This window comes from Anabas testudineus, chromosome 5, assembly GCF_900324465.2.
Source record: "Anabas testudineus chromosome 5, fAnaTes1.2, whole genome shotgun sequence".
NCBI classification, from domain to species: domain Eukaryota; kingdom Metazoa; phylum Chordata; class Actinopteri; order Anabantiformes; family Anabantidae; genus Anabas; species Anabas testudineus.
Window position 1 is genome coordinate 10,703,911 of NC_046614.1, and position 144,179 is coordinate 10,848,089.

General features: G+C 42.5%; 6 protein-coding genes across 16 annotated transcripts in view; 5 read left to right on the forward strand and 1 right to left on the reverse strand.

Annotated features, from left to right (window-relative positions):
* Positions 1–13,455: 13,455 nt before the first annotated feature.
* Positions 13,456–16,670, reverse strand: fam72a (family with sequence similarity 72 member A). Of its 3 annotated transcripts, XM_026350114.1 has the most exons (5): positions 16,419–16,670; positions 16,096–16,291; positions 15,764–15,841; positions 15,007–15,131; positions 13,456–14,916 (listed from the first exon to the last, which is right to left on the reverse strand). In XM_026350114.1, the coding sequence occupies exons 2-5, from the start codon at positions 16,245–16,247 to the stop codon at positions 14,822–14,824; spliced, it is 450 nt and encodes a 149-aa protein (XP_026205899.1). In that variant the 5' UTR covers positions 16,248–16,291; positions 16,419–16,670; the 3' UTR covers positions 13,456–14,821. The 3 variants fall into 3 exon arrangements, with proteins under 3 accessions (XP_026205899.1, XP_026205898.1, XP_026205900.1); XM_026350113.1 differs by having other exon boundaries at positions 16,096–16,670; XM_026350115.1 differs by having other exon boundaries at positions 15,000–15,131; positions 16,096–16,670.
* A 1,038-nt stretch (positions 16,671–17,708) lies between these two features.
* On the forward strand, positions 17,709–65,081 carry srgap2 (SLIT-ROBO Rho GTPase activating protein 2). Of its 4 annotated transcripts, none has more exons than XM_026347453.1 (23): positions 17,709–18,248; positions 46,408–46,600; positions 51,184–51,346; positions 53,474–53,536; positions 54,654–54,869; positions 55,248–55,376; positions 55,769–55,990; positions 56,101–56,202; positions 56,323–56,520; positions 56,616–56,700; positions 57,251–57,278; positions 57,577–57,607; positions 58,345–58,405; positions 58,887–58,964; positions 59,072–59,206; positions 59,293–59,398; positions 60,210–60,434; positions 61,197–61,291; positions 62,234–62,432; positions 63,188–63,325; positions 63,493–63,706; positions 63,808–63,918; positions 64,006–65,081. In XM_026347453.1, the coding sequence occupies exons 1-23, from the start codon at positions 18,182–18,184 to the stop codon at positions 64,567–64,569; spliced, it is 3,423 nt and encodes a 1,140-aa protein (XP_026203238.1). In that variant the 5' UTR covers positions 17,709–18,181; the 3' UTR covers positions 64,570–65,081. The 4 variants fall into 4 exon arrangements, with proteins under 4 accessions (XP_026203238.1, XP_026203239.1, XP_026203241.1 ...); XM_026347454.1 differs by having other exon boundaries at positions 62,252–62,432; XM_026347455.1 differs by lacking the exon at positions 17,709–18,248 and adding an exon at positions 45,282–45,445.
* Positions 65,082–68,144: 3,063 nt separating this feature from the next.
* Positions 68,145–77,408, forward strand: ikbke (inhibitor of nuclear factor kappa B kinase subunit epsilon). Its single transcript, XM_026348805.1, has 21 exons — positions 68,145–68,514; positions 69,280–69,379; positions 69,639–69,776; positions 70,300–70,429; positions 70,508–70,689; positions 72,048–72,208; positions 72,287–72,397; positions 72,526–72,705; positions 72,979–73,175; positions 73,760–73,818; positions 73,930–74,021; positions 74,156–74,257; positions 74,395–74,452; positions 74,662–74,774; positions 74,855–74,931; positions 75,028–75,067; positions 75,188–75,289; positions 75,843–75,939; positions 76,166–76,257; positions 76,346–76,417; positions 76,533–77,408. The coding sequence occupies exons 2-21, from the start codon at positions 69,281–69,283 to the stop codon at positions 76,594–76,596; spliced, it is 2,166 nt and encodes a 721-aa protein (XP_026204590.1). The 5' UTR covers positions 68,145–68,514; position 69,280; the 3' UTR covers positions 76,597–77,408.
* A 975-nt stretch (positions 77,409–78,383) lies between these two features.
* On the forward strand, positions 78,384–102,023 carry rassf5 (Ras association domain family member 5). 5 transcript variants are annotated; one of them, XM_026348202.2, is made up of 6 exons: positions 78,384–79,309; positions 90,318–90,445; positions 98,461–98,574; positions 98,872–99,184; positions 99,269–99,384; positions 99,547–102,023. In XM_026348202.2, the coding sequence occupies exons 1-6, from the start codon at positions 78,472–78,474 to the stop codon at positions 99,688–99,690; spliced, it is 1,653 nt and encodes a 550-aa protein (XP_026203987.1). In that variant the 5' UTR covers positions 78,384–78,471; the 3' UTR covers positions 99,691–102,023. The 5 variants fall into 5 exon arrangements, with proteins under 5 accessions (XP_026203987.1, XP_026203988.1, XP_026203989.1 ...); XM_026348203.2 differs by lacking the exon at positions 78,384–79,309 and adding an exon at positions 83,876–84,247; XM_026348204.2 differs by lacking the exons at positions 78,384–79,309; positions 90,318–90,445 and adding an exon at positions 92,761–93,888.
* Positions 102,024–104,224: 2,201 nt separating this feature from the next.
* On the forward strand, positions 104,225–113,735 carry dyrk3 (dual specificity tyrosine phosphorylation regulated kinase 3). Its single transcript, XM_026348394.2, has 6 exons — positions 104,225–105,087; positions 107,043–107,152; positions 109,785–109,990; positions 110,118–110,427; positions 110,564–110,980; positions 111,077–113,735. Exons 1-6 carry the CDS (start codon positions 105,045–105,047, stop codon positions 111,806–111,808), a joined length of 1,818 nt encoding a protein of 605 aa, XP_026204179.1. The 5' UTR covers positions 104,225–105,044; the 3' UTR covers positions 111,809–113,735.
* A 12,892-nt stretch (positions 113,736–126,627) lies between these two features.
* Positions 126,628–144,179, forward strand: part of mapkapk2a (MAPK activated protein kinase 2a) — a 27,125-nt gene continuing 9,573 nt past the window's right edge. For both annotated transcript variants that reach the window (XM_026348232.1, XM_026348233.1), the window contains exon 1: positions 126,628–127,396. In XM_026348232.1, coding sequence (XP_026204017.1) covers positions 127,157–127,396 — 240 coding nt within the window. In that variant the 5' untranslated portion in view covers positions 126,628–127,156. The remainder of the gene's footprint in view (positions 127,397–144,179) is intronic.

The window sequence follows — 144,179 nt, forward strand, 5'->3', positions numbered from 1 at the left end:
TAAAAAAGAAACGTATTATTCATCCATGAGTTACCCACATTTCTCATGTATTTTGTTAGCACTGCAGTGCACACACAGAGACATGTTGATATCAGAGAACACATTTGCATGTATCAAATACATGACTCACAACTCACAACTGTTACCAATACGAAAGACACTAGAAATAGCCCACAAGGCCTGGTATTCTAATAGTTACTTTAAGCTAAGTGCTTAATGTTATTGTAGACCCTCAACGGGTGACTGAACAACCAATAAACAGAAAACAATTTCATGTCCTGCAAGCTATGTGCAAACCAGAGCTTTCCAGTCCAACAAGTAGGCTACAGCCTGTGACCTAGCATTTTTGGAATGGACTTCAATACATATAACATTAATGGAACACAGAAAACAGTGACATTAGGTAGCAAACGTGACACAAACAAAGACAAGAGGGCTGCATTTCACTTACGTTATTCCACTGACTTGAAGCAGCCAGTGTCCCATGTTGAGTCCGTGCACAGTAACAATGACCATGTATAACATATAAAATTATCATGATAATAATTATGATAATCATAAAAATCATCATGAGCGGCAATACCATACTTTACCACCGCCGGTTGGTGCAGTTTCACTCATTTAAAACTTAATCCAACAATAAGCACATGCTTGCATGCATGTAGTCTTGTTTGCGTCCCCCAATATGGCTCAAAATAGATCTCCTATTCACTTTTTCAAGTTGGTGCTGAGCAGGTCCTTAAAGCAAACAACCCCTTTAACACATCACCTTTTTCCCATTCTCATTTGAAAAAGATCAATTAGCCAGTATAATTTGTGAGGAAATGCTGGTTCGCTCTGGCTCCTGAAAGAAAACCACACTGCATTTTAAAGGGATGCAAAGAGCTCCAAGCTTTTTTTTGTTTTGTTTTGTTTTGTTTTGTTTTTTTTTTAGCAGAGCCACAGCCTTCTGTCGGGCCTTGACCCAGAACAGCCACAGGGTTTGGGCTAAAATAGCTGCTTGGTTTCGTTCGGGAGTGCTATGGCCATGGTTAAAAGAAACGTTTGATGACCATCTACACTAGAGCTCAAAGTTTGGGGTCATTTTCCTTGTTTTACAAAGAAAAACACATCTTCATGCAATTCACAAACAATTTTAACCATTTCACAAACAATTCAAATGAATCAGCTGATTTTTTTAAGAATTATCTACATTCTAGATAAAAGACACAGACACAGAAAGATGCTAGAACAGTGCTAAATACCTTTAGTCAAGCATGGTGGAGGCAGCGTGATGGTCTGGGTGTTTTGGAGGTGGTAAAACAGGAGATTTGTACAGAGTGGATGGATCTTGAAGAAGGATAGTTGTCAAAATTGACATCTAGACTGTTATCGCCGCAAAAGGTGATCATTAACATCTAAATCATTATTTCTAACTCTGACAGGGTCAGCATGCTCTGTTCTTTTGCTATTCCGATTAATTCCATGTGTGATCCCAAACTTTTGAGCAGTAGAGTAAGCAAGCATTAAGAGTGATAGTGTTACAGAGCTCGTGTGATCAGCTAGATGTCATGTGATCCGCTTTAGTGATGCTATGGATCAGCTAAGCGTTTGGTTGTGGATATCTTTGGAACAACTCTGGAGTAGAACATTTAACACAGTATGTTATTTAACCTGCCAGTCAATCTAGTGTACACCTCCTGGTGCTGTGTGTACACACTAGTCCAGTACAAATAAGGGGAAAAAAAACAGCTAGACCAACTCAAACATTTATGTCATATTGCGTTACTGTCGCAGTTGCAATGCAACACAACAGACTCTGAAAGGCAAATTAAAACAGCCACAGGCCAGTCATCACCCCTTCTAAAATGACGCTTCGGTTTTGCCCGTCATTGAATTTCCAACATTAGTTTAATGTCTCTCTAGGTTTTTACAAACAGGGAAAAGTGCTGAAATGAGACCCAACACATTAATGGCAAGTTTAGTAATGTGAACACACTCCCAGTGGCAGCGGCTGTCTCAGCCATGTGTTTAAAAAATCATCAAAGTCAAACTCAATGTCTTAAACTTCTACAGAAATATAGCACATACTGCATACTTCATTATTAACAGATCAGATCTTGCTGTGGTGAGTTGAAGTGAGGTAAATGGAATAAAACTGAGTTGGTTTGCTAATGGACTTCGTACTGTGGCACATCGGTTTATGACAGTCAGTCACTGCTTGCTGCTGTCACAGGTTTTAAGCTTTTAACCAGGCTGCACGCACCAGGAAATAAAAACCCCCTCCAGAAACATCAGAAACCAATGTGTGCAGCCCTCTTCGGTAGACCAGTAATACATGCACGCTCACACCTTACACACATGAGAGTGCACACACGCTCATACACACAGCAGAAGCAGTAGAACAAGGCATTACCATAAATTCATTAGAGTGGTCGGGCAGTGTTTATAAACACGTAGAGATGTTGTTTACAGTGTCTGACTGGATGGATTACACATCTACACAGACTAGTGAAGGAAACACTCTCAATATACACAATGTTTACACTGGAGGAGAGAGAGACAGAGAGAGGGGAAGAATGGGTTTGAGTACATCGCCGCTCAAGGTCCCTGAATGGCATGTTTTACAGAGCGAAATAAACATCCAATAAAATAAACACCACTCGGCCGTGCTCTGCTGCACTCTGCTGCCATGTTCTGTACTGGGACAGCACAGAGAGACTTCTGTGTGCGTGTGTGTATGTGTGTGTGTCAACACTACGCGTAGGCTTATGTGTGGACACGGGTGCGAAGGGGACAGGAGAGGATCGGCGCATGTCAAGAGGATGAATTTTAATGAAGATGCACGTCTGTGGAAGGAGAAGTCTTCAGAGTGACGCCCGGAAATGATAGCAAGGAGTTCTGTCACCTCCGCATTAGTGGTATCGATAAAATGGTCCATTGACATATTTACTTATTTATCTATTTGGTTTAAAGAATGAATAATATTTTTTGGATTGGTTCCTATCTGCTACATGAGGACTTTAATAAAAAGGTTCCTTGATAATCTTAACCTTAATATTGACATATTCCTTAAATGCATTTGGATGGAAATGTTTTTAAAACTGGAACCACTATGACAGCATTGAAAACTGTACATTATTTAATAGTTGTTACTTTTAAGAAAAAAATACTAAAATACAACAATTTCCTTTATTTGAACTATTTGTGCCACTGGCTTTGACACAGAGTGTAATAAACCATGTGAGGGCAAAAGGAGGTAGAAAAGATCTGCGGTAAAAGTGATATGGGTGGTGCAAAGAAGACATAGATTTGCAGAGGATGAATTTATTGCTTTGTGGAGAAGTGTATATAGAGGAGATGTGAGGGGGAGACTGGAGGGGGGGTGGTGGGAGGAAAGAGGGAAATCAGACAGGTTGGACTATGAGAGCACACACAGACGCACTCTGTTTAATGTCTTGCTGACATTTCTGCGCTCCATCTCCTCCCCACCGACCTTCTCCCACCGGAGACGAATGGGCAGAAAGGAAAAGCCACGGGAGAGAGAGAGAGCGGGAGGAGAGAGAGCACAGGGGAGAGTCTGGGAGGAGACTCGACGCTCTGCCTGTACAACAGTCAAGGTCATAAGCCCCAGACAATGTCAAAGGTCAGGGTTCAAGGGAAGGCCAGCCAATAAGAAGATGGGCTGGTCTGAATGGGATCAGGTTTCACTGACATGGAGCGTCTCTGATGGTCCTCCTGTGCCCTGGTGAAACTTACTTCATCTCTTTTTGCTTCTGGGTCTTTTGCACCGTCCATCTTTTTGTCTTTTGAAATTGCAGTTTTCCATTCTCACCTCTGATTTCTGTCCATGCGGCTCTTTAATGTTTTTCGACTCTGTGCCCCTGTTAAGAAGCCGTAGATGTATCACAGTATGAGAAGAAATATTTTGTGCTGGGCAGTTTTGAGGCTGACTAATAGCTCACTCCCTGAGTCCTTGAGTAAATTCCTTCTGGATACCGTCACTCCATTAACCCGTGCAGTCGGGGCTACGCGCGTTTGTGTCTGTGTATGTGCATCACTGAGGCTTTCATTCACTGTCACCGCTCCGTGTGCGGTGCTCATTTCAGTGGTCTAAACCAAACCATCTGTATTGAACGGCTGGAATGTTCCTCCACACACAAGCTCGGCTGCCCCCACACCTCCCATCCATTGACCCAGCCCTGCGTGGTGGTGTCCATATCAACACATGAAAGATGTTGGCTACCAGCTTTCTTGCTGACCCTCATACTAATGCTCTAGCTCACTCAGCTACTTAGACAGGAAGGTGGTGTTAAGCTGGGCCCAGTATTAACCACAGTGAGACAGACTAGAGCATTTTCTTTCCACCCACTCCACTAGATAGTCCCAGAGCAGTTTGACTGGGCCACTTGGCTGGAACCATGCAGCTCAGTGACAACAGACAGCAGTGTGTTGATTTCTGGCCAGGCCTGAGAACACTTCACTAACCTGATCAGCACCAAGACAAATAGAGAGGTGATTGCTTCCCTGTGGCCCATCTGGCTTCTCTTAAGGAGACGGGAAAGGAGAAACAGGGGTGGGCGTACATGAATGTGTGTGTGTGCTTTTAAAGGCTGCCACTTTACATAGGGTATTTCAAACACACCCCTGACTTGCCGACCAATTATAGCCAAACGGTGCTGTCGGCCCGACTGCTTTCGCCCGTCAATAAACATTTTGGTTGGGGCTGTTAAGGCCTCTCTGGTCCACAGCCCGGCCCAAACAAATGGCTCTCTTAGTTCTGACGTTTCAAAGCGGAAGCGGGAGAATTCCAGCGTGGGGGCAGAAAGATCTCTATAATTTAACAGCGGAAATCAAGGGGTGAGTTTAGTCCTAAAGAAGGTGAAGGGAGAAACAAGTGACTCCCAGTAGGTGTGCAACCCCCTTGTGTCCTCATATTAATTTTAAGTTCTGGGCCTCGGTCCCAATGCAGAGTGATAGCCAGTGGCAGCAACCTCAGACTGAAAATTGAATCAGTCAGGACCACCTCACTTCTGCTGGGTCAGACTGAAACTAAACTGAGCAACCAAACTGCTTCAACCTCAGGGCCAACAATGGGTCAAAGTTGGAGGACGTTCTTCCATCTGACTGGCTGCTGCCCACACCCCCACCTGCTGGCCAACAAGAGCACAACAGCCAAATATCCTGGACAGTTCCAGTGGACGTGGATTAGCTAAAACACGTTTGTTCTAATGTAAGTTGCTCTTTGTACCCTCTGACACATGTGTCTGCTCCTCGCCTTTTTCTGCCTCTGCTCTTTGTCTCCTTCTCTCTGTTTCTTTCACTTTAAGCTAATAGTAAACAGAGATGCTGCGGGCTGGGAGCTGTCCAAACAGCAGGACAATAATGATTGTTTGTTGTCACCACGGATACACACTTTCATTTCTGCCAACACACACTGGAGCATCTGGATTCTGTTAACTGTATCCAAGCAACTCACAAACTTACGTGTGTGTGTGTACATGTTTTTTCTATGGTTGTGTGGACAAATTTTAGTTCATGATTACATCTACACTGTGAGGACTTCACCATTTCCAAGAGTTGGGGGTTAATACTTAGTTTTAGGGTTAAGGTTAGAATTAGGTTTAGATAAGAAGAAAGGTTAAGGGTAAGGGGCTGGAGAATGTGTTATGTCAACGAGTACCCTCACAACTAGAGAGAGAGCAACATGTATTAAGTGTGGAAGTCGACTGTTGGCTGAGACACTCACTCACACATACACACTCAGGTTTATATGTGACAGTGAATGTTCCCCGATAGGAGAGAGAAAACTTTAAGTTGTTTTTAACTGTAAATTACAGCACATCACTCAAAGAGTTAGGATTGTCTGAGCCTCAGCTCAGTTTGGGCCTGTGTGTGTGTGTGTGTGTGTGTGTGTGTGTGTGTGTGTGTGTGTGTGTGTGTGTGTGTACGTGTGAAAAGGGAGCAGGTTTGTGTATGTACACGCGTGTGCATAAGCAGAGGAATGCCCTTTCCAGTTAGGGAGCAGGGGCCCAGGCTGGGGGCTTTAGAGAGGGGCCCGGTGTGTGTGTGTGTGTGTGTGTGTGTGCGTGTGTGCGTGTGAGTCAGTGGGAGCTTAGCAAGGGGCCCTGTGTTTTGTTCTGTTCCACATCAATGGGACGTCAAGCCGGGTTTGGGCCTGACAGCACCCGGATTAAAGGTTTTCTACCAGACTCTCTCCACCCCTCCCCCGAAACACATTGCACTAACACACAAACACACACACTCACAAACACAAAAATACACACACAATGGGCTGGAAGAACACAGTCTTAACTCCTAGAGTACTAAATTGTAATTTACAGGTGTCTACAGGCAGTGGAACAGGCCCTCCCAATAAGGAGTAAAGAGGTACAGTCCTACAGTATATACACACTCACACATCAATGCAATACGAACGCAGCTCCATACAAACATGTGGCAATACGTCCTAGAACTAGAGTCATGATGAGTTGCTTTTTTTGTCTTTGGAAGCTGCATTTCATGATGTTACTGAATTGTGTAATATTACACTGTCAGCTTATCTCGCATTAATTCATGATGTTTGGATGAATAACAGACAAAATAAATGTAAATAACAGAAACAATAACAGTGTGCATGCGTGTGCAACATAACAAAACTGACACAGTTAAATCTTGCAAGACATCACTACATTATAAAAACCACATCAACATTTTGTTTAAACTGTTCTTAATAATATCCCTGTTGATTTTCAGCGTGCTTCAAAAACTGCTCATTCATACATAATGTGCTTTAGGATGCAAAAAGAATACTTGTGAAGCTCAATAACTCCCTTTAATAAAACAAAGACTGGGGAACTAAATCAGATAAACAACACTGGATGAAGAAACAATTAACTACATGTGCGTAAGTATGTTTAACAGTTTTTTTCTTTTAGTAGCAAGACAGGTCTTTGGCATTTCTGCACTCCTCAAACTTACAGTGTACACCTCACAAATACGCACACGCACAATTTTCAGTCTCTTCAGTGTCTACCGAGGTCATAGGATGAACAATATGCTTGATACTTCAGCGATGGCTATTCAGAGCTGTGATCATGAAGCATACGACATTCCACATAAACATAGTTAGTAATATCCATTCTATGAAATCTTGGTTTTTATTTGAAAAAAAAAAAAAAGAGTAACACACTGACCCTGACCTGAAAGACAGGTTCATAGTTTCACAATTTGTCTGATTTAGCAGAGGATATTAAAAGTCTAAGGTTCTTTCTACCTGTCTAATTTTCATTGCATTTAGGAGACTAAAAACTAATTTAATCAAATTTACTTTTCATGGTGGCTAGCAAAATTAAGGTTAACCCGAAGGTTAAAACACAGTACACTTTCAAATTTTACTTTCTCTCTTGTGATGTTATATGTTATGTATTTGAGTCGTGGGCCTGCAGAGGTTCATCTCTTGACTGAGATCCTTTACATCACCGCTGTGAACATGGAACAATATCAAATCTGAGGCACTTTCTGATTTGATACGCCGCCGCTGGCTGTGTTTGCTTCAGACAAGGACGGCATTTGGAGCAACGTTCCAGTCTCTTCTAGATGCCGTGAGACGGTGGGAAGACGGGAATAGACAATCCTGTCAGTACTCTCAGGCTAAGAAGCTGCAGCTTCTGCTTCCTTTTTTTTCCCAGGTGGCTTTGCAAATCCAGCAGTTCACGCCTCTACCGGACATTCAGCTGACAATAAACACGTTTGATGCTGAATGCTGTTGGGTTGTAAAGTTCCCACTAAACCCCCCTATGGTCTGGGCGTTGGGGAACACATCCATGCCGACCGCCTCGGATCCCCCATGACTTAATTAGTGCTCTCTGATTCTCAGCATTAGTTTACTGTAAAGGAACAACTTTTATCCTTAACTGTAATCAGCTTGCCCAGAAGAATAGAACACAATAAGAAGCCTGTTTGAAGTTTTCTTTGTGTTATCTCGAGCGCTTCAACAAAAGCCCAGTGCAGCTTGCCTCAGAGTACAACACTAGGCCAGCAGGCAGCCCAGTTGTTCAAAACCTGCACTGTTGTGTGTGCAACCTGCAATTCTGTTTTCCCCAACCAAGCACGGAAAAGCTATAGTTTTTATTATCTCTTTATTATAAAGCTATATCTCAAGCATATGGGGTCATTTGTTCCTAACAGATTTGTTGTTTTTTGTAGTTAAGTGATTGTATTATACATACAATTGATTTAGTTAAATTTAAGAATTAAGAAGTAGTCTGGCCCGGCAGTCTCATGAAAGTTTCCTCTCCTGATTAAAGGGATTATTCCTAAAGTGAATAAATTCAACCATTTATTACCGTTTGCCCTCCTCACCCACTAAAAAAAGATTTTTTGTGATGAATACTTGAGGTGTCATTAATATGCATAATCAGGCAAATCTGGACATTAGCCTAGCCTTTTAGGTCTATTATCAGGAGATGACCATGACAGACTGCAGAGCTTTTATGAACCTCCTTATATTTCTTATAAAATATTCTGCTTGCTCTGATGATCAAGGTGACCGCTAATTTGATGACAATCCTCTTCATCTGTCCTGGCAAGTATAATAAGGAGATCCACATGGAGGATTTAAATGCAAAATTATTTATTCCACAAGAAAAGAAAAGTGGTTCAATCTTTTAAAATAGGTGGCGTTTCTATAAAATAGCCTGGAATGTTGATTTGGGTCTGAGTGAAATCTTTTCCAAATGTAAAATAACCTGTTCTCAGTGTGCAGCTGTTGAGTTTTCATTTCACTAGTAATAGAGATCTGTGTGCTTAAGGGCTTTCTGACATTCCATAGATGATATGTAATTAATGTGAAATAGTAAATATATTTTTTATATAAATGTTTTGATTTTCTGAGTAGAAGTTGTCTTCCAGTATGTTTCTTTAATACTGGGGTGCTCCATCCAGCCCTCACGCTACCCAGTGGTGGCAGCATCCATAAGTGGTACAAGTGCCCCATCTAGTGTCAAGAACAGTGGGAGTGTGGTTGTGCGAATCAGTGGTGAACGCTTTCTTTAGTCAGTATTCGAAATATAATTAATGCCATTAAAGTTTAGTGTTGCTTTATTAAAGTAATACCTTTAAGATGTATATTGGTTCGAGAAAGTGAATTCTCTGTTTCCAGTGGTATAAAGACACGAATCTAATGCAAAACAACCGCACCGTGCTGCAGATGCTGGCATAAATTCCTTTCTTATTATCTAGCTTCTCTTTTCATACACCACAGTTACAAAGTAATATAGACAAAAATAAATTAAGCGTCAATAATGAGTTCGATATTGACTAGCTACAGCATTAAAATGTGGTTTAACATAAAAACTGACTAAATGTTAGACTAACACTGAAAAGAGTTTCTGCTTAGTAAGCGCTTACTTTTGTTACTTTTGATACAGGGCTTTTACTTGTGACGTGTACTTTTTGTAAAGCGTACTAAATAACACATCTAACTACTTTTCCCCCACTACCAGACATTTATTTAAATGTAGTGAATCAATAACATTAAATAATATTTAAGTCTGACTTTATTACTTGGCTCTTGGACATGCTCATGCTTGCCCTGTGTTTGCTTAGCTGACAGCTTTGATGGTTTACCGAGAGGCAGGCAACTGTGTAAAGCTGATTAATGCTGTAGGTGAGGGAAAGAGGAATCACTTTCCTGAATGTCTTGTTCTACTTCGCCTTTCAAATAAGTTGCTTAACATGGACTCTCAGTCTTGCAATGGACTGTTTCTTCCTAGACAGGTAGGCAGGTATGTAGACCTTACACGACGCACAGTCCTCCACATGGAAACCTTTGTCTACCATGGCCATTGTTGCTTTAAGAGACACAAACTGCCAGACAGCTCCAGGAGTTTGGTGGTTAGCAACACAGTCCAGTGCAGGCCAGCAGTACTTCTTAAAAACCCTAGGTAGGTGAGCCTTTACATTTTCCTCAGACAGCCTAGGTCTGCGGCTCACTGCTGATGTTTCTCCATCAGACCCAGTGAGAGATAATCATCAAAAATAATTGATGAGCTGCAGAGTAAGAATACAATTTTATGTTAAAATTACGGGTGCAGCAATCCTGAAACCATGTTACAAATATTCACACAGATTACAGAAAACAGGAGTCGAAGTTCTGAACTGAACCGTGGATTTGTACAATCATTACACCTCTAGTTAAAATAATAAGATGAGCATGAGTGACAAACCTGTTGCTAGCGTTAATTGATGAGATGCTGAGACCATTTGTGTTTTTGTTCTGCTACTTTCTAATAATTAAATACAGAGTGTGTGTAAGTATTTTACATGTCATCTTGTATCTTGCATAATATTTTGTGTTAGTCAGATATTAAGGTGCCTGCCTAATGTTAATCAACGCCATCATTTACTGGATGAACACTTTTACATACTTATTGTATAACAAGCCTAACAAAGTGCAGTTGTAAAGTAATTTGAAGAGATTATAGATTATTCACAATATTACACACAATCTAGTTGTAGAATATATGTATACTATGTTTCAATTGACATGAATTGGTTTAGGTTTACTTGTGACATATTACTGTATTCTGCACTGTGACAGTATTAGTTGTTACGGTTGAGTCTTCTGTGTGTCATTGCATTTGTCATCCAACAGAGAGCACCAGTGTTCTCTCTGAGGTTTGTCACCAAAGCATCAGGAGGCAGGCTGCACAAACACCGTAGGTCTGATAATGTTATAACCAAAAAGCTTGTTTTACTTATTTTACCTTCTCTTAGAACGGTGTGTGCATGCACACATTATGCTTGATTGACTAATTTCTCACTCAACCTGAGGGAATTTCCTTCACCTGTAGCGGCAGGGCAACATACACTTTCTCATTAGTACCTGTAGTAATGTACTTCCAGCACGGCTCCATCCACCTTCAGTCTGAGGAGAGGCCTGATCAGTGTCTATTCTTTCAAGCATATATTTTAAGTTGCAAAAGATTCTTAATTATGTTTATTTAAATACACAGTCAAGTATTTTCCTGATTAAGCAATACACTCTGTTTTTGCATGTATTCCCTGAGGCACAAAATATTTGACTGCTAAAGACTTTTTTTTTTTTTCAATAGAAGATGTTTTGACTTGTCACAGCATGAAAAACACAAGTATTAAAATTCAATGCTGGTTCACTACCACGGATACAAAGACATTTTAGCAGTACACAGTTGTCATTAATTGTTTAGTTAGACCTCCATGAGTCACGTGAACGATGTCGGTTTGCAAACCAAGATAATGAGTTTGTGAATGTAGTGTCATTTAAAAAAAGTAATACACATGAGGCCCTGAAACCAGTGGCTACCTAGAGGCCACCTTATTCTCACACGATGTCAACTCAGTTTTACTTTTTAGTTTTGTGTTCCACACACCTGTCCAGCATTTACACTCGATTCACTCAAACACCATTCCTTTAAGCAAACAATACTAACTGCAAAAAGTTCAACATGGACTATCATGTTGATTTATATGGTAATAAACCAGTGGTGGCAACCTTTTCATCTATGGAGTGTCAGAAGTTGTATGATTACGAATTTGTCAACCAGAGAGTGATGTTCTCATCTTAGGCTTTCCCTAGAATAAGCTTGAGGATTATTAAATAATGAAACTTACTTATTCATCATCATGTCACGTACCTACTTAGCGAATGGATCATGATTCTGTGTTGTCTGTCACCCACCCACACACACACAAACACACACATACATTTGGAAGTTGCCCAGAACAACCTGTATTCTCCAGCTCACCACAATGGACACGTTTGACAGTTAGTTGTAGTGTTCCCCATAGTAACCCGTATTTAAGGAAAGTGGCACTCGAACTGAAAAGAACACCCAAACCACAGTTTTTTTCTGACCCTGGAATCTGATTCACTGCAAGAAAGTCTGTGGGGAAGTTATTGAATTGCGCAGAAAACAAGAGGCAGATTGTGAAATGCTGCAAGATAAAGCTCAAACATGGAGCTGTTGTGCAGGCATGATTTGTTATTTGGGCAGATGCTAGAAAAGCATGTGAAAACACTGCAAGCCACAGCTATTTGTTTGCAATTTTATTTTTGCCATACCTAAAATTGCCCATACACATGCCCCAACAACAGTAGAGAGTTCTGGAGAAGGACATGAGAAGGTCAGTCGATGATATTTGATGTGGAAAACCTAATATACCATGTAATAACAGCAATGTGACGTCCATCTTGATCATGCAACGTCAGTTTTGTGCAAAGTAACTAGCAAATATGTAGTGTAGGAGCTAATGTGAATCTAAACAAGCAAGAACAAAAATAAAAATACAGGATACACATCTTGAAAAAAAAAAAAAGTTTATTAATTTAACAAGCATACAAAACAACAAGTCAGTTTTCTCAAACTACCAATACAGTTTCAGTGCAATTTCAAAATATACATCTTCAGCAGGGCATGTTAATCAAAGTTATTCACGTCAGAAACAGCCATTTAAATAATTCTTTCAATTATCATTTGACAATTGTCCTAGCCAGAGGAAGCTCACGAGTGATACCTTTTTTGAGGTAAAACTGTATACATCCAATCTTTTAATTGTACAAAACAAAGCACTCTATCACAAATGAAATATTAAATACATGAACAAAAACGTAAGTACTACAGCACAATACAAATCAATGCATTTGTAAACAAAGTCTGTAAACATAAAAGAAGTATGTGGTTATAGATATTTGGTTTGTGAATTTAATAAACACCAAGCTGTTGCACTGTATCCAATAATCGTACCACATAATACAGAGTATTTGGTGTGCAAGTGTAGCAAACTGTCAGTTATCATTTAAAAGGTAAAGGATGTGAAATTCTGGACCATGTTGTCCTCCTCTGTGTATGTTTTCTCATAGCTAGGCGATAGCACGGATAAACATAGAGGACAAATATGGATTTTAAAAAAAGATCACCTTCCTTAATGCCTTACCTTTTCTTCTTCAACAATATGCCTACTATACAGGCAAAACGCGCTCATGGAAACTGTTACTTCAAGACAGGATTAGCAGGTCACAGCAATGAAACAAGCGCTCAAAGATGGCACTGCCAGGATGGACTGATTTGAGTTTAGCCCCTTTTAACTGGAGGATGATGAAGCTTATGTGTGGCACAACAGGCTGAGGACAAGCTCGTTTATGATGAGTGGCTAACATACTGCATCAACCAAGTCCACAGCTTAACGAAGGTGTTAGCAATCACAGCATCGATAAGGCAGGCCAATGCAATACTGAGGAGTGAGGACTGTATATCCATTTGCACTGACTGTAGATCAACTTCATGAGATATTACTTAAAAATGTGAAACACTGTCAACCAGCACAATACGACATAACCATCTTTTTTTAGAGGGGTAGTCAGTTTGTTAAGTTCAATATTGATATGTTCAATGAGTCTTTGGACTTAACGTTATCTCCTTTTCGTGTGCTACAATTATGCCGCTACATAGAATAAACAGTGGTGTGACAAGAACAGCATAGAGACGGAAACCAAACTAGAACTCATGTTCCTCAGTTTTGCTTAATTATCCACCACAAAAAAGTTGTAAAGTGTCACAAAAGTTCATCGTTGTTCAATTTCTTTCTAAATTTCCTATAGCACTGGTTCAGCTTTACTTGATTTGCTCTCTGCAATATATAAACTTCAATTCAGCTGCTGCAGAACTCTGTGGAAGCACAGCCTATGCATAAGTTAGTATGTTAGTATCAGATACTGCTACAGTAAGATTTATCTGGGTGTTAAACACATACTGCTGCTGTCAGGCGTGTAACAAACACTGAATTAATATATCATAATGATATAACGTCCGATTGCAAGGCAACTTAAATAATATATAATATAACCTAAATAATGCACCCTTAGAAAGCGAGGAACTTTATATTTATACACCTTGTATATGTAAAGATCCTCGGCTCATAAGGACATTTTTGTTGTGCTATTTGTTGTGCTGTTTTTCCATTAAGTGGGTCTCAAAAATCACTCAAACTTTCAGTCAGAAGCCAGCCACACACACAATATAAGCCAAAAAGACAGAACCCATGTTAATGGGAACTTGTAGCCGATTACAGCATATGCAATGTACAGATTCCTGCATAACTGCCATAAAAAGAAGGTCAACAAATTGTAGTAGTCTTATCAGAAAACTTAAGGACTTAATGTAAACTGCATGAAAAGAAGCACAGCATTCACTGGTAAGCACCACAGACTTATCATACCACACTCCCAACTTCTCACGAGCCTGATCCAAACCATGAAATTATTGGAGACTCTAGTAAAAAGTAGAACAAGAATAAGGAGTCTAGCTGTCTGTTATTTGGAATCGATTCCAGCCACATCTTATAACGGCCCATACAAATATACAAAAAAGAGAAAAGAACACGTGTTAATGTGTGTGACTGTGCTTTTAACAGTGAAAGTGATGAACAAAGGCATGGTCACAGGTTAAAGGGTAATTCACCACTGAATTACGTAGGGCCAAGAATCTCTCCTGTGCTGTTCTCTGTGGGTTCCAAATTTGGAGCATTTTGGGTTTGAGACCCCACGATAACAAGTGATGATGTCAAAGCAGGTGTCCTCAATCAGCTGTCAAAGGCAATGCACCTGCTGTGACATCAATGTTTGCACAATGTTTTAATATTTCCACCAATGCAGAGCAGCACAGCAGCACTTTTCCACCTTGTGTGAATCAGTGTTCAGTTACCCTTTAAGGCTCTTTTCTCTCTCGTCACAGCATGATTTGTACACTCTTTCAGCTCCACCTCTCAAAAGCTGGCGTTCTCGAATTGTCCATTTCCCTTACTACCTAATGCACTCCTCCTCTGACGGGGTTTCTGATTCTTCGTTCTCACTGTCATCCAACTCGGGAAGATCTCCCCACAGGAGGAGATTCAGACCTACAGACACAATGGAGGGTCACAAAAGCCTGATGCACACACAACAGTATGAAAGAATTCCAGTTTTATCAAAGAGCACTTACTACCTACCTGTCGCATCCAGTCTGTTAAGAGTAGATACAGCATCACTGTTGAACATCCAGAAATGGCCGTTGTTACAGGAAAGCAGGCAGGGTTTACAAGGGGCCACAACATGATACCCCACAACATTGCCACTAGGAGAGGGAGGGAGCGAGAATAAAGAAGAAATGTGTGTCAGCACTTTCCTGGGAGCACATCTGAAAAGTGCTAAATCCACTAGTGGCTGTCTATTATCTAACAGATGTTTGCTTTGGCCCTGTGTACATCAACAAAAGCCCAGAAATACAAAAGAGCTCCATAAAGCCTCACTGTATCACTAAATTCTGCTGAAGAACAACATCAGATACAAATCACATTTGTATTTTAACTAGGTTTATATAGAGCTGACGTTATTGGTTACAAAGTTAATCATTTTGATAACTGATAAACAATTCATTTAAAAAATAAATACCAAATATTCTCTGGTTCTACCTTCTTTAATGTAATAATTTGCTGCTTTTCTCAGTTGTAGATTTAACGTCAATACATTCAGAATCTGCAGTGATGCAGACAATACATGCAAAGACACAGATATATAAAGACTGCACCTCGGGGTCCTGGTAATTGCAGTGGGCAAATATTTTCTGTTTAAGTCAATAGAGCAGCTAATCAAGAGGATAACCATCCATAAATAGTGTGGTGTCTGTACTTTGTGCTAACATCTCACAACAGCATATGGTCTTCCTAAAGCAAATCCTGCATGCTATAGAGCTTTAACGTCACTTACCACTTCAGACATGCAATGTCTCTCAGTTTGCATTTGCAGCTTTCAGTGGAGTAGCAGCTGGCCACAAAGTCAACAGTTCTTGGGGGAGGGTACATGTAATGAGAAACAAACATAACCATGAAAGGCTAAAACCCACACTACTGTTACATTTTGACATTGGTCACCTGCTAATCCCTGTCAGCGTGGATGCCGATAACATCTTTATATTGTCTCAAAATGTGCAGTTAGTTATCACTCAACGCTAGTTTCATTTTTTAAGGAACACCTTCCCCTAGCAACAAGAGCAGATATAAACAAAGGCTAGCCGAATTGCTAACTAAATTAGCACTTACCTATTGGGAGGTATATCAGTGGAAAAAAGCTCAACCTCAGTGTCTGCAAGAAGCACTGCTTTCATGCCTCTTGTGCAGAGCAGACTGTCACAAAAGATGCAGTTGACCTGTGTCACACACTTGTTTTTGAAATTAGCGTTGGATGTAGACATTGTTGTGCTGCTAAGATGGACGAACTCTCTCGCACTTTCTGCCCCTGCGCGGCAAATGCAGCAAAAATAAAATAAAATACAAGGCGGACGCTGATGTTGCCCAGTGACCAAGCAGGTCCAGAAAATAATTGTGATAAAAAATAATGATCGGTTGAAGAGCGTTGACTCTACCTCTGTCGTCCTTCTACAAACGTTAGCCGTTTCCTACCGAGAAAACAAAAAGGCAGCTAACGTTGGCTTGTGCGACAAACACACAAAAATGTCTACCTTTCGAGAAACGATTTCTATTTAAAAGGAAACGGGTAGTTGTAATATTGGTAAATACACAATATCGACAATAAATGAATCTGTTTCACACTACTGGCTCAGCATCCCCTCAGCTATAGTTAACAGCTAACTAAATGGCTGTCAGTTTTGTTTACAACTTCCTGGTCTTTAACAGCATTTCCTCAAACTAGCTTTAAAAGACCCCAGACTTGACTTTGATTGGATAGACCCCTTAGCAACGGACGCTATTGGCTGGCTTCATTTCAAAATCTAAATTTCATTGGTCAACGCTGTCACTTGATATGCCCACGTTCAAACATCCTGAAAAGCAATTGGCCTTTGTTGCACGTCACTCAAATTCCGTCCGCCAATTAGTGGCGTGGGAAGTCCAGCTCTCGTCCTAGAAAGTGAGGCGGGGCTGTGGTTTTTCTGGTGAGCGTAAAAAGGGTCGATTCTTTGACATTAAAGATCACAGAATGGGAAAAGTTAGGGTTTAAATAAACAACACACATGACGTTATTTTGGTACAAGTCACTGTCGTCGAAATACAAGCCAAGATTAATGCATTTCCATTGTGCCGAACAGTACAGTCAGTGTTATGGAATTCTTAGCTAGCAAACCAAAGCTAAGTTTACACTTTCTCACCACTTGACTAGCTACGTTTCATCACAATTAGCTGCTTTTATTACCCTAAATATTGTGATCAAAATGCAGCGTGAGGGCTCATGTAAGAAGTACTACATGTGCAGGTTTAGTGAGCACTTAATAAAGTATATGGGAGAGCTAGTCAACATGCTTTAGCTATCTTTGCACGCCCTGGAAAACGTTCGTATGCTATTTCAAATGGGCCTTTTTATCCTCAAAACCAGAGTGGATTAACATGTAGCTCCTATGTGAAACATCTTAAACGCGCTTTCCTGGGAGAGCAGTTTTAAAGTTTGCCTTCTGATGACATCTTCTACCGTGCATCTTAGTGAACTGTAAGTTAACTTGCAGCAAGCAAAGGCTGTGGCACTTGTTAACCGGACTTGAGAGATCGTTTGCACTAAATGTGGTTTATGTACCCACATGAATTCATGTGTGCATGCTGCCTGTCCTGCGCACTGGGGCTGACCAGCAGCCAGCTCCTCCATCCCCACTCGGTTCTCCCTCTCTCTCTCTCTCTCTCTCTTCAGCAGGGGGAATAGTACAGCAGCAGTTTAGTTTGGATAGACGGACTGGCTGCGTGACTGATACCCACTCGAGGCCCATATATATATATATATATATATATATATATAAAACTTTTTGCTGTGCTGTCTGGCAAGCTATCGCTGTTTTTTAAGAGGGGAATGAATCTCCTTTCATTGGAAGTTGTTTGCACCATAACCGGTTTTGAGGAGGCAGCGAGGCGCGGCGGCGGCGGCGGATGGGAGCATACAGCAGCAGCAGCAGCAGCAGCAGCAGCGCCAAACTCACAATGCGCCCGGAGTGAACAGAGGAGAGGAGACAATACAGATCCGCGGGCACACTGAGGAGCTTCAATCTCTTATCCCTCTCTCTTTTTTCCCAATCGTTTTCCCAGAGTGGCATTTCCCCCCCCCCTCACCCACGTCTGATTCGCTGATTGATTGAAACAAAACTGACTTCGCGACGAGGGCGAGAGGTTTGATCTCCAAAACTCAGCCATGACGTCTCCGGCGAAATTCCGAAAGGACAAGGAGATAGTGGCGGAATATGAAGCGCAAGTTAAAGGTAAAACTTTTGAAAAAGCCCCTCGCATGTTGAGTGATATGACCAGCTAAGGCGATCCGTCCCTAAATGTGCACTTTTTGAACTGTATGGTGTGTTTTCTCCTGACTTGGCTGATTGCATGGTTTTCTGTAGCCTGCTCTCACCTCTCCTATCAGGCGTAAGAGGTTTGAATCTTACCAGGCATTTATGAGGACTGATTGTCATTGTGAGGGTGGCAGCCGATCAATAAAATATCAATAAAGACACTCATAAATAGGACATGATGATCAGCGCGTCTTCAAGCGTGCGATCGCTCGCCTTTAACGCGGCGCACAGATGGCCAACAAAGACAGAACAAAAACGTCCAGTAATCGGCGTGGTTCCCAAGATATGTCTTCGGGATGGTCTCTGAAGATAAGATTAGGTGAATGTGCCGTGTGTGTGTGTGTGTGTGTGTGTTGTGTGGACGACCCAGAGGACTAGTGGGGTTTCGACATGGAACAAGACAGGGCGTTTTCTCTCCCTCTCTGTCTCCTGCGTGTCTGCGCTGCTGGTGTGCTCTGCTGGTCGTTCATCCTGCAAGAGTGTGTGTGTGTGAGAGAGAGAGTGTGTGTGTGTGAGAGAGGGAGACCTAAACGCAGATTGCAATTAAATTATCAATTTGTGCTATGGCTTGTTCATTGATCACAGTTCATTGGCGTCGCTTGTGCCGGAGATAAAGGACACGAGAGATCAGCAGGGGTACAGCAGATTGTAGTGGTTAGGAGGGAGCCCTCACATGTTAACTGTTTACTGGCCGATTGGTGTGTGTGTGTGTGTGTGTGTGTGTGTGTGGATATTTCTGTCTTCAGACAGGTCCAGTGTATTTATCTAGGGACTAGTCAGTATGACAGTCTGTGCTTACCAGATCTATAGGTGTGGAGGAAGAGGAGTGTGGGAGACAGAGGACAGGATATTAACCCTCCTGAACAGCATGTTTCCACTGCAGTGCCAGATCACTAGACAAATGGGCCACCACATTCTTTATCATTTCATCTGCTGCTTCTCATTCCCATTTAAGAAAGAGATGTCCCAGCCTTGTCTCCACATTGCGGTTCTTCTGTCCACATGTAGAGTCAATGACCTTTGCTACAGCTGGAAAGACAGTGACACACAAAGTGATTGTTGAGTTATCAAAAGTAGCAGTGTTGTCACCATGAAATTTATGGTATTAACAAAGAGATGGTTGATAAATTCAGTGTAGAGCCACCAAAAGCTGCTTTAGTGCCCTGTAGGACAGATTCAACAAGTGTCTGCAACGCTCCTGGAGGGATGAACACTGTTCTTCCAAACAGCACACATAGGTGTTATAATAAATGATTATGATATGATCGTTTTTTTTAATTAATTTAAACTTCATAGCGTTCAAAGGTTTCAGCAACCCCTGTGTCCTGTGTGAAAGCGTCTTCTCCCATCCCCGTTGTTCACTTGTCTGTGATTCTACACAGTCATCTGGACAGGGGTTTGATTTGCTGGTGGTTTCTAGCTGCCTAACCTACCCGTTTATCACTTCTCCTTTAGGTATCGCCACAGTGACGTTTAGTGCTGTCTCAGTGTCCCAGTAGAACGCAGTTTATGCTTGGCCGACTGTGTAAAGGTTTTCTGTCCATGCTGCATTGTGAGCTTTGTGTGCTGTTTGCCAGATTGTGGACTTAATGTTTGTCCACTGCCCCTCTGCATTGATTCCTCCTGTCAGTTACTCCATTGCTCCACGGTGAACACCTGTGTTGTGCTACCTCTCCTTTCCTCGCTCTGTCCACGCGTTTTTCCCTATACTATCTTTTCTGTCTGGAACAAACAGATGAAAGGGTAAACATGTGCATCCACATAACTGTCTGAGGTGTGTGTGTCTGTTTTTCCATCTGTGTGGAGTCGTCTCCAGATGCTGTTTCTGCTGTGACATTCCCAGCAGTCTGTCTTCTCTAGGAGACACAGACAGTCTGTCATTACCCTGTGAACTGCTGTTAGAGATTCTATAATGGAGGGTATAAAGCAGCAATACATGAAGCACCTTCACGACACATTGCCGTCTCCGTTGTATTTGCTAACACATGTCTGTCTTGTTTTGCAAATCTGTAATTGAGCTGCTCCGCAGTTGCAGTTCAGCTAGCTGAGGAATCACCTGCACATATGTGCTCTAACCAGGCAGCAGGAGTAGTTTAAAGAGCAAATACTCGAGCCATGCACTCCACCATCGTAGGGGAGATAAACATAAATCCCCCCATGGCTTATATACATCAGGAGACGATGCCTCATGCACACGCTAACATGCACGCATGCTCGCTTGATAAAGTAGCTAAGGCACTTGATGAATCTTTAGCATTTAAGGTCTTCTGTTGGCAAATTAACTACTATAATTATGTGTGCACAGACTGAACACAGTCATACTCATACAGCATACGACATGACATTCATGATGGACACAGGCACGAGGCAATTTGGCATTTTACAACGGGACTCTGCAATGTTTACGGGGTTCCTCAAAGTAGATATGGGGATGTCATTTGATGTCATTGGACATTGTCACCTCACCTGTTGACAGGAGTAGTGTTTTTATTAATCTACACCAGTGCCTGAACATTGTCATCTTTTTCCAAGCCTGCACTTTCTCACACAGGCAGATTGCTGATACTCTAATATGGGGTTCTGGCTGATGCAAGAAATGTTCTGCTGCTCAGGAAGAGAGTCAGTGTGTGTGTGTGTGTGTGTGTGTGTGTGTGTGTGTGTGTGTGTGTGTGTGTGTGTGTGTGTGTGTGTGTGTGTGTGTGTGTGTGTGTGTGTGTGTGTGTGTGGAGGCACACTCAGGCAGATTGGCTGACACAGACCGAATGAAAGGTGATAGTGAGAAATTGAGCGAAAGAGAATGAGCCAAAAGAGAGAAACATGGAAATAGAAAGTGAGACACATTTAAAAAGAGATGGGGAATGTTGTAGCACACATGCAAACGGTTGCCAAAATGGAGTTGAGGAATGAGCTTATCACCTACCATTTCTAGTTCACAGATCACTTATTTGGAATTGAATCCAGAAAGCTACTTAGCCTTTAGAAAGTCTTCCAATTACTCTGAGCTTTGTCACTATCACAGGCTCCGTAACATTTATCCACTCAGCACACATCTACCAGCTAAAACTGCCTCTTGTTTACCCGTCAGCTAGTTTGCTGTATTATTTAAGGGCAAAGCTGTAATTCATGCACTGGAAAACATTTTAGTGGAAAATTAGGGAGTGTGTCTTAAAAAAAAAAAAAAAAGTAAGAATTTGACAGATGTTTCATTTTTCAAGTACGTCTTTGGCTCCGTTCTTCAGCATCTGTCAGGGTTTTACACATCTGGGAATGTTAATAAGCAGTTGCTTTTGCAAAGAGCTGCCTGTTGCCACTGATTCAATGTATTGATTATGGTATTTTGTGGTCTGTGTGGTCATTCAATCTGATGCTGAGGTGAGGTATTCATCGATTGTGATACTTAATCCTGACAGACAAGCACACAAAAAGAATTAGGCAGCATCTCCAAACAGCTGCAGACTGTTATAATTTTCCAGGCTGTCTAATAAACTCATTCATCTCTGCTGAAATGACATTGATCCGTCTTCCTGAAGAGGGATGAGCGCCTGTGGCCATAAACTTAAACTGTGTGTCTGCACACGTAGGCAGACACACAGCTGTGTGTTTACAAGGAAGACAGAGAAACATATGATTTAGGATAAATGGCTGCTTTCACTCGCACACAATAGGAAAGGTGGTGACACAGCATGAGGTTTGTCTGCAAGCTGCATTGTGGCTCCGTGTTTGTGTGCATGTGTGTGTATGTGTATGTCTTTGCTTGGCCTATATTTTTGTTTGTGAGCGTGTTGTTGTCGAATGATGCATTTTTGATGAAGAGGAGCAGGGACACTGTGGAGGGAGTCTTCACATATAAATGGCAGAGGGTTTCTTTTTCTGTTAACAGCTCTGATGGAGTAAGAGACAGATGAAATAGAGAAATGGCGAAACAGTAGGAAGATGGATACAGCGTGATCGTTATTGCAACAGTGACCCATCTGCTGCCATTTGTGGCTGGAAAGATGTGGGTAGACATCTAATCACTTAGGGGTACTTTTACGACTGTGTGTGTGTGTGTGATACTTTTTAACAGCCCCTTGTCAATTAGGGCTGGACTGTATTGACTGAGTTCAGAGGCGCAATTACCAACCACAAGTCAATCACACAGTGTTTACTTACACTATACACTGTACTTGTACACTGCACAAGTGTAGGGAGGTCTGTCAGAGTGTGTTGGTGAAAATGGAGGGCAGGGGTCCCGGATCTGTGTGTTTGTATTGTTCACTGAAATAAAATTGCTGACAGAGCTTAAAATAATCAGTCAGGAAGGATGTTTGTGTGCAACTGAGGCTCAGGATTTAGGCTCTAACACACAAATTGTACAGTGAGTGTGTGATGCTTCCTGTTCGGGCGCATGGCTTTGTGTCTGGGCAAAGGACCGCCTTTCACATAAAACGCACACACACATTGTGAATGAGGTTAGTGTGTGTAAGGATTTATTTAGTTGTTTAGTGAACATCCCAGTGTAGAAAAGAACAGAGTATTTTAAGAACAAAAATGCTGTGTTGTGTTTTAAGTCACTTTAGAACAATATCTTACTTATTGAGTGTCCCACTGTCCATTAAATGCGGCCTCTGCGTGAAGTTATAGCGTAGCAGTTGCTGTGTGCTGTGTCAGCGCCAGAAACGATGCGGCTGAAAACACTCATTGATTTTCTGTTCCCCTCTACCTACATGGTTCCTCATTCTTCAGTATTCGATATGACACTTTACTACATGGCTGCTCCTGCTGCACCTGAGCGAAAACACAATTTATTATCTATAAGCGCGCCGTTGGTCTGCTCCGGTGCACACACATGCACAGCAAAGCTGGTTGCAAGTCAGCGAGTGTGCTATTGCGATCTGGATTGAGATGTCTCATCCATCTCTGCTTACCACCCTACGACAGATGAGAGATAAAAAGAGGAATGTCTGCTATGATGGCCACAGTTTTTAACCACTGAAATGCAGATGAGCCAGTAGATTTATACAAACACCACCTTGTAATGAGACAGAGAGATGAAGGAATAGAATGAGTTGGCTGGAGAGTAAGTGGAAATAGGAAAATATGGAAATAAATGAAGAAATAAACACATAGAAAAGAAATAAAACCAGTGAAGCCAGTGAAGTGGGTAAGGTCAGAGTTCAGCTGCTAGATGACTGCTGTTCATTTGTGCCAGATGTTCCAGATGCTCTGATTGGGCAACAGATGTTCTTCCGGCTTTGGTTGGCTAATCCTGACACTCTGGCTGCCACTCCTTCACTAGGTTTTCAGGATTGAGGCATGTTGGGATTGGTTGAATCCTCCCCACCCTTTTTACAGGTGCTCCTGCTTTGATGTTGAAGAAGCAGGCATGTGAATAGAGGGAAAGATTGTAAGTGTGTGTAAATGCACCTACACGACCCCGATTTGTATGTGCAGTTTAAGAGGTAGCCTCTAGTACCGATATTTCACAACATGATAAAGCTGATGTCTTATCTATTCATGCAAAACACACACATACGCACAACTCCAGCCTGGCAGACTTTGTGTTGTATTGTCTGCTGTTTTTTTTGCATAATGTCAACTGTAACATTCCACTGAGACAATTGATTTCTGTGAAATGAAGTCGAGCAGAGCTGCGGTGAAGCAGAAGTTCCTACTTGTCCATGTTTGTGTGTGTGTGTGGTGTGTGTGTGTGGAAAAGAAGCAGGTGATTCTTTGGAATTTATGATTATAGGATTAGGCGTTGATCAAAATTGCTGCAGGGTTAGGGTTAATTTTCTCATTGTTTCAGCTGTATGTGGTTTGCATTGTGTGTGTGTGTGTGTGTGTGAGTGACCTGACCCCGTAGTTAATATAGAGGCCTTCCCTCATTCAGATTTCACTCTTTATCTAACATGCACACACACTCAGCAACAGCAGAGCAACTGGTGGGAGTGTGTAAAAATGTAAAAAGCAGACCCCCCTCCCACACTCACACTCACACACTCTGTCAATCCTCTTCTCATTCGCCATGTTTTTCAATCTTTTTCTTTCTCTCAGCCTCTATCCAATGAACAATCAGACCATTGTGAAAAGAACTGCTGGTTTCAACTCAAACTCTCTGTTTTTCTCTCTCCTTCTTTCTCCCCCTCTCAATTTCTGTCTCTCTGTTTTCCCTGTCTCCTTCTTCTCTCTCAGGATGGCTGTCAGTCATGATGAAATGTGACACACTCATTTTCAACACGCCTCTTTTGGCAGTTTGAACCAGTGACCACCATTTAATTTCTTCAGCGGACATATGTGACACATATACTGTGCTTGCTTGCACGAGTCTCTTTGTCGGACACTGACTCACAACCAGCTGAGAGGATGTGTGTGTGTGTGTGTGTGTGTGTGTGTATGAGTTTGTGTGTGTTGGTGAGGACATCTTTAACAACAGAGGGATCTATATAAAGCCAAACAGAGTAGAGACAAAGCCCACTCATATCCTCTGTAAAACAATCAATAGAAGAACAGATCAGCTGTAAATAAATAGGAGAGAGACAGAAAGAAGCCATAGAGAGAAAATACAACAGTAGAAAGACTGAATAATGCTCTCATGGGATGCCAGAGGAAACAGGTTGTGTTTGAACAGTCCTCATACGTGGCCAGAGAGCATGAGGAAGAAAAGCAAAGAGCCTGACCAAGGAGGGAAAGGGGAGGTAGGGGAGCTAAAGAGGAAAGGAGAACGAGGAAAAAGAGGAGGGATCTGGGAAATATGAGTAGAGAGTATTTTTGAGAGGTATAAAGGAGGGAAGAAACCCTGCTGCTACTAGGCTGTGTGATCCATATGCTCAATTCAATAAAAGTGTGTGTGTGTGTATGTACAGTATGCACTTGTGTTAGTCTCTTTCTACCTCTCTCCTTCCCCCTCCATCAGCAGCTTCTCTCTGCACGTAGGCAGAGTTGGTTGCTAGGGTTACTGAATTGCCCCCATTTTTCTGGGTTTGTGAGGAGCAGAGGGAAAATGAGAAAGAATAACACAGATTTGTCTACCCGTAGGGTCTGGCTAATCAGGTTTCCACTATACACAATCACACACTTCGATTCCATTATGAACCTCCACACCAGGGCTCTATTCTGCGTTTTTTTTCCCCCCTTTTGCTCTTCTAGCTTTTTTGCTCTGCATCCCCGTTCTCCTTATTTGTTCACCTCCGCCTCCTTGATTCCTTCTTTTTCATCACTTTCTGTCCCTGTGGTGTCACAGCTTATTCCTCATCTCGCTCAGGCTGTGGGGTGTGTGTGTCTGGGTGAGCGAGACGAAGGGAAGTGCAGTTTGATTAAAGGGAATCTGAATTGTTGCTGTTGTTTCTTAATAATTTGGCCTGTCTGTCTATGAAGATAGATTTTTATGAAAGCTTGATGCTGCCTTTTAAACTCACATTAGCATCAGACAGTGTAATCGAGTAGCAACTGAGTCCTACAAAGGATGAAGCGGGCTGTGCTGGTATCAAGGAGAGTATTTCAGCGTTGTGACAAGTGTGTGTGTGTGCTGGAACTGAGCAATCACAGCGTGCTGGTACTCACCATTTGGGTTCACACCCTGCTAATGCTGTTTTAATGAAGCCATTCATCACCTCTTCTCAGCTGAATCTGCATCACTTACACGCTCACACACAGCCTCTCGCTTTTCTTCTATATGAATGTGTGTTAGGACATGGTGTCGTTCCCTCCGGTTACTGTGTGGATGCACCAGTTCTATTTTAGTTGTTCCCAGCATCAAAGCTTCCCCAGTGCAGATTTCCCCCCGTTTTTCCCATTGTTTGTTGCTGCTCATATGTAGCTTTAAAGAGGCTCGTTTACGTCCTACCTTTTCTTTTACTGATTGTGGGAATGCTGTAGTATTCTTTCCCACTTCCATCGTGCACACATTCCTTTTCTACAGCGCAAGAATAAAACCAGCTCACACTCCTAAATGGATGCTCGAGCATCTTCTGCTCTCTGATCCTGAAAATGGTATCGTCTGTTCTTTCTTTGCCCCCGGCCCCCTCCAGACGTCCTGACCTCCCACTCATACCAGATGCACTACTTCTAGACAAATCACTTGTACAGCGTGGTGTGGATGGTGTTTGAGTGTGTGCACTGCAAACATGTTGACCTCTGCTGGAGGTTACATTGAGGTCACTGTTGGTTGCTGATGTAGCAGCAGGGAAGTCGAACTGACCATCCAACTTCCTCTTGTCATCTTTCTTTTCACTCATCCATGTGGGAACATTCTTGATAGAAAGCCCCACTGTTTAGAAAGAAGTAAATAGGGTTGCAGTGGTGCAGACATGTATGGTCTAAAAGCAAGGAAGGGTAAATGTCAGACATACTACACCATTCATTAAACCTGCAAAGGGGGTTTATATGATAAACATCACTCATCAATCTGAGTGACAATAATTTGATCTGTTTCTGACATTTAGGCAGCATCTAAACAACAACACAAAGGCAGACAAAGAGTGTGCATGTGGTGTAGCGAACTGAAACAAGACTATATAAATAACTCTAATATTTAACAAACCACATTTGCAGATATAAGTATCTGCGAGCAGCGACCACAAGATGCCCACTGGTGACAGCATTCCTGTGAATAACATTTCGGCCGATTGCTTACCTACCTGATGCATGTTTACAGTATATGTGTGTGTATACGCTGGGCTGACATGTCAGTTCTGGTACCATTTCTGTATTAAAGAATCCACCCTGAAAATGTGGTTTACCTGCAGCAGTTATTGTGCTGGAGATGTTTAGAGGCAGCAGCACATACCTGAAGCTTGATATTTATCTCACTGGTTTGCAGGCGCCTGTTAACAGACTCTTTCCCTTGTTCTGCCTCTGACTGAACGTGGCCAGGGGCCAATGGTGTGTGTGTGAGGTACATACTGATATGCTCTTCACTCATGCATGTTTAAGCATGTCCTGAGGCTGTCTCTAAATGTGCCATGTACAAACACAACAGATATTTGGATCTTTGTTACTGTACAATGCTTTTTAATCCACCCATCCACTAAGCTTGTGCAGCAAGTGTGGTGTGATATGCTGTGTGCCACTTGATACAAAAGATAATCACACGTTGACTGGTTAATGCATATAATAAACGCATAAAAGCCTCATAATATGCCATGTCTTTGCAGTACTTCAGATGTTAACACTGTGCTAGAGACGTGTTGAATAAGCAACCACAGAAATGTACATACTGTACTCAGCTCTATAAAGAGTTGTTCTACTTGGGGAGAAACAGACTTGTTGGTGCAAATGCATTTTTATTACATGTGCCAGGACTAAAGCAAATATACTAGAGTATATAAATGGGTTTATAGGAAGGAGTCCAGCACTTCTGGCGGGAAGGGAAGTCTATTCATGTCATATTAGAGTTTATATCAGAGTGGTCAAGAGGTCAAACCGTGGTTAAATGAATATTAATTGAAAAACGGACAAATGTTTGTTTTATTTCTTCACTGTTTGACACAGACAGTAAGCCAAGTGCAGGCCGCATATCTGCAGACTGCAATGTTTAAAATTTCAAGAGGCCAGCATGCAAGCCGCAGTGATGCAACTGCGGACTCTTAGCCAAGTGAGCCAATTCAAGAGTCAGTATTGAGAGATGGTGTTAGTACAGCAAAACATGAGCCGGTGAATGTTTTTGTGGTGTGAATGTGCAGGATACTATGTCATCTTGAATGCTGAAATGGTCATAGTCAAAATATTTTAATTGAGCAAGACTTTATGGCTGCATTTATAGAGTTCCTAATGAATCATGATCCAGCAGCATTCCATCAACACTGACAGCAAAAGGCTGCAATATTATATGTGCAGAGACGTTTTCAACAAGCTAATTGATGAATAACTGTAGTAAAAACCATCTTAATGCTTTTATAAATGCACTGTGTGCAGGTTATTTAGTGTAGGAATGAACTATTTTGTGAAGCAGCGACACATTCATGCATTGTCATCATCATCAGAATTCTGTCAGTAAAGGCTGATGCCCTTTTTTTTTCTTTTTTTTTTTTAGGGCTGTGATTGAAAATGAAATCTTTCTCTCCCTGTGTGTTTGAGCCGTGGTCCAGAGTATAGAACATTTGCTGGTCTGCGCTGTGGGATACCCCTCTCAGATTACTTTGCGTCTCCCTTCATTATTCCCTTGCAGACCTCTCCTCTCCTCCCCCTCCCCTTCCTCTTTACATTCCGACTCCGAGTCCATGTGCTTTAAACAGAGTGAAAATGGGAACATCCCTCCCCTTATACATGCACACACACATGCTCATTCCTGTTGTGCACTGGCCCATATAGGACAGTGGTTAGTTTGGAGCTGATGAGGGTTTCCCATATAGATTATACACAGCATGCTACTGTGTGTCTAATCACTTTGCAAGAAGAAAGACTTGTGCCTGGACCTGTGCTGAGCTCATGGTTGAATAACACAGTGCTTGTTGGAGCCCTGAGATGAGGAGAAGAGAGGGTAAAGAGGGGGATGCCCTTTTAACACAAAGAGCTTTCCCATCAATCACCTCATCACATTTGTGGCATAGCCATTTGACACAAGCTTATTGTAGTGCCCCCTCCATTACTCTTCTTTCCTTCTGCTTTTCCCCAAAGGTTGCTGTCGCTGACACATACACACATGCACACAGGCATTCTCTGTGTTAAGGATTCAGTAGGAGGCAGCAGGCTAAGTGGCTGAGTGTGAGTGGAGCTCTTGTCATGCGCTGGTGGTATTCCCTCTGAGGAATGTGGAGGAGAGAGTTTCCCAGTCTGGATGGTGGAATCCCACTGTCGGCTCATGAATGTAAGCCTTAAGGAGTCATTGTGGTCCCATTTGATTTGTACATTTGATCAGCACACGGAAGATTTCTGCACTGGCTTCCCGTAGCTGCTCATTTTAGGTTCAAAGCCCTGACTCTTGCCTCCACTCAACTGCTCCAGCTTACCTGAACTCCCTCATCCTGGTCAACAATCCCTGTTACTCACTATGCTCTGCAAGCGAACAATGTCTTTTGGCCCCCTCAACTCACCTCAAAAGATCCCAGGCAAAACTGTTCAGCTCAGTGGAACGACCTACCCACTACTGCGCGATCCGCTGCCTCAGTCTTGCTGAAAACAGAACTCTTCCGAACCTTTCTTTGCACTTAAAAACTTTATCTAAAAAAAAAAACAAACAGAACAAACAAAACAAAAAAAAAAACGGCTCGTCCTAGAGCACTTTGCTCTGTAGTTCTTCTTCTTTGCTTAGATATTTTGGTTGTTAGTCATTGAGGGTTAAGTGAAGTCTTCTTTTCGTTTTGATCACATTGGCGACACACACACACACAGTCTTCTACATCAAATCTAAAATGTGTATTTGTTTATTTTTTAATCATTGGCATGTGATTGGAATTGGAATATTTTTCTTTAAATATTTTGGTTTTGATGTCCTTTATTGATCCATGGATGGGTATGGGAACAACTGTCCTACCCCCGCCCCTGCAATGAGATGTATTTTATGTTAATTGTTAAATATTAATCAAAACAGTATTAAAATTGCGTTTACATCATTCCTCTTTGCTGGATGTTAAACTAGACTATGAAAAAAAGTAATAATAAAAACAAAAAAACAAAAACAAAAAGCTAAATCACAGTAACACAAAAGAAAAGCACATTTGCAGTAATGTTTTTGCATGGCTGTCCTATTGTATCTCTGCACAACACAAACTTTATGCCCATTGTTTTCAGTGTCTTTGTTGGTGATTATGGCCAGGAAGGCTTACAGTATGTATGAGTCAGGTCCCTGGCTGTGTCCCTCTCCATTGTGTCACTGTTGTTGGGGCTTGACAATGATGGCCACTGTCCTTTTGAGTGAAATACATCACTGACATAGCTTTCATTCTACATGGTCCATATGCACACAGCACAGCTGGCCTCAGCATGGATTCTACAGCATCAAGTGAATTGATGCTGTAGTGCATTCATGAATAATTTTCTTGTCGTTGATCCAACACAGAGAATGTGTCTGATTTCCAGCAAAGAGGCAAAGGGAGGGAGAGTCTGTGATTTTCCTTGTTTCGTGAAGAAGTGGGCGCCTAGAAAGAAAAGGAGGGAGCTCTTCTGTTCACCGAGCGAAAGAGCAGTGTACGCCTGATGCAGGAGCAGCAGAGTCAGAGCAGCAGGACTCTGCCAGATCAAACGGGCTTCCTCTGTGGATAAGAAGCCGAGGAAGTCGGGGAGAGAGAAAAAACACAAGCAGGGGAGGGACAGAGGACAGAAAGGAGATAAGTCTTTGTAGTGTTTAGAGCTAGAGTGAACTACTGAGCAATAAATGGAACTAACAACCTTCTCATTTCACTTTGTGTCTGACTTGTGATGATCTGTCAGTGTGAGTCCGCTGAGACGAGCCTAGAACAGGTGTGGTCCACGTCTTCCTCTGGTCTGCCATGACCCCCGGACTCTCTCTGGGGACCTGCTCATAACTCTCAAGCCTACTATCAGTTGGGCCGGGGTTGTGTATATACTGTGCTTTCTCGAGAGAAAGTGGAATCACCTGGTTCTCTGCATTCATTTGACAAAAATTAGGATTGTCAGTCTTGTAATTCAGACAAACACAATGTGCTGAAGCTACTTATACACACATTTTTACAATCTTGTGTGTCTTTCTTGAACACGCATATCACAGTGCTGATTCAAAAGGTAAGTTAGCTTTGGATTTGAAATGGATCAGCTTCCTTTGGCAGCTCTAACCTCAAACAAACCCTTCCAGGAGCTGCAGATTAGATCTGTGCAACATTCAGGAGGAATTTGGACCATTAGTCTTTACAGAACTGCTTCAGCTCAGGCATATTCTTAGGGATTTCTGAGAGCACCTTTCTCTCTGAACACCATACATTTGCAGATGGTAACATAACATTAACCAGCTCCAGTCCTTCTTTTAAGCTGTTAAATGTTACTCGGGCTCCGGCTTTTTTTTTTTTTTTTTTTAACCACATTCTGTGCTGTGATTAATTTTTTCTAAGGCATGGTTTTCATCAGATGCCTCTTGTAAATAGCGAACTCAAAGTTGTGACAGTGTTTATAAGTCCAACTATTTCTAACCCACACCTCTGATCTCCAGTAAGTTTTTCTTAATGTCATTAACCTGGGAGTTCACATACATTTCCCAACCTACACTGTGAGTGTTTAAATTAAGTGCTCAGTGCTTTTCCTCTTAAGTGTCGCCGTTAGTGCTGGAGCCAGTCCCAGTTTTTACTAGGCCAGAGGCAGCCTACACACTAGACAGGTCGCCAGTCCATCACAGGGCCAACCTACAGAGACACACAACCATTCACACTCACACTTATGGACAATTCAGATTCACCAATTAACCCAAACTGAGCATATTTCAAGACAAAGCGTTCGCTAACTTGTTTTTGTTACTGTATTTGCCTGATAGCACGACATATGTGTGCGTTTCTGATACAGTGTGTGCTTCCTTTTCTCTCCCTCCAACTTCTGAGGCAGCATCAATAATTCAGCAACACATTGTACAACACAACATTATTCGCAGCATTGCTGCTTCTCTTCCCTCCTTTCTCCAGATTCCTCACTATTCTATCTGTCTCCTGGTAGACTGTTTTCATGCCCTCATTTTGTTTCTTCTACCCCCTCCCCCAGTTCGTGCAGTAGTGCCCACTTTGTGTCTCTGTCAGATTTCCACTACTAGATCTGAGAATCTGTCAAACTTCTCATTTTCTGGCATTTAATAGGAACTATTTTACTTTTTTTCTTCCTCCTGTTTTCCAGCTTCTCTTGCTTTAGATATTTTTTCCTCCTGTCAGGGATTTCATTCCTGATACGTCTGTGTCGACCCTCCCTTCTTTTTTCCTCTCTCCCTTTCTTTTTATATCTTGTTGAGGTTGTTTTGATGGGCCGGAGGGGAGTCCGTGGAGGGGAGCTAGGAGGAAAGGGTGTGGCTGCCCACACTGCAGCACTCTATTGTGTTGCACTGATTCTGACACGTCCTCTTTCTGATACACACATAACATCACACACAAAATAGGACACACATGTTGTGTAGAGTCGTCAACCCCGTGTTCCACTCTCTACTCCTTGGAGAGGTGTATTGTCTTTGTATCTGGGCAGTCCATTCCTGAGTACAGCTAGTACAGATTTGTTTTCCATCATGTGTCTGAGGCTCATAAGACTCCAGGCTGTCGTGATGTCAAAGAGCAGAGATCATGTTTTCCACTTGCCTATAGATGGACATGGAGATAGGCTGGGGTCTTATTGTCTAGTACTGACCTAAACACAGGTGATGGACCCCCTGTGGGTTCACAATGTATGTATGAATTGGCCATGGAGAGATCTGGGCAGTAGGACCGCCGCAGGTCAGGACACTAGAATTTTTAAACCAAAAGTCTGATATGTCTAAAAGTTTGTCTCAGTTTCGACCGTCTTTTACTGAGAGGTCAAAGTATAGCCACTCTCTATGCAGCGTCCTGCTCATTCCAACACATAGTGAAGACTGAGGATTGAAGACAGGCTTCCTGAGTTCAAAACATCTTAATCAACTGACTCACTGGTTGTGACTTAAATAAATACAAGTAGCTGCATGGGTGTGGTTGCAGGTACGAGTGAAAAAGTGAAATATAAACAAGGAAGTCCTGTTTGAATAATATGTGCATAAGTTTGAGGGCTGCCAAAAACACTCCTCAGCAGGTTTTACACCTTTGAGGCAAGATTTTACAAATCCCGAAATCAGTCACAGCAGTAACTGTTTTCTTCTCTTATAATAGTCCTGCAGTTTGTTACTAAATGATAATGCTCAAATCGGAGCCAGACTCATCAGCATTTGAGCTCTTGCATTTTCCTGATGAAGGCTGCTGTTGTGACACCCCCATTGTGCCAACACGGTGCTGTTCAGTTGAAAACAGAAGCCGTTTCTATTGTAGGTTAGCCTAGCTGTCAGTTGGCTCAGTCTGTGGCATATTAGTGCTCTCCTGGTGTGCAGCCAGACATATACTGTAGATAGCCTTTCCTTTACTGAAAGATGCTTGTTATGACCCACTGGATGATCATATTTGAGCTATTGGCACAATCATGTGATTGGTATGTTATGCCTGCTAAGTAGCCAGTTAAGTGTGAGAAAGCCCAACAATAGCATGTATGTGTGTTTCAGCAGAACAGCAGCTGTGTTCATTGTGTATCAGGCCGACCTCAGGTGGGCATTCTTCATTCTGCAGTGTTTTCCATAGCAAATTCTCAAAGCATCCTATCAGTCGGACTTCAGTTCAGCAAAATCTGGGAGAGGTGGATTATATTGGTTGATGCCTCCTTCTGACTTAAGTGAAGTTTGTGCTTGGAAGATTTGCTTAGGGCTTACTTAAATGTTACTTGAGTGTTATTTGAGTCTGCACTGCAGAATCACGCAGCCTGCAACACTTTGCTATATACGGACGGGGAGTTTTATTTGGGGAGTGAGCTCAACCTGACCCTGATTTGCCCTGCTGCAGGGAGATGTAGTGCCATACATCCCAACCACTCAGTGAGTGTTTGTCAAATCACACACCTGCCTCACAGGAGTCTCCAGTGCTCACGACGCAACAATCTCCATCAGTTGCCTCCTTACAAATTCATTAAGTGGAACTAAAATCACGCGAAAGCAGCTGTAACTGTTTTATCTGAAAGCAAAAACATGAGCACTCCAGACTCCCTTGTCTGGTTTTGCATATTTTACTGGCTCCAGGCCGTCACAAAATACTGAAGTGTGAAATGTGCCCTGTTTTTTATATGACTGGTTCAAGTTCCAGGCCTTGAGCACTTTTTCCTCTCAGTGATGTCAGGCTTCTCAGTGGACAGCTAATCTGTGTAATAACCTAATGAAGTCTAAAACTGTGTGTCAGTGCTGCAGCTCATCCTGTTAGAGGAATTACACATTTAATGTAAAACCCCGAGTCACAAATTGCGTCAACATCATTGTGCTTCTTCAAATGCTCAAAACAAAACCAGCCAAGTTTGAAACGAATATTACTGATGTTACTTTATTTACCAAGATATGCCTTCTATGCATAACTTAGACAAACCTAAAACAGGGTGAGCGATGAGTCCATACGTGTAGCTTGTCGACGCAGATTAGTGTAGTCTGTTTCACTCTCATGTTAAGCCTCTTCTGTAAGCTCATCTTCCCAATTTTCTACTGCTATGTCTAGAAGCTCAAAATATTCATTAAGCTGCTAAGCTCTAATGAAAGAGACTGAATAGAAAGTGGGTTTAACCTCATAGTGCGGTGAAACTGAAGAATGACCCGAGTCCTAATTCAGACCTCTTTTACACCAAGCACCCATACGTATCTCATGTAGACTCGACTACATGAAACCCGATGATGTCTGTGGTGATTCTGAGAGGCCACGTTAGATCTGAACTGCTCTCACGACGTGCAGATACTCACTGCCGCTAGTGTTTTTGAAAGTGAAAGAGACTGAAACAGGAGTCTATGGTATTAAGTTACCCACAAACGGAACCAGTAGAACAAGTACATTTATTTTCCGTCTGTCATAAGTTTGTTTTGTAAGCCTTTATGTGCAATTGGATGATGCAGGCCATTGTGTGTCTTCACATGGCAACAATAAAATAATCCAGGTAATGAGTTGAACCTTCTCTTTATTGTTGTAGTCATTTCATTGAATACACCAGTTTGGAGATAAATACTTTTAAGTGACAGTTGTCCAGATTTATATGTCCACAGTTTATGAAGGGAAATTAGGGTCAGTTTTTGTTTACCAGTAGTAAAATGCAGTTTAAATCGGCCAGTTAATCATCCCTCCATATTTCTTCTCCATGACTAGGGGATAGCACTTTTGCTTTGATGCTTTGGCACTACATTAAAGAAGAAAAAGAATTGAAGAAAACAGAAAATAGCAAGAAAAGCTTTGTTTGTCTTTTCTTTCTCCCCCTTGTTGGCGTACCTCAGGAGAGAAAAGTTGTTTTGTTGTCATTAAAGGGGACCTAAATGTAAAACCAGCTAAAGAATGAACAATGCTGCAGAGAGACGGGATGAGAGGAGCAAAGTGAGTCTTTTTCTCATCCAGGTCTCTGGAGTTTTTGTGCAACTGTTCAACTAAATTCAGTTGTGGTGGTTTGTTGTGCTGAGGTGTTGAGTTGTCCTCCTCACTGGGAGCCTCTCGATGCTGCTAAGCCCAGTTTCTCCCTCTTATTTCCTCCAGTGTCTCTGCAGCGCTCAGACAAATGCCTGGGTGGATATGTGAGCGAGTGGAAGTAAGGAGGAGTTCAACTAGCTTGCTGAGTGTGATCTTCACTGTGGGATAAAATCTACAAGTAAACAGTATAGTAATCCTGAAATCAGTCATGGTACAGTATATATTGTACCGCAATGCTACATTCTCCACAGGGTGGGAGGCAGGTAGGGTGGGGTTCTGATTGTAGCTGTTCCTCACATACGCAGGTTTTGGTTTCTGTATGAGCTGTGACAGACTACCGCCTCATTGAAATGGTGGCCATATTTCACCGGTCACCCTGTTGACAAGCCCAGGCCCAGTTCTATGAGCTGTGTCTCTGCAGGAGTCATTATGCTGCAAGGCTGGTTCTCCTTAGTGTGCAAATGCACACATACATGCACATGTACAGACATTAGCAGGCGAGAATGAGTTAAATCTCTGGAGCAGCGGGTTGGAGGAAAGGGTGAAACAGAGGCAGAAAAGGGGAGGGGGGATGTGATTGCAGTTGCTGCATAGGTTGATCCTGAGTCAGCGTTTTCAGCTTTTAGTGATGACACGATGGGAGCCAAACACGATTCCTCTCTGACTCACACACTGTTCTCTAATTATTGCGCACAGATTTTACCTACAATATAACCCTTTCTTTAATAGCTTGTGTTTCTTCAGGTATGTACAGTATAAAGTGGCATGAAAAAGTATGTGAACCTTTTGGAATATCTTGGTTTTCCTGCATTAATTTGTCATAAAATGGGATCTGCTCTTCATCTAACTCTATTAAGTGAGAGTATTAACAAATATCATGTGCCTTAAACGATAACACAAAGAAAATTGCACCTTATAGTGCATGTGGAAAAAAAATTGTGAACCCTTAGAATAATAACCCCAAAAAAACCAATTAGGGTCAGGTGTTAGCATAAGTTAAGAAAAATAGTTTGGAGGTGTGGACCAGAGCAACTTGGACTGACTTTTGCGTTTGCGCCGCAGAAAAAGAATATGCTTATGTGACCATATTTTTTGTTTAATCACTACGAGGAATTTATGGTTGTTAATGCAGAAAACCATGACATTTCAAAAGGTTCACATACTTTTTCTTTCCAATGTATGTGGTGTTTGCATTTAGGGCTGCAACCAATTAATATTTTTCCTATTGACTGATGGTCATGTTTTTGTCTTTCAGTAAATTAATTAATCATTTGGTCATTTAAATCAGAATATAATAACAGCTGTCACTGTTTCCACGTATAGTGAGTGACAGGAAACGGGGAACAGCAGGTATGCAGGTAATCACTGCAACACTGCAGCCAGCTAATATGTGATAATTTGCTTCAATCATTAATAAGCTAGTTGTCAAGATTGTTAATAATTTCTTTGTTGCTTCTCTAATCTGTCCGTTGCTTTGTTGTTTTAGCACTAAAAGACTTATTATGGAGGTACCTTTAATCTTCAACAAGAAGACTGTGTCAGCAGATGCTGAAGTGGGCTAGAGCTGCTGCGTTCTCTCCTCTTGCTGCATCATTATACATGTATCTTGTGCACATGCCTCATAAAGTCTCCCCTCGGCCCTCTCCACCTCCATCTGGGTAGAAGGTTGTAGCTGACAGCGGTGACAGATGTGACCTCGAGGTGGATGCGTTGATCGAATCTCATGTTATCGGCTTTCGACGTTATCGCCGCTCTTTTCTTCTAGTCGTGATGTCTTCCACTCAGATAAGGATCGGCAGCCACCAGCACATGCAGCCTTTACCCTTGCAGTGTATAGATGCCTGCCAATGCCTCTCAACTCTCCCTACACCCCCTATCTCCATCTTTGTCGTTTTCCTGCAGCCATTTTCAGCATGGCGCTGATGTCTCTTGGAATGCAGTGATAAGAATTTGCTGTGTTAGGACATACGTGTGTGTGTGTGTGTGTGTGTGTGTGTGTACACAGTTTGCTCTGTGACAGAGGCTCTCATTCACACCTGCTGTACTAAATGGTGGCTATTACACGTTTTGTTAGGCCTCACAGGGCTGGTGCTTCCCTCAGGGGGTTTTTCGTGCATAAATCAATTCCCTTGAAGTCTCTATGAATCATTGCTGCTGACCAATCTAATTCTAACACAAGTGTCAGAAAGATGAAGAAAAATGAGAAGGCATGACGTTTTGATCTTGAAGTAGGAAGTCTTTACACAGCGTCACTCATTCACTGGAATTATGACAAGTGTCAACCAGCTAATAAAGATGGGAAGTAAAGGTTACCCACCCAGTGATGTAAAGGTCTGCACATGGTAGTCCACGCCCATTCATCGCTCGTTGGATCTTGGATGATTATTTTAATGCTTGATGCTTAAAGAGAGTGCTGTCCGAGGCTGTCGAGGTTGATTTAACATACTTCACACACCAACAGACAGACCACTCGCGCAGGCAGACACACTCAGCGGGCTCCTTCCCATGCTTGTGTTGTGGATTAGTCAAATCCCCTGACTGGCTGCTAAGCTGATTAAGGCGGGTGTTATGCACTGGCCATTTGGAAACACAGGAAAGAGTATACACACGCGCACGCACACACACACACACACACACACACACACACACACACACACACACACACACACACAGTGGGACAGCTCAGCTTAATATTGTCTCTCCTGCTGGCCCAGGATGGTATAATATGTGTGTGCGTTTTTGTCTCATACCAGTCCATACCTCCTTAGACAGATGGCATAGATGGGTATACAGTCATGATTTGCATCCCTACGGCAAATTGAGTGTGTGCGTGTGTGTGAGAGAGATCGAAAGATGAAGAGAGAGGGAGAGATGAGAGAGACGTGAAGAGAGAAAGATGAGAGAAAGAGACATAAAGAGAGAAAGATGAGAGAGAGAGAGAGATACATGAAGGCTGTTGGAACAGACTGAGGCCCAGATGGCTGTGTCCAGCAGAGACAGGAAATAGAGGTGACACCAGGTGGATGGTACTCTTGAGGGTGAACTCTGTGACAGAGTTCACACATGCACAATTTAGCCTAGAGGCTAAAAATTCAGGAAGGTCTGCCTAAGATTAAGTAAGATCATGAAATGCAAGGTTTAGTGCTACTGTAGTGTATAGATTATTTTGATAGACTGAAAATTAACAACAATTTTTATATAATCTATATATATTAACTGCTTAAGTCATTTTTGAAGCAATTGTACAAAATATTGTATTACAATTGCAGATTTTTCTTTTTTTTTTTATATCAAAATAAATTTACTGTTTAACAGCAATTGGAAAAACAATCAATGAAGCATAGAGAGATGAATCAATACTGAAAGTCATTTCTAGCTGCATCTGCAATCTTATTTGAAGTCCCCCCATCTATACCCCAGTCTCTACATCTGTGTGAAATGCTTCCCCTCCCCCAGCATACACTCTTCCAGCTTCTTTTCCAGACTGGGTTAGTAGAGCAGACAGAGGTTGTAAATGGGGAAGGAGCTAGTTAACTTTTGATAAGCAGACTAATTCATTATGTATAAACACCCCAGCCCCCAATCTACAACCCTTCCAAATCCTGTGTGCCACCATATGAGAGCAATCGGAGCATGTGAATTTTGCAAAGCGAGCCTGATATCAGGAGGGGCCAGGGAGGGAAGGGGGGGGGGTAGATGTCCTTTATCAATAGTCAGAGCTGAAACTGGCAGCTGTATTGTTGGAGGTATTTTCCACCACTTGGTTGACGTGGGAGATTGAACCCCTCCAGTAGCTTTGCGACCCCTGACCCCTGATCTTTGCTCTGAGCTCACGCAATGCAGGGAACCCTGACGAGAGCCCACATGGCTCAGACTCTGGGCCGCAGATGCATTCCTCCCTCTTTCCTGTTGCTGTGCTCCTCCAGCTGGAGGTAAAGCATCTCGCTGGCTAGTAAAGGGTTAATGACTTCCTGATCTGACCAGAGAGGTGTGGAGCAGTGCAGAGGAATGTACCCTTGCTGAGTACTACCCCCTATGATTACTCCATCCCTCCCTCCCTCCCTGTCACCTCTTTTTCTTTCTCCTCTCCCCCAGCCGCGTTCTCTGGCTGCTCCCCCACCATGACGGGTGCACATGAAAAAGCGATGGTGGTTCCCACCAACATGTGGCTAAAATGTACGGGGGAGGTGAGATAGATTCATAGGCTCAGTTATAGTTTATCACTAAGAGAAAAACGCTCATGTTAATCTTTCATTACCATTAGCCCTCCCTGGTCAAAAAAGGTGGAACACTTTAGTATTTCTTGGCCCGCTTTTTGCTTTGATTACAGCACACACCAGCCGTGGCATCGTTTTCATTGAAGCTTATGCAGCGACCCCACATTTTTTCTGTTTTTTCAGTTGTATTAATTTCTCACCAAGATCTTGTAATGATGGCGGCATTAGATCGCTGCTTAAAGTCTTCCCCAGCACATCCCAAAGATTTTCAGTGGGATTAAGGTCTGGACTAAAATGTCTCATGCTCCCTGAACCATTATTTTACAATTTGAACCTAATTAATCATGGCGTTGTCATCTTGGAATATGCCTGTACCATCAGGGAGGAAAAAAATCCATTAATGGAAAAAAATGGTCATTCAGTACATTGTACATCCAGGTAGTCAGCTGACCTCATTGTGTTTTCAGCTGAAACATATTAATCACTGCAGTAATTATTCAATGGAAGGCTCTCACCACTTAGCTTAGTGAAATCCAGGTGGTGACTTTTGGCCAGGCAGTAATGTAATGTGCCATGCAGCTCTTTGCACAGACTTTTTTAGTATTGCTTGTATAGTTGCAATGTCTCTTGCTTCACGTCTAGTCTCCTTATTTATTAAAATCACACATTGTCTTTATATTAAAAACTGCAACAAGAGCAATATTATTTTTTTATGTCTTTAAAAGCAGCCTGCGCCTTATTCGTCAAACTCTCTTCATTCATTGATAATACAATTTTTACAAATAATAATAATTTCCTGAAACTCTTGTGGCTTTTTGTGTTTCTTTCATAATCCACTGTTGCTATATCTGGGTCATCAGTAGTTGAATTGGCACTTGTGGAGTGTTTGTTTTTGTATGTGACTGTTTGGTTTTGTGCTTGGCTGAACGCATCCTTCAGAAGTGAACTTATAAGGTGCCAGAGAAACACCACCAACTTTTATTCTTACCCTAAAATCACCTTTATTTATGCATTTCTGCTGTTTGCCTGCCTCTCCCCTGCCCTCTGCCACGCGGAGCAGGTCTGCCATGGTTTGGCTTCAGCAGAGTTTTCCAAGTCTAAAACACACCAAGCTTGTTAACTGGCCTCTTTTAAGGCGACACTGCTCTTTCTAAAGGTTTCAAGTCCTGGATGAGAAAGCAAACGCCTGTATAAGTTGTAGTGTGTGTGAATGTCCGTGTCTGTGTGTTTGTTTTCAGAGGAAAGGCCCACACCAGCGGAAAAGACATTGGCTTGAATCTTTCCATTCCTGCAATAGTTTTCCCTCCAACACTTACTGTACTGTAATTCTATCTTTTCCTCTACTCCCCTTCTCACTCGTGTGTGTGTGTGTGTGTGTGTGTGTGTGTGTGTGTGTGTGTGTGTGTGTGTGTGTGTGTGTGTGTGTGTGTGTGTGTGTGTGTGTGTGTGTGTGTGTGTGTGTGTGTGTGTGCGTGCGTGTGCGCGTGCATGCATATGTATAGTGAAGCATTATTAGGCGGGCATGTCTGGAACTAATAGATTCCACCCTGCTGAAGAGTCGTATTAGGAAATACTACCTGCAACCTGAGGCTTCAGACTACCGAAATCAGCTCTCTCTCCCGTTCTCTTTCGCTCTCTCACCCCCACACACACACACACACACACACACACAAACTCCTCACCTCCTTCAACCTAGCAACCCCCTGGTCCCAGTCTTTTTCTCTTCTCTTCTTCTGCCCTCTTTCAGGTTTGGATGGTGATATTGATCAACTCTACAGCTGGCTGTTTTTTCTTCAGGCCTTTTCATTTGGAGAAAAAGACACACACACACACACCTCAGTCCAGCCCCCGTCTGTCCCCGCTCTCACACACACACACACACACACACACACTCAGGTTTCCTGTAGTTGTTTTAGTATGACCCTCCCTCCCGTGTGCTCCTTACTGGCAACAAACTGGTTCGACTGACTTCCTGTCTCCCCGTCCTCTCTTCCTGTGTGTACTGGGATGAATGGATTTATTATTCACAGTGACGCAGTGCCCCCCACTTACTCACCCTTTACACTGCTTTCTTTTCTTTCTCCTTTTCTCTGTTTTTTTCATTCTTCCGAGGACAATAGTATGAGCTCACTGTGGTACAACTCAAAGCCATTTCCAACCCCCTTCTGCTCCCCCTCCTCTTCTCCACTGCTCTGTACTGCAGTATCAGTGCCTGGAGCAACAAAGACCAGGCCTTACTGCATAAACATAATGTGCACGTGTACTTACATGCACGCACAAAAGCACAAACAGAACAAGAAGAATGGGGAATATTGTACCTTGCTGATAGCTGGATCTCCTAGTAGGGTGTCTTGAATTCAGATTCAGTCAGAACTGGTTAGCTATTGCTATTTGTTATCATAACATAACTTCTAATTGCTGAGATCTGGGAATCCTGCATTATCAGGACAATATGAAGCAGGACAGTGGTCAGACATTGAGACAGGTTTACAGTTCAGACTTGTCATCTAGGCCACTCCAAGGAAGTTTGACAACATTGTAGCAGGATGCAAACAGAATTTTAGACTCTATGATGAGATGTTTCTTACTAAACTACACCTTGGAAATCATAGTTAACTTCTGACCTTACATTAATATGCACACAAAACTTGTCCTAGTGACTTTTTGTCAAAGAATAGTTTATCTTTTGTATTAATGATGGAAGTATTTAGCTGTGAGTCGTTTAGCATTTATCATGGAGAAAATGAGTATGACTTTACTTTGAGCAGAGTTTCATGGTTAATAGGAAGAGTGGCCAAAACTATAAAAATAAAACTTAGGTTACAATAAATGATAGTTAAAATTAACTGAGGTATTGTCTGAGTATATTAAAGTGATTTTATTGTTCTTCTGGTGTATTTTTCTGTATCCTCTGTCATTCTCTCTCCAGTCAGTTCAGGCTTTGTCTCAAACACTCGTCACATCCACTTGTAAACAGTTGCCATGTGTGTAGATGTGTGTTTAGGTGTGTGTCTCAAAATGCCCAGTCCAGTAATAGAGGAGGACAGATCTGGGGTGGGGCTTCCAGGAGCAGGTTGGATAGCTGCCGTCAGAACAGCTCAGTGTGACAGCTTGAACTTGTGGTGTATTGCTGTGTGTTCTGTAAGTGTGTGTGTGCTGTACCCATAGCCCAGGGTGATTCCAGGTATAATGAGTGCTTGCAGCAGTATGTGTGTGGCTCCTGTATCTAGGCCAGCTCAGAAAAGCATCCAGGGCAACCGTCATTTTTCTCAGGTCCCAACAAAACAGCCTAAGGCTGGTGGCATGCCGGCTGCTAAAACTAACTTTAGCCACAAAAGGTAATGCAAGAAAAACATGACTTTTGTGTTGCACAGTGTGCTTGCCAAAATGAAACTCAACTATTATGTGACAGGCTGGTTTGTTTTTGGCAGTGTTTCTATTTATTTTTCTAGTTTTATTGTCTTCTGAGTATCCTTCCACACATTTGTATGCAACAACATGTCCAACTCTGGTTTTATTTGAGGTACAGTCCAGACCAGCTGCCTTCAGCCACAGCCCACTGCAAAATTAACAGTAGCCGCCGGCCATGGTGGCCATGTCATCTCCATCCTTCCTCTTTGTCTGTTTTTGTCTTTCTCTGGGTTGGAATAAGCAAACTAATCAATAATGAACGATGGGGAGGGAAAGATTTGACTGTCTATGTTAGAGACACCAACAAAGCCTATAACAAGAAAAGACTCCTCGCATTAATGCCACTTATGCTAGTTTGAGAGTTCCTATGGAGAGACACACATTCAGACACTGACTTAATTATTCACACAATGCCAGTCCCTCACCTACACTAAAGAGACCCAAAACAAGCCAACATGTCAGTTGCAATATCATCAGCAAACTCAAGATCTGGAAAAATATTACAGTGATTTGAAATCCTGATCATGGTGTAGTGGTACTGGCAAGCAATGTGAAAAGTGAATGGACAAGACACGTGCAGACAGAGCCAGACAGCCCTTAGCAGACAGGGACAGACAAGGGAGGCAGTGGAGGAGGTGGGAGGGAAAAAAAGGAGAGGGTAGCATCAGTAAAGTAGAATCCCAGAGCCAGATTGCAAGATCTGCTCTGATCTGCCTGGAAAATGTGACTGGGCTGTCTGGAGGGGGTGGAGACATCACATTCCAGTTCACCTCTCTTTTCTCAGTTGTGACCATTGCAGCGGGACAAGACTGAAAGGAAGACCTGCAACTTTGCTATCTGATGGCTTCTCTCCTCTTTCTTTTTGCATAAAAACAAGAGATTTAGTTTTACAGCATGCATCAAGTGTGGGAGCTCAGGGGTCAGAGCTAAGAACTGTCCAATGGAAGAAGGTCATGTGGTCTGATGAGTCCAAATTTACTCTGTTCCAGAGTGATGGGCACAGCAGGGTAAGAAGAGAGGCGGGTGAAGTGATGCACCCATCATACTTAGTACCTACTGTACAAGCCTGTGGGGGCAGTGCCATGACCTGGGGTTGCTGCAGTTGTTAAGGTCTAGGTTTAGCAACATTATGTTTACTTCCCTGACGGTACGGGCATATTCCAAGATGACAATGCCAGGATTCATTAGGCTCAAATAGTGAAGGAATGGTTCAGGGGGCATGACGCATCATTTTCACACATGGATTGGCCACCACAGAGTCCAGACCTTAACCTCACTGAGAATCCTTGGGATGTGCTGGAGAAGACTTTGTGATGCGCTCCAACTCTCCCATCATCAATACAAGATCTAGAGATTAGTGTTGTGACATTGCAGAAATCAAAAGTATGATAAAAACACAAAATGATGCTACAACGAATGTGTGCCGTAATCAAAGCTAAAGGCGGAACTTTTTTCTTTTTTGGACGGGCAGTGTATTTTCTAAATGGTGCATGATGTGAGAATCACTAATGTGACTAATGTAATGAGCCTAAGAGGGGTTTCAGGGCTTAGGGTATGTCCGAGCTATTAAATTAATTTTACCCACATTAAACCTGCTTTCGAAACATTGAGGTCACATGGGAATGGTGTCACTTATCCTTATCCACTTATCTCTCACCCCTCAACCCCTCCATGCTGATAACCTTATGTTTACCATTATCCTTATGGATGGGAGCGCTTGTTTTCAGTTGAGGTGTTTGTGCATGTGTTGTGTGTTGTTGTCTCGGGTCATCTAATTACAAGGCTGACATCTTGAGGGTTTTCGCAGCCTGCAGAGGCGGGAAACTGACTCACTCCCCTTACTGACAGTGCTGCGTGATGAGGAAATTACACACAAACACACACATGCACAGACCACAAGACAATAACCTATGTCAAAGCAAATATTTACACCAGGTCATTAGCAGAGACACAGACTGTGTGTATGCATTTATTTGTTGCGTATGAGAGTGTTTGTACCATAGAGTCGTAATGCTACAAAACTCCTTGGCTACAGCCTTTTAATCAGCAGAGAATGACTGTGAGCAGGCACAGGCGCTACCACAATGTTTAGGTCTGTGTTTACAAGAGAGTGAGGGAGAAGTTGGAGATGGGGGAGGAGCGGGGTGGTCATAGACGCATTTAGATATCCCACTTCTCTTTGTGGTAATAAGAAACTGCACTCTCAGCTGTTCAACACAAAGGCAGCATCAACAGTTATTGTCGGCCAGAGAGACGACTGACTGTGTGCCTGCATGTTAGGGTGTGTAGGTGTGTGTGTGTGTGTGTGATGGGAGTTTAGACTGCGCCGAAGCCAGGATGGAGGCCAAAACTGTCCGATTTCTCTACAGCCTGCGTTGCAAAGGTATGAGTGCTAGGCTAGACCCGCCACGGTGGAGCTGCGCTGCTGACAATTAGAGAAGTCTGTGTGTGTGTGTGTGTGTGTCCTGTTTCTTAACTCTCTAAAAGGATGCATGCATAGCTTTGCATTAGCAGGCAGCTATGAGAGCATAGCATTAATCTGTCAGCTGTCAAAGCTGATCCAGCTTATCACTATTTTGTGTGTGTGTGTGTGTGTGTGTGTGTCCTTGGCTAAATGCGTGCACATGTAGCTCTGGAGACTTCGTGTGTTCCGGTCTATAACTGCAATCGACAGGACTCTCCAGAGGACTTTTTTGTAGCCCGTGATTGAATATCGTTTCTGAGTGTGTCTGCACTGAGTGCACTCTATTAATTTGAGGCCAGACTGGAGAGCAGCATGGAGGAGGGAAAGTAGAAGGCGGCAGAAGGAAAATGAAAAGCGATAAGCTGGGATAAATGATTGCCTCTGGAGATCTCTGTGTGTGGAAGAGGATAGCTGATCGCACACACAAATGCAAACATGCATATAAATATGATGATGTACACATATCCACAGCAGCGTATGCCTTGCAGACTGGTGGGAGGGGGGGGGGGGGGGTTCTAGCCAAGACTCCAGGCTGATGTGTAAGGGATCTGCCAGGTGTTTTTCATTGGATCTGGATCCATCCACATCAGCTGTAAAGGAGAAAAAGATTTACCATCTCATACATATTTGTGACACATATTTTAATGATAGTGCTGCACTCTCACCAATGTAAGCAGCTTCCTCTCCACTTGTATGAATAATTGCACATAGTTAACATTTTATATGGGGCAGAGGCCTTTGATTTTACAAGTGTGGGGCAAGAAACATTATGTGTGAGATGGCTGCACATGTGGACTATGATTACCATAAAAAAGTGAACAAATGGGTCAATCTCTCATAGTGTCTTTCTCTCTCCAACCCTTTGCTCTTCACCCTGGCAGAAATCCGTGCCCAGCTGGTGGAGCAGCTCAAGTGTCTGGACCAGCAGTGTGAGCTGAGGGTGCAGCTGCTTCAGGACCTGCAGGACTTTTTCAGGAAGAAGTCTGAGATTGAGATGGACTACAGCCGCAACTTGGAGAAGCTTGCTGAGAGGTTCCTCACCAAGACACGCAGTACCAAGGACCATCTACTCAAGTATGACTCACTCGCGCACACACACACTGTAATGCAGGCTTCAGGCTGTTATAACGTTGCATACAGTTTTAAGTTACAAAGACAAATGTTGATAGCAAATAGTCTTTTGTTCTAAACTTTCTGAGTGAGATGAACAGATCACCCAGTTTCCTTATTTAGCCTTTGAAACAGTGTTGCAGAGGCCGATGACTTCCTTCCTGAGAAAAGAGAAGTAGAGGCAGGCAGTAAAATGAAACAGTTGGATAGTTAAGAGGGAGGGTGACGGGGGGACATGTTAGTGTTTGCCAGTCTGTAAAATACTGACTTATTCGCTTTATTGCTTCCCAGTTTGATCTAACGACCAAACTAACTGGGTTAGTCCTCGTTGTATAGTTCATTAAGACACTCTTTTCTGTTAAGTGTGAAGTTCTGTGTATTGGTGTGTGTTTGTGTGTGTATTTGTTCAACTAACCTTTGCCAGAAACGGCCAGGTGGTGATTTTGTGCTCTGGCTATTTTGCAGTGTCTTGCTGTGTGTAACCTTGCCCAAATGGGAGATTCTCTCTGCTGCTCTCTCGCTTGTCTGTCTAACTCTCCCTGTCTTTCACTCTGTCACAGACAGATCAGTTCCTCTGATACCGAATGGAGCGAATCATCTTAAGCAGTGTGATGTGTTCTTGTGTATTTTATCTGGGTGTTTGTGGTGGAACTGCTCGCTAATATCAACACACTCACACCACAGATGAACAGAGGCAGACGGTGCCTAATGTTCGACTCTTTGCATCCCTGCTCGAAGGGGTTTCTGTAATCTTGCATCAGTCCTGTTTTTCTTTAAACAACCCACACAGACATGAGTGGCCCCACCAAGTGTGTCGTGATTTATGGGACAGCTGTGTGTCGGCAGTAATTACATACTTTTCTAAATGATGGTGTTGGATTGAACAGAGTTGAAGCGTTAGATTCATACCATTTCTAAATCCATCTCTCTCTCTCTCTGTGTCTCACTGAAACACATTTCATATCGATCACTCAGGTAAAATACCACCATTCGTGCCTCTTAATTCACATCAGAATTTGATAATTGTGCAGCAGCAGCATCTCTTATTAGTTTGTTATGCTGCCTGTTCATGAGGTTACTTGTGAAAGAGAATTAAACAATATGTTACATAGAGGATATTCCTTCCTTTGTTTGAAACTTATCATTTAATTTTATGGTATTATAGATGATTTAGTAGCTCGTTACTGCAGAGGAAACACTGACAGTTTGACAGATGGGACTCTTTCCTCTTCAGTTTGTCTTTATATCTGTTTCTCAGCGATCTTCTGTGAACCATGACCGTCTATGTAGCCACCTTTTCCATTTTTTTTCCTTGCACTCTTTGACTTGTCTTCTGTTTTTTTTTATGTATCGTATTTGCAGTTTCCTAATTTTTCTGCTGGGGTCATACTCACATCCATTCTCTCTCTCTCTCACACACAGGCACAGACTTAAAAGAATCAATAGATTCTCTAAACGAAACCCAATTCTAGGCAACAGGACATACCCCAAACACACACACACACACCCTCCAGCTCAGATCAATACAGAGGCAGTTGCTTGTGTGTTTTCCTGTGTTGCACACTAGGGGAGGGAGCACCAGGTCTCTTTAATCCATCAATCCATTTGTCATAAGGCAATAAAAATACAATTCACCGACTGACAAGTGTTCACTCTTTACTGTTCATTCTCATTCTGCTCTTCTCCTGCTCCCCCTTCGCTTTTCTTGTCTTCTAACATCTGTTTAACAGTTTCCCTGCATCTGCTGCTGCTCAGTCCGGGTGACACGCTGGAATTTCAGCTATTTTCCGCTAATGTGTGTGTATAATTTTGTGTGTTTGAATGTAGGTGTGTGTGCGTGAGGCTGTGGCTGTTTCTCTGTACAGCCGGGCGTTGATGGTGCTCCAAGCAGCGTGGGGTGTGAGGGCTCTGTGTGTTGAACCCGTGGAGACCCCTGGTATTCCTGCTATTTGGCAGACTGCCTGTAGCAGTGGTAGGGGGGTTACACGCTTTAACGGTATTGTGTACGTCTGTGTGCGTGTGCCCTGGGGCTAACAGGCTGATTGGTCACATGGAGAAGCCCTCACAAGTTGTACACTGATTCAAAGCCTATACTTATGCTAAATATTAGTCCAGTCTGTCAGTAAGCTGCAGCCCAGTCCCATGGCTACAGCTACACATTATTCCAATGTGGTTTTTGGGATCATATGACCACATGTGGCCTGAAAATTGCTGTTGTGGCTGTATTAATTTAGATCTGTCCAGTGCCTTCTCCTGCTTTCGTTTTCTACAGTTTTTATGGAGCTTCATCATACACAAATAAAATCAAAAATCTTCTCCATATTGAGAGCAGTTTTAAACTAAGATTTTAGTTTGACTTGACACTTTGATTAATGAAGTGGAAAAAGCTTTAAGTTACCGTGCTAATGAGTGGGAAACTCTTAATATAGTTCAACTTCAGTGTAATTAGATTCAACATAGAATCACTAGGTAAAAGAGTCCATGCATGCGGAAAGTCTAATACATCATTTAAAAAAAAAAAAAAAAAAAAAACTAGAAGAGACTTGAAGACTTGGACAGTTACTTTATAGTAGCTTGTGCCCAGAAAGATGGAGAATTTTCAGCATTTGACCAAAAGCAAGTAGCACAAATCCACATGAGCTGCTGCTCGTGGCTTTCTGCTTATTAACTGCTGTTCCTCTCAATAGATTTTGTTTCTTCTCTTCTTTTAAAAAATTAGTCCCAAATAAAAAAGAAGCATGGGATTGATAAAATGTGACGCTGTAATTAGACTTGTTAAAATCTAATCCATGCCCAATGCCTAGTGTATAATGCTGACACACTGACAATAGCACAGCTGTAGGCATCGCTTCTAATACAGTAAATCATTTTTAAAAAGCACATTTAAAGGGGATCACATTGTTAGGATAACTAAAATATGACACAATGCAGTAGTAAAATAATAGTTATCTGTGCTCTAATTGTTCGTACGCATATTTTATACACTGTGCAGCCAGACCTACGCAAGTGTACCTGCAATATGTTACCACAGCAGGTTGGGTTGGTCTCAGTGTTTATTTTAATGAGTCTTGGACCTATTTTGTTGCTCCGTTAGTGTCAGACAGAACTGCCAGCTGTGACGCTCTGTGTAATGCTGTGTTCTTTGATGCCAAATGTAAATGGCCATTTGGCATTTTCCCTCCAACGTGTTTCACTGGCAGCACTTGACACGAAGTCTCTCCATGTTCCTGTGCACCATGCGACCTTCAGAGGACTGATGACATTTCGGTGTTTACTTTGTGATAGCCAAGGGTCAGAGAGAGTTAGGTGATATTTCACCCAGTGCTGCAGTGCCATTGCCATGGTGATCTTTAGAGGAGGGTGACATGTCACATGGAGACTGACAAGTTGAGCAAATAGAGGAACTTTAGCCTTGTTTTAATGGAAGAAAATGTTGTGCAACCAGTGAAGACAGACATGACGGAAAGGGAACAGACAGCAGAGAGAAGTTGGATTTGAAAGTGTTACACGCGTGTGCCCACATGATCACTGCATATCATGCATAGAGAGTTTCAGTATTTTGACTTGATACATGTGATACCGTGTGGGTGGGTTGGTGTTCCTTGAACTGTTATGATTAATTTTTACTACACACAGTTAGTCAATCTGTTCATCTTAACAGTAACGGCGTATCACATCATTGCCTATGACTCATCTCCGATCCTATTTTCCCACACACCTCCCCATGGACAACACCCCCACTCTGTAGCCCTCGGTCAAAGACTTTCTCTATCTCTCTGACCTTCTGTATGCTTGGGTCACTGCTCTACTTTTTCTGCGTGGAGAAGCCTTGCAGCTCTTTGCTCTCTCTCTATCCAGTTAAAGCTGCTCTTAACGGCACAAAGACCTTCTTTTATCCACTTACACTCACTCATAATCCATTTTACCCCACTAGATCATCCACGGATCATCCATACTGTACGTACACACACAGAGAGACACACATACTATGTGCTCACACTCTGAATGGGTTTGTGGCATTGTGTAAGCAGGGCATTGACAGCTTTGCATTTGTGTAATGGCTTTATGGGTACTTGACACAAGACAAAGAAACAACATTGAGCTGTTAAGCTGTTAGTGAAATCATTACATCTTTAAATCTCTTTCTTTCTCTTTCCCTCTCCTCTCACTCCTTTTTCTCTCTCTTTTCTTTCTGTGACAGCTGTGCTTGAGGGGGAGTCTTACTTCTTCCTGCTGGGTTTTGTACCCTGGCTGAATCCCTGTTTGGGCTGACTCACTGACCCTGTGTGTGAGGGTGGCTGGTTTGACCATAAATCTAAATCACTCTCTGTCTCCATGTCTGTCTGATCTTTGTAAAAACTGTGTTTTTAAATGTGTGTGTGTGTGTGTGTGCGCGCATTATTTTTACCTCAACATTTCTCATGAAGGAAGTCTTTAAGTATAAGTGTGTTCCGATATGGCACAAACAGGAAGACTAGTCATTTATCTAAAATTATACTTAGAAGTCCTTGAATATATTGTGTGTGTGTGTGTGTGTGTGTGTTTAGGAAGGAGCAGAGCATTTTATCACCTGTGAACTGCTGGAACCTGTTGCTGCTTCAGGTGAAGAGGGAGAGTCGAGATCACGCCACTCTGTCTGACCTCTACCTCAACAACATAATTCCCCGCTTCGCGCAGATCAGTGAAGACTCGGGACGCCTCTTCAAGAAGGTAACACACACTCAAACAAACAGACATTTTATAGCTGTACCCTTGTTGAGATTTGATTTCATTTAGAGTTGAGGTTAACATCATTTGTAGGCACCAGTGTATTGATGGCTTATTTCAAAGCATTTATTTTAATGTGCAGAGAGGTGTGGAAGGTGCCACATGTTGGTAGATACTCCACAACAAAAGTCAAACCACCAGCTACAGCCTGATTTAGTAAACCCCCCATCATACCCTGTCCATCTCACCATCTGTTTTCTGTCTTGGTTGATTTACTGACTGACAGCTAGTCAGCTGAACCTCAGGCCAGGAGACTTTATGCGGTCTGTGTTTCATACAGTAGCCTTATTCTTGTCTCCTCAGATCTCTCCTTTGCTTGTCTGAGAGAAAAAAAGAGACTAGAAAGAAGAAGTCTGTAGGAAGACCAGAAACAGAAGAGCACCAAGGGAATTAGAATAGAAACAGAAACAGAGGGCATCATGAGAGAACAAGAAAAGACTGGATGAAGTTATATGTTTGGAGAGCAGAGTATACTGTGACCTTCTAGAGCAAATACTAAAGCTGAGCCTCCCCCTGGGAGATGGTCGTTCATCTCCAGGCTGGACAAATTAGACCAAATACATGTGTTCTGACAGGCACTGTGCATGGATACTAGCAGGAATTTAGTGTGTGTGTGTGTGTGTGTGTGTGTGCGTGACAAAGTGAAGCAGTCTGTGGGTGGAATGTCATGGTAGAGTTTGCTGATTTCAAACTCGATAGGTTGTCTTTGAACTACATTTACAGTCTGATTGTAGGTGATGAGAACTCACACAAACCTCCACCCTCATTTTACTGCCCATCTGATACACCAGGACAAAAAACACACACTTTCTCTCTTTTTCGCCGCCTCTCCCTTTTGGTTGACTCGTGCTTGTTGATTTTCATTTTCATTTTTTGTCAAACACAGGTTCCATCAAGTCGGGTCGGTGATAAACAGACAGCAATCTCATTCTCTGATGACACATAATCACATAGATAACAACACAACAAACCAGACTGTAGAAATCAACTCATTCATCTGACCCAGTGTGAAAAGTGATGCAGAAAGTGAGATCTTCTTATTTACACAGAGAAAGCTCCGATGAGGACACAGCCTCAACCTGAACCTTAGGGGTCAGGGCCAGTGAAGCACAAATCACGCCTGTTGCTGTCTTGCTGAATCGCACTAGACTACCACAGGCAAGATGAGATGTACAAAGGTCAAGACCCATGTTTGATAGGACGGCTCAGTCATGGCTGATTGCTTTGTGATTGGGCGTAGTCTGGCTGCTTGTCACCTAATACGAGCCTCCTACAGCACTTAAAAGAGAGAGGGTGGGAGGATTAGTTGCCCTCTTCCCTCTGGGGGATGTGCCCCTGTATGTCCCGACTGTTTCCCTAAGTTGAATTCATCTCAATAATTTCACTTTCCTTTTTCTTTGAACATTATTTTTATGTCTGACAACTCATGCCTCTTATGTGCCCTTTTCCAGGAGAAGACAGATGCTCAACATGCGCTGGCGAAATCTGTTCTTGCTTTCATTCTGCATTCCTCCCCCATTTTTTTTCAGCTGACTTTGTCTGCTTTTTTTTTTCTCTCTTCCTTTTTTTGTCTCTCAAACTCGTCCTTCGCTTTCTTTTACTTGTCTGCTTTCAGTTTAAGCTGAATTATTTATTTAGACACCCAAAATCACAAATTTGTACAATGTGAAGCTGTGCGCTCACACACTGTAGCTAGTTTATCATTTGTAAATCCCTTGTTTGAATGGTGTCCTGTTAATACTCTGCATATTTATACTGAAGTATGAGAGAAGCTGCATCCGAATGCATCCGTGTGCATTGCATGTAGATTTGTGAATGTGTGTGGAGCCTACAGATGTGTGGATTGCTGTGAAGTCATTACTCACTAGTGGCTAACACCTGCTCATTTATCTGCACTAGCAGCTCATCCACTCCTGTTCAGCCAGATAATCTAGTTTTGATTGATGATAGGGGAGGTCGGTGTCCACATGGCTGAGTGGGTGTGGATGTCATTAGTTGACCAATAGATGGACAGGCAGTAGAAGCAGCACTAGACTGGACATTAATCTGTGTTTGTCTGTGTCTCTTCAGAGCAAAGAGGTTGGCGTACAGCTGCAGGAGGACCTGATGAAAGTTCTTAATGAGCTTTACACGGTAAGAGAAATCGCTTAAATGATCTACACAATATGTGAATCCAGAAAGCCTGTTAGACAGCTCAGTAGGGAGAGCCCTGCGGAACACTCAAAATGTCAACACCAACAACAATTAACTATTGCTCAGCTTGCCCCTATGATCTTATTGAGATTCATTTAAACAACTTTAATTTTCAGTCAATGTCTGATCACGTGGTTTACCACAAAGTTCCCAGCTCTGTGTTTGTCTAATTAGCAATTTACCATATTAACATGCTACATAAATGATGGTGATCATAGTACCTATTAAAGTAATGATTAGATACCAAGTATAGCCTCACAAAGCTGTGAGCATAGCTGTAGTAATATGTTTTTAAAGCAATTTAAAGAAAAATAAAAACAGAGATACAGATTGTATACACGTACCTACGTTAGGTACTAATCTTGTGCAAGTTGTTATTAATTCGACAGTCTAATATGATTGCTGATATTTTAGACATAATCGCTAGCTGTCTGTTGTTTTCGTCTTCTCACGCTGTCAGGGACATCACAGCGTCTGGTTGCATATGTCCACGATACTGCCAGAAGGACTGGGGCAGTGACGGTGTGCTTCACTGTCTGTGTGTGTTTGGGCAAAGTTTCCTACTACAGCGTGTTTCTGAGCAGCAAGCAGCCGTTTAGCTTCAGCTCAGCCAGCACCACAAAAGCAGTCTCATGCTGTAATTATAGTACATAGTAAGAGATAGAAATAGATCTGGTTTGAGTGACGTGCACATGCTGACATGCGTCCTCATAGACGGAGCAGTCTGACTGGAGTATAATGATGGCTCTGGTGGTGGTCACCAGAATAAGGCTGACTCCGCACACACACTCTCGTTTCATGTGTTTAACTCTTCATTGTAAAGTCATACCACCATGTCCAAGCAGTGTAGTGTTGCATAGTGGAGGAAGCTGTATGTGTGTGGTTCTCTGCAGTGTTATGGAGAGCCAGTGTAAGAGGTTCACGATGAAAAACCTGTCTGTGTATTGGGCCTCAGTGTTCTATTCGCTTCATGATGTTGACTGGCACAATCCCTGTTATGATTCACTAGTAAGACACAGATTATCATTTGCCTACAAATCCCAACCCTTGTTCCCAGGTGATGAAGACATACCACATGTACAACACTGACAGCATCAATGCCGAGTCCAAGCTGAAGGAGGCGGAGAAGCAGGAGGAGAAGCAGATGGGACGCTCTGGTCGCCAGGATGACCGACAGACACCGCGCTCCCCCGATGCCCTGGCCAGCATCAAGACCGAAGAGAAACCCGTCCGACGCTCCAGTGTCAAAAAAATCGAGAAGATGAAGGAGAAGGTGAGTGGGTCCTGGCGTCTGGAGGTGGAGGGGAAATGGTGGGCAGCGAGAAGCGAGAGAGGAAAGCTGTTTCAGAGTGCCCCACCTGTTGTCAGGCTGACTTATGTCTCTCTCATGAATGATTTATGAGTACGCGACTGGCTTATTGCTAACCTTGTCTTTTATAGCTGGGGCCCGTCACAGCAACATGATTCTCTACTTCTTCTTATCTCCAATCGATACTGAAGCGTTTCACTCTAACACCTATTATCCTTTCCTTCTCTCTACCTGTCATTACCTTTCTTCTTTCCTTCTCGTCTGATTTGTTTTTTAAAATATTTCTCTCTCTCTCTCTCTCTCTCTCTCTCTCTCTCTCTCTCTCTCTCTCTCTCTCTTCAGAGACAAGCAAAGTACACAGAGAACAAGCTGAAAGCCATCAAGGCCAGGAACGAGTACCTGCTAGCTCTTGAGGCTACCAATGGCTGTGTCTTCAAATATTACATCCACGACCTCTCTGATATTATTGACGTGAGTATAAACACACAGTTGTACTTGTGCGAGCAGCTACCATTTGTAGACATAAAATATATATGATTTACTCAGTGCTGCCAGCCACTAGACTGGTCACCCTGCCTTCCTGTGAATCTCTTAATACTATACCTGTTTGAGTGGTGTTGTGACTCCCTGTAGACAGGCAGTGGTGAAAACATCTAGATAGCATGGAAACACTTCACTCCCTGCTCAGTAATAACACTTCACTGCCTGCTGGACCGATGGATCAGACGTTGCAGGTGCTTGTGCTCTCGCTCTGACTGATGGCGCTGACAGACTTATTGAACAAACTGTGCTCTGAGGAATGGTTAACGGTGTTCAGTGTGTTGCTAATTTTATCTGTTTGTGTGTTTGTGTGTGTGTGACAGTGCTGTGACCTGGGCTACCATGCCAGCTTGCAGCGAGCCCTGAGGACGTACCTGTCTGCAGAACAGAACGTAGAGGCATCCAGACACACCGGACTGGAGACACTGGAGGGAGCCGCTGAAAGTCTGGAGCCCAATGGAGACAAACAAAAACTGATGGAGACTTACAACAATGTTTTCTGTCCCCCAGCTCGCTTTGACTTTCAGTCCCACATGGGAGACACGGTACTGTTTTATCCTTGTCTTAGTTAAAGCATTTTTAAACATGTAATGTTAAATGTCTTTGTTAATAATCTGTGTGTGTGTGTGTGTGTGTGTGTGACACACATTGACAGATGGGAGTGGTGTGTGCACAGCCGCCACTGGAAAGTGAGCTTCTCCAGAGATGTCAGCAGCTGAAGTCTCGCCTCTCCACGCTCAAGATTGAGAATGAAGAGGTCAGACATACATACTTTGTACATACTAATCCTTTGTCGTTCGGCTGCAGTTGTGTTGTGTGCTGTTCACAGCATTTGATTAATAGATTTACTGATTGGTTAAAATCCTCTACTGTACAGGTGAAGAAAACCATGGAGGCCACTCTTTCCACCATCCAAGACATGGTGACAGTGGAGGACTACGATGTCTCTGAGTGCTTCCACCACAGCAACAGCATGGAGTCCGTGAAGTCCACCTTCAGTGAATCCTACCTTAGCAAGCCCAGCCTGGCCAAGCGACGGGCCAATCAGCAGGAGACTGAGCAGTTTTACTTCACGGTCAGTGATGTTTAGCTGCCATTAAAGTAAACAGTACATGAATATCATCTGCACATGGAGTGACTCATGTGTGTCCTTATATGCTAAATGTGTAGAAACAGAAGGAGTTTCTGGAAGGCCGAAGCCTGATCACCAAGTTGGAGGCCAAGCATGACCTCATCCAGAAGACCCTTGGAGAGAGTGAGTGTCCTTCATACCTTGTGGACATTGTCCTTGTCTCCTGTTTGTGTGAGTGTACTTGGAGTTGTGCAGCAGTAGAGAGATGGATTTGGGAAAGTTGGTGCTCAGAGGCAGATCAGGGAGGAGATCAGAGAGATGAGTAGTGTTTTCGGACACATCGGAGCTCATGCAGGGAAACAGAATGAGTTTAATAAATCAAGTAATCACAAGCTGTGTGTGTGTATGAAGGGCTAGGTCACAGTGACAGTGACCATATGCCGATGCAGCTGTGTATTCAAGTATGTGCTTTGGGGGTTGGGGGGTGGGGGTTGTTCCTCGGGGCTGAATCTGTCTGTGTTTCCACTACCTTACAGGAAAACCTCTCCTAAACTGCGTGTGTGTGTGTGTGTGTGTATAGAAGTGGGACGTTTGTTCCCGTGTCTCTTTTCCACCCAGTCATTTCCCTGTGTCCTGCTTCTACTACGACTGCAGATCTCTCACTCTATCTCTTTTCTGTCACAACCTCCCTCCCTCTCTCCCCTCCCCCTCTTCCTGTTTCTCCGTCCTTTAGGTCAGAAGACTGACTGTTGCCTTGCCAGGTAGGTGTGGTGAAGGAAGGAAATATGCTCTCACACACGCACACACACACACACACACACACACACACACACACACACAGACCTGCCTATACCATAGAGCTGTTTAAACTTGATTTCTTGGCAGACAGGGGTATTATTTCCCCTGTCACTGTTTATAGATATTCTCAACATATGTGCATATGTGTCTGTGTATACAAATACAGTTTTACCAGAGTTGTGAGTATAAATAGACTTTCTCTGCAAACATAATGACAGAGTGTTGTTTCTCTCTCTCTCCCCGCTCTCTTCCTCTCTGTAGTGGAGGGAGAAACTTGACAGAGCGGAAGCAGGTAATTATCTGTCATAACTGCGTGTATATGCTTGTTTCTGTGTGGCTGTTGGCTTCTCAGTTGGAGCTGCTGTAGCTCAATTTTTACCTTATGCCTCAAGTTTTCTCCCAGTATCCTCTGCTCTCACAGGATGCACGGACACTTTAGATGTTGACAGCATTCAATTAATGCAACCAAACACACAATAAAGATAAATCTATGGACGTGGCATCAGTGCATCCTGTTTGGTGGACTGCCATGCAAGCTGAATTAAGTCATTAGTGACCACAAGAAACTTCTCCACTGGGGAATCTCGTGTTTGTGGCTCCCCCTTGTGGCTCACTTGTGTTTAAGCCATTAGCGCTCACTTCACAGAGGAATCATTTAATTGTTCATTTCAAATTATAGTCAATTGCTAAAATATGAACGCACAATAGCATTTACATAACAAAGGCTGCATATATTGTCTAGCATGTGTTCCCCAGCCTCACGTTACAGACATTTCTGGAAACGCAAAACAAACAAAGGGAAAAGGGAAAAGCACTGTCTCCTAGCAACAGCTGGGTACCGTGCCCACCCTCTCTCCCCCACGTCTGATACCCGCTTCTCCTAAATGTGTGCACTGATGCGTGTGTGTATGTGCAGATGTGTGTGTGTGTGTGTGTGTATGGACATCCTCCTGGAACAAAATATGTTGTGTTTCATTTCCAAACGTCTGTCGTCCTCCTCTAACTGGAGTAACTCTCCCCATCTTCCAGGATTCAAGCGAGGCCATTCCTCTGATAGTCGAGAGCTGCATCCGCTTCATCAGTCGCCATGGTGAGTAAAATTCTCCAGTTAAGTGATAGGTTTAACACCAGTCTTTCCTGTGCACTGATTGGTTGCTTTGCTATGTCAGGTGTGATTGGTTCTTCTTCAGTTCAACTCAGAATTTTACCAGAATTTCTTAGCTTGAATGCACAAAAATGCAAACATCTCCTGAAATAAAAAATAATAATATTTTGATTTAAGCACTTCAGTTAATTTGTGTCTGTTTAATTTAAGACTTATTTCATATCCCCATGTTGAAAAACACTATGAAGCATATGTAGAAAACTTAAAGCTCCAGTATTGTCAACAGTTTTCTTTCCAGGTCAAATCCAACTTACACTTAAAATGATAGGTAGATGAAAATGAAACTGTGAATTTTAGCAGAACTTCTTCACTTGAAACTCTAAAAATTCAAACAAACCAAAATTATAACATGCTGAAAATAAAAAAGGATCTTAATTTAAACACCTTTGCGAATTTCTGTCTGCAGGTCTGCAGCACGAAGGCATCTTCAGAGTGTCTGGCTCTCAGGTGGAAGTTAACGACATCAAGAATGCCTTTGAGAGAGGTACAGCTTTCGGCAGGAAACAAGCATTTTAAACAGAATGTGTTTGTTCAGCTCTTTCATTATCTTTTCTCACCCTCGTCTGTTTTTCTCTTCTCATCTGGTCACAGGTGAGGACCCGCTGGCAGGGGACCAGAATGACCATGACATGGACTCTATTGCTGGTGTCCTGAAGCTCTACTTCAGAGGACTGGACCATGCCCTCTTCCCTAAGGAAGTCTTCCATGACCTCATATCCTGTGTCTGTAAGTGTTGCATTGTTTTGTGTTTTTGTGTGTGGTCAGTTGTGAGAATAATCTCCGTAATGTCATGACTGTGTTATTTTTTCCAGCGATGGAAAGCCTCCAGGAGCGAGCAGCCCACATTAAAAAAGTTCTGCAATCTCTGCCTAGTAAAACCCTCATTATCATGAGATATCTGTTCGCCTTCCTCAACCAGTGAGTAGCAGGACACACACACACGTGCACAAACACAGCATGACCTACAGCCTACAGCACCTCTATCAGTATCCAATATCCTCTCTTCTGATCCACTAACATCACCCCATAAACATTTATTAGTTTTGTAAACAGCAGAATGAGGTCAGAAAACTTTCCTGTGGCCTTCTGAACTCATTCTGGCAAACCAGATCTAAACATCCCACAACCTTTTTGGTACGTTAGGTTTTACCCCTAGTGACAGTCCAAAGTGCAAAGATTATTTCTACCCCTCCATTACTTGAGAAATAGTTCAATTTCCCACTTTAAACCAAGTTTATTTGTATATCCCACTATCGCAAACAGTGTCTCAAGGGGCGTCCTGGGCTTACAGCAGCCCAACGCGCACAGTGAGAACCTTGGTGAGAGGAATTCAAATAGATATAAATAAGTTTAATATTGTATTGTTTAAAAGCCTCAAAGACCTGAAATTTAAGACTCCTGAGTAAGCCGAGTGATTCTGACCCAGACAGACTTGTGGAGACAGAAGGTGAGCGTCTTCTTATGGCAAAGTGATTTACAGTCACCCCAGTGCTCCTGCCTCTACTCACACACGGCAAACCAACATCAGTTCTGTCCATTACCACATCATTCAAATTAGGTGATTTATCTTTGGCGGCGTTCACTGTTGGACTTAGTGCTGTCCGACCCACACAGAAGGATGTGATACAAGCGATAAATGTCCTTTTTATGGTTGTTTATATATCTTGTGCATTTAGAGAGAAGGATGGGAAAACACCCTCTAAACCCCACTGCTTTCCCTTGTGCACAGTCTGTCTAACTACAGCGACGAGAACATGATGGACCCCTATAACCTGGCCATCTGTTTTGGTCCCACCCTGATGTCTGTCCCTGAAGGCCACGACCAGGTCTCTTGCCAGGCCCACGTCAACGAACTCATTAAAACAATCATCATCCACCATGACACCATCTTTCCCGGACAGCAGGACCTGCAAGGCCCCATCTACACCATCCCTGGAGCAGGAGAGGACTTTTGGTGAGAGCTGGGGACGAGAGTGTGTATGAGACGAGGATGATGAGTCACGTTAGGTATAAACTGCAACAGGGGGTCATGGCATGTCAGGAGAAGGAAGGGGTGGGTGATTTAGGGGCTGCCGTGGAGTAATGGGGGTCTTACCCCAGTCTTGCCCCAGAGCTTGTCTGCTTTAGGGCAAGACCATGAGGATCAGCTTACCCTCCATCATGCAGGAGATTAAAATACCACCTGATCACATCAGCCCAAGAGAGCACAGCACACACACATTCACACTACAATGCTCACAAGGACCAACTTTCAATGTTACTGTAATGACCTCGACACCAGTTTTAGTGCTTACTGCTCGACAATACAGAAGTTTAGACTGTTTCTGAAGTATGAACAGAAAATAAATAATTTTCCCACCAGACATGTTGCGCTTCAGGTGTCTAAAGAATGATTTAAAAACCAGGACACCTTCCTTTTGGTGCCTCGTTTAGAGTTTTCTGAGAAGGATGGTGCCTTGGAGCAACATGGCTTCACGACCACAGTAATGAAGCCGCGGCCGCAGCTGCACTCAGTTAGCTCTGAGTATTTTATTGTTAAAACTGAACACAGACACATTTCTAACAAAAATCTTCTTTCAAAGAGTGGTTATGGTCTGTAATGTGGTGTATACTGTGTGAAATGATGGATATAGGCTCTAGCTGTGAAAACGCATATTGTTAGTCTGAGATGTTTGTAGTTGTCTTCTAACCTCGTTCCCTCTCTGTCCACCTTTAGTGGACTACACAGCGACAGTCCACACTGTGAGCCCCCCCTTGTGGAAGAGCCTGCGCCCAACACAGTCTCTGTGAGCCAGAACAACAGCGAAGATGGTGAATAGTGCTCATCCACACACACACACACACACACACACACACACACGAGTAAAGGCTAATTAGTTAGTGAGTTTCTCAGTTAGTTAAGCTTTATTTAGCCATGACATTTAGTTGCGATTAAGATGTTTCACAGGATGTTTAATATCTATATAGCTTGAATAGTAAGGCACAGTTATTCTGATGCCTCGTACATGTTTATGATGATGTGATTTGTGTAGGGTACTTTAATGTGAACATTAGTAACTGGTAATTACCTTTTATTTTAAAGATTTATAATTTAACTCTCTAATAATTGTCCAAACAGCAACATATGAACAAAGTATCAGGTTTGAACAGTGTGTATATTTGTGCTACTTGGAGTCACAAACCAAATAATCACATTTTTATCACACGTGACCGGCGATAGCTCCAAAACAAACAATTAAGATTAGCCCCAGAGTCAGCTGTTTTTGGAACTACAAATAAAGCAACGATGCTTTGAGAACTAATAGCATAAGTACTTTTTAATCTAAACATAAACTTTCCTAAGACAAGTAGTTTTTCAGTAGTAATTCTAAGCTTTGGGGGAGATCGAACAGCTTCCATGTAGCTCGATAGCTGTTTAGGTCACCAATGTCACCATGTTGATGAAATGTACTTCCTGAGTTTCCTATTGTCACCATTTCATGTGATCTGGCGCTGGCTTTCCTCACCAGTTACTGCGGCTTTAACCTTTTAAAACCGCTCACATCCTGCCTTCATTAACCTGTTCATTATGCTGCTTTGTTATTGCTCAGCATTTTTTAACCTTTTCCACAGTCACCAGATGAATACAGCTGCTATAACCTGCTGTGCACTAATCCAGCTTCCCTTCCACTTTTCTTTTCTCCCATGTTTTGTTGCTGCTCCCTCTGCCGCTCTGTCACTTCCTGTCTCTGTCCATCATTCTTTGAATCTCAGGATCCTTGGCTGTTTCAGAGTCAGACCCAATTGAAGCTGTTGCTCGGTTCGACTACACCGGGCGGACTAATCGGGAGCTATCGTTCAAGAAAGGTGCCTCTCTGCTTTTGTATCAACGAGCCTCTGACGACTGGTGGGAGGGGAGGCACAATGGAGTGGATGGACTTGTGCCGCACCAGTACATTGTGGTCCAAGACATGTAAGATATATTACAGACATAGTCTGGGTCGAATGTCTGCATAATAAACTTTTTTTTTCTTTTTATAGAAACAGTTTCAATACTTGTTTGTCAAGTCATTATTCTCATCCAGTGTGTTAAGAATATAGAACATGAGCTCTAATCTAGCTCTAATTCTTACCTCATTTGTGAGAAACAGCTCTCGGAAATATGAACTCTGGCTTTTGTTCATAAGTCTGACCTGAAGTAAACGCAGAAAGTAGTCCACTGGAAATCCCCGTAGCTAAGAAAGCTGATCTGCTATGATAAGACATTAGTATTGCACAGATCGATTTCCTTTTCCACTTTACCTGTTATATTCATGTGGGCAGAGAGGTTTGTTTAGACTCGTGTGCATGTTATCAGTAGTGCAGTATCAAACCTGAAAAGACGGTTTAAGTGTTTCCCAACTGAAAAAAGTCAAATGCCAGGTACACACTGCATTAAGAGTCTAGTTGTGGCTAAACTGCTCTCTATCTGTGAAGGACTTTACTTTTTTAGTAAACCCTCTTCTGTAGTGAACCCCTTGGGTTGGTCCATGTTTTTTATCAGACCAGCTGTCATGACTGACTAAAATATGTTTTAATATATCACAGCTCATTCTTTCTTTTATCATCATTGTTTGGATGAGTCAAGAAAAACAAGAAACAGAAAAACATGTACAGTAGGTGCTGGTTAGGGGAAATGTGGCACTGATATCAGTATTATCTTTATAAACTGTGTCATGATTGTTTCAGGGCTGATGGCGGACGGGGAAGTCCAAAGCCTGATGTCGACTCCAGGGACCTATTGGAGGAGAGGGTGTCCACTAGAGGCAGTGCTGCTTCTCCTACGGGGGCCCATGTGGCTGACATCTACCTAGCCAACCTGAACAAGTGTGTTGCAGTTTACTTTACAGTTATATTGACAATTAATTGAAGAGAAGATTCGTTTTTTGTTTGCAGCTTCAGTTGTTGTTTGACTTTTAGTGATCATTTGAACTGAATCACAACACAATTTAAAAAAAACAGAAAAATGTAACAGAAATATTTGTTTGATTCAGGTTGAGGAAACGTCCAGAGCCCGGGAACATCCGGAGAGCATTCAGGAGCTCGGAGAGTGACGGTACCAGTCCAGGAGCCAGTGGAGGGGGAGGGGTGAGAACAGCTTCTCTTCCCGTTGGCGGAGCTCTGGTGAAAGAAACGGGAGACAAACGACCTGTCAGTGCTCACAGCATTCTCAACTCAGTCACTCGCCACTCCTCACTCAAGACCAAGGTACTGAAACATCTCACTGTATCTTCAGCGCATTAATGTGGTGAATGGGCGACTCTGTTGAAACTGGCAGGCGAGTAATTGAGGCCATTATGAACATTTAGGTGGAGAGTCCGCAGTTAAGGAAGACAACGACAGCAGGACGCTCCAAGAGCTTCAGTAACCACAGACCGCTGGACCCTGAGGTCATAGCTCAGGTGGAGCACAGCTCACAGGTACTGCTCTCAGTTCAGCTTCTTCCCACTCTCCCCATTCTCTGCAGCCTTCTACAGTGTTTGTGTGCTTTGTGTCTCGTGTCGCAGGACATCGAGGTGTCGATGAGCTCCACCCTGAGCGAGATCAGCAAGTTGGAAAGACAGGGCACCTCCAAACATACTCACGCCCCCGATGTGGTCCTGGACACACTCGAGCAGCTAAAAGGTGTGAGTGGGGGTGGAGGAGGAGGCGCCTCGGAGCCCTCCAGTCCACTTCACTCCCGCCTGTTGCGGGACAGCGAGGGGGGGTCCTCCAATGCCCACCCGCTTCAGCGCAGCGCCTCCTCTGCCAGCGATGTGCCCTCCTCTTTCCGTCCCGCGAAAAGCCAGCCTCGGAGCCCCCTACCCTCCTCCACATCCCCCTCCCTGTCCTCTTCCTCGCTCTCCTCCTCTGTACCTTCCTTTAGAGAGCTGCGCCCTCCCGCAACAAGACCCAAGCCGGTAGTGTTTCCAAAGAGCGGCGGAGGGGGTGGCAGTCCAGCTATGGGCTCCCCAACCTCCACTGTTCCTCCTACACCTCCTCCTCCACCTCCAGGCCACACACACTCTCTCCCTCACGCTCCCCCTCCTCCACCTTCACCACAGTCTAACGACAAATCCTGTCCAGCTTAGGTCGCCTTGATCTGACCAATGCCGATATCTTACAAACTGTAAGATTCATACAGCCCATCTTCCAAGTGCTAGAAGCACTTCTTCAATTCACAAACGACCCCTAACCCACTACTCATGTGTAGCATTCACCTCTTGGTGTTCAGGCCTTTTGCAAGTTTTCCCTTAGTGTGTAAAGAGTTTTTTATTTTGCTCTTACACAGGTAGCTCAGTTTACTACAGGTCAGCTATTACAGGGCACAGACGTGCTTAATGCCCTTCAAAGACATCTTTTCTTTGCCACCAGAGAGATGCCAGGAATCACTGGATTTTAATATCTTCCACAAGGGAACAGGACTCAGGAGGAGGAACACCTGTAGACCTGGAGCACCTGGAGTTTGCCTACAATAGTTTGCAATGTTTGAAATTGTGTTTGAGTGGGTGTGCAGCAAGAGTGTTACTTGCCTTTACAACACAGATCTAAGTGAGGAACAAAAAGCACTGTTTGATTTTTGTACAGTAGACACGACATCAATTTTTTCTTTTTATTGACCCCATGACTAGAGGACTGTAAGCGAGTGTTTGATTCCCGAGAATAGACTGTGAAATGCCAAGTTCTCGCTCGTTGTAGAAATGAAACACACCCGCTTGCTGTTTCTGAAGTGGGAGACTTGAGATAAAGGTGGACTTTCATGATGACGAAAGAAAACTGGGCCGAGTGCCAGTGCAAGTCTTGTGATCTGGGGTGTTATTTTATCTTTTGGTCCTGTGTTTGATATGTTTTTCTTAATTACTGTTCAGTACTTGTACTGCAACAGTCGCAGTGTTCTTCGATATACCTAATGTGAACAACAGTAATTCTAAATCCAGATATAGCAATAAAATGATGAAAGCTGGCGGTTTGAGGCATTACGCTGCTTCTCTCATGCAGCTCTATTATGTGTGTGTAGGGGACCACTGAAACCCAGCATTTTTCTATGTAATGTTGGATTGTACACACACACACACCCACATATTTTTTCCAGATCTGTGTGTGGTGGTGTTTTGTGGCAGCTAAACACCTTTCAGGTTTTCCTAGCATGCTGGGGCCATAGACAGCAGCCACAATGGCGAGCTGGCTGACGGCATCGGCTTATGTACCTGCAGCACCATCTATAGAACAACTTCGAACACCTTGCTCCTTTAACTATTTACTTCACTTAACAGTAAAAAGGGTTTTATTATTCTAATGGTGTGTATGTATGTTTAATAATCATGATGATAACTGGAAGCACGGAGCCAAGGATCCTCCTGAGTGTGTTTAGATAGAAGCACAACCAAACACCTCATCCAATGCGCTCTTAAGCAAAGTTTGCTTTTATTATTATTACCTTTTTCCCAGTTGTTTATTAATGCTCAGAATCTGTTGCGGTAAAAATGTGGAACTACGTAGCCGTCTGGGTGTGTGCATGTGTGCCTGTGTGAGCATGCGTGGATGTAGATTATATATGCATCTCACCCCACTTGCTGCCCATCCATCATAAAAGGGATACCACCCAACATAATCAGTCGTCTGTCACAGGAAAACATGTCTCCCACACTCTGAAGTACCAGCAGCCTTAGTGCTGAATAAATATGCACTGTGTACTATAGCCTGCAGGGATCCATGAAATGTCTTGTCCTCGGTTACTGCTGTAACTACACCAGTGGCAGTCCAGCTTTGAGAAGAGAGAGTTTGAGAAAACCACATCCTAGGACTTACAGTGAGACATTTCTTTTTTTTTCTGATACTGTATGTATAACCTTGCAAAATTAGATATGATGATGAATATGTGAATAATTTTGCAAACACTGACTTGGGAGACATGCCATTCAGGGCAAACAGAATAACTATTCTTTTACCCCATTGTCCTTACAGCTTCCCCCTTTTTTACAACACACGCTGCATTCCTGTATGCTCTCTACCGGTAATGAGTTATGTTTTTGTTTTGTTTTTTTACATCTATGATCGATGTATACTGTATTACCTGGTGTATTTGTGTTGCTGTTACCTCATGAGGACAACTGGAGGGGCTGCGGCTGTGGGAGTGTTTGTGCTGAGAGATGAACTCACCCCGTCAACATGTACACTTTTACACATACAGAAAAGCATGTAGGTGTTTGGGGTGTCTGCGTTCCAGCTGTGCTGTCAAAGGGCGCTGGGACCCTCTTCTATCTCGAATCAATCATCATGCACTTGAACAACTTGGATTGCGTGTGGACTAATTGTGTGGGGATGACTTGTTGGAATTGTTAAATTGTTAAATATGCATTTTTGTGTCTATTTGAAAACAGCAGAACTAAAAAAAAAAAAGACTGTAATGTCAAATCTATTTATAGTTGTCTCTGTATTACTGGAGAATCCTGTGTTCAGATGTACTTTGTATATACAATGTTGTACATTACAGAGGTACACTCTTTTTTTTTTTTTGGTACAATATTGTACAGTAATAGCAATAGTAGTTTAATCAAATAGGCCTTATATAATTCTGTGTAGTACTTGTAGTAGATCTGTTTTTTAATAAACATTGCTTGCTATAAAGATTCTGAATTTGTCTGATTTTCTTTTTTATACAGTAAAAAAATGTCCTAACTAACTGAAGTATTTCTGTTTCCCTCTAACCTAAAGCGTGGTTGGATTTCTGAATGGGCCAAACAGGCGTCCCTGTCGAGATCAGAAGGGGGCCTGGGTTTGATAGAAAGAAACAAAAAGAAAATGTAATGTATACAAAAAAAAAAACAAGCAAAAGGATTCCCACAAAATGACTAATAAGAAACACATGACGGACAAAAAATAGACCAAATATTTTCGAAGAGGGGAAAAAATGAAACATTGACCAGAAATAGATTCAAAAGTCCACAAACTGTTGTGTTTGAATCACTGTAAACACCTCCGACCTCATGTAGTCGTTCCCACCGAGTGGGGTTTTGTGTGTTTTACAGGATTAAGGAAGCATGTATGAGTTTTGCACCAAATGAAATGATCAATCTACAACAACTGTAATTAACACTGGCTGTGTTTAAATAAGCTACCTGATGCACTGAATATTTGAATAGGGCAGATTGAAGAAGGGAAGAGTCAGGATGCAAATGAAAGATGGGAGAGAGAAAGTTATTTAGGGCCATCTTAGATGTTACACATGATCCTAATCCAGAGGGGGGGTCACAATTATTCTGTCATTAAAAGGTCAGAGACAGCAGATTCAGTTCTAGTACAGCCAGGGGAACAAATAGATGTAGACCATGTGCACGTCCTGTTGTTCAGAGACATGTGCAGCTGGTGAGTAGGAAAGTCAAGAAACACTATGTTTACCTGCTTTCTGTACAAACACGGTGAGGAAAACCTGAGGAAACTAGGTCATTGTCAAACACAAACACAAAGCAGCAGATTGTGTCTCGTTGATCGATGTTTTACTGACGGAAACACTTTTCCGTGACTACTTCAAGCTCCTCTGTGCACAGATCCAGTCTGAATGGGAGTTTTCCTTGAACTCCTCAGACTCTGCTGGGAACTGTGTCGGCGACCTGCGTGTTCACCGTCGGCGTTGACACAAAACACGCGGAGATACGATCGAAACGAAAGCGCGCAGCGCGCCGCAGCATTTCCGCCTTCCTCCGGAGAGTCCGCCGTCCCCGCCCGGCCGCGGCCGCGTCAAGCCCGCGCTTCACTTCCCTCCTCGGGTGCTGCCACTCGCTGCAGCCGCCGAGGAGCAACCGGTTCAGAGAGAGACGCGGAGTCACGGGAAGAGGGTTTAGCCGCAGACACGGGGCAGGTATGAAGCTGTGTGTCTCCGCGGGACCAGGCGTCACTAGTTACTGTGTACCGGACGAGCAGGACTCGTCCTAAACGACGGGACCGGTTTTTATCCAGGACCGAGACTCGGGACTCGTTTGTTCTCGTTAACTACACCGAACAGTTAGCTAACCTGACGGCTAACGTCAACTGGACAGGTAAGCTAACTTTAACTTAACAGCTGAGTTCATGTTCAGTAAAATAAACCTTTGTTTACAAGCTGCTTGTTGAGCTAAATACTAGTTAGTTAAGATGACTAAAGTGAAGTTTTATTGACAGCAGTTAGCTAATTAACGTAAAAAACTACACGACAGTGTGTTTGTAAGCAGCTATAAGAACATTTAAAGTTAATACATCTGTATTTCTATATAGTTTCCTATGTTATTTATATAAATCTGTTATTTATATACACACATGTTGTTCTTCTGATGCATTAAGATCCCTGCTTAACACCACAAATGTCATATGTTGTGATTGATATGAGAGGGAAAATATGACTTATTGGTAGATTTACTGTTTAAGTAAAGGAGATTGATGTTTTCCATGCACACAGAAAGTCTTAGTGTCGGTGCACGATGTTAAAGCATCGTCTGAAAGATCATGTTATGATCTGGGACAACAAAATAATATAAAGTGGAGGTAAACATACAAAATAAACAAAAGTCCTGCTTATATATCAGTCACTCTCACACCTATGTATGTTAGGTATATATAAGTCTTATAGTGTGTTATAAACTGTTTATTCACAGTTTTAGTATTAAAAATACTAAATAGAGGATCTGATGTCGCCATTTTAGGAACATAGTTTAAGTATTTTGTAATAAAAATAAGTTAGCTAGTTATTGTTGGCCTTGTCTTCCTTCCCTTTCTTTGTTAATGTTTCTCTAATTCTCTGATGTATGATTATGTCTCTTTTTTTTCAGCATGTCAACAATGACGGCGAGTACAGCAAACTACCTGTGGTCTCTACAGGATGTCCTTGGTCAAGGTGCTACTGCCAGTGTGTACAGAGCACGCAACAAGGCAAGCCTTGCGAAGAGGGCATTTATTACCACGATACACGCCGACAAGTTTTCTTTTTTTCAGGGAATAGCACATTGACGTCACTGCTGCCTTTGTCTTAGATGTTTCAGCCTATCATTTGGTTCAAAGGTGACTCCAGGATGTGTGATTAAAGAAAAAAAGGCTGTGGTTGAAGTGCGGATGTGTGGGTGGGTTTTGATGTTCTTACATAACACTGGGTTCTGCTGACGTAAATGTCATGTATGTGTTTTTTGTGCAGAGGTCTGGTGAGCTGGTAGCCATTAAGGTGTTTAACATAATGAGCTACAACCGCCCTCATGAGGTCCAGATGAGAGAGTTTGAGATGCTAAGGAAGCTGAACCACAGCAATATTGTCAAACTTTATGCCGTGGAAGAGGTAAGGACAGCATCAGTGCCTTTACATAAAATGAGCTACAGTTGATTTCCTCCAAGTAAGCTGATTTCTTAAGTGTCCTGTAAACAGGTAATTTGGGTAGGGTATTAAGTCAAGCTAAAAGATGAACTAGAAAATCATCTTCTAGAAATCTAAATAAGTCAGTACAGTATTTGAATACACATTCATCACTACAGCAATAAAAATAGGAAATTAGTGCTTCCAAAATAACACAAGTACTGACCTGCTGCATAGATATGTGGATTTTCAGGATAGTCTCTGGTTTTTCTGAGTACACTGTTTATTTACTTAAGCATGTGTAAGTCAGGTATGAGAGGTGGAACAACACCGTAGGTAGATGTGATAATATAAGGAGACAGTTTTGTACCCATGGTCTATAGTTGAGCAAGTCCGTAAGAAACTGCTTACAGTGTAATCCAAAAATCCTGTGTCGTCACATGCTTCAAAAATGTAAATTCTGAGTTGCCTTTCCTCTTCAAGAAGCCCCTTGTCGATGTCTCTCTAGCTGCCCTCTAAACAGAAAGTGCTAGTGATGGAGTATTGCTCTGGAGGAAGTCTGCTCAGCCTTCTGGAGGAGCCAGAAAACGCCTTTGGGCTGCCTGAAACAGAGTTCCTCACTGTGTTGCAGTGTGTAGGTGGGTGTGTGTACCTGATTTTGTTAATAATTGTATGTACTTCTGTTACATTAATATTCCCCCCTGTGCTCTCTTCAGTGCAGGGGATGAACCACCTACGGGAAAACGGAGTGGTACACCGGGACATTAAACCGGGCAACATCATGCGGCAGCTTGGGGAAGATGGCAAATCTGTGTATAAACTAACAGATTTTGGAGCAGCGAGGGAGCTGGAGGATGATGAGAAGTTTCTGTCTATTTATGGAACTGAAGAGTATCTGGTAAGATAGAAGTCACCCAGATAAACTAAACTTACTAAGTCTGTGTTCATGCTATGCAGTTCAAACCGACATTTTAAAATAAACTAGTTAAGTGTGATATGTTTTGATATTCTGTTTACACTATGAGGTGACTTTATGAACAAATAAAAATGTCTTACAGGCTTAACTAATCCCCACCAGTTCACCCCAGCTTTATGTGAAACTCCTGTGAGGCCAGTGTTGGTTTTCAAACGTTCTGATTTTTTAAACGAGACAAATACTTTAAACCTGATGCCTTAAAGCAGGACAGTCGCCCTGGAGGACCAGGACTGTCCAGCTGTGCCTTGAGGCATCTTGCAATATCTAGGCTGGGTAGCCCTCTAGTGGCCTAATGAATAAATACACTATATTTAAAAACGTTTGGAAGTACAGTATATGACAATAATAGATAGCAGCAAAGTAAATCTCTGTCAATTATACTCTGACAATGACAATGACAATTTTCATTTACTAAAGGGCCCAGTAAAGATAGAGTATAGGGACATGTGGGAGAGGAGGATTATTGGTATGTGTGGTGACATCCAATTTTGAATGCAGGCATTTTGACAGTGTGGGAAAGAGAGAAACCAATGACAGAACATTTGAGCATCAGGAAATAGCAGACTTTGACCCACAGAGAAATTAAAGCAGTATGTGATGCAACAGATGTTTCTTGTTGAACTTTAGCCAAATCTTCATTAGTTGTAAGGCCTTTAAATAACTGAATGTACATATGTTGCTTTTACCAAACAGTTTGACAGATCAAGAGGAACTGGCTTAGGTGGTACACTGTGATTGCATATGTCTGTAATGTAATGTCAATTATAGGATATAGTATGTACTCACTGGCCAGCTTATAAGGATTACCTGCACAAGGTTTTCATTTCTCAGTTAGATAAATATTGGTGCCAGAAACACTCGAAATACTCCGCCACCCAATATGACATCAGTAATAACCATATAGTAGAATTATGATCTTTCTGACAGTTTCAAGTAAAACTGAGAAATTGTAGCCTTGTAAAAGAAGAATTCATGGCAGAGCTGCTGTATTGGACTTCATTATACTTCACAGGTGTAACAAATAAAGTGACCAGTGAGTGTGCATCACACCAGGATATACTGTAGGGCATATACCTAACAATTATGTAAAGTAGCATCATAAAAAGGGTTAACATGGATCCTGTTGCGTTTATCATGATGTTCCATGAGAAATAGAGACTTGCGGAAATGTTAGGACAAAACACTGCTTTGACTTGACACTAAAATTATTCCCCAGATCAGATAATGATCTTAACTGCTATCGTTATGTAAATATACAATGAGTGTGTGTCTGTTTGCAGCACCCAGACATGTATGAACGTGCTGTGCTGCGCAAGGCTCATAAGAAGTCCTATGGAGTGAGTGTTGACCTCTGGAGTATTGGTGTGACATTTTACCACGCCGCCACTGGCAGTCTTCCCTTCACACCATTCGAAGGACCCCGTAGGAACAAGCCCACCATGTAAGTCAACACATGTTTCTGAACATTGAGCTAACATCCATCAGAGACATGCCATCCTGATTTGATTTTGTTGTGCAGGTTTAAAATAACTACAGAGAAACCGATGGGGGCAATAGCTGGAATACAGCGGGTGGAGAGTGGACCTATAGATTGGAGCTACCACCTACCTCACAGCTGCCAATTGTCACAGTATGTCACTTAATAAAGAGCATTTGACCACACGTTTCAATTATTCTTTTATTAACTCTTGTATGAAGTTGTGCCTTCCTTATTTGTCTCCAAATATGTGTATTGCTCCTTTCTGTCTTTATCTGTAGGGGTCTGAAGGTGCAGCTAGTCCCGGTGTTAGCCGGTATACTGGAGGCAGACCAGGAAAGGTGTTGGGGTTTTGACCAGTTCTTCACAGCCACCACAGACATACTGCAACGGCAGCCGGTTCACCTCTTCTGTCTGCAACAGGCCATGGCGCATTGTATCTACATTCATCACTACAATACGTGAGATTGCACAGGCATATTATTACAAACATTATTATAATACAATAATATAACACGAATAAAAAAGATTGCAGAATAATGAGTAATGTGTATAATACTGTTAAGGTGGTATAATATCAGCAGAGCCTGTACTAAACCCTAGATTATATCTGTAATCCAGACTTTCCCTCTCAATTAATTGAATCCCTGCATCAGATATGAGCTCAGTCGCATCTGTAAATAATTCAGTTTGTTGTGATAATTCACAAATTGGCTCTCGCCTCTCTCACCCAGGGTGTCAGTCTTCTTTGAGGAGCTGGCATCTCAGACTGGTATAGCAGTTCAGCACCAACGTCTGCTCTACCTCGGGCATGACCTCCCTCTTGAGGGAAGCATGAAGGTGGTCAACCTCCCACGTACTTCACATACCCAGCCCCTTATTCTTCTCAACTGTGGGCCAGAAGCTAACAGCAGCCCGCCTTTCAGAGAACGTAAGACAAACAAAGACATGTACAGATCTGCTTTGTTTCTGTTAACACATAAATACCTTTGAGCCTGTTTACACTGATTTTAAAATATCAGATTTGTTACAGTTATGTTAGCATGGCCCAGAGTTGGCTGCATGGAGTTGGAGGGTTCACTTAGTTCTGTGTGTATTGATGACATGTTTTCCTGTAATCTCATATATTAGTAAGGGTCAGGGTTAGTGTACAGAAGATATGTGGTCTAACCCTAATCCTAATCCTAACCACCTCCATGTAGTTTGAGTGATCTGTTCATGATCTGTGTTAGAGGTTGTTTACACTTGTGTTTCGTGCTATCCACTTGATAAAGATGCATTTTAAAACCACATGTAAACAGGGTGTTTGTCACTCAAGTTCTGCTGAGTACTATTTATTTTAATATCAGTCCCAGATACAGACTAATGCTCTACCAAAGACAAGTGTGTAATTAAGGCTGACTAAATAAAAAGCTAATCTTATGAAATAATGTATGCTACATTATTAGTTCACAGTCACACACAAATGTATTGTTTTTTTCCATAAATGATGTGTTTTTGGTGTCTTCTCTGTAGCAGAGACTCCTGTCATTCCAGCCAGGTTTGATGTCATGGCAGACTACAATTTCTCCAAGGTACCCCTGCAATGCACTGCTGATGTTCCCTCCCAGCCATGCCTAATGTTATGTCAGTTTTTTATGTGATTTTATTTTATGGTTTCTCATTTAATCACCTTTTATGTCTAGACAATTGTCGGCGTGGTCCACCAGTATCTGAGGATAGTAAAGTTGTTACACACACACAGAGAGCTGCTGCTGCAAGGATACTACAGCTACATGTGAGACATGCTGGAATGACTATTTGTCGTTAAAGTTGTTTACCTCTCAAGTTAGATGATAACTCCAGGTAATACTCTTTTCCCGTCCATTTCTCCTCCATGTCTGTCTCTTTTTCACTCACGTTCTTCCTCAGGATGGTGTTGCGCAGGGAGTGTGGAGAAGCCATGCCCAGTATTGGGATGATCACCATTAGACTGCAGTCTTGCCTCAATGTAGGACACAGGATTCTCACCTTGTGAGTTTACAGTGAATTAAGAGGGTAACGGCACTGAAACTTTAAATAACTGGTTTGTAAGACAAACATTCATTGACAAGCGTAGACCAAATGCATTACACTAATGACTTTTCTCCCATGTGTGTTATACTTCTTAGAGACCGTTACACCTCAGAAAACCAAGGCTCAGCTGATAACAGTCAAAAGCTGCAGCTGGTGAGTGCAATCTAAAAGCAGCATCTGAAAGGCCAGCTTGACTTATGTTGTAGCTGGAAGTGCTAGGGGGAATTGGGTAGTGGCAGTTCCCTTTTTTTTGCTATTTCTACTTCAACTATAACTGTTATAGCTGTTGTTTTATATATTGTTTTAATGAGATATTAATTCACTTTATGAGATGTAGTAGTCTATTGCTGCTTTCTCTACAGGTCCATCAGCACCTGCCTATATACGCTGCAGGCATCCAAGAGTTTCAGAACCGACTGGACCACCTGCAGATAGAACAGGCCAAGCTAGCAGAGGCCCTGGCCAACGACAAGAGGTAGTCCGGGTTAGAAGGGAATCAAAGCTTCAGGTTAGGCTCATGGGTTTTAGACGTTTAAACCTATTGTCTCTTTTCAGCTGTCAGAAGATGGAGATGCTGCTGCAGAAGATAACAGCAATTCATCAGCATTATCGTAAAGACAGACTAACTGGCAGTATGTGTCTCTTTGTTGGTATACACTAACGGTTATGTTTATTTTACTCTTTTAGAACTGTAAAAATAATTTCTGCTTTTCTTATTTTCACGACAGAGTTGTCTTATAATGATGAGCAGATTCACAAGTTTGAGAAGTGAGTATGTGACTGTGACCATGGATTTGTGAGTCCTCACGTCTGCTGTCCTGCTTAGACTACCTGTGAAGGTGTTATTCTGAGCTCTCCTGTAATCTGCTTGTCACCCTTCCTTCTCAGAATCCACCTGTCGTCCCACATTAAGAGAATGAAATTTCTCTTCAGAGAAGATTGCATGCTGAGATACAAGGAGGTTTTGGCCTCGTCAAGGGCATGGAGCAGGTTCTTATTTAAAGTCCAAACACAGTGTAAACTCTGACCCAGATTCACTTCAGCCATGTTATCCTGAAACATTGGCTGTTTACAGTTAGATAACTGTGTATTTGGTTTAACACCATTCACACAGACGATACAGGCCTATAAGCAGAACATAAACACAGGACAGTAGGAAATTACTACCACGGAATGTGGTAGCCTACATATTACCCCTTCATTTCACTGTTAATGAAGTAATATTTAAACTACTAATTTTACTACACACTTTACTATTACATTTTTGAATTCCTCTCAATTTTGTACAGATAATGAAACTCAAAATATTTTTGAATAAACAAAATTTTATCTGTTACCAAATTCAGATTATCTATCAACACAATTTTAAATGTATTCAAAATTGCCCACAGCAGATGTCTGGGCCTAAACTGAACTAACATTGATCTGGATATATTTAAATGTGAAAATCTTCCATTGGTTTTCACTATTGTTTGTCTCCAAACTGTCACGATGTGGTTAATTACTTTGAATTTCTGAAGTATGTCCCTTCCTGTATTTGCAGTGTTTTACTGGAGATGCAAACACGGCTGCACGACTTCAGCTCTTTCTCCACGGGCTTGTTGGCAGACCTGGAGATGAGCGAGCAGCGTCAGAATAAGGTCAACAATTCACCTTTCATCCCTGACTTGAAACTGAACACTGCAGCTTTCTGTTTGTGGTTTCCAGCAGTATACCCTATTTACAATTCTCATGCAGTCTAACACACTTTTGAGGGGAATGGGTTTGTTTCTGCTTGATTGATCTGGGAGTGTATTATTTTCCCCTTAGCGATCCATGAAGCATGTCAGCGATGTAACAGTGCGACATCTCATCTGTCCCCCTCAGACTCTGGACAGAATCCTTTTCAATCTGCAGTCGAACAGAGCAGGACAGGAGCCAGGAATCGCACCCGGCAACAAGGATCACATGGTCTCCAGGTGTGTGTCTTTGTGTGCGTGTGGTGGGGGGGTGTCTGTGCATACAAGATAGAGACAGCCCTTGATAAGATATCTTGCTTTGTTCTAGGATGCACCATCTGAAGGAGGAAATGGAGATTTTGGTGAAAGAACTGCAGTGTAACAACAACATTATAGAGAGGTCAGCTGAATGGCCCACTTCCTGTTTGTACATCTCCTCTGTTACAATTCACACCTCCATACACACTAGGTGATAGAGTATCATGCTGATTGCTTGCATTTCTTTTGTGTTACAGACTGGGAGCTGTGAACTCTGCTGCAGCACTGGAGCCGAGTCTGGCCAGGCCGTCTACACTGTGACTAATGTGACGCAACTTTGCATCTTAACTCACAAATCAGACACCCTCCGTGACAATCACCTCATTCTAACTGCCTTTAATATAAAGCTATGGACAATGTGCTGGGTCTTCTTCCAAGGAACCGCTGCTGTTGTCAAATGAAGAGCAGGCAACTGAAGACAATCATTAAAATGTGAACATCAATTTAAAGATAAGATGAACAGCTAGAAGGAGGAAATGCTCCTGATGGATCTTTAGTGATTGTGTTCAATACAAACCTCATTAATGCCTTTAGTGTTATTGTATTTCTTATACACTTCCACAGTGATGGACTGTTGGGATAAAGGAAATGAATGTCAAGTCAGCTGCTGGCTGCGTTTCCTCTCCACAGAAGAAGCACTGTGAAATCTGGAGAAGCTTTAAGTTTAACCAGATTGATGTTTGTATGTATTTGTGTATTTGTTGAGTCATCTACGGACTTTTTTCAGTAAGTCTCCCATGTAATTTCACTCCCTTTAGGTTTATGATTGTAAATTCAGTCAATGAATGATGATTCATTTCAGTCTCCTCACACTGTACTGTAGTTACATTTGGCCTTGTTCCTGTTGAAGTTATTTCTCTGAATTTTATCGTAGGTTTTACCCTAAAAGAGAAGAAACTAAATCAGGGAAACTCGGGACTCACCACAGTATCTAGTAACAGTCCTGTGACATTACAGAAAATGTACCATTCGAAATGACATTCACCACTGTGGTACTTCATGTTGGGGGGGGAATCCCAGGGTTTGTTATTCGTAAATAAAGTGTGACAGGTGATGTGTGAGGTTAAAGAAGATTGTGGGTGAAACTTTGCTTATATTATACTTAGGAACTTTTTGCTGCATTGTTTGTATTTGGTTTAAATGATATTATCTCAGCCTACGATTACCCGGTGAAGTAATCGTGGGCTGAAAAAGCGAAACTAAAAACAATTTCATGTCGGTTCTTGTACAGTTACACTGGGACCATAGCTCTGTAAATATGAAACACCACATTGTGAAAAGTCAACAAGTTCACAAATGACTATAATAACTGGGCTGTGAAGAAGTCTCAAAACAGAAAACGTGTGATTGTTATGACATTGCAAAGTACAGAGAATGAAACTGAAAGTTTTTCACTCTGTGTGTATGTGTGTGTGTGCGCACTCTGGGGGGTTTTCTTGACTTTGAGGGGACAAGCTCAAATGCCGCTGTGGTTTTGTACAGCTCATATGACGTGCTTTTGGCGAAGTGGAAAATTTGGGTTCTTAACCTACACAAACAAGTGTGACATTGTGCTTTTATCATCTAAATTCTCATGCTGCCCCACACCTCGACAGTATCCACCGTCTAATGTAGCATCACTTACATTTTCACAATATATAAACAGGAAATGTTTATTACAGGACATAGTATTTGAATAGGAAAAGCTAAATCCTCATTATTTTCATATTGTCTGTCCTGCTACTGAATCCAGTCTGGTAGCTCTCCACAGATCCTTCATCTGTGATTGTGGTTTTGCTTAATTTCAGTCTAGTCTACTTTTAGTTCAAGTGGTTTCAGAAGATTATAATTATTATGAGTAAATTTAGAATAAATGCCTAAGTAATGGGAATAAAACTAACAAATTAAGATGCCTTTGGATGAAGTTATCTGCTGTCGTGTGGTGAATTAGTGCTTATTAATTGATCAGGCTGTTTGAAATCAAACCCATAATATGAAGGAGGGATTAGTGCGCGCTCCCGATTTGGTCCCTTGCGTCACTACTACACGCTCGTCGCCGGCGTGAGTGGAGTTTACATTCAGGGCACGAAGTGAAAACACACACAGCAAACTCACAAACAACAGCGAGGCGCACACGCACTACAGGGGAACAGGGCCATGGCATCAGTGAGTGTGGTGGGTCAGCACGGGCTGGACTCGGAGCCGCAGATCTTCCACTTCAGGCTGCCCGGAGTCAGGAAGAAAATGTCCCCGCTGAGGAAATCGTCCAGTGAGAAGATGATGGTGAGGAGAAGCTCGGGCGGCGGCGTGGAGAGCGGCTCCGTGACCGCTCGACGGGAATCGGTGACTCAGTCCTCGTCTCCGGGAGCAGCGGGAGAAACCACGGGGAACGGAGGAGTGGTGCCCGGTGAAGGATGCGGAGCTCTGACCACCGGCGCTGCGCCACGTAGCCTGGACCGGGGCAGAGAAGCGGGCAGCAAGGACTGCGACAGAAGCACCGGAGCCGGGATCAGACAAAGTCAAAGCGGGCACATGACCAGTGACTGCAACAGCAACAACAACTGTGACTCAAACCGTAACGCGGGAGGTCGCAGGGGGTCTTCGTCCAAGCGGTCCGGCACTAATGTGGTGCCAAGCGCGTCAGTGGCGAACGGTCTCAGAGGAGCGCACCGGCGCCGGGACCGGGACCGGGACGCGCCACGGGACTCTCGGCACGGAGACAGCGGGAATCAGAGCGTCTCCTCGGCTGTGTCGGCTCCAACAGAGAGCGGTGGTCTCCAGCTGCAGCGGCTCACACAGGGCAGGACCGGAGTCGTGAAGCTGGCGCGCACCGAACCCACACGCAGGGAAGCCTGGTCCATCTTCCCCAAGGAGGTGGACCCCCGGGTGAGGACCGAGAGGGGCGAAGGACACCGGTTTGAGACCAAACCGGTAACGCAGGACTGGTGTGACGTCTGTAGCCGCCAGATGAATGTCCAGGCACTCAAGTGTCAAAGTAAGTCTCTTCAGACCTTCACCTTGTTCTGCATCAGTATTTCTGTCCATACTTTTAGTTTCACTAAGTCATCCTCTGGCTTTTTATGTGATGTGAGTCCAAAACATGCATAATTATACAGTACACAGTTAAACCAGCTGTAGGCTTGTATTTTATTTCCCATTATGTTTGAGAACATGATGTTGTGACTGTATCTCCTTATTGGTTTATTATGTGAAGGGCGCTGGTAGGCCAGGACAAACCTTCCCATGGTCTCTGTGTATGTGGACATAAGAGGTGTGCCAGTATGATAGGGATTAGGAGGACATTGCCGAGCACTTCTCTCCACAGACAAAACCCAAAACCCTTTAATGGAAAGCTCATTAACTTGTCCTTAGGGCTTCGCCTCCCAGAGTTCGCGCTGTGTGATTTGAGGCCTCAGCTCAAAGAGCAACACAGCAGAGTGCACGGTGAGATGTCTGTGAAGCTCATACAAATGGTAGAGTACCTGTGTACATGAACATGAGTTCAGGTGTTGCCCAGATGTGAGAGGGGAAACACTATAAAAACAGTAGAACACACGTGTAAAACTTTTTTACTCACACACCTGACTGCTGCTAAATACTAAACTGATGGGACTTACTCAGACTCTGTTGACATCACTCCCATCTGCATCGCTCTGGGACACAGATTATTTGGGCCAAGCCGTTTTGCCCCGGCAGTGTTTAATGTAGCTCAACTGCTCACACACACACACACACACACACACACACAAAACGTTTGCTGGAAACACTGAACTCAGCACGACATCCTTATGTATGTGTAAGGCTTCTCTGTGCAAATGCTGTACACGCATTAGTGCTATGTCTGTTAATTTGTGTGTACATGAGAGGATGCTACTGCTGAGTAGGCAATGTGTGTCAGCAGCACTCTGTCCTGGGTTTGGGGGGGGGGGTGGGCTGCGAGATAAAGAAAATTAAGGGATTGAGGAGTGAGGGAAGGAAGGTGCAGATAAGGAAGTGACTGAAATAGGGGAACAAAGCCAAAGGGGCATTGGAACGAAAAAGGCAGAAGATGACAAGTCATTGGAAAGAGTGAGAGGAGAGGCAGAGTGCGGGACGGAGGGCTAGAGCAAGAGCGATGGGGAGGAAGGAGAGCTGATGCGAAGAGGGGGGATCGAGGTAAAAGAGCGAGAGTTTGTCCTGCACTGCAGAGCTGTCTGATTTAGTGTGCCATCAGCAGGAACCCAGTGGAGCGAGGGCAGAGAGTACTGGAACACCATTCACACACACACACACACACACACTCATGAGTTTCTTTATAACCCAAGAACTTCACTGGGCTTTTTCTTCTTCAGTACTCTCTTTATGGATGAAGCTAATTAGCTGTAGCTTCGTGCTGCCAGCGGCTGTGCTCGAGAGCGTAGTGTCTTTTCTTCCTCCCCCCCCCCCTCCGTTTCCAGGAAAACATCAGAGGTGATTGCGGGTATACAGTCATGAGGGTCACCAGGACATGTGTGACAAGCAAGTATAAATGTAGGCAATTCAGGGAGAAACACAAGCAAAAATGCCAAAATAGAAACACACACACACACACACACACACACACACACTCTTCTTTCAACTACACCCAGCAAATGACAGGGAGGGAGAGATGGAGGCCTTGCGACCATAAACAACCATCATTCTGGGCCTTTGTCTTGGTGTGTGCCTGGCTCCCTTTGCCTGTCTTTAATTTATCACCCACTCTGTGTTGACTTTGTTGCATATGAAACTTATAGAAACTGTGCAGCTCGCGTCCCCGGGGACAGTCCTGACGTGGCCGTGCCCCACACTGGAATCTGTCAAATCCAGCCCAGGACTTCTGTCTCATATAGTCTGCTTCCCTGTTGCTGTATAGTGCTCTGAATGTATTCTTGCTTCTGGTTAGATGAGAATTTAATCTGTGGTGCGTCCGTGCTATAAAGCGAACCCCACCCTGGATGGCGTAAACGCCACACACATCCAGGCGTGAGCCATACGTGGCATGTGGCATCGGGCTTTCGTGGCCGCACGACCGACATGTCTGATAAGTGTGACAGTCTAGACATGTATGAGCTCTGTGCATCAGATTACTGACACTAATCTGGCTCATTTAGAGAAATTACTCGGCTGTGTCTCCCATCTGTATCCAAAAATGTAGGCACAGGAAAACACAGCGCACAACACAGCTGTACAGGAAAATCACGTGTGACAGTTACTTTAAAATACAGTAGATGTTTGCTCATCACTCTTCTCGTGATATGATTTGTCATCTGTTCACCTTTTACCATCAGTCAGGGCAGACAGGGAGGGCAGGAGGGGCGGCGACATTCTTCTTAATCCCAGCTCTGGGCATCTCTGAACTGGGATTATGTCCCAGGGATTGAGAGGTTAGGATTAGAGACTGCCAGACAGTATCAGACGTCAGATTAATATTTAATTAAAGCTTCCAGGGAACCATGCTGGTGCTGTTTGTTTCTCTCTCCCCCCCCACACAGCATCAATCTCAGTCAAACAAAATGACATGTATGACTGTCAATGTAGACACAGTGTTCACTTTCATAGTAGACTTTCCAACCACAATGGAGTGTCATGAATAATCAAACACAGTCAAAGGGAATAATTAGTTTGCTGTTAATTCTGTGTGTAGGCTGTAAGATGTCGAAGATATAAAAATGCCTATCATAAATTCCCACAGCTAAAGATTGTTGTTGTTCAGTCTGACTTAAACTCCTAACTACTAAGTTTTCAACGTTGATATATTGTCCTTGTACTATTTTCAGTAGGTTTGAAAGCAGATTTTATAGCTGACATGGATTGATATAGTAAATCTGATGTGGAGTTGTGTGCTGGTCACTGCACAGATAGGGAGGTAGACTCACACTGACACATGGCTGCCAGGAAACGCTGCATGCATAATCCACCATCAACAATCAGCCTGCCTGTGTATTCTTTATGCCCCATGGCATTCCTGATCGCTCTCTCTCTCTCTCTCTAGGGGATGTTTTACTCCTTAAACGCTCCTTTATTTTTCCTCTTCCGCTTGTCCACACAGGCCCTTTCAGGAACCTTCTCATCCGTTTCACATGAGCTCTGTCAATGCTCCATTTACAGTGGATGTAGAAAACATAGGAGGACGGCTGCTTTCAGTGAATCATAAACTTCTTGTCATGGCATAACACTGCCGCCGTGCTACCAGACCTGTGATGAATATAGTTTTAACTATATGAAAAAGAATCAGTTGAGTATTTTATTCAGGACACTTGGAAAGAGTGTTCACACACTCAGGCCGCTTGACATTTTTTGACCTTGATAAATATAGGAAGTGACACGACAGGACATGCAAATGGGGCTTTTATTTTCTCAGAAAAAAGCCTTCTTACTGCCTGCTGCTCTTTTCTCTGTACATTGCTCCTCTGCTGTATGTATGGCAGAACAGTGGGGATTTTCGAGAAGGCTATATTTAGGTTGTCCTTGGTGAATAGCGATAGCAGGACTGCAGAGGCAGAGGTGGTTAGGGCAGAAAGGACAAAGACATTTTGAAGCATGTTAGATAAACTCAAATTTGGAAGTTTTGAATTTCGTCATATCCGAACTACAACCTGGGGAGAAAACAGGTGACATGAGCGTATAACCTTCATTGCTTGTGATTACATCATTGGCTTATGAGTGGAAGTGGTGAGCACGTCCTGTTCATCCAATCGCTTCAATTTTGGAAGTAGGGCAGGAGTAGATCTCCCAGTATCTTGCTCTCTTTCTCAGTGCATGTTAATAACCAACAGACTGTGCATCACCTCAACCCACACACACACGCACACACACTTGAAGTGATGCATGTCCTTCATACTAACAAGATATTTGCCTGTCGTGGGGTCAGACAGGATGGCTGACTCACTTTTCTTCAACCAGGCTGTTCACACCAGTGAGACAAGAAAGGTGGAGAAGAGATGAGGCGGTGTCAGTATCAAGCTCTGCAGTGGTCGGTGATGTTTGTGCTCTAATTTTTGGAGGTCGCACCATGTTCTCGGCTGCTGAGTGAAGTGCGCACAGTCACTCACTGAGGTAACGGGAAGAGAAAAGGCTCCTGTTGCTCCAAGGAGGGAGAGGGGGTAACAGAGAAGCCAGGATTGTGGCTGCATTTGGGGGTGTCTGTCTCTTTAAGCTTGCTGTTTGTTACTGCAGAGTGTGTGGGTGCTGCAGTAGAGACAGAGAGAGGGCGAGAGAACGAGAGGGGAGAGGGAGAGCATGAGGGAGCATTGACAACAGAGAGACGTTAGAGAGGAACAAGCAGCACAGCAGACAATCAGGGCTCATGTCCACACGCTGAGGTGTCAGGGAGGCCGCTCAGGTGGAGACCAGCGGAGAAGAGAGTGAGACAAGTGGGGAAGTGAGCACATTAGGGAGTGTGTGAGGAGTACAGGTGGAGGGGTGGCAGAGCGAGTGGAGAGGGGGCTGTTTATTCGGAGCGTGGCACCGGTGGCAGAGTGGCTACGCTGGGATGGCAGAGGGGGGAACTGGGGGGGCTGGCGCTGGGGCAGTCCTCAGAGGGACAGAAGCAGCCGGGGACAGGACAGGAGGTCCAGCGAGGGCTACGCTCACAGGACGGTGCCGGCTGGATGGTGCCATCATGCTCCATCCATGGCACAGATAGCACCTCTCATCCCGGAGAGAGAGGAAGCGAAGGAGGAGGCAGCTGTGGGGGTCAGGTCTGGAGTAGCTGAAGGCGTCAGGGTGGGCAGAACGTTTCTAGGCCAGGTGTCACTGCATCTGGAGGACGTCAGGGGTGATTCGGAGGGGGAGGCAGGCAGCGCCTGCTTTGGGCAGGTGTCCCGGCGGCTGGGGCGGCTGCTGAAGAGGCTGCCCAAGTCTCGTTCTTGGAGTGACGGCTTGCGGATCCTCCGACGGTCATCCTCTAATGGATCTCTGCTCGCAACCTCAGGTACGGAGGGGAGAATGTACACATTAGTAAAAGCCTGGAAATTAAAAGTTGTACAAGGCGTCCAAACCATTTAGATTTCAAGTGGTGTCCTGTGCTTTACAAAAAAAAAAAGGGAAAAGATGCTGAGTGGGCAGGTTGTGCTGGGCTGGCCTCAAAGGCGGGCTGTGGGCCAAAATATTTGGGTATTGTGCTTATCAGTCTGTATATCTGTGAACTGCTCTGTTACTCTTTGTCTATACCGCACGGTGTGATCTGTCCATCCTGCTCATCCCAGCACATAGTGTCTGTGTGTGTACGATTGTGCGTGGACAGTGTGGACAGAAGCTGCAGATTGGGTGTAAACAGTAGACCAGTAAAAAGGTTAGATGACTGTAGTGGGATCTGCCCATTTGTTCTTGCTCCAGACAGACATCTTGCTTTCATATGCACACATACAAACACAGAAAACTTCCAAATCCAATCCAAAGTAAGACAATCCATTGTAAGTGGATTTTCATATTGACTTTTATATTCATACCAGGAATTTGAAACACGAGTGAGCCTGCTGGAGGCTGCGTTGCATCGATTTCCTGATATTTTCTCTAAATAGAGAACTGGCTAATGCAGGGTTTTTTTTCTTTTTGGAGGGGGGGGGTGAATACGTAATGTTGCATCATCACAAAATGTAGCTTGGGTGAAAACAGACAGGGAGTGAAATGTCTGGATGGTGCAAAAATGATTGATTCACTCACAGCAAGACACTGACAGCTGAATACAAAAGATGTGCCTGTGTGCCCTCCTGTGTAAACCTGATAAGACCCTGACCAAGCATGACTCAGGATGCACCTCACCAAGAGCTCACCACACCACCTGAGTCATACCCAGACCTCAAAAGCTTCAGGAACGGTGTCGACTGCACAGGCTACAACAGAGAGATAATAGATATTTTTAGATGGAGCTCCCTGTAAGGAAAACCCAGTTAATCCTTCTAGGAGTGAACTGGCTCTAACCAGATGTCTCAGTTGCTCTTGTGTTGCATCTTCGATCTATAATTATCTTCCGCAAAAGTGTGTCATAATCATTGGTGACGCCAACTGTCTGGAAAATCTTCTCAAATGCAGGGCAGTTTGAGAAATGTGTCAGAAAGGGTGATGATGGTGATGAGAAGCAAAATCAGAGTTTGACTCCTACTTTATGGAAGTACAATGCTAAACCAGTGGTGGTTGATTTCTTCTGGAGCTGTCTCCCACATAATGTGATCTTCATCAGCTGATGGAGTTTGCCCTGTTGTCATGGAAATCATCAATGACCTAAGTGTGGCACAGCGCTTACATGATCACAGGTGGAGGTGGTAACCGAACTGCCAACTGTCTTCTGGCTGATGAGCTCTAGAAAAATCTAGCCATTGGATCTGGGCTTAAGAATGAATTTGTTCTATTTTGAACCCATCATTACATTTATATCAACATTAGAACGATGCATGACTGTTTTGAAATTGAGTTTCCGACTAACCACCACATTCGAGCATTAGCAGTGTGCAGACTTGTGCCGGACAGCTTCAGTTAGGTGGCAAATAAACAAGCTAAAGTTCAATTAATAGCCACTCTTCTGTTAAATAACAGAAGAGCATTTGATTCAAAGGAAAAAAAAGATCACTGATCATAAGTTCAGTGATGATGTAATCATCAACCACAGAAATATTCTCTGCTTTAAGCATTCAGCTGCATCCTTCTGCAGCTCGGCGGACACAGAGTAAGCTCCTAAAAAACTAATTAAAGCTCGGTGCTCCTCGTGCTTGTTTGCTTTAGTTCTGGGAGCATCTGCAGCTGCACAGATGGAGGCATTGAGCGAGGAAGATAGAGGTGCTGCGGGATGGAGATAAACACTGTCAGGATCAAATATGAAATGGATAATCACACGTATGAATATGTGTGACACAGATGTCACTGTGCAGGGTCAGATTTTTATTTAGGTTAGGAGAAATCAGTTTGCTCACATCTGACAAGTCAGCGCGTGAAGGTGTCTGTATGTGTGTGTGAGGACCGTACAAAAATGTGTGTGTGTGTGTGTGTGTGTGTGTTTGTGTGTGTCTCACAAGAAGATGTATAATTACTAAATCAGCTGTGATGGGATCAGACTTGCTAAAGACCCCATAGGATCCCAAAGCTGCTCTTAATTCCTTTCATTAGCGACCGTGTTAATAGCCACCAAACCCATATTTACTTCCCTCTCTTCTGTCTCCTCACTACACAAGTCTCTATCTGGTGCCACACAGACATCCTCCGTGACCTGAGAAACACTACTAATCTGTCTGTTTCACCCTCCCCTGTCTCTCCCACGCCCACTGTGTCACAGAAAAAACAACCACCCATATCCCGTGTCTTCCAACGCACACACACACACACACACACACACACAGACAGATACATACAGACACTAACACACATCACATTTATTCCAGTTTTGATCACACACAGCCCCGTCTAAAGTTACAGGAGATTAAACTGACACAGGGACAATTTTCTGCTTCTGTGTTTCTCCCAAAACGATGGGAAGAGACAGAACAAAAGGCCGAGGTTTCGAAGAGGTGATAGAAAGCAGAAACTTTTCATTTAGCAGCTAAGATTTGGCGCTGACTGTCATTCGAGAACTGATCTGTCGCCATTTAACACGCTGATATTGATGCTCCTTCTTTTTCTGTCTTCCTATGCAGCGAGTGTTATCGACCCAAGTAGCAGCGGTGGAAGTTAACACAGCCACCACATATAGATCTTCACATGCTGCTACATGTAACCTCACCCTCTTTTTCCTTCTGCCGCATTTCTCTTCCATCTATTTGCATTATCATCCAACCCTGTCTGGAGGCAGTGTCAGTTAAAAAGCAGTAAGACTGGAATGATGGGTTGAGAGCCAAAGGCGGGGTCTGAGCGCCCATCTCAGCTGAGGAGGAGCAGCCGAGGCCGGTGTTGGGTGGTGACACATAACACCAGGCTCTAGACATTATGGCACTTTGCAGAGGGGTAGATGCTGATGGGTGTTTATAGCCAAACTTTATTACAGTCATCTCTTGGTGTCCAGTGCCCAGATGCATGTTTATGTGCATTTGCTGTCATTAAAAAGAGTGCATTTTGATAATAGCTTTATTTAAGCAGGATATACCTCACTGAGATTCAACAGGCTACACGAGGAACATTTATAAAACATGTGACTATGGATAAAAATATCCTGAAGGTGTTAAATGGTAAAAGAGAAGTACTATAAAACCAATACACAAGAAATATATACAAAACTGCAAATAAGAAGAGGAATAAAAGGTCAGTTGAGCCTGTTGAAAAGGATAAAAGTATCAAAAGAAGTTTATCTAAGAAAAGGTTTTCAAAGGCAAGTGAAGTCAGATGGCTTATGAACACCGACAGGTAGATTAGCTCCGCTTCAAATCCTAAATACTTTTTAAAAAGTCCATTGCGACAGGTTTTTGAAGTTTTATGTGTGACTGAAGCACTTCCCAGACAAAGGGACCTGAAGGTTCTTTTCTCTTGTTTGCTACAAACCTTAGTAATCAAAAGCACATACAGGGAATAAAGGGGAGTTTCCAGCCTAATGTGGAGGAGTAAATATGGAAGTAGTTTGGTAAGAATATGCAGAATGCCATTCCTCTAACATGGACTGAATTGGACAATTTCTCCTAAAACTCCAGCGGAGGAGAATCAACTTCCTCATTCACGCGTCTGCATAACAGTGTACTTTCCCTAGAAGAGTTAAAGGGAAGCCCTTCCAGTCCTTGCGTGGAATCCGAGGGTTTGTTTTTTTTGTTTCTGATATTTAAACCACTATCACAAAATAAATGTCACAAAAATGAGCTGTTTTTCTTACTCCCCCCTCCGTTGTTTTCTCGTTTCCCTCATGAGTCTCTGTGATTGTGCTTGTGTCAGCAGGCCTGCGTAACCTTTAGAGCGTGTCACTGGATCACTGCAGCAGTTTCTCCACTTTAAAACTCACACATGCATGGTACTACATCCTAAGGAGGAACATCTACTACTAGGCTTACACACACACACCCCTGCATATGTACAGTGAAAGGCCTAAACCTGCAGATTTAACAAAGCCTAACATGTGACGTAAATCATGTTGGTGTTAGGACTGGTAACAGCTCTCCCAGCTCTGTCCAAATGTAACAAAATATGTCTACCAGCACCTCTAAGTGGTGATTTAGCTTTAGCCGTTTAATGTGGGTTATGTAGATGGAATTTGATGCCTTTGGTTAAAGCCACATTAGCTCTTTCCCACTGTTTCTAGTCACTGTGCTGTGACAGCACTTCACAATTATGAGAGTCAATTCTCATCCAATTCTTATTTAGAATAAGCAAATAAGTATATTTACCAAAGTGTTGAACGTTTGTTTTAAATGTGGCCGATTATACAGGTGGAGGCGCTCGTGGATGAAGTGAATCAAGTGAAGCAGGACAGGAAAGGAGTTCCTCTCGTCCCTTCCCCTGTGTGTTTCCGTTCTTTCTCTCTTTCTGCGGTGACCTCTAAACTGTCATGAGCAGAGTATCCCTTATCTGGACTCTCCTCTTTCCTTGACACATCCCTGCTGTCAGCAAGACATTGCATTCCCTTTCCCTTTCGCTCCAGCCCTCGGCCAGCCTGTCATGCACACATACTTGTGTCTGTCTTCTTCTTCTTTATCTCAGCTTCTGTTAGCAAGCCCTGTCCTGTCGACCTTTACTGTCTCCCCTGTCCTCTCTTCAGTAATACTGCTCCAGTTATTTTCCATTGTGAGTAATAAATGAAGAATTTTATTTCCAAACAGGCAACTTTTAAATGACCCTCAATTCCTGACACGTACATAAACATAAAGGTCTGAGATTTATAGTCATATTAATAACAAAAAATCCCCACAGTCTTCTATCAGCAGCCTTGTGTAAGTAGAGCTCTGCTCTTTCGACAGCGGTCATCAAGAAGCTTGTTGCCATGGTTATAGTGCTGATGCTGAGTGTGAGAGATGCAGCGGTGTCCGTCTCTATGCAGGATACAGAGCCACTAAAATCAGTAGACAGTGGGTGCACTGGAAGGCACTGTGTTTCCTAGAAAGCAAACTAAATATAATTTAAATGATTTGTGTTTTCATTTAATTGTGGTGATTGTATGTATCCTGCTCCGCACCATGTCGGACGAGTTCTTGCGTGAGGACAATCGAAAAGGCTTTAACTTAGAATTTCCCCAAACTGCGGTCATGTTTTTTTTTTTTGCCCGTGCACTTTTAAAATCTCTCTTTTCTGTAGCATGAATTATCTCACCAGCCGGGGAGAAGTGAGATGTGAGGCTGTGCATTTCAGTGGAAAACCCTCAGACCACAATAAAGTCTGTAAGGGCATAAACAAGATGACGCTTACATCTGTGGAACCAAATAAAAATTAAAGAACTGCTGGACTATTTTAGAACATTTGGGGGAAGTACCTAAATCTCTTCTTTTCCAAGAGAAGTGGTAAGAGTTGACCAGACCGGGGCTGCTGTAATGTTACTGCTGGCTGGCCTTGAATGTTTAAGTGTGCCCTTTTATTCTTGCAACACATTATGTCTGTGTTACATTATGTATTTGTTTCTTTTATGTGTTGGACCCTGTCCAGTACGTCCATTATCCAACTGTTCAACTGTGTAATGTGTCTGCATAAGAATACATCGTGTTTGTTTTGTGGTAATTGTGGAAAGAATATTTCCGGCTGTCTAATGGTAACTCAGGAGTGGATCTGAGAGGTGTAATTTGTACATTAAGTTGCTTGATTGCAACAGATTATAAGAGTCATTTTTAGTCTAAATCACTCAACCAAACTTATCTGTTATTTTATTTTAAGTAGCACTCTGTGTGTGTGCTGTAATGGCCTATAGGTGTGAGACTGGCATCAGCCACTAGATGGCAACGTGAGCATTTATATGACAGCAGGCGCCATTTGATTAAATCAGGAATAGATTTTCTTTCTCACACATATTTATAGTTGATCAGCATTATACTCTGTTATTATTATGGACAGAGGGCCGCTGCTGCTGTACTAGAACAATGTTTGATGATCATTCTCTGTTTGTCTGTCAGACTGCAGCTACACCTGCCACCAGGAGTGTGAGAGTCAGGTCCAGCTGGACTGCAATCAGAGGGACAGAAAGCCGGAAGAAACTCCATCTCCCAGAAGCCACTGTTCCTCCACGACCCCTCAACACAAGGTGAGCATTGAACAGGCGAATAACATTACATTAGCAGCAGTGAGACTGGGTCATTGGGCTGTTTCTGGCATTTAAGGGGTGCTGAGTGAAAACATTCAGTTGAATTGTGTGTGTGTGTGTGTGTGTGTGTGTGTGTGTGTGTGTGTGTGTGTGTGTGTGTGTGGGCATGTGCAGTAGAGGTGTACGTGAGTCAGGACTGATCTTCAAGCCCACACTTTTGCATAACCATGCTCCTCTTTCACAAGAGCCTGTCCTTCCTCTTATCTGCTTATACATTTATTAATGCGTTCATTTGCTTCTCATGGTCCCAGAGAGTTCTCGAACTCTTAGACTCTCCTACAGCAAATTAACATCTGATGTGTGTCCCTCTCTGCTTCTTTCTCTCTAACTTGCTTTCATGTTCCTGTTCGGAGCTCCTCTGTCATCTCTCCCCCCTGCGGTGTAGTTTGATTTCTTCAGTCGGTGGTGGTTCCTGATGCCCGCACTCTCACGGCTTTATTCAAATGAACGCAAACTAATTAGGTTTAATCACTGTTCTCCGCGGGGGCCTCCATTATGGCAGAGCTGTGCTGTTGGCTGTTTCCACATGTTCTGCATTCTAGTGGAGAAACCTTAGTTATCAATTAAGTTAAACTCTCTAATTTCATCTTTTTACCTCCAATGCTGTGTGAGCTACAGGAAACCCACTGATACGAGAAATATGTCAGCTATATCCTTAAAATAGCGCTTCATCCACTTTCTGTTTAAACCTGGAGAAACCGAAGAGAAAGCGGGATAACCTCGCAGCAGAATACTGGCTGCTACTGTTCCCAGGGAGCATGTAATACAAAATTAGACCCCTGGTATCGAGCCAGGTAGTACTGCACTTCTACACGCAGTTCTCCTGCATGACGTGTAACATGTTGATGGGGAAAATGATACGGAGCAAGGAGGAGGGCTACATTTTACCAAATGTCTGTTTATCCACAAACACGCTCATTTCTTTCAATATAGCAGAACAAAATAATGGCATATCATTTTTGTTGAGTCATTTTTAGCTTAACCTCTGCTACGCTCAGTGAGTTTAATGACTACGTAGTTGAAGATAATGAGCTGCAAGTCAGAATTAAGTGAGCGTTGACGACGTCTGTCTTAGAGGTATGTGAAATCTGTGGCTCATCACACAAACATGCTCCCATTTGTTTCATACAGTACGTTAGTGGTGCAGACAGGAGGGGAGATGACGTTTCGTTTCCTGCAGACCTCTTTCTCCTCTTTGCTCTGTTTTATAGCTGCAGGAGAGGTTGTGCGTTGTTTCTCCTCTGTCTTTACGGTGCCTTATTGTGTGTGCATCAGCAGAAATTGATCCCATTCTCCCCCCCCCCCCCCCCCCCCAGTACACCCAGCCACTGCTGCAATCACACAAACATGCAGCCGACTGACCGAGCTTCATCGGCTCACAGCCAGCAGCAGTGTCTTTCACTGTGTGTGTGTTTGTGTGTAGCATCCCGCCCCCCTGTACACTGCCTTCTCCGATAGTGATTACACTGATGGAAGCGAGGAGCAGAGCTGCAGGTGCTCAATCATCAGTGGACTTAAATGTGACAGAAAGATACCCGATGAAAGGCTGACATGCTCTTCCTGGATGCTGTATCTCTTCTGCAGCACATACATTTACTTGTAATCGTGTCTGAGTGGATTTTATCCTCATATCATACATTCAGAAACGTGCGGACAGATGCACTAATGCTCCATCAGTCTCAGCAGTGACAGGGGCAATAGCTACTTTTTGACGGGGGCTTTACTGCCAGGAGACGGGGGGGGGGGCAGATTGTAGGGTCAGTGTAGGGCTAGAGGTCATGCTAATCTCTATTCTGAGGGCAATCAGTCATTGTTGTCTTATTGTCATCCTAAGCAATGTGAGCCCGCCCATTTACCAATGAATTAGTAGCTGCAGTACAACTGTGGACGTTTTTCCTCACATATCTGTCCCTGATTTGTTTAAGTATCTACAAATATCTGTGTTTTAGCCAACTGCTGCATGCTGCAGTAGACTGTCGGTAGCAAAGAAGCCATCTTCCCCAGCCTCTGAGCTGCTTCCTGTCACCGCGGCTCTTATGTACGTAAAACAGGAGCCGCGAGGCTTCATATCTCTCACTCATCAGCGTTTCTACTTACTAGTGCTTCTCTCTTTCTCGCTCTTGCTCTCTCTCTGTGTCTCTCTCCCCCCCCCCCCTCTCTCTGTCTCGCTCTCTATGTCTCTCTGTAAGAGGAAGTGGCCGTGCTCTGCAGGGTGCAGTCGCTTGCAGGAAGAGAGAGTGGAGGGAGAAGGGGGAGGGTGTTTGCAGGCTGATGGCATACTCAACCACAGATGGTTGAGCAAGGCTGCAAGGGACTGTGGGAGCAAAGCCTGTGCAAAGACAGAAAGAGAGAAAGAGAGGAAGAGAGGGAGGGAGAGAAAGAGTAAGAGTGAGGGACTGAGGGGGAGGCATTTGTGTTTCTGATAGTATTGCCAAAGCAGCGGAGAGAAGAGGAGAGAGGAGGTACTACAGGGTCTGTGGAAGTCTTGTTGCTGCCGCCAACAGATCTTCTGCTGCTGTTTACTCTGAACTTAAGGGACGGATGGATGCTCATACACATAAACACCCGAGTGGACCTACTCGTGCAAGGATTTGTGCTGAACCGACAGCACTGTTATTTCTTCAAGGTGGCTCGTTATAGAGACACAGATCAGGACAAAAGCCGGATGTGGCATTGCGCGTATCCCTTTATGAGCATTTGTTTGTGGGTATAACAGGTGCTCTCAGGTGAGCATTGTTAACTTGAAACCGACCTGAAAACCGACTCCAAGACGCCGGCGTGTGCCTATCCGTGTGAGTGAGATGGTTACATGTTGGGTAAGAGCGTGCATATGTGTGTAAGTTTAGCTGCGAATGACCAGGTGCATATGGCGTGTGCATGTTTGTGAGACCGGCGTAAGAGCACACACGCGTCAGGAGGAAGTGACACGTCTGTACTCACTCTCAGATTTCCTGGTCCCGTCTCCGGTAGCACGCAAAGTGCCGAATCTGAGCTGAGTTCACCTGTCTCACCCTCACAGGTGCAACTGAAACTCTCTTGATGCATAAGCCGAGGAGCGCTGACTTTTTCTGGATGAGTAAAGCACAGTTGGACGCGTTCAGACTCTGACTGTGGCTGATTGTCACATCAGCCCTGCCTTTTCGAGATAAGCCAGCACTTGCTCACGCCGTCAAAGTGCTGCTCTGGTGCTGCTCTAGTGCCAGAGACTGTCTCTGGACATCTCCATGACTGTTAACACGGTGCTGACCCCCTCCATGACCAGCAGTAACAGCATGAGCAGTGGGTACTGCAGCCTGGACGATGAGAGCGAAGACTTCACTTTCTTCACGGCCAAGACCTCGTTCTTCCGCAAACCCAGACATACGGCCAAGGTACAGAATCAGGTTAGCTCTCTGCCTCTGATGGATGCGATTTGCAGAAGTTAAGACAAACTCAGGCGTGTCCGATGGTTGGTGTTTCAGTTGGGCTGGGAAACAAACTGACATTTATCTCTAAAACAAACTCTAAGAAAGCAGAAGTATGTAGAGGAAGTAGTAGTGTGATGCTCGTGTAGGCCTCTAGGTGTGTGTTTGTATGGGAGCGTGTAGGAAGGGGTTACTGTCGTCTGTTGTGTAACACTGACATTGCTCATCATCTTTGCTGCCTTTATTTGCTGCTTTATCATTTCTCCTTAGACTATCGACACAGTTTGCCACGTTTTACCAGTGATATTGAGCGAATCACGTTAAGTTACAGATTCCATAGGGGCTGTTTCTCTACACTGCGTGGGAGAGGTTTCCGTAGAAACAAAGCTGGTACTTTTGCACAAGTACAAGTGTGTGTGTGTGTGTGTGTGTGTGTGTGTGTGTGTGTGTAAGGAAACTACTTAACTGTAGCAGACCACTTTCCTAGTTACCATAGCAACTCATGGTTTTGTTAGCACTGTGAACACACACTTCCTGAGATTTGGTTTTGAACGTTGGGTTACTTCACAGAATTGTGTCAGATGATGTCACTACTGTAAATACAGTAAGAACAGTGTATTTACGCTGCTGGTGTGAGACGTTGACTGTTTTTACTGTGGAGGGGTGAGAAACAGAAAGAATGAGTTTGTGGTTGCATAAGAAGCCTGGAGATGAAAATCTTGTAACCAAATAGACATTTGCATTCATGTAAAACATGCTCAACCCTCTTCACAGTGTCCTTGCCCTGGCAGTACCTTTGATGTCTGACTTGGAGACGGTATAATCTCTGAATAATTGACCAGCTGTGTTGTCAGTGTGTGTGTGTGGACTTAGGGGTGCTGCCATGCTGAGACAGATGGGTGTAGGGGTGAGTTTGTCCGAGCTGACGGTGCAGAAGCTGCCAGCCTGATTTGTCTGGCACCTCATCACCAGAGAAAAAAATGTGTGCTAGTTGCATGGGAGAGGAACAGGTCTACATCCCCAGTAGTAATTGAATTGTGTCCTCTGGCACTAAAGGTAGTCCTGCAGTGTGCTGCACTGTCCCTGACCAATGAGTGTCCTGTTTTTTGTTTGAATATGGAAAAGAGATATGCAAAGAACGGTGTGGCACCATGTGAACAGAGAGACACCATCATGTATTTTGTGTATAGTTGTGTATAAGAGATTCAATTTGTGCTATGGCGTTAGGTCTGTACACAGACTCACAGTGATAAAGTCAGATTCATTAAAACAGTGGAAGGGGGGGGGGGGGGGGGGGGGGTTCAAACTCGTCCTTTCTTTATGGATTATTTCCATAGCTGAGCCTTTTGCTCCAGATAAGCCAGACAGCTTTAATGTGTTTTGTGTGTGTGTGTGTGTGTGTGTGTGTGTGTGTGTGTGTGTGTGCAAATGCATATGGGTGTATCACTGTAGCGCTACATTATTTAGAGTACTCATGTACATGACAGTTCTGAAGTACTAGTACTTTAATGAGTATTTCCATTTGGTACAACTTGGAAATGTATTGCATTGCGTTCTTTGGGTTTTATTGTAATTAGAGTAGTTAATTACATCGTAGATAAAGATTGTATCTACAAAACATACAATAAACCATAACATACTGTATGGTGCATAACTGTACATATCAATATAGTAGTTAGGATATCAAAATACAGTATATGACTGAATGAAATGTCATTAAAGAGTGTGTTTCCTTTTTCAGATTTTTTACAGATCTTTATTTATTGTTGCATAAGTAGAACAGTTAATTCAAGACCTGCGCTGATAATCTTGAGTTTATACAAAGTGGAACACAAATTCTAAACAGGCTAGACTCTTTCCTCCACAGTGTGTGTGCGTTTGTGTTGCTTTGTGTGTGTGTGCGCACACTCTTGTATGTGTGTACTGCTGGTAGTGCTGACACACCGCAGTCTCTGAGCTGTGAAATAGAATCGGCGTGTATGTTCTCAATCATGCGTCTCCACCTCGACACTTGACCCAGTAAAGGCATTTTTGCTTCTATACGCTGTTATATGCGTGTGTGCATGTATATTCACACATTGTGCGCATGCGATAGTTGAATTCAGTTCAAATTATTTCAGTGTTGTTAGCTTAGTTCTGGCAGAGATGATCTTGAACTGTAATAGATACCAGAGTCTAGTGTTTCCTGAAGATCATGATGATCAAACACACACAGACACACTCACACACACACACACACACACTTACAGATGCTTACGGCGTTTATCCTGCCTTGCATGCAGAAAAACTGGATAACTTAGTTCTGTCTCGATCCTCTGTAATATTATTCATATCAGGCAGCAACAGAGAGGGTACACTTATTCAAGTTCAGTTGTTGCATGCCCTCAGTAAATAGGACAGCTAAGTCATTAGGTACATTTTTGCCTGCTTGCTTCATGCCACTCCATGGTAGATAGTCAGGAAAAAATGGCATAATGAATATATTATAACAACACTGAAGAGCGATGGTCACATAAAATATTTAATCAAAATCTGGCAGTTTTGTTTAAGACAATTTGGAGCAGAAAATGAACATGTGAGCATGCTGGGATATACAAGACTAGGTAGGTGGCCTCAAATCCTGTAAAGCATCAGGAGTATTTTATTATGTCATAAGCATTATCTGTTTTTATTAGCGTTAACATTTATAGCTTCAGCATCATTCAGGTTATACAAGTGGGCGAAAGAGGCGACACTGGAAACACGGAATCACATCACTTTACATCCAAGGGTGCCAACCAAGTGTCCAGTTCCTGGAACCACAGTGCAGCCTGCACAAGTTTAGTCAGCGCTCACATCTCTCTGTTTCTGTGTCTTGCCGGTCATTGGCTCCATTCTGACCTGGACCAGTCAGGGCAGTGTCCCGAGACTTTCACAGGGGGAAACAACACTATTGTCCTGCCCTATAGTCCTCTGACCACTCTCACTGGTATGCAGAAAGGCAGGGCAGGACGCTGCCTCTGTAGAAACTTGCATACAAACACAGGAATTCCTGCAAGTTTCTTTTCACTTTGTTACATTCGACTGGGAGGATTTTTAGCTAGTCTGAATCCCACAGATTCTTCTCTTAACCTTTGAGTACCATTCAAATATGATGATATTTGACTGGGGTTCATTGAATTGTGGGTTTTTATTTCATTCTTGCATGATGATGAATTAGATTAATTAGTCTAATCTTAATTCTCCAATTTTCAAGCAGGATACTTGTAGTTTTTTGTGGAAAATGTTTAAAATGTTAATGTTAGGTTGGTAACAATACCAGCGGCTTTCTTCATTACTGCGTTATATATCGTGATGTTAGGGCCATAATTGCACAGCGGATGATAAGTCTGGAGGAGAAATTAAAGGCAGCAACAGCAAGAATGTGGTTCAGTACAGTTCCAGTCCCGTTCGAGCTGCTTCCACAAATGGACACATATTTCAAAACAACAGCCTTGAATTTTTATATGTTATTACCCCTAGTTACTGAACGTCAGCCACACTGAGCAGAGCTCCACTTGTGCGCTGTGTGTGTGTGTGTGTGTGTGTGTGTGTGTGTGTGTGTGTACACAGAGATACACACATGCGCTTGTACACGCTGCATCTGTATTGAATGAAACTATCTCGCAACCTGAGGACTCCCCTAAAGAAACAGTTCCTGTCCTACACATACACACGCACACTCATACTCAGACACACGCACACACTGTCTTTCTCTCTCTCTGCCCCAGAAAATGCAAACGAACAGGAGAAAGGGAAAAAAAAAAGCTATTGTGAGACAGAGAGGATGCATCCCACTGTACTATAAATAACCCAGTTAAACTCAGTGTTGCTAAGGCTGGCTCAGCAACCACTCTTTCATCATTCCTTACCCCTCACTCCCGTCTATTGCTGCCCCCCCTCCTTATGACTCCCCCTCCTCTCACTTTATTCTTCCCCCCACACCCTCTCGCTGTTTTTTATTACTAGTCAATGAGGAAAATGAGTGACAGTGACAAGAAGACAATGCTGACAATATTCTCACGCGGTAATACTGAATGTGTGATTTGCTCCATTCACAACGTTTCCTGCTTGTAGAGCTACAGACTTGTGTAACCATGGATTGCACGAAGCGATAGTGAAGTGTCTAACTGAATCCTCGCCAGCTACAGCGAGAGCAGCAGCTTTTCTCTTTAAGAATGGCAAAGATGGAGGACAGGAGAGGGAGGTGTTTGTCATAAGTAATAGTTAATGAGAGCGACCACACAGTGCAGCAAGGGACCTAGATGTTGTTTAAGCTTGTTTTACACCAAATGTAACACCTGCTATGCTGACAAGTGGGGGGAGCCACTTGCTAAATTGGTTTAAAGAGGAAAGGTTTCTCTTCTTTATAGTATATCCACATGTCTATTCATAAAATTAAGCAAAGCAAGACAGACAGTTTGTTTGAACAGGAGTAGGGGAATCAGCACCATCTGCTGGTTAAAACAGAACAGATCTACTACTGGTTGCAGGACATCAGTACTGATATTTTATTTTTTTCTTGCCCCACAGCAGAATGTGGCAAAGGAGGAAGAGGAGGGAGGAACAAGAAATCTGTCAGAGGAAGAGGTGCGGACCAGAATAGAACAGTATAACGCTCAAGTCTCCGAGAATGGCATGAAACTGGTGAGTTTGGATCACTTGCATTTGGTAAATGTACTGTTGAACTAGCTCTAACACAGCATTTTTAGAGCTTCCTCACTTTCTCGATTTAATGAATAGAAACAGGAAGTTGAGCAAACAACCACACAACGTTAGGAACAAAGACAGAATGTTCATTTTGAAAAGATTAGGAGTGCATATTGGTATTGATAAGATTAAGATAACAACATAGTGTTCTTCTTTTCTGTGTAGTGCACATATGAACACTAGATCGCCTCTCCCCTCTCTAATTGTCTTCCTCTTTCTCTGTGCGGGCTGCAGGCTTCAGATGGATCCTACACAGGTTTTATTAAGGTCCAGCTGAGGCTTAGTAGACCAGTCACAGTCGGCACAGAAGGAGCATCCAGGCAGACGAGTGGCTGTAATCGGGGACCAGAGGACCAGGGTACGACGGACTGTGGGCAGAGTGAAAAAGGAACATCCTTCTACCTACCATCCGACTGTGTGAAGCAGCTCCACATCAGCTCTCAGACCACGACTGGAGAGGTCATCCAGGGCTTGCTGAAGAAGTTTATGGTGTTGGACAATCCCCGCAAGTTTGCTTTGTACAGGCAGACGCACCGGGACGGGCAAGGTGAGGAAAACACACTAACTCACCAGATCACTCATTATGTATGGAGTCAAGCAATAAGTAATATGTTTTTCGTTTTCTATGCAGATCTGTTCCAGAAGCTCCCTCTGTATGAGCACCCTCTTCTGCTCAGGTTGATAGCAGGTCCGGACCCAGAGCAGCTCAGCTTTGTCCTAAAGGAAAATGAGACTGGGGAGGTGGAGGTGAGAAGGCACAGAAATATACACAAACACACATATACACACACACTTTAATATAACGGCTATATCTCATTCATGGAAGGGTGGTAACAAAAAATAATCTTTCGTGACAGTGATAAGTATAAATAGTAATAGGATTCTCTCCTTTTCACTTTTTTCCAACAGTGGCATGCATTTTCTGTCCCTGAGCTGCAAAACTTCATTGTAATCCTCGAGAAGGAGGAGTCAGAACGCGTGAGGGCAGTGCAGCATAAGTACGCTGCGTACCGTCAGAAACTACAGCAGGCCCTACAACAACATGACCCCTGACCCCTCACCCGCTACCTTATGACTTCAACCCAGGGAGAGACTGAACCTTCGAACACTGACCCCTCAAGACCCGATGATATGATTCAGAGAGTGGAATCTGAACTGAATTTGTCTCCGCCCTCCACACATGAACACAACATACAGTACCTACGCACATGTCACACTCAGACCCTTTCTCAGGACGCATACAAGTCCCCCACCCACCACCACCACCACTATCCATACATCCACCCCTTGAGGAGAGAATTAGGGCTGAAAGCGACATGAAAGGCTACAAGTTGTGTGGTCTGCAAGCTGATGGGACATGTAGTGTTTTCATTGCCAATGATCTGAAAGTCTAACTTGAGCTCTCGTTTGGGACTGATGTGAATCAGTGGTGTGTTTTATTTTTTATTTTTTTAGGATTCCTTCCTCGTCTGCTACTGCTGCTGCTGCTACTGCAAGTGTTACTTATGCATGAATCTTTCTCAGCTCATTGAAACAGAAGGCATGATGATTTCCTTTTTCTGCTTCTCTTTGGGATGGAAGGACAATCAAGGTTTTTTTTTGTTTGTTTGTTTTTTTTTATTTTGGATTGTTTTGGGTTATCACCATGTGTATTCATTTTGCTGTTGAAACATGGGAGACATATAAGTTTGTGGGGGAGGTGTTTAGGGTCAGTGTTTGAGTACTGACCGTGGAGGCTGTCCTTAAGAAAGGGTTCGAAGTAGAACGACAAGAAGGGATGGAAAGATAAGCATGCGAGATCCATTCTCTGATTTTTCTCAGGGAGCATGTGTTGAGTAAAGCCTAAAAGAGAATTGAGAATCCCCCTCCACCCATCACCACCTGATTTTTAGCACACGTCAATCTGTTCTTATTCACCCGCTTAAATACCACGTGATAGACTTGGGTGAAGATGCCGTCAAGTGATTCACTGACAGAAAGCTCTTCGATCAGACACTGTCACCAACGCTCCCCTTGCTCCTCCACACAGACACACAATCCTCACATCTTTTCAAATGATAACTGTGATTTCATTTCCCACCCTTAATCCTGACCGGACCAACCTTGTATGAACTCCAACCACAAATGAAGCCTACTGGGGAAGGCTGTTCACAAACCTTTGCAGATTGAACACTTTACATACACTGTCATTGTACATGGGTTGTATCTGAATGTTAGATGATTTTTACACCAAAGCTTAGAGGGACAGACGTATTGAGAGGACAAGAGAGATTTTACTGGATTAAAGGTGGTGTAAATGTAAAATTATTGAATATTACTGAATTCTGTTTTGCACATATAGATGCAGATCACTGAAGGGTCTGTAACTCTGGGCCTGGGCATGCATTCCTTTTTCTTTCATCTCATCACCTTCCACCCAAAAAAGAAACAAAAAATATATGAAATTCATGATAATGGCTATGATATACTAATGCTGTGTAATTGCATAACATATGTATTACGTAGACACTGGAAAAAGAGTGACAAAGTTTCACTTATTATTATGAATATTAATATTCTTTTGGTACAATTCGTACTGCTGTGTGTGTGTGCGCGTGTGTGTGTGTGTGTGTGTGTGTGTGAGAGAGAGAGAGCTTGTCCTCAACTAGAGTCATCTAGGGCAGTGAGGAAAATGTGAATACTGTTTTGATGAGTGTCTGTGTGTCATCAGCACTCCCCTATTGGGCCTCATTTATCACGTATTTAAACATGCATTGAGTGCACATGTAATATACGACATTATACCTGCTAATTAGGTTGTTTGGGAACTATCTGGAGTGCATGCATCATAAGATTAGTGCATTTAATCAAAGCGTTTAAAAGAAACGCTTTAACACAACCATATGTTTGTTCATTAATTCCATAAAAATACTGATGAATGAGGTCTGTTGTCCATAAGCACATGCTCAGTGAACCCAAACTTTGTTTTTGTTTTTTTAACACCACCACCCAAAGCCCAAGCTGTTCCTGCTGGCAGTGCCTTTTGTTTCATGTGCCCCTGTGTATCTATGTAAGGTGTGTTTCAGCACACAGGTGCCTGAGTGTATGTATGGATGCTTTTGCATGTTCCTTGGGTGGTGCTGTGTCTCTCCTTTCTGTTCCCTACCCTTAAGACTCATGTGTCTTTTCAACAAGTGTGTGAGAGTGTTTACGTGCGTGCATGTGATGTGTGTTTTATTTATTTCATGGTTCACCCAATCCACATGATACTCTGTCAAGGATGTTGAGACCTGATGCTTTTTTGCAAATTTATTTAGTTTTATTTGAAGAAGTGTGTGAAAATATATCAGTAGAACTGTACAGAATATCAAAGTTAAATAAAAAGGTCATCCCTTTATGGAAATGTTCACATTTTATTTGTGTCTTTAAGTCTTACATGCTTGCTATTATAACTTACATACATATCAGTAAATCCATTTCAGCAGATATCTAAGTTTGAGTTTGTACTAGAGAGACACGAGGACACTATTCAGCGAGTCAGTAGTTAAAACAGAATTTGTATTTTACTGTTAAGTTTAATGTTAAATTTTAGTCATCAAATGCCAGCTTGTCTTGCTTTCAAACGACCAGCAGGTGGCAATATATCATCAAAACTCTAAGTGGATTGTAAGCTTTAAATGTTCACACATAAATACCCATGTGATTTTCTCTGATGTGCTTCACGCTATAAAATGGTTGTGTTCCTCTCGCTGTTTCACAATACGTTATGCTATATGCCTGTTTTCAGGCTAACTCTGTGTCAAAGAGCATTCAAAATAAGGTGTCAGACCAATAAAGTCCCAGGTGTCAGTGTCTGTCACAGGCTCTGGGACCAAATACAGCCAGAACCTCCAACCCCCACAAGGACCTATAGGTAGCTTTGCGCCTGGTCCCATCTCTTGCTGCGGTTGTAAATTCCTCAGCTTGGATTAGACTCCACACACTTACACCTTCAACCCTTTTGAGAGGAAAGTGCAATAAGCGGATCAGTTTATAGGCATTGTCACGCTGCTCTGTCTGTTCACCACCATCTCAGAATAATCAGTGTGACCGGGTTGGCCTTAAGGGCTGGCCGCTGCCCAGAGGGCTGTCTAAAACTGTGTCAGTATGCTTATTTATGGCAGCAAATATAGACAGACCCCTCTTCTCACCTCTGAGAAAGAACTAAGATTAGCATCACCCTCTGCCGAGTATGCATTGCTGTCTGAATATAGCCTGTTCTTCTTCTCATGCCGGCCCGGTCTCACTCAGTCTGTCTTCTACCCTGTCCCTAACTATATCTAGCCCTTCATAGATTTCTGTATGCTCTCCAGTTTCAATCCACATTTCAGCTTTCCTGACAGTGTATGCAAAGTCAGTGACCAACAGCACTGTATGGACATGAGGTCTTTGTTGCCCTAATGAAGCTCCCTTGATTAGTGACTTGTCTTTCACAGATATTGACTTAAACTCACACAAGAGGTGTATTAAAATATTATCTTTTAAAGACAAAAATTAACAAGAGGAATGATTAGTAAGTAAACTTAGGTTCACATGTGTGTGTTTAAAGGTAAAATGGGACTTGGTCTGTGTTAATGAAATCATGTGGATAACTTCTTATGTCTAATCAATTAATCAATAACAACTTTTTTTCCCTATGGGGCAATTGTTTGTGACACAGACAAAACAAGATCACAGTCACCAGGAAGTAAATGAAACTGAAAACGCTTAAACTTTCATCATTGTGCTCTCTCTAAAGTCGTCATGCTGATAGCAGAGCGTAGAAAAAGATTGCTTATATCTTTTTGTTCTTGCTGGTGGCTGCCTAATGACAGAGCCAGGAAGCAGGACCTGGAGCTGTAGGGCAGGAGGCACTGTGTGTTGTTGGGGAGCTGCTTTTTATGGAGGTCAGACCAAGCTGCTCAGTGTGAGCAGCTTGGTCACAGTGGTTCAATTCCCAGTTTATCCAGGCTACATGTTGAGGTGTTCTTGGAGAAGACACCAAAACCCTGTAGTACAGCTCACATGTACTGTCTGACAGCTGTATCACAATAACTTCCCCCAAGTGGAACAATAAAGTATGTCAAATATCATGTCAATGTCCAAACCACACATTCACAGAGTTTCTCAACAGATCAGGTGGGCCTGGATGGTGTTAGATGCTGATGTTAATCCAACACACAACCAACCACCTCTTTTGGTTTTATAGGAAATTTGCATCAATTTGTGTTGATTAATATGTGCTTTCTAATGACCTATTTCAATGATTTTACAGCAAGAAAAAAACAGTTTCTGTGTCCATATGGACATCAGTGAGACCTGAAAAACTGTGAACCTTTCGAGTCCCTCGCCTTTAATTAACACTTAATTAACTGCAGAACTGATGCTTTTAGCATTGATGGCTTGATTTGCTTTTAACTGACTCCTTTAACATCAGTACAACGCAGCCATTCATAAAACCATGTGTTTTATGAACATAACCTGCGGGGAGCTATGAGCGGCGCTGGACGCTGGGGGGCGCACTGCTGCCTGCAGTGTGGCTGCTAAGCGCCGCCCTGCCCCCCCCCCCCTCCCTCCCCGTGTCCGCCTGCCGACTCCAGGCTCAGTGAAGACGCCCTTAGCAACAACACACAGCCGCGTCGAATAAGATACTCCTACCGCAGAGAAGAAGGATTAAACACGGCAGGTTTTAGTGTCTGCACAGAGTACAGGTGAAGCGTTTCTGCTGGTGGGATGCTCCGGGTGTAAACATGGGGCATCGGCGCAGCTAGCGAGCTAGCCTGTTTTGGCTAGCCATCCCCGAAGACGATCACCCCCCAGCTGCCCCGAAGGAGGACAGTCCCGGGGAGGCGACGAGTGGTAGCTTCGCTGTTTACTAACTACAAAACCAGCTAGCCGGGAATAAGCACGGGAATGGTGCTCTGCATCGACTCACTGTACCGACACAGAAAGGCGAGGGGCACACGGGTCAGACCACCAAGCTGCAGCATTTGGACTCCGACTGTTTTACCAGAGGGAGCGGCTCTCGGGCGTACGAGTGTTTTTGTGGCCGTGCGAGCTAGCTGGCTAGCTAGCTGAAGGAAGCGACCCCCACCGCCTGCTCGGCTTTTCCCCAAATGCAGCCACGGCTAATGTTAGCCACACTGAACACACCGCTTTTTAACTAAAAAGAGGACGAGTTGCAGTCAAAGAGACAAAAGCTTGAGTTTAGTTCAGTAGAAAGTAAAACTAAAAGTAAAAGTTAAAGCTCCTGGGACTCCACGTTAGCAAACACGACCGTTCACGGCTAACTTGTACATGCTATTAGCAAAGTTTGCTACGTGACTCTAGTTTGAGCCTTTGTTTTCCTCTGGGTTTCTTTTTTTTTTTTTTTTTACTTCGGATGCTGGCATCACCTGTTCATTACAATCATGATGATAATAAGCAGGAAACCAGAGGGCCCAATAACAACAGGTAACTACTCCCAACACAGTGTTTTGTTTTTCGACGTGTTTGTTTAAACTGCTTCAAAACGAGCCGAAGTGAATCCAACACCAACTCAGCTGCTGTGTCGCTACAGTAGTTTCGTATTTACATATGAGCCTATATTTGTTTTGATTACATGTAGTTTCGTGACTCCCTGTTTAAATGTCACGTCGTGTCATTCTGTGCTGACGACGGGACGAAGTTGACAGGATGCACTTTGTAAACTTGTTTTCTTTTGCTTTGCGACCCCCATTTAAATATAAAGACTTGTTTCTGCGTCGACTTCACGTCTTCCTCGTAAGATAAAGTTGTCTCATCAACGTGGACATGCTGCTATTGTGAAATTTGTACCCTGACTTTCCGCGTTGTTTTCCTTTATATGAGCTGCATCTTATCTGTGCTATCTGGGGATAGTCACCGCTTCTGAACTCCAGCTAAGCGACATTGCTCAAATCCACCGTGCGCTTTGTCCAGGGCACCAGGAAGTGAAGCATAAAAAGCTGTGAATTTAGCCCAGCTCATTCACGCTCACACGTTTTGTGACACATGATCTGTTCTCCACGTTGTGTTTGTTTGCTTGAACCTTGTTCTCTGCCCTTTATTGTGCAGAGGAAGAGGGAGAGGGGGGTTCACAGCGTGGAGAGCTGAACCAGCCAGCTGGATGTAGTAGACTGGATGTTTGATTACTAAGATGCTTGTGCTATGTTTAGTTTTTTTTTTTCCTCCAGGAAAGTTTACTTGGACAATAAAATCAGATGTTGCACAGAACAGACTGATCCCCCACAGAGTGATTAGGAGTTTGCAGAGGACTAATGGGGTCTGTGCTTGCCTAATATTGTGTGTGGAGCCCTAATGCCTCTGTTTGCTGTGCTGTGCAGGTCTAATGCGTCTGTATCCAGGCAGCAGGTCTAATCTGTCCCGGAGCTGGTCCTTTGACGAGCTAGCACTGGGAACATGGGCCGTGACGCACCTGCACATGGTTACAGCACTCTCATGGGCTAGTCAGGGAGGATATCAAAGCTGCCGTATTTGGGGCTGTTGGTAATGAGCTAATCCTACACAATAGCTGTGCGAATGTCTTATGTTAACAAGCCACTCAGCCTCATTTAAATCAAAGTGTGCTGGCATCTTGATTTTCTTGAAGTAGCAACTTGTGCAAGATAAATGGCTGTTGAGGTGAACAGCTGGCCGATGGGGGTTTGTCATTTGAGTAACTGACTTCCTCTACCGTTCCAAAAGCTCCCCTCATCCATCTACTCTTGTCTGTATCATCTCACATGGGGTGTTTGGCCTGATGCCACCGAGGTGAGCGCAAACACACACCACTATTGAATGACATGCACCCACGTCCTTTCATATGAGCTCTATTTCTGAGCACACCTGGTGAGCACAGTAGACGACTCTGCCTGAATGGACAGATGGACAGGCGCAAAGATGCTGTCGTCACAGAGACATCTGTTACCCCCTTTAGGACATTAATACCACTTGCAGTGCTGGCGATCTGGGACCCTAAGCACTATCTAAGCTGGTCAGGTTGGAGCCCTGGCCTTGGTTACAATGTATTGAACACAATAGATGCAATAGTGTAACTGCTTATATTGTCTTCTTTCAGTAAATGTGGGTTAGACTGTTGTGGCAGACAATATGCCTCCCCACTGGTCTATAGAGAGCGTTGTAGGGAAGCCGTTATGCTGAGGTAACCTTTAGGGATCTGTTTGGACACACCTTCGTTGTATTCTCAAGTCACTTCAGACTGCTACGTTGACTGATGAAATAATCAATGGTACTTTGGTTGGTCCGACCAAAGAGGGATTGTCTGCCTCTGCAGAGATTAGATGTCATTTTGGAGCCGTTTCTCAGCTTTTATCCCTGAATGTGTCTATGTTGCAGATGTGACGATTTTACATTATCACACTAATTTCTTTGTTCATTTTTGTTCCCAGCACGCCACGGTGACGGTCTGTATGACTCGTACATGAGAACAGACCACATCCTTAAAGACGAAGCAGACACAAACAGTCCATCTGGGCTGCCCCCTGTACCCAAACACACAGTAAGTGGACACACAAACACATATGCACAACACCAGCAAAGCCCTATTTCCTGTGCTGAAGCACATTCTGTCTCCAGTCATCCTGTTCCTCAGAGAGATTTTCTCCACTCAGCCAAGTTTCTATTCATCCTATTTCCATTTTTATCTGTAACTTGTGTAATTCAGGTTTTGTACCCTTCAAGGATAATAGCGTAGCTCATCATGTGAGCAATATTGATTGACTTACTGAGGGGACATAAGAAGGTGCGTTGCAGCAGGCGGGCATGATTGTATCATTGCATCTCCAGCTCCAGCCTTGTGGACTTGTGGTGTGGTGTTTGTGGCATTTGAATGTGCGAAACGTTCAAAGGCATTGTATTTTGAAATTCACATCATCTAAAGTCACCAGACATACTCTATGGGCACAGTTTGTTTGATAAATGACCGTTCTCACATTGATTTGAATACTTGGCCAACGAACCAGTTACACCAACTATTTTTAACAGCTTATATAGTGCATGCATATAGATTCTGATATCATAGTCATTTTTTGCAGATCAGTAGAAATAGTTGCTATGTTTTTGCTTCATAGCTACAAAAAAGACATTTTGGCAGAAAATGCGCAGATATAAACAGACAATGAGGAAAAAGCTACAGAAAAAAGGCTGATTTGATATATTGTAAAGATTTATTGGGCTTGAAAATGTGACCCACAAATCAACATTCTCCCCCTCCTCCTCTTTTTGTGTCTGTATGTGCTGCCATTGGGCTCACACAGGGGTTAGCCCTAGTTTTCTGTTCTAGTCCTGTCCTGCTTTCTTTGTATTTTCTGTCACACTTACAGAGGTTATATTCTCTGTTGAATGTGACTGACAGTGGCTTGCTCCAGTTCGGGATGTGTAGTGCTCAGAGAGTTTCTTTGTGCTCTGTTAAAACAGTAAACCAATGCTATTGCTGTTCTCTGTTAAAGGAGGAGACAAAGTAATACAATAAATGTATGTATGTGTTGTAGTACAGCTTATTTCCCAGTCATAATACACCATGAAGGACTGGGAGAGTGAACGGCTCTCATCAACACTACTACATAAATAAATTTTACTATATCTGTGGCCCAGCTTGATATTTTTTTCTTGATGTGTTGGGTGCTACTGAGTGTATGTATGTGCTGGAAAAGAAGAAAAGCGTACTTAGTAGTTTGTCTGACAGCAGAAGAGATTAGCTCTTCTCCATCTGTTGTACCGTGCAGATTTGCACACAGACTGCTCTCCATCCTCTGGATAACCTGTAGATTCTTACTCTCTGGTTTCTGTTTGCTACTTTTTTACTTACTCCCATTCATCACAATTGTTGCTCCGCATGTAAGCTTTGATTTTTATTTGTACTTATTTTTAAGTAATGATTTTGACATACTTTATTGAGCTCCTTATGGAAATTGTGGCTGGACGACTGCCGGACAGTACATATCAGTGTTTCTTCTCGGTTTCTGTGTCTTGTCCAAGGACGCCTCGACAAGTAGCCAGAAGGAACTTGGAATCAAACCACTTGTGTCTGTTTGTGAGAGAGCATGCTCAATCAATGACATTGACTGTATTTGTAGTACAGCTATGAAACAACAGCTGCGTTGGACCCTGGGTCAGCAGTAGAGCTGTTGTAATATGTTGCACTATATGGTTACATGACATGTATGGAAACCCATACTCCCTGCATTCCACATCTATTTTAGGACTTTAACTTACAACACTAACATGCTTCAAGCTAAGTTCTCTCTCAGTTGAACATGTCAGCACCTACTTTTATAGTAAGTTTCCTTGTCATGTTTTCTTTATCAGCTGACATGGTTTCAGTTAAAGACCTGCTCAACTGTGTGTTGAAGCTGAAGCCAAAGACTCAACAGGGTAGCATAGTGAACTAATGGGAGAAGAGAAAACATTGAGGCCCTAAACATTGCTTCTCTCAGATTGGTCTGTGCCATTAAAATAAGAAACCAAGACAGCAAGAAAGAACCAGTTAATATGCCCCTTGAGTGTGTCTGTATATAGGAAGGCCATGCTGAGTTTATGTCGGCGTGTCTTATTAACAGACACGCTGCTTCAAGAGTTTAAGTGTATAATCTAACTTTAATGACTGTCATTTCCCTTGTGCTCCATAATCTTGTGGAGGGTTCTTTCCACTTGTTAAAAGAGAGGGAAAGAGAGACAGAGTGAGGAGAAATGAATTCCTGGGGTGGCTGAAATGAAGCTGTTTACTGGCAGGGGACCACTTGACTCTAGATCTTTCCTTGAACTTTTCTAACCTTTCAATTCTGTTTGCGGGCAGATCAGTCCATCAGGACGTCTTATCTGTACTTTTTTTTTCAACACAGCCAAATAATTTCCAATTAAGCACCTGTTAGTGTGTTATGTGATTGGTATGAGGTGCCGCCTTTGTTCTCAGTATGTGTCACTAGACTGTAGATAGACACAGATTCTCTCTCTCTCTTTCTCGCACATTCTTTAACATATTAATACAACAAAAGCTACATGCACACGTCTTCAATATGTACACCGTGTTCAAAGAATATGAACAATGCATCAATAGAGTGTTGACCACAGTGATAAGTTTCTAATGGCTTTTTTGTTTATTGTCTATCTGTCTCTCTTCTCTCTGTAACCAGGTTGTCAGTAATAAGGCTGTAATGAGGGATCAGGTAACTGTGCGAGGTACCCATCTGAAGGTCAAGTATGTGTATGAAGACTCCACTAACAATCGAAAGATCAGTGCTATAACCACAGCAACCACTCAGAACAGTGGGACCATTGGTCAGATGCCCATTAAACCCACCCTAGTCTCTGGCCTGTCCAAGGAACACAGTGTTGACAGGTGAGGAAGATGCACACATGAAGGCACCAAAAAAATGTCACTCTCCCAAGCTTTAGTTTCTGCAAAGCCAGAAAAACCTGTCACACCACTTTAATTGTAGGTCATGTTTTATGCTTGTTTGCTACAGCACTGAATCGAGTAAGGGCTCCACTGAATCGAGTAAGGGCTCCACCGAATATTCAGGAAATGGAGGGAACAGTGGGAAGCTGTGCAGCCCTCTCACTTCTGACCAGGCTTTAAGACTATACAGATCTCAGCTGACCTCACTGGAGCATTCAGAGATCCACTCCTACCCAGATATCTACTTTGTGGGACCCAATGCCAAGAAGAGGCCTGCTGTTGCTGGGGGCAACAACAACTGTGGATATGATGATGAGCAGGGCAGTTACATTCATGTCCCCCATGACCACCTGGCTTACCGCTACGAGTTCCTTAAGGTTAGATGTGTTTTGATACCGTGAAGTGTTAAAAGGCTATTACAGTGAGTTGAGTTTGTGTAAAACTAATAATATTGTGTCTCAGATTGTTAGCTAATTGAATTCTTATGTTTCTTTTTTTTTTCTTATCGTTTAGATCATTGGTAAGGGTAGCTTTGGCCAGGTGGCCAAGGTATATGACCATAAACTGCAGCAGCACCTGGCCCTGAAAATGGTGCGCAACGAGAAGCGTTTTCACCGGCAGGCACAGGAGGAAATACGCATCCTGGAACACCTGCGTAAGCAGGATCGTAATGGCTCCATGAATGTTGTGCACATGCTTGAAAATTTCACCTTCCGCAACCACATCTGCATGACTTTTGAGCTGCTGAGCATGAACTTGTATGAGCTCATCAAGCGCAACAAGTTCCAGGGCTTCAGCTTACCATTGGTCAGGAAGTTTGCACACTCCATCCTGCAGTGCCTGGAGGCCCTGAGCCGACACAGAATCATCCACTGTGACCTCAAGCCAGAGAACATCCTCCTCAAACAGCAAGGACGTAGTGGCATCAAGGTAGGACGCCTGGCACGTTCATGGACGTCTGTATGGTTTTGAACATGTGTTGTTGATCAGTCACTCATTCAGTCCTATGTTTCCTGTCTCTGTTAGGTGATTGACTTTGGTTCCAGCTGTTATGAACACCAGCGTGTGTACACCTACATCCAGTCTCGCTTCTATCGGGCTCCAGAAGTGATCCTTGGTTCACGTTATGGCCTTCCCATTGATATGTGGAGCTTTGGTTGCATACTAGCAGAGTTGCTGACTGGCTACCCCCTGTTCCCCGGCGAGGATGAGGGTGACCAGCTGGCCTGTGTCATGGAGCTGCTGGGCATGCCTCCAGAGAAGATTCTGGAGCAGGCCAAAAGGGTAAAGAACTTTATCAACTCCAAGGGCCACCCACGCTACTGTGTAGCCAGTACTTTGGCCACGGGAGCCACTGTGCTGACAGGGTCTCGCTCCCGCCGTGGCAAGATGAGAGGTCCTCCCGGTACCAAGGATTGGAGTGCTGCTCTCAAGGGCTGTGAGGACTCCACCTTTATTGACTTCATAAAGAAGTGTTTGGACTGGGACCCCTCATCTCGTCTTACCCCTGGTCAGGCCCTGAGGCATCCTTGGATATACCGCAGGCTGCCAAAGCCCCTACCTGGGACTGAGAAGAGCCAAGGGGCTACCGTGAAACGACTCCCTGAGCATCACAGCACCTCCTTCCCCTCTATCATGACCAAAGGGGGACCTGGCTTAGGCACCACAGCTGCCAACAATAAACTGAGGAGCAACATGATGGGAGACTCAGGAGAGGCCATACCTCTTCGCACAGTGCTACCCAAACTTGTCTCTTAGAGAGAGTCCTTTAATCTCCTCTCTCCTACTTCCTCCTCATCTCCACTCCTCAGGAGGAGTGAGAGTAGAGGAGGAATCGGAGCCTAGGTTTTAAAACTTGTTTGGTTGTTCTTTTGTTTTCTGCTGAGAGGTGTGGACACCCTAGTTCCTGGTTTTTAATATTAGCTGAACAGAGTGAAAGAGAAAATAAAAGAAATACTCTAAAAAAGGTTTTTATACAAAGGATTTCCTTGAGCGGCTGTGGAGTTTGAGTATACAGCCAGTTGATAAGATTTCATTTAGATAATGCTTTTTTAAAGAACTTCCTTGTGTGAGTGGACAGCTTGGTAAAGTAAAGAAATGTTTTTAATCTGCGTGTGTTCTCACGTGAGTGTTTTGTTGTAGTAAAACACACTCAAGCACACCTGCACTGTCACTTGCCTCACTTCACTCTTAACCCTCGTAGGACACCACCCTTACTGGGGAAGTGTTTATATGAGTAACACTTGAAAAGGGCTACAGAGATTATTATTAAATCAGGCTAGCAAAGCCTTGTTAAGCAAACATGACTTAATAGAAAAAAAGACATGCTCTAGTGTTTGGGCCCTGCACACTGATACAGTTATCCCTCAAATGTATGGCCATTTTTTTAGCAGTCTTCACTTAGTCATCTTTTCTGATTGTTCTCTTTTTGTTTTTAGCTTTCCTTATCCCCGGTGCTTGCATGTCAGCTCAGAATGGGACGTTAGTATTGTATGTGTGCTTTAGCTTTGTGGTGCTACTGTGGGAGACGCGAAAGGCCATAGGACAATGTATTTACTGGCCTCTTCTTCACCTCCCAGCTCCCCCATTTCAGTGAAAACGGGGGGCGTAGCTCCACTCGAAAGGTGTTACTGTCATACTGTGTGTGTGTGTGTGTGTGTGTATGAGTGAGAGACTGCTCCACATTAAATAAAAAACAGAAAGAGATGCGGACAGCTGCGGGTCCCTGCACATACACACGTGTTGGGTGATTGCCAGGAAAGTTGACTTGGAAAGTTAAAATTTATATGAATGCCACCTGCCCATACCCTCTAACTCTAATTGGCTGCTGTGAGTGTTGGCAGTGATGCATTCTTCCTAATGGAAGAATAGTGCAAGGTGAGAAAGAGCATGGGATAGTATAAAGGGCAGAATGCTTGATATGAGCCAAGATCTTTTTTTCTCTGGTGGTGGTGTAGAGGAGTTTATAGGACGGGCCAGTGACAAAGGAGGGTTTTATGGTACTGAAGAAAGAAGTGTTTCTCAGGGAGACATACTTGATACATCCCTTAATCCTTACACTAACTGTGTTCCACATGGAGTCCTCTTTCCCGGCTGAGGATGAAAATACATGCAGTTCTGGCCACCGAGAGCTAGAGAATGCGTATATGAGTGTGACTGCGCAAAGGGGGTCTGCATGCTCCACAATCTGACCTAGATTCTCTCTCCACCCCCACCATTTCTCTCTCGTTTTTCTCACTCTGGCTCATGTAGGGCAGGGAACCTTTTAAATTCACATGCACATTGTGAATTATGGTGCTGTCCAGAATGCACATGCACACAGAAACGCGTCAGGTGCATGTTGGTATGGACCACACCGCTCAAAGAGTTCTTTCTCTCGTCCCTCATTTTCTAAGTGAAACTGTCAGGGATTTCTACTGTTTCCATTTTTTTTATACAAGTGGTTTCTATTTTTGCTTTTTACTCCAGAATATCAGAGGATGTAAAATGCAAAAGCGGAAAAAGAGAGAGTCATATACTGTCATGTTGTATTAGTGGTGTGCGTTAGTAGGAGGATGTTGTGTTCCAGCATGAAATCACAACCTGTTATCAGACTGAGTGACTATGTGAAGAGAAAATGTAAAGTAACCAAATGAAGTTGTAATAGTTTCTTTTTGTAAAGAAAATAAAATGATTATGACTACAACACGCTTCTCTTGGGTGATTAATAGTTTAATACATAAATAATTATATATGTACAAATCAAGTTATACAATGTGTAATAAATTAGGTTGTGTTATAAAGTAGAAGTGTATTTTATCCAATGTGGCCTTTTCTATATTAAGATCTGCCAAATACAGTATGGACTGTTTACTGAGAGTCAAAAGATTTTCCTATGAACCATAAAAAGCTTTTTTTAATCACATTATCAGTTGGTTTCTACGCTATAAACATGGCCTGTTATAAAAGTCTCCAGACGACCCTTTGAAGTGGACTGGAGTTCAGTCAGTGATAAGGTTACAGATTCAGTAAACACTGGGACACTGATGAGTCAGTGGCCTGTGACACAACTTTAAGGCAGCGTGTGAGACTGACAGTGCCCTGTTACTGTGCACTTCATGAAGAAAGCACAAAAGACAGAGCAGCAGGTACCTCTCACCACTGATAAGATATATTATTATACTAATACCTTCCTCGGGTGGTGGCTACAGCCAATGATGCATATATTAATGATGCATACAGGTTTGTTTAATAAACGTGTGGTAACAGAACAGATGCATGAGACTACCAGAAATGCTCCTGTGAAGAACATAAAAAAAAGAACATGACTATCCTGTAACGGTGACGGTGACAGATCTTCTACCGTAACACAGATGATTCATGGATGTTTACACTGAGGGCTGATGTCCTAAGGGAAGAGAAAGCCAGGTACGTACGCAACAGGAAGATAGGGAGGAGGAGAAAGCGGCTGAGCAGCGAGACTGCAGAGGTGTTTCAGTGGGTGGGTATGTACTGTAAAGGGAATTTCACCCATCTGTTTAATGCCAGCCGGTCTTGAAAGTATGAAGGAGGCTTCAGGGCACAAATGACGTGGGTAGCTTTATTTCTCATCAGCCCGGGTGGTGCCTTTGTTTCCATCAACACTTCAGCTTATCCACATCATTCATTTATTGAAGTTACCATGAGATCAGGTTAAACATATATGAGAGGGGCAGACAGAGGTGGTGTTACGCTGGTGAGAAGCTTTTTAGCTACTATAAAGTAGATATAAAAGGTTGTCATATTGGATTTCTTTCTATTTTGTTCTTTGGAAATAGTGTCTCCACAATAACAATGCTGTATTCCTCCTAATAAGACCTCCTCGCAAATCATGCTGCAACTACTTTATGGAATGTTGTCTTTGTCTCTTCTTGTCTCTCTATTAACGTAAAAGCAGATTAGCTCAATCCCATTACATACCAACCCAGTCACCTTTTCACCATATGGTCTAAAGCTACTCCATTCTACATCCACTTTGGCATACTGACTTCTATTTACTAAAACACATCTGATGGTCCTCTCCTCTCCTCTCCTCTCCTCTCCTCTCTCCTCTCCTCTCCTCTCTCCTCTCCTCTCCTCTCTCCTTGCCTTTATGAAAAAGGGTTTTATCAAGTCAAATTAAGTCGGCAGAGCATATGGGAACACAGCGGGATTTCTGGTCACGAATATGGACTAGGAGGAGGAGAGTGACACGTCTTTGACCTCAAGACAAGATTCGTTCAACTGCTTATGTCGCTTCATGTTTGGCTCAGAGCTTTAATAACTGTGTGTCATTTTTGTTTTCTTGTTAATTTGTTGATACTCTGTTTGAAATGGATCACGGAGCAGTGTCCTCGATGGCTAAAGGCACAGAAAAACTTGTTTTTATTTGTCCAGGTGTTGGAATATGACAGTGTACAGTATGTCTGTCAGATTTCTGTATCAAACCTGCTAAAATTCATATTAACAGTATAAGAAACATCAACTACACCGTTGTCATCTAAACAAGAGTTAAACTGAAGACACTGAATGTGTCACAGCATAGGGTTAGGGTTACAGTGCCACCTGACAAGAGGCACAGTTAGGCAGCAACTGAACAGCCAATTACTGAAGCTGATGTGTGCAAACATAACTGACTTTGATGGGGCAATATTATGACGGCTAGGCGACTGGGCCAGCACGCCTTCAAAACTGTGGGTCTTCTGGGGTGTTCTCAGCATGCTGTGGTCACCGCCAAAAACAGTCCAGAGTGAGCTGATGTAAATGTCATGCTGGCCATGACTGACAGGTGCCATGTGTCTCATAGGGCATGCTGATGTCTTGATGCCAAATATCCGAGCACGCTTTCAGAGGTCTTTCAGAGTTCATGTGTTGATGGGTCAAACCTAAACCTAAACTGGTTGGATTATGGTTTGTTGGCTTTAAGGGCCAGAATAATATATATATTTTAAGTTTCTACTAATGTTTTGTTAGTGGCAGAAACTAGAAAAAACAAAACAACATTTTTAATCTTAATCTATCAGGTTAAAAACCTCAATCTACATCATTGCTATTCCTTCTCACCCCCTTGGAGAAACTGCAGGGTTTTACTGCCTGTTACATGTTTGACCTGCTGTGAAAGCTTTAAAGGTGAGTGTCCAAACCAGACTGATAAGAACTTTGTACTTTTCCTCATTCTCCGTGTGACAACAAACTTCCTTAAGTTGCAGGCATGTGGCAGAATGATTGACGTGTCCTGGCAAAGCTGAAGTGTTACCCTGAGGGTTGGTAGTGGTTACATTCAGTTTTAGTTGTGTGCTTATTTGCATGTTAACAAAAATTCTTTATGTGGTTTTCTTGATGTCACTGCATCTTGTCCGGACTGAATCTTCAGCGAGAACAGAGATTCAGAGCTCTCCAGCCTTAAATCCACTGTTTACATAAACCTTTTTACTTAATGTTGGAAGGCACAGTAGAACCACACAACTAAAAACACACACGCTCCTGGGTCACAGGGTGCAGACGCGCCGGAGCTAAGTGTGTCGTCTGGCTACGGCCCACTGGGACAGCTGAGGTTCGAACCAGGCGATGGAAGCAGGGGGAAAATGCCACATAAGTCCCCCCTGGTGCACCAGCACACACATGCGCAGAGAATACATACCCCAACATGCACCAAAGCAGAAGTCAGCCTGCTGTTCCTTACTCACACACACACACACACACACAGCTGAACTCACATTAGTCACACACACACACACACACAAATGCACAGCTGAGCACATGTCTATACAGGCTCAACAGATGCAGATCGTTGGGAGAGGTTGGGTTGTGCTCCAGGAATATTTGCCCACCCAACCCACCAATCTACATTCCACACAGATGGCAGGGTAGAAGAAGTCAGCATGTATGCAGGTTGTCTTGTTGTTGTTATTATGATTCGTTTACAGCTTTGTTTTGTTGTGTCATTTCTCGATTGTTGAAACCTTGGCTGCCCATTCGTTCCTATAGTTACTGTATTTGCTGGCTGCACATACAGCCCCCACATTCAGTTTTTAGTTTCCCTGTCTTGTTTACATGACCTGCCTGGGTCACAGTTGGGACTGGAATAGAGGATGACTCATCCCCTGTCTGCAGACGATGAATCTGTCTCTTTCTCTTATATGCGTTTGTGTTTACGTGTGTGTAAGTTTGCATGTGTTTTTTTATATTTGTGTCTCTCCAGTTCTCAGATACCATCAAGGTAGCAGGTCTGCACAGCAACACTTTGATGAGAAGCCAAGGGCCCTCCAAGGGCACATCACTTGGTGATAGCTGTAAACCAACCTACTCATAAGCTCTGAGGAGGTTGTTTTTCCACAAGTATGTAAATGAAGAGGTGGATTAATATAGTTCAATGGTTAATTTTTGAGATTGGTGTATTGTTTCGCAATGACTCAAGACTAACGCCGCTGCAATTTTGCACCCATTACATTCATATCCTGCTGTACTTCACCAAACAATTCATTTTTGTCTCTGAACCCTGAACAGGCACACTCTACTTTACGTCTCTCCGACTACACTTATTTTTTACTTCCATCTTTTGCGGTACAAGCAAAGGCAAGACATATATTAATGAATGAACAAAAAATGAACAACTTACTAACCTGTGGATAAACTTTACGGTGCAGAAACACCGCTGTAAACCATGAGTGATTAGTTACAAATGTAATTTAATAAAAGCCATGGTCAAAAAGCACTTCAATGTAAATGGCAGGACCTGTGAGAAAAGGATCTACCTACTCCTGTCTGCATTGTATTTCTGACTCAATACACCTCTTGGTTGGACCTCTGTGAGGGTGTATGTCCTTATATGTACTTTCAATTTCCACTAAAAAACATGAACATGAACCTTCACCCAGAACTACTGTCCTCTGAAGACTTAAAACACAAATCAGATAACACACACACACACACAGTATGGTATACACTGATTAGGATGGTGACCCAGGACTGTCCACGGGTCACTGTGACGCGACACTGACTCTGACTCTGCCACTGTGTTGCTACCATAATGAGAAGCACACTCCTATTGTCTGCTAAGGCACCTACAGTCTTTCTGTTACTGGGGAAATGGGGTATTTATGGTTGGTTTCATGTTCCATGGAGACGACAGGACAATCTTTAGCAGGGTGTTTTGAAGTTTGGGAGACAGTCATCTGCTGATGTAAACCTTGGCCCTTGTTGCTAAGCTTCCTTTAGTCCATCTCTTCTGATTGGTCTCAGGTTATTACTGACATTCAGATCAGCAAACATTAGTAGACCCAGTTTCTTGATGCTTGTAAACCAGGACACCTACACTTGTGAAGCAAAATACAAAAAGCCAGAAGATGTTGAACCTCGTCACTGAAGGCTCAGAGTAAACACAGACTCATCCGTTTCTGACACATGCTCTTGTTTTGTTTGTGCCTTTTATGAAACAGCTTTTTGAATCCGACATTCATTATACACTGTGTGAAATTGCCATTTTGTGCTGTTATTCAAGATGTCAGTCCATCTGTATGCTGAATGCTTTCATAAAAACAGCCAGTACATCTGCACTGTGTGTACCATTTCAGTGGTTATTATAGTAATTCTATCCTATGGCATTATTTTGTCACAAAAGCTCGAATGAAATGGTCCGTGAATACTCTCCTGATGTTTGCAGGACAGTGCGGCACCAGTGGGCCGCACAGTAGATATCTATCTATATCTTCATGTGTTTGTGTGTAGGGGGAAAGCCCTGCTGCCCTCATTATCTTCAGTGACCTCTTTCTCTCGTCCATTCCTCTCTGCTTTGTAGCAGCTGCTGGTTGAATTGCTGTCCTAAGAACTTTTTTCCATGGTAGAGTGTGGAGAGCCAGTTTCCCTCTGAAGCCAAAATGACAATCCCACTTTGCAGAGAAGACTCTTTTTTTCTCTGTCTTGCTCTTTGTTTTTCTGTCTTGCACTCGCACATACCCACGCACATTAAGAAGGAGGCTGAGGAGTTGTTTTAACACAGCCCATCAGCTCTGCATCAAGACTTCAGCACTGCATTAATGTTTAGGTTTTACTGCCAAATGAATACAGAACATCAAAAGCTAGAGTTGTCTTAAACAACTCAAAACTAATAAGTACCTATTGGTGAAGCCATTTCTGAAGTAAAGCAGATACATTTGTGGGATCCACTGACATCCAGCGTCCAAGACTAGTTGGATATTTTGGAAAATACGCTCGTTCACATTCTTCAAGATTGATGCCAATCTTTTTCTGTATCTGCAACAAAAGCCCAACAGCCAGCAGGCACTTAGCTTAGTTTACCACAAAGACTCCCTTGGATTTTGTCCCAGTGTCCCAGTCTTTATGCTAAGCTAAGCTAAGATAACAGACAGCTGGCTGTAGCCTTACATTTAAGAAGCAGATGTGACGGTGGGGTCAGGCCTCTCATCTAACCACCATCGCTGCCCCACTGATGGTCAGGCACCTGTGTACACATGTGAGAGGGGTGAAACTTGGCTCATGGTGGTTACATGGTTTATACAGTCAAGGTCAGAGTCTTACACACACACACACACACACACACACACAGTTGTACTTCAATATGTTCTTTGACTGTGTCCTGAGTTCAAGAGTTCACGACTTAACACTGTAGTAATGATCCTGTCAGTTTAAATGTACACTGTAAACGTGATGCAGCCATCGTATCCTATATAAGTATGTATAGTATCTATTTATGTCACTTATGTGAAAATGACATCGCATTAGGTCTTATGGGTAAGCAAGTGTGTGTTCGTGCACTGCACGTCCACATGGACTTAACGGATGTCAGGTTTAGGTCAGCTACTGTTGTGGGCATTTGGCGTGACAGGACGTGATATTGGCCGAGGTGGGTATATGTTTGAGGAGGGGGCTCCAGGAATGGAAATCCACACCAGTGGGGCAGGCTGGTGCATGGGTCATACCACCGTACAAGGGCATAGCAGAGGCAGAGGACCATCATACCAACCCAGTACACGCACACACATCTACGTAGGTGTGTGTATGTGTGTGTGTGTGTGTGTGTGTGTGCATCTGTGGTGGGGGTGGGAGGGTGGTGGTGGGGTGGGTTGAAGTGACAGGATAGTAGGGCCAGCTGGGCAGCTTAAAAATAGTGTGGAGAGGAGGATTGCAACTGCACGGGACTCTAGGAACACATGACAAACACTCCAATAGTAATTCACAGCAGAGATCTCTCAGCTTTGTGATGACTGATGAGACAAGAGTGGATGACAATTAAATTGAACTGTATCAGACCGTATCTGGGTCATCTTGCTTTAACAACGAGACACTTGTAGAAGCTATGTGAGGTAGAGCTGTGTTACTGGTGGAACAAGTTCCGTACGCTGAGGAGTGTGGAGTTTTTGGTGAAGCAAGCCGAGCAGACATGCAGGGGAAGTGGGGCAGTAGGCTGAGTGTTGGAGTGTTGGAGGTGAAACGTGATGGGGATTAGACTGGCAGGATTAAAGAGCACTGACCTCCACTAATACACACAACAGAGGGATGTGATGAAGAACCAAGGGGAGACTGGAGGAACAGCTGCTCGTTAAAGAATGACCAGCACACTACACTGGCACAACCACCACCACCACCACCGCAATGCATACACACTCCTACCCATGTAGTAATACATGTGCACACACATGTGCATACGCAAAGTATGCTAGCGTGTACACGATCAGCATACTCAAACATAAACCACGTTACTAATTTAAATTGGAGGATAATCTCAGACACAAAGTGGCTCTTTCACCTCACATAATCTCAGTTTGGATTAAGATGGATTATTGGATTACAAGGCCTCCCATAGGGAGGGACAGAGACAGACAGATACACACAAAAAACATATATGTATATATATATATATATATATATATATATATATATATGTGTGTGTGTGTGTGTGTGTGTATATTCACATAAGTACATATGTGTTTGGGTGAGTACTGTCTGTGCAGATCAGCTTGGTTTCTACTATTTCTTTTCTAGTTTAGCTTTACACTAAGACTGGTAACAGGAGCACAGCAGTATTTAGAAAACCCACAAGGTAAAACATGATGTCATGCTTGTTACTGTATAATACTGCCTATAAACCAGAGACCAATGTAAGGGAACATACCTTATGTGTTGTCATTGAGAGAATGACATTGTTTAAATTTACACAGAAAGTCAATTAAACTGTATCTATATCATATTTTAGGTAGTGTAATAGTGTTTCTATGTTTGTGTTACAAGTTACACAGACACATTCAAGTGTGTGTGAGTGTGAGTGCATACATATCTTCTCTCCAAGATGGGGTCAGTGACCTGGAGTGAATCATGGAGAGAAAAAGCAGCATGACATTGTTGTGTCTGTGAGGAAGCTGATGTTGTGCCAAAGCACCAATAACTGCAGAGACGTTCTCTGTGCAGGATAACTGGAGCATCCTACTGCCCCATTTCACTGGGTCGGACAAATCAGACCTGTATATCTGTGTATGGGTGCAAATGTCAAGAAGAAACAAGAGACAGAGAGCGCTACAAGTATGTGAGTGAAAAAGAAGGTGGGTGTGCGTGTGTGGAGTTGTGGTTGTTTGTTAGGAGGGTGCAAATGAAATTGGGGCATTCTTTACAGCTGAGTAGGGCTGAAGACGAGCTGGCAACAGAAGTAGGGTAAATAATCATCCCCTATCATAAAACGGCCTCTTGTTTATGGGGTGGTGAGCGCGGGGACAGGAATGTCCATGTGACTAAAACGTGAGAGCCACTGCTCACAAATAAACTAACAAGTTGCTGTCCCACTAACCTCAAAAGAAAGAAAAAAGAGAAAGGAAGTTGTGTGCCATGTTTCTAGTCTACTTCACCAATTTTCAACATGATTTTCCGATTTTGTGTTTGTTTTCACTTCACTTCCACAGTTCCCTCTAGGTCTTTGTACCTCTGCCAGTCCGCAGCCGGCCCCGGGATCAGTTCAAAAAGGCCAGCACATCAGACCACTGAGGGTCCTCATGCCACTGCAGGGACCTCTGTGGTTCAGTCTGTATTCATAGATGAAAGTGGGATTCCAGTGGGGGTCACATGCTTTCTACAGAGCTATAGAGGAGGCCAGCCATTTCAGGGATGACACGCTATACATGGCCTCCTTTGTGTAGATGCATGTGCAGATTTATGTGCCATTGTGCAGTTCTTGTGTTAAAAGCAACCTTTGCATAACATGTGCCCCTTCATGTTTGACGTCAAATATTCAGGTGTTGTATTTACGTGTGTGTGTATGTGTGTGTGCACGTGTGTGAGATGAAGATAGTCTTCAAGACTTTAAGGGGAGTGCACAAGCATGCTAAGTCTTGCATGAGGATAATGTGAATGAACCATCATTTCAGTTTCTTTAATATATTTATATATATACGAGCTATATAAATAAATTATGTTCATGGACTCACACAGCACGAGCACCTACACAAACAGAAAAATGATATCCAGCAGGCTGTGGTGCTCTACCTCCTCCATAGGCCTGTGTTACAGGGATTGGGTTTGCACGCTCTGTATTGTATCACAAGACTGTATTGCCTTGGAGCTCATAGTGTCTGTGAGTCATCACTGGGATTTTTATGACCTTGTGTATCTGTGTGAAAAAGAGAAAGAGAGGGAGAGTGTGAGTGTGAGTGTGAGAAAAGATAAGAGAGGATAGAGGAAGAAAGAGCTTAGTCAGACGCTGCCCTTATGGGTAGCTGTCTCTGAGGAACTGCACATCCGTCTCCAGCCAAATCAGAGCAGGGAAACCACCTCTCCTGTCCTCAGAGCTTTTATCATGCTTCGCTGAAACGGGCTAGGAACAAATCGCGTCGCAAATAGACCAACAAGTAAACAGGCTGACAAACATACAGAATGACTGAAAAGGTTTCTAGTTTCTTTTAAGGCTAAGTTAAAACAAGCCACGTGTAAACAAATGCATTGCAGTGGTTGAAGGATACAGATAGAACAGGGAAAAATGACATCATATGTGAACATGGGTTCTTCGTGCACTACATAGCAATTAAAGGGAGACAGAGACACGAAGAGAAAAGAGAGAGAGAGAGAGAGAGAGAGAGAGACAAATCATACAAGGGGATCATAAAGGGCATGTGTGTCTGCGTGCATCAGAAGGGTGAACAGGTTCAACAGGTCCCATGTTGGATGGGAGGCTTGAGAGCGCTCAGGTGCTAGAATCCTATATCCGAGCCAGTGCTGACCATGGGTCTATATCAAGAGCCAGCTAGGGTTTCAGCCCCGGCGGCGTTGGAGGATTATTCTGAGAAATACAGGTTCTGGCCAGCCTGAAATAACTGATCCAAACTTGCTCTGACTTTTGCACACTAATGAAGAACAGAGAGAGGAGAGGGAACGACGAAGGGAGATGCAACTTCTGCCCCTGAGATTTCCTTCCCGTCAGAAGGTTTAAAAGAGGTGCTGTGAAACAAGAGAGAGTGTCGGGGGAGAATTCTAGGAAGGAGGGGAGAAAAGGAAAATGTCAGCATGCCAGATTATGTAGCCCGGCGCACAGGCCATGCATTCCTGATCGTTGCAGAGCAGGACAAACTTTGAGATGCATGTTCAGTTGGTGTGATATGAGCTTTCTGGTGTCTTTCTCTGATCATAAATAAAAATAATAAATGCTGGAGCCATGACACTTTACTTAACTTGGTGAGTGTCTGGGTAGCAGCCATAAATATGCCAGGAGCTTAGTAACTGTGTGTTAATTCATCAGCACAAAGCTGTCAAAACACAGGCAACAGTTTCCAATTTCATACCCCCCAGTATCTCTGTAGTGTAATGGAAAATGGGCTCAAGTTGGATGTTATCTTACTGCATAGTGGGAATTTGAGCATCCAGCATTTTTGGATTGTGACCTAGGTCCTAACCTAAAACTAAAAGTCAGTCAAACCTGGCCTTTGCTGCATCAATTGTGAGCAGACTCAAAAGTTCATGCACTTTATTTATATAAGTTTTTACTGCAGTAATAAATTTAAACATGGTCAAGCTTAAATGTTTACTTCTTCACATTCAGTTTTTTTCAATTGGCATTATTTCTAATGAGATGGTGCCTGTTTTTATTCTGCTGATGGTGTTGCAGTCATTAAAGTCACATTATGTAGCTGATCTAAGGGCATTTGAGACATTTTGCACACTGATGAAGGATCAAGGAGGGAGAGAGAAAGATGAGGGGAAATTAAGGACAGACATATACAAATAAACAGAAGTTAGCCGACTGCCTCACTTGAGTAATAACAAAAGAAAAAACAAATATAAACATTGTTGGGAAATCAGAGTTGCTGACATGTTTTGAAGTTTTATCAGGAAGTGAAGTTCAAATCAGCGTCAACTGCTGATTGAGGTTTGAGGTGTTTGAGGCGTCAGGCTCAAATGGTCAATGATAAGTGGATTAAATAAACAATTTTCTGTTTTTCTTTGACACACATATTCCAATGTAGCAAACCTTATTCCCTTGATTAACGTCGGATTCAACAACATACACTATTAATATCATTCGGGGAAGATTGGCTTTAATAAACATTTAGACTGGTGCCCCATCTAGTGGTTATAAGAGCTGCTGCACTGAAATTTCCCATGGACTGAAATCAGAGTGAATGAGACAGAATTCCTGATGTATGTGCACATAGATGTGAGATTAGATTTTAATTATTAGAAACACGGTATATTACTGTGGTTACTATAAGCTCACATGATTTTTAGGGGGGAAATAGTTACATAACTCCCTGAGTTACCTGTATGTCCATCTTAACTTTAAAATACACTTTATACAATGAAAACAAATAAATAATATATAAATGTACAAATGTACAAAATTATCTGCTAAAGGAAGATATGATGGATTCATCTGATCTCTAATAGATCTGTCGAGGTGTAATATTTGGACTTTCCATGGTCTGGAAATTACTATTTTAATCAAGAATGCCAGAGACTCCACAGTCAAATAACATTTGTTTGCAAATAATTGTGAATAGGCTATTTCATTTCAGTGCTTAATTCAATACTCACAGATGTTAAGGATACTGTAGCTCAAAATGGAGTGTGAGAGTAGAGTAATGTACACACACAACCTGCTGTCTGTATTTTTAGACTACAGCAGGGTCACTGTTTCCCCACCAAGAGCTGTTTCAAAGTTACACACAGGCCACAGGACTTCATGTTAGTGAATAAAATGTACAGTAAATAACAACACTTACATCAAATTACTTTACTTTACTACACGCTACCCTAAGAGCATGCTGCCCTTGCAAAATGTATAGTAGACTCAGTTATCAGGCACTTTACCAGCAGCGGAAACTAAAAGAATGAAGCCAATATAAGGTAGTATAAATTAATGAGTGAAAAACAGCAAAGCCGACCTTAAAGTAACATCAAAGTAACCTTGAACATCACGGAGAACAGCACAAATTCTCTCTATCTATTTATCTATCTATCTAGATAGCGAGTTTGGGTCTATTTTTGTCTGTCTCTTACCATCAGAATACGGCAAATTGGTCCCTCAGAACAGCACAGGCTGCTAACTTTACTTGTGGGGAACTGAACTTCCCTTTCTTGAGGCCTATAGGGTGAAACAGTAGTGGAAAAAGCATTCAGATCCTTTACTGACGCAAAGGTATTAATACCACACTTTACAACTTCTCCTTTAAAGGTCCTGTGTACGTGTGATGAGAAAAATATACAATAAGTATCAGAAGTAAAAGTACTCGATACAGAAATAGGGGATTTACTGTGACTTTAATGCGATTGAGTGTTAATTATTATGTCTGGATTGTTCTTACTTTATGTGATGATGTGTATTTTACTGTTGCAACTAGTGGAGGTTAACCATTATATATATATATAGGACAATGAATCACAATTTTCATTGTGGATAGACTAGCAACCTGTCCTGCTTCTCACCAAGCGTGAGTTATAGACCCCAGCCCCCTGTGATTAGCAGGTAGAGCCATAGTTAAGTGATGGAGGGTTATTCTCTTGATTTACCTTAAAAATAGTAACAAATGCACATCACAGTTGCACAGGTTCAACGTGACATATCCTGACATAATATAAAAAAATTTATAACTGAAATGAGTAAAATAATGGATGTGCAAGGAAAACTTATATTTGAGAAACTATAAGCTAGAAATATTCCATGAAACATGATTCAAGCTAAATGATAATCAAAGTACATATATCACAGTCATTAGACAAGGCGATGAATCAACTACTGGTGTCAGCTCTACTTTTAAGTCGTTTTATATTTTATATGCTCTTATATGCAGCACTTTGTGTGTATATTTTTAAGTTGGAGAATAACTTAACCGTAGAGGATTTCCCTGTGAAATCAGAGAAGTGGGCTAGAAATATAAAGCAGCAAGAAAAGAAAACACAACAGTACTGAGCAACTGCCTCCTGTTTGTAGGCGCAACAGTAGCTTGAAGGAAAACAAGCAGCAATATGTTATTAGAGAGTCTTAACCCTCGCGTGTGCTCTGACCCGGCACTCACCTCGTCCTCTTACATAAAGCGCGCTTCTCCTTTAAGGCTGAAAAAGCCCCGGGTGACGTCAGCGGCAGACGCAGCCCTGGCTGGGTGTCCGTCCGTCGGAGGGTGAAGTGTGTCTGTCGCGCTGCTGGTCTCGGAGTTTCCCCCCCTCACTGTTGTCTGTCTTTCGTTCAGTGTTTCTGTCGCTTGTTTAACTCCACTCGCGACTTTGGACGGTATTAATTCACGAACTCAGCGCTGTGGCCGGTTTACGGGATGTTTTAGAAAAGTTCCTGAAGTGTTCTTTGAGAAACCGGTGGACGGCGGACACCACCGGAGATGGAGAAGCTAACTGATAGCTGACTCGTTAGCCGAGGATCTCAGGTCAAGAATAGGATCGAGCTAGCATGCTAGCATTCAGCTAATTTAGCATTTTTTCGGCTAACCGAGTGACTTTGTTAACCTGTAACGTCGGAAGTACTGGCGGCTATCCCTGGGGCCTGGCTGCTACACGGAGAGGTTTGTCAGAGACCAGCTAACCCAGGAAGAAGACTCGGTCTGTGTTATAAGGAAAAGGCAGCGGAGGACTGTTAAGAGGTGGCGGTTCATCTCTCACACCAAGAACATGTTGTCCAACGCACAGAACCAGCCACTGTTTCCCAACCCGGCGGGGCAGCAGAACCCGGCCGGGCAGCAGAACCCCGCCGGCCAGTTTTTACCCTTCCACGCCAGACCCACCTTACAGATCAAGAAAAACGCCATAACAGACGACTACAAGGTGACCAGCCAGGTGCTGGGGCTGGGCATTAATGGCAAGGTGCTTGAAATCTTCCAAAAGAAGACCGGAGACAAGTACGCGCTGAAGGTAGGTCCCTTACACTTGACCAGTAAACTGGGGGGTGATCAGCAGTGAGGAGTCGGTGAAGGACTGAGCCAGAAAATGTGGCTGCCCTGGATCCCAAGTGTGCCCCATTGTTGTTAATAGAGTGGTGAAGTTCAGTGTCCAGCTGTGGCCAATGTTTATGCATCAGTCCTCTAGTATGTAACACCATTCAAGGCTGTAGACATCACCAACAACTTCTGGAAAATGTGATATGCTTCTCTTTTCTTTCCTTTTTTTTTTACAAAATACTAAAATATTGCTTTATCATTCATATAGGATAAAGAGATTTCACAATTTTCAAGTTTAGCTTCATACTGTTTTATATATGAACAGTGTATTAAATTCACAACAGGTACATTACCTTCTCAGCTGCGATGTGTTGCCCCTGTTGCCACAGGTCTCGCAGAGATTTGTGAAGAGTCCAGATCTGCACTGAGCACGCTTTGTGATGTTTACATGGTTTCTCAATCTGTTCAAGCATTCCTCCATTATGTGCCGTAACCGTTTTGCTTATTATCAACATCCACCATTTATTGCGATAAGATAAAACTCTTACAGGCAAATGTTTGATTGATTCTGTTAGGCCTCCGTTTGTGGCCTTATTTTAAGTATCTGGAAATTAGGAAAGACAGTGAAGGCTGTAAAGTAACACTGCAGTGTAAGGAGTGTTTCGGTATTGGTCAATGATTGATTGAAGACAAACGTCTCAACAACTGTTCACACACAGGTGACTGAAACATGACCGAGTAAAACCCTGTATTACTGGGTTTTAATTCTGATTTCCTCATCATAGAAGGGACTGTGGTGTGAAGTTTGTTCGAATAGGTAAATCTTCCCCACAGCCTTGGAACATCTGTTTAAACTATAATTCAGTCTAAATAACCATGTTATGGCTTTCTGTGTGTTAAACATAGAGTAAACATGTATTATTCTTGTGTTGTATGTAGGTGACCCATTCATAAGTAGTGTCAATCAGAAAATCACATTACATTTTAAATTAAGTTGTAATATTGTGTCAGGTGTATTTTAGTGATTGAAATTTATTTGACAAGCATTCCTGCTTAAGTCTAGTGCTGTGCAGTAAAACAATCATGGGAAAAAAGAGGACTGGTAAATAATTTATGATAAATGTAGATCTTCTGCATTTGGGTCAACTCTTTAAAAAAACAAAACACACTTTAAAAAAACAAAACACACACAGACATATTGTTGGAAATACAAACGTCAACAACCGTGACAAGTCAAATTTATGCAAAAAAATAGGAAATTGTGGAGAAGAGGGGTAACACAACACAGGAGATTTGGAAATGGTTTAGATTTCAAAACCTGTATAAACAGTAGGTAAATATATTTGCATTAATTGTAATGTCATAATATAAATTCAATTGTCATTGGATTCCATCCCCAGTCAGGTACAGACCACGATCTCTGCTGATGGTGACAAGAGATAATAACCTTGGAAAATGTGAATTAATCCACATTAATCATTAATCATCGCATAGTTGATTCTGCTATCGCTAGTGTACTGACAAACTTTAATAATGTCACGGTTACACTATGTCAAGAAAGGGGATGCTTATCCAAATTTCAGTAGCAACATTTACCCTGTCCTAATAGTCATGTTAATCAGCTTCCTTATGATTCCAATCTTTTGAAACAACCCAAACTGATATCACAGATTATCTAGCTTGTGTGTTAAAAAAAAACAAAAACAAAAATAAGTTTAAATGAAGCAGTTTCATTTTTACTGATAATTTAGCAGTAATCCTGTTGCTGGTAAAAATTTCAAACATTAGCTCAGATCAGCTCTTGTTAGCTAAAGCCAAATGAAACATGGCCTTGTCAGACTTCAATTCAACACCACTCAAACATTTGACCAGATATTGTATGTGAGTTAGGAGGTATTACACTCTACACCTCTAAAGAGTGTTTTTCCTCTGCAATTCCACAAACTCTCAACTGAGTGAGACATCTTCTCTTGTAAAACCACCAGTGGCTCTACTATTAAAATCTCACAGAAAAAATGTTTAGAACCATGTCAGGAAATGAAGATGGACTTTTGGTTCTGAAGCCAGACTTTCGTTGTTTAGAGCAAGTAGCTGTAAATCAGTATGCTGTTGATGTAATGCATTAAAATACCATACATTTCATAATCTTCTGTTAGGCAAAGGTCTACAGTACAGTGAGTCAATACCACGAGTATGATCAAATTCAATGGGAAACACTGCTTAACATAGGCACTAATTAGGAAATATATATTCTTGGTGTAAATCATAAACTCTTCCAAGACTCTGTCTAAAAAGCTGTGTGTAATGTATTTGTAGAGCTACATAGTGTGAATACAGTTCAGTCAGAGATGGAGATTTTTAGGGAAACAAGGAATTTATAGTTAAATCACATGCAATATAAATGAATGTGACTTTTATTACAGTATGCCAAAATGAAATGGTAACAATGACAGCGAGTTTAACTAAACCCAGACATGCACTGGAAACATGGACTTACCTACATATACCCAGAGGAGCTACACGTGAGAATGCAAATGTCCGAAGCAGTTGGTTTGGACATTAAACATACTTTACCCTCTGAGCTCCCATGTACAAAGTTCATGTAATATTCAATTGAGCCCATGTGTGTATACAGCAGATAAAGGTGCCAGTAATGCACCGCTGGCATGCTGACAAAACTGTGATTTCTGCAGTTTGTGTCATGCCATGGCTTCTGCGTGCTCTCCAGGCACCATCCCTTGGCAGAATCAAACGGAGTATTAGTAGTAAGCAAGAATAAGGCTGACACAGACAGACTCCTGTTGTGTGCCGTACGTGAGAAAGAAAAACTCCAAACAGTGTCCAGACCTGATTCTCTGGACATTGTGAGTCTATTATGTAAGAGCAGAACAGATCGTCATGACATCACTAATAAAATGCAGTACAGAAAACGGATCACAAGACAAGGACTAATAAGTTTTATTTTGAGGTTTAGTAGTTACTAAATCACATAAAACAAACTTCACAAGAAATCAGTATTGTTCAACTATAGTTCTCAGTCATTATCATAAAAAAATGTTTGTGTGGCTTCAGTGGAAATGTTGCTATTGATTAAAAAGATAAAAAGCAATAAAAGCTGATGGAGACAGATTTCTCAAAGGCACATAAATATGTGGGTTTAATGTTTCAGTATTTGTGGTTCCGAACAGGTCATCTGTGAGGGTATCTGTGAGCTTCCTCTCTGATGTCAGAGCTGGAAATAGCCCGTGTAAGATAACTGCATATGTAAAAAAAAACACACACACACACACACACACACACACACACACACACACACTTGATTTAAAGGCCACTCAGTAGTAAGTTATGCAAGTGAACATGTTTCAGTCCCTGTGTCTTTGACATGTAATATAAAAGCTTCAGTGATATCTTCTCAAGCTGTTGTAAGACTGTAACCAAACACATTGACGTTTTCATTGAATGAACTAATGCCCTTGTTCCCTCCACTGACGTCAGCTGAGTCAGCCCTATCTCATCTGTCGTAATAGGTCGATGTTCTATGCCAAGACCAGCTTGGCCCAAGGTGACATCACCTTGTAAAACTTTATCCTGTCTCTTCAACCAACTTTGCAATGGCAGAGAAGTAAACATGGTAAATCTAAAATAAATAAATAAAAATAGATTTTACTACTTTGTAATACACTATACGTAATGTAATTTGTATTTTTTTTTTTTAAATCAATCGCTTTTACTTTGTTGTTTCTGTCTAGGAGAAAGCTGTGTACCCATGTTAATGGATTTGCCTTTAAGTGTCCTGACGCACACACACACTCTCACAGGGTGTGAAGCATCCGCAGATATCATCTTACAGTGACTATGTTTATATGCACATACAATGGTGCAAAAAATCAGGTTAAGGCCACATTCTGACTGAAAAAAACACCATTTAACTATTGTTTGTGTGGTTACAGCTTATGGATAAGAAAATGGCATTATTACTCAAAGTGAAGATGGAAAACACAGCAAGATTTTACAAATTTGGAAAGTCACTTTAGACCTCAAGATCCCGTCATGTGTCTTAAGGTTATTTTACTGTTGAAATACTCCTATTGACAATCGTCCATCAAGTAAGGCAAACAGGTTTGTTGTTAGTGCGATGGGAAGGATATCTGGTCATTGCAAAAATCTGGCATTAACTAGTTTAGTAATAGAAGGCATTTAACAGACCAAGATATTGCAACAAACAAACAAACTGCATGCTGCACTTTTAGTCTTTGTTAGAGAGTAGGGATTCACTGCTGACTCATTAAACTTTAATAGTGTTTTGTCTGGAAAATAACTCGGTGACATGTGTATCATTAAGGTAATATAAATATAAACAGAATGACTAAATATTTTGGCCACATTTCACGTCATTTAATTTGGCCTTCCTGAAATTTCAAAAGATGTTAAAGTCTGCAGCGAAGTGAACCAACCTGTTTGGAGTTGGCTGAGAAAAGAAGAACTGAAACTTTTTTTTGTTAAAGGCTTTGGATTTCCTCTTCAACTGCTGTAGAGCAGAATAATCTAGACCTTTTGTTAAATGGTGTATTTAAAAACTGTTGTCTTCCCAGAGACACTTAACATCCACACACCATAAATCTTTCAGAATTTGATATTTACACTGCCTGATTAAAGGTTAACACAGATAGAGGAAGAGCTTGGCATAGTTCAGTTTTTTAGATGGTGAGAGAAAGGAAGGAAAAGAGGGAGGGGGGGAGGAAGGAAGAGGTTTTCTGGTAGCTCTCTTTGAGTTGTTTCCCCACCCCTTCTGTCTAACGGTTCCCTTATGAGCATGGCATCTCTAAGTCTTTTGTTTATTTGAGGAAGAGTACCTACATATTATTCCACTATTACCCGTTTGGGCAAAAATTTAAATCCAGTGTAAAATTTAATTAAAAATTTAAATTAGTGTAAAATGTTTTTTTATCATCAGTTATTTTGCTGTATTGTGGGAAATGAGTTTTGCCTCAGCAATGTAGTCTCTGTGACCTGAACCTTCACTGGTCATCTCCAAAATACTAGTAGTACTAGTTACAGCTTTAGGTTCAAGGCATAACGTTTTTCTGTATTCACACAAAGGTGAATGTCATATCTGTTAGTGGTGAAGGATATTTTGAGCTTGCCAAGGGACACAAAAATTTAAAGTAGTAGTTGCACTTCATCTTCTCATCGTACTCCAAATGTTGCTCTTAATAGTAATTTCGGACAGTTTTTCTACTCTGAATCAAAATACTTGAAGTATTGAAGTAAGTGTTGCTTCTGTAAAAGGGAGTTGGAACTGTCATATGACAGGGGCTCACTGGGCCTTAAGCTCACCCTCTGCTCTCTTCATGTTTTGTGTGGGGAAGATTAGTTTGTCTCTGGTAAAAGCAAAGATCTCATCTTGTTCATTGTAGCAACCTTACAAAAAGTGCACTCCAGTGTGGTTTAAGTGGCTTGATAACACCAGTACTCAGTCTTAATAAGACAGTGTTTAGGTTAGTGGTCGCTGTTTTGCTTCCACCATGCAAGTGGGCTAGAGTGGACTTTGTTGTCCCTCAAACACTGCTCTGTTTCCATTTCCAAAATTGGAAAAAAGAATATCCATACAACAAAATGATATGGAGATATAGATACAGCTATACACACTATATGGCTATAAATAAAAAAAAACACAAGTCTTTTATTTAGTTTTCAAAAGGTCTGTTGTCTTTTCCAGTTGTCGACTTGACTGTATTTTCTTTAAGCTGGCTATAACGCGGCACTTAATGGAGGGATCTGTAGTATAGCCTGTGCTTGTTAAGTCAGACTTGTTTTTCTATGTTACAGCCAACATCGATAAATCACTAAATGCAATAACGTCTTTTTTTCTTTTCTCTCATTGATGTGATAATGTTTGACAGTTGTCACAAACAGATTAGCTGAAGTACAGACTCCTCTGGTAAACATTGACCATAGTGTTGTAAGCTCCTCTGACTTATATTACTTAGTAGTTTAAGCCCAGTGCATTGGCCTTGTCTTTTTCTGTTGTCTCCATTTCTGTTGAGGAAAGTGTTTTTGGAAGGATGTGGTATTGTGGTGGAGATAGGTGGACCTAAGCCAAATGGTCTGTGATACAGAGTAATTTCCAAGCTGATGCAACACTTGTGAACACTGAAAAACTACTTGTTTTTGAATGGTTGTAAATACACTGGCAAGAAAAAGTAAGTAAAGTCAACTTGGTTGACTTACTCAAAAGTCAGTTATTATTTCTAAGGGGTCACATACTTTTTCCAGGTTTTTATGGTTGTTCTCAATAAAGACATCAAAGAACAGAATTTTTTTGTGGTATTATTTTAGGCACATATCTGTTAATACTCTTAAACGTCAGATCACATTTTATGACAAATGAATACAGAAAACCATGAAATTCCAAATGGTTCACATACTTTTTCTACTTGCACTGAGGTTTTTATGGTTCTCAATAAAAGAAATCAAAGAAAAGACTTTTTTGTGTTATTATTTTAGGCGCGTTATATCTGTTAATACTTTTGACTTGGATGAAGGTCGGATCACATTTTATGACAAATCAATACAGAAAACCATGAAATTCCAAAAGGTTCACATACTTTTTCTTGCCACTGTACTTCCTTAATGAGCTCTAAATGGATATTACTTTAAAGCTTATTATTATTTTTTTTTATCTGTGCAGAACCTATTCCCCTCAAATTGTTCTTTGTGTCCATTTTGTTTCTGCTTGTGTCTTGTGATCAATTCTTAATAAGGAAACAAAGTGGTTAAATAGTGCTGAGTGGTGTTAACGGGAAAGGGAAGTGAGTCTTTCTCTTTTCATGAGTTCATTCATTCAGCATTGTACAAGCTCTGTTGCTCTCGTAAGAAGATTAGCCAAAAGACTATATATGAAAAGATCACAATTTAGATTTTATTTATTTTTTCAACATTGAAATTAAGATTATTTAATAATTGATTCGGATTACCTCTGAAACTTCATCCATTTGTTGAACTTTTTTTTTTTTAACAGTGGATTTTCCTAAGCTTTAAATAGCCTATAATTAAGGTAAATAAATGTAAAACGGTGTGCTTGAATTTCACATTAGCTACAGTAGAGATCTTTTAGGTGTAGCATGGCAGGAATGTGTTTGCTTACTGCCTTTTATCTCATTAATCAGGAGAGACAGCAGCGACAGATTAAACTTAAGAAAAGGGAAAACGCATATCTATTGGAAAACAAGCTTCAATCCCCCAGAATTTCCTCCTGAGACTTGGAATTGAAGTTTCACCATAAGTGATCACATGGTGAGCGACAGAAACTGGTGACTTTAATAAAATAGACACAGGGTTCAAAATGAGTTCACACACAAAAGTCTTTGTTCACCATACAACAACCAGTTCTGCTGCAGTTTTCAGATGAAAGTCATCTGTATGTGTGATAATTGTGCCAGAATAACTATCCCTCAAAAACACGAATCTGCACACTGTTTTGTTTAGGTTGTGAAATCTGTTAGGAATCACCATTGTAATTTCGTTGGTCAGCTCTTTGGACGCTTCTGCATTCAAAGAGCTGACCAGTTATTACAGAGCTGTGAAGCTCAATAATTGACAAATTATATCTTGTTTGTTTAACAGAACAAAAATGAAAGTGTAAAATGTCACGTAATGTTCTTTTATGGGGTGGTATGTGCCAGACCAAGTTTTGACAGGGAACTTCCTCATGGCTTCTACCAAACACACATTTTAGTACAGTTGCCTGGCAACTGGTTGTTATTAGGCATCCCTAGTTTTATTTAATTTATCTGCCTGAAAACATGTTGTACTGTGTATATTTACTCATACACAGATGGCTATCTGAAGGGGCAAATCACTGGCTGACAATCTTAACTTCCTGTCATTTGGCAGAGCGGTTAACAAACTAAAAACACAAGTCTATCTGCATTAACCAGTATGTTACTACAGTAGACAAGTCACAAGTATAATCCATTGAAGCAGGTGCAGATTCTGGGGTCAAAGGAAGAGATGGAGATCAAAATATAGCAAATGTCTCTAGTCTCACGTTCTTTTCTTTAGCAAAACTTGTTTTCTATCTCTGTCTTTGTTGTTCCTCTTACAAGACTCAACTCTGTTTTTTTATTTATTTATTTTATTGTTTCCACCTAGGTCTTCCAGCATGTATCAGGAAGTGAGACAGCTGCCTCTGTGTGTCTGACAGATGTAGTCCTCTCACTTCCTTATTTTTTTTATGAATGTCTCTCACTCTCTGTCCCTCTGTACTAGGACACTTGCAAACCAGTTTATCTGTATCGGGGAGCAGCATGGTCAGAGGCTTTATTTTGACTGATAGCTTCAGAACAGTAGCCACATACGTAGGTGTGATTAGAATTAATGACTTTACTCTTGTTGTGTTAGTGGCACAAGCAGCTGTATAGTCTTCACTGTGTGTGGAGCTAAGTGTTTATCGCTCTCTTTTTTTTCATGATGATCCATCATACAGCATTTATTCAGAACAAACTTGTCACTAAATATTTCTTTTTATGCATATGGGTCTTTATCTACTTTGTGCACCAGTAGGTGATTTCACACCCATTGCCATCCACTTTTATTTTGGCATAGTCTTTTTATGCAGCTCTAAAATTTGTTTTTGAAACAAATTTATAGGGCAGCTATGTGTGCTGGTTTGAGGCCTAGCAGATGTCTTTAATCAGATGATGTCCTTTGACAAACATGTTTGCGACTTCACTGAGTGGTCAATGAATGAGCCACACACATATAGAATCACCTCTTATGGTAGGTTGTTGTTTAACCCTTTTTGTCAGACTAAGAGGCTTTTCTGATTGAGTCAGGCTTAACCTGTCACCCATCTATAATCTCTTTCCTCCACAGAATTTCCCTGCTCTATCACTGTTAGTGTGATTTTTCTGGTTTCACCATATAAACCTTAGGTGCTTACTTGGCACATGAGTGCAAGTGGAGGATGGGTTCTCCACTTGCTGAAAATTTCTCTTTCAGCTTACCCCCACCCACCTCCCACTGTCCTGCCCTGGGCTTGAGGGCTTTTGTGTTGTCTAAAGAAAGTGTATTGTGTGTCCATCTGTCCTGTCATCTCCCTTCTTCTCTGCAAGCTTCACTGTTTAGCCTCAAAGGGCCAACACCAGATGGGGGGGCTTTGCAGTCACACAAACACCAGCAGAGAGGTGACGGTTGTGTTCTCATGTGCATACATATACAATTGCGCATTTGTTAATAAGATGGTGTGAAATCTTTGTTTGTTGGAAGGATGTTTGCTATATTTAGATGTGCTAATATTATTTTGGGGGGCATGACGTTAACCATGGTTCCTCTTTGACAGTTGCATGTCAGAGCATTGACAGTAATACAGTAATTTCAAAACCTAAACTGCCCTGTGTGTAACAGAGAAATTCCAATAAATACATGACCTCCTGATGTGTTAGTAATGTACACTGCACAGACCTCTATGTGCTAGCCAGAGGTGCGCTGACTGCTATTAGGTATCGGGATGAGATCCTCAGACCATATGCTGGTGCAGTGGGCCCTGGGTTCCTTCTGTTGCATGACAATGCTAAGTCTCATTTGGCTTAAGTGTATCAGCATGTCCTGCATGATGAAGGCATTGATGCTATGCACTGGCCTGCTTGTTCCCCAGACCTGAGTCCAATCGCGCACCTCTGGGACATAATGTCTTCCATTCCATCCACAGATGCCATATTGCACACTGTCCAAAAGTTGACTAATGCCCTTATCCAGGTCTGGGAGGAGATTCCTCAGGAGAACATCTGTCGTCTCCTCAGGATCATGCTCAGACATAGTAGGGAGTGCATACCGGCATGTGGAGGCCGCACACACTACTGAGCCTCATTTTTAATTGTTTTGGGGAATTTCCACAGAAGTTGGATGAGCCTGTGATCTGACTTTTCCACTTTTATTTTGAGTAGGATTCCGAATCCAGACCTCCATGGGATCATAATTTAGATTTACATTGATTATTTTTATGTTATTTTGTTCTCAACACATTCCACTATGAAATGAACAAAGATTTTTAACTGGAAGATTTCATTCATCGAGATCTAGGATGTTGATTTAGTGTTTTATGACATTAATTAATGAATTGAGTTTTTTCTCCATCTCATCTGCCTTTGCGGCCCATCATCCTACATACACACACTTCCAGATGCAGGGAGGCTCTTTTGAGTACTAGTGCTTCAGTTGTCTGTGGCAGTATGCTTTGAGTTAGTGGAGATAACCTAACTGTAAACTTAGAAATTGTTGTTAAATTTAATCTTTGATCTGTTGACCACATTGTGATCCATTGGAGAGTAATGCAGATTTGCGAGGCTATATGTCGGTTTGGGAGACTGACATTACTTTCACTGGCCGCAGTGAACAATTTAAATCATGACGGGACCAATGCTACTGTCAAATATGTCATTTGAAACTGGTCTATTACAGAGGCACAAATAACATGAATGTAAATGGAGCATTATTTGAAAGATGCAACAAAATCTGGACCACTTGTGTGCTGAAAGCATAATGGAGATGGCTATTAAAGTAGAGTTTTTTTGTTTGTTTGTTTCTTATCAGATAAGATAAGAAAACCTTTATTTGTCCCACAATGGGGAAATTGCGTTCTTGCAACAGCAAAGTACAAGTTATTTAAATGTGGCTGCAAAGTGAACAAGAGAAGTTCACTTTTACCAGAGGATGTTGACTGACTACAATTTCTTGCCCACAACATAAAGAGTGTAGAGGATAAACATAAGGCTTAGTGAACTTTCAATATGATTATGATTTATTTGCCAACTACCATGCCTTGTTTTATTATTTAATTCAGCTTGTTTTGTTCCCCATGCCTCAGAATAACACAACCAAAGCTCTGTAGTTGAAAAAGGTTCAGCAGTGGATTTAAGTGGCTAAATTCAACATTATTATTGTTTTATTATTATTCATCTTTATCACTGTATACAAACTCTTGTATCTAGTAAAAACCATTGTCTGTGTGTAAAACTCATTCTGATAGCATTGATGGTCATCTTTGTCATTTTGACTTGTTATAGCAACAAAAACCACAGGTGAAAGAGATTTTATAAACAATGGTCCAGAGTCATAAGTGTTTAAGTAATAGTGGTGACAAAGCATAGCAGTAACTTAAACCTGAACAATTAAATGTGCCAACGCAATCTATTTATTACTTCCAGGTAATGCATCTCTCGGATGCATTTCTGGTTATCTGTGGAAAAAGGTCTAATATTAAAGATCTATTATATAAGTAATACTATTTCCAAACTTTATCAGCTTTTGCCATTTTGGGTCTTGCACAGTTCAGATTCTTTGATATTAAAAATGTTCAAATTAAAGATGGAATGAGAGATCTACATTGACGTCACAGGAACCATAGAGCACACTGTGAAGGTACTCCCTGCTCTGTGAAAGTACTCCCTTCACAGAGCACAGTGCTTACTTGCTCTAACCAGAATAGAAACAGTTTATGGCCCCAGTACATAACTGAGCAAGACAACAAATACATTGTCATCTAGTTTGAGAAACAAATGCCACAGGTCCTCAACTTGCAGCTTCATTGAATAGTGCAATGACCAAACCTATTATTGGCAGAAAGGAACAAAAGGCTGGACTAACCTTTGCTGAGGAGCATGTTGTGTGGACAGAGGAGGATTTGTCCAAATTTCGCTTTAGTAACAAAAGCAAGTTTAATTTATTTGGTTCCGATGGGAAACATTATGTTTGTCATAGAACTGGGCAAAAACTGAACCCAAATTTTCTAAAGAAGTCAGTGAAAGGTGGAGGAAGACATGTCAAGGTTAGGGGAATGTTTTCTGCAGCAGGAGTTGGACCTCTTATGCTACATGGCAGAGTAAATACAAATATTTATCAGAAACTTCTTAAACTTAACATGCCGTTCCTGCATTTATCATACAATCAGTCAACAATTTTCATGCATGACAGTGCCCCCTATCACACAGCCAGGCAGGTAAAGCAGTTCCTTGAAACTGAAAACGTTGAATAATGAAATGGCCAGCCCAGAGTCCTGATCTAAAACCAACAGAAAACCTCTGGAAAATCCTTGGCAACATAGCCAAGAAACCCACAACAGTCACAGAACTGTGCAAGAAGTGTGGACCGAAATCTCTCCAGAGCAGGGAAAGTAGTAATATCCCCTGGCAGGTATGCAGAAGTCTTTCAAAGCAAAGCCCTGTACACATCCTACAAAATGTTTTTTTTTTTCCTACTTTTTTTTGTTGAAGTGCTTTGGTTATTTTGTAAAACACTGTTCTAGTAGCACAGCCATATATTACAACAACAAAAATTCCAAATATTGAGCAATCACTGTCTGTCTGGAAATTCTGATCTCCAGTGTATATACGTTGCCTGCAAAAGATTAGCAGTGAATAAACTGTTACCAGTTTTACACATTTTAGAAATAATTTGGACTCAAACACGGTTGATGCATGTAGAGTAGAACATGGTCATAAACTATTATGTTCACAGATACAGTTTCCTGCATCAATGTGTGGGTGATAAGAAGCTGGAGGAGAACCGCTACTCAGACTGCTACTATATGCAGCTGTGCAGCAGGAAGGAATTGTTGCCTTCATCCAACCAGTTGCACATCGGTGCTTTGAGTCCCCCCAATTCTGCATTGGAGTGTTATGTCTGCTCTGTGTTGGTGTCCACAGGTTCATGTGTCTGTTTTAATTTTGCTGTGAAGCAGGAACTAAAACCCACCCTTGTTTGTTCTGTCCCAGAGGGTGGTTGAACTGTGCTGTGGCATAAAGCACAACTCCAGTGTAGCTCTTCCTTTTAACAATGACAGACATTTTTTGGCTGCTCACTCAGTCCTCAGATCCTCGTTTCTCACCTTTTAATATGAATTTTGTAACTTGCCAATACATGAATTTAATAGCTTGAGTAAGACTTGAATCATCTTGCCTGTCCTGTTTGTCCTGTCTGTCTTAACTTAACTTGCTTTCCTTTGGTCTATTAGTTCGTTAAGTTTGGGAATGGTTACCTTCTTAGGTTGTTTGCTTCAAATTGATTTATAAGGTCACATAAAGAATGTGGTCAGAGTATTGTTTCACTTTTCCGTATTGCTAACATGCCAATATGCTCAAAGTCGATGCTGTTTATAGGATAACATAATAAATAATAATGTATATAATCCCAGTTTCCTCGAGAAGAAAACTCAACACAAAAAACAGACAGCATGGTTAATGTCATTTAGTCTTTGGTGTTGTGCTCAGCACATTCACTGAAAGGAAGCACCCACTCGCTTGCTGTGAATACTCTAGACCAGGGGTCACTAACAAGGCGGACCGCGGTCCGGATCCGGACCCAGAAGCTGAATGCGAGTTAAGCCATCCCATGTGACTTCACTTAGCCAATCGATTTTGTGGATCACAGGCAGTAAATTTACTGACTCAACAGTAGATGAGAGAAAGTTTGAGATTGGAAAGAAATTAATAAACAAAGTCGGTGATAGAGAGGGAGAGATGCAGACGACAGAGAGGAGAGAGGGAGAGATGCAGACGACAGAGAGGAGAGAGCGAGAGATGCAGACGACAGAGAGGAGTGAGGGAGAGATGCAGACGACAGGGAGGAGAAAGTTGATAAAAGGACGATGAGACTGAAAAAGGAAGAGATGAATATAAAAATGTCCAAAAAGAGAAAAGTGGACAGCAAAGAGTTTTTAATCCGGAATAGACAGACTCCTTTCTGGTCATATTACCCCCTGGGAGCACTAAACCAGTGTGTCTGATATGTTCAGAAACTGTGGCTCTTATTAAAAGTGCCAATGTCAAACAGCATTATGAGACAAAACACAAAGCTTGTGAACACACATACCCACTCAAATCTGAAGTCCAATTACAGAAAGTTGCTAGTCTCAGTTTGATATTACATAAGAATAAATTTGTCAAAATGTTTTTGAATTATACTGAATTAATTTGATTTGACAGTCAAGTATTGATTACATGCAGGCTACTTGATAATATATCGCAGTAAATAGTTAGACATTATAATCTTTTGGACCTTTGCTTCCAAAAATATTGTGTAACCGGACCTCTTTAAATTTTAATTGAATACCCCTGCTGTATTTATAGGTGGGCTCACACGGACATTATTTGTACTTTGTGCCAGGGGGCTTGTAGGATAAAGACTATATGCTGAAGCCAATCTCTGAGCTGACTCGCTCCGTGAATCCCTGACACTAAAGTGATCCTTGTAATTTTTACCCTGTAAAATATACAGACAGGCCCTCTGATGTGGTTTGAAGCTAGAAAAGTGAGACATAGGCCTTTGAGCTTAAAGAAAAGTAAAAACAATGGTAATGGTGATAAAATGTTTGGTATGCACTTTTTAAGACACTACTAATCTGTTAGGCAGCAAGAGTGGTTAGAAGAAGGTGCTCAGTTTGAATCTAGGCCGACTGACTGACTTTTCAGTGTGGTGTTTGCATGTTCTCTGGTCTCCGGGTTCCTCCCACAGTCCAAACAAAAGCAGTTCCTCTAAATTTCCTGCAGGTGTGAATTATTTAATTCCTATTATAGGAGACAAACCTGTTGAACTCATTCGCTGTAATCAAAAGGGCTGTCGTCTGATGATGTAAATAATCTAACAGAAACAAACATTACACAGATGAGACTTTGACACTTTTATGATATATTTTGCCTTTCTGGTTTCAGCTAAGGCACTTTGCAGATTGTGCTGTGTTCTGGGTAAAGTGGGTGGAGTGTTTTCAGTGGACTGAGTGAAAGAAAACACAATGATTGGAGTTGGGTAGATTTTTTAAGCCATGTTGTGTTTACATGCTCAACCAGGTTACAATTGTCTTTCTACAGTCACCTGATTTAATGTTGGAGGAAACCTGAACTCTTTAAGTAAGGGTAAAACCTGTCATATCTTCCTCGAGAAGATCCTGATAGATGTTTCTTTTGCCCTTTATATATACAATTTTCTAATTGTGTTTTCCAAGTATGCATGCACATGAAAAAGACCTGAAAGTAATACTGTTAAAGCACAGTGATAGGATTAAAGGAAAGATCATTACACCAGTATTAAAAAATCACTGTCACTAAGAAGCTTTCAGAAATCTAAACAAAACATGTTCCACCTCTAAACATTTGATATTATATGAAGTTTAAACACAGCTTTGCCTACTTTTTTACTGCACTATTTGCCCTTTGGCATCCACTCACACACAAACAAAATCAGAAAACTTTATCAGTAATACAGTTATAAAAGTAATAAATAAAAAGCTTGGAATAGAATAGAAGAAGTCAGAGGCTAAATCTGATTGACCTCTGGCCTGTGGCTTAACAGTAAACTTAACCACATGTGTATGTAAACACCTTGTTTCATTTCCTGTGTAACCTGGTTTTATATGCCTACAAATGGACTAGGAGTCCTGCCCTGCTAGACCAGACAGCAGACTGGATCCTCTGGCTTTCTAAGCTCTTGTTGCCCGTTGGCATGATGCCCACTGTTGTGTTGTGACTGTAGGCAGGGTTGGAATGTAATACACCACGACATGGACAGACGATAGCTCATTGTCAGATATACAAGACTGAATTCTTTCCAGTGAATGATTAAGATATTCTTAGTTTTACATGGGGTTATATTGGATTTCATCTAATTAAATCTGTAAACAAACACAGGTGCTAGATTAGCATTAAATGGTCGTCACTTCATTTTATACATTCATATTTACGCTTTTATCTAAAGCAACTTACAAGTGGGGTACAAAGTACAATGTAAAGGCAAGGTAAGCGTTAGGAGGTCTTGCCTAAGGACCCTTATTGGAGTTAGGCCAGTACAAAATATTATCCAGTACAGAAGTTTATACTTTAGGGAGGTACATTTCTAAAAAAAAATAGGAAATAATGCTTCAGACCTAAGTGTCAGGGAAGTCTAGTAAGGCTACTTTCCCCTGACAAGCTCTAAGGCATTTTTTATACTATTCAAACTGGCAAGGTCATAATACATTAACATGTCCCAAGTAAGTTTTTAAACAAAAAGAATATGTTGTTATTACCTCTTATTGTCTTTGGTTGTGATATGTTGACACACTATCTGGCACTGTTTAAGAAAGAAATGAACATGTGTGAGCTCAAAAATTATATTAATAACATTCACAGCAGCTGTGTGAATGAATTGCCTCAGATGACGTCTTTCATTACCTGCTTGCTCTCTATCATGCCTATAAATGTAATAACACTTCCACAGGAGACAAAAAACAATATACCCACACAGAATTACGTGTTTATATTCAATATGGCCAGCAGTGCATTAGTGAATTAAATTACATCCGACCTTAAGGCCAGAGTCATGCCTTCAGGGTTTCTAGGAGTCCTTGATCCCCAATTTTAAAATGTATCAAAACATTTTTCTGCAACTAAACTTCACAGCTGAACTCCTGGTGTAGGGTTGCAAGTAGGACTGATATTACAGGCATTAATAATGTAGCTAGATACATTTATAATGACTAAAATACCAAATAATTTAAAATGAAGGTGCTATCTTTTAATTGATACAAAGGGGGTGCTATAGTCATACTTGACTGAATTAGTAAAGCAAACAACATATTTCACCTTTTTGTCAGATGATGGCAGCACTCCACTTCAATTATAATGGCACAGTTGGTCTGTAATTGTTTTCATTAAATCATTTGAGTTTTGCATTTTTTACCTGAAAAGAAATTAACAGTTAACATGTAGTGGATTTTATTATTGATC

Coding starts and splice junctions, on each gene's coding strand:
- fam72a (XM_026350114.1), bottom strand. CDS start 16,247: ATGTCTACATCCAACGCTAATTTCAAAAACAAGTGTGTGACACAGGTC. Junction 15,132..15,763: donor GACATTGCATGTCTGAAGTG/GTAAGTGACGTT, acceptor TCCCTCTCCTAG/TGGCAATGTTGTGGGGTATC. Junction 14,917..15,006: donor TAACAGACTGGATGCGACAG/GTAGGTAGTAAG, acceptor TTGTGTCTGTAG/GTCTGAATCTCCTCCTGTGG.
- rassf5 (XM_026348202.2), top strand. CDS start 78,472: ATGGCATCAGTGAGTGTGGTGGGTCAGCACGGGCTGGACTCGGAGCCG. Junction 79,310..90,317: donor CCAGGCACTCAAGTGTCAAA/GTAAGTCTCTTC, acceptor TTTGTCTGTCAG/ACTGCAGCTACACCTGCCAC. Junction 98,575..98,871: donor CCGAGAATGGCATGAAACTG/GTGAGTTTGGAT, acceptor TGCGGGCTGCAG/GCTTCAGATGGATCCTACAC.
- ikbke (XM_026348805.1), top strand. CDS start 69,281: ATGTCAACAATGACGGCGAGTACAGCAAACTACCTGTGGTCTCTACAG. Junction 69,777..70,299: donor AACTTTATGCCGTGGAAGAG/GTAAGGACAGCA, acceptor ATGTCTCTCTAG/CTGCCCTCTAAACAGAAAGT. Junction 74,453..74,661: donor ACAGTCAAAAGCTGCAGCTG/GTGAGTGCAATC, acceptor CTTTCTCTACAG/GTCCATCAGCACCTGCCTAT.
- srgap2 (XM_026347453.1), top strand. CDS start 18,182: ATGACGTCTCCGGCGAAATTCCGAAAGGACAAGGAGATAGTGGCGGAA. Junction 53,537..54,653: donor TTCTTAATGAGCTTTACACG/GTAAGAGAAATC, acceptor CCTTGTTCCCAG/GTGATGAAGACATACCACAT. Junction 63,326..63,492: donor TACCTAGCCAACCTGAACAA/GTGTGTTGCAGT, acceptor TGTTTGATTCAG/GTTGAGGAAACGTCCAGAGC.
- dyrk3 (XM_026348394.2), top strand. CDS start 105,045: ATGATGATAATAAGCAGGAAACCAGAGGGCCCAATAACAACAG. Junction 105,088..107,042: donor AGAGGGCCCAATAACAACAG/GTAACTACTCCC, acceptor TTTTGTTCCCAG/CACGCCACGGTGACGGTCTG. Junction 107,153..109,784: donor CCCCTGTACCCAAACACACA/GTAAGTGGACAC, acceptor CTCTGTAACCAG/GTTGTCAGTAATAAGGCTGT.